Source organism: Pleurodeles waltl, chromosome 3_1 (assembly GCF_031143425.1).
Source record: "Pleurodeles waltl isolate 20211129_DDA chromosome 3_1, aPleWal1.hap1.20221129, whole genome shotgun sequence".
Lineage (NCBI taxonomy): Eukaryota > Metazoa > Chordata > Amphibia > Caudata > Salamandridae > Pleurodeles > Pleurodeles waltl.
Genome location: NC_090440.1, coordinates 69185708 through 69329886, shown reverse-complemented (window position 1 = coordinate 69329886; position 144179 = coordinate 69185708).

Here is a 144179-nt window from a genome sequence, read left to right as displayed (position 1 = left end):
GGTTGACCCCTAGAGAAAAGCGTTGGTCTGCCATAGAGAGGGAGGCCTTTGCTGTGGTCTGGGCATGAAGAAGTTGAGGCCATACTTGTTTGGCACTCACTTCATTGTTCAGACAGACCACAAACCTCTACTTTGGCTAAAACAAATGAAAGGTGAAAACCCTAAATTGTTGAGGTGGTCCATATCTCTACAGGGAATGGACTTTACAGTGGAACATAGACCTTGGAGTACCCACTCCAATGCAGATGGTCTCTCCAGATATTTCCACTTAGACAATGAAGACTCATCAGGGAATGGCTAGTCTTATTGTCCTTCGTTTGGGGGGGGGGTTGTGTAGAAAAGTACCATCTTGCCTGGCATGTTACCCCCATATTTCACTGTATATATGATGTTTTAGTGTATGTGTCACTGGGACCCTGCCATCAAGGGCCCCAGTGCTCATAAGTGAGCCCTGTATGTGTTCCCTGTGTGATGACTAACTGTCTCACTGAGGCTCTGCTAACCAGAACCTCAGTGGTTATGCTCTCTCTGCTTTCCAAATTGTCACTAACAGGCTAGTGACCAATTTCAACAATTCACATTGGCATACTGGAACACCCTTATAATTCCCTAGTATATGGTACTGAGGTACCCAGGGTATTGGGGTTCCAGGAGATCCCTATGGGCTGCAGCATTTCTTTTGCCACCCATAGGGAGCTCTGACAATTCTTACACAGGCCTGCCACTGCAGCCTGAGTGAAATAACGTCCAAGTTATTTCACAGCCATTTACCACTGCACTTAAGTAACTTATAAGTCACCTATATGTCTACCCTTTACCTGGTGAAGGTTGGGTGCTAAGTTACTTAGTGTGTGGGCACCCTGGCACTAGCCAAGGTGCCCCCACATCGTTCAGGGCAAATTCCCCGGACTTTGTGAGTGCGGGGACACCATTTCACGTGTGCACTATACATAGGTCACTACTTATGTATAGCGTCACAATGGTAACTCCGAACATGGCCATGTAAAATGTCTAAGATCATGGAATTGTCATCCCAATGCCATTCTGGCATTGGGGAGACAATTCCATGATCCCCCGAGTCTCTAGCACAGACCCGGGTACTGCCAAACTGCCTTTCCTGGGGTTTCACTGCAGCTGCTGCTGCTGCCAATCCCTCAGACAGGTTTCTGCCATCCTGGGGTCCAGCCAGGCCTGGCCCAGGAAGGAAGAACAAAGGACTTCCTCAGAGAGAGGGTGTTACACCCTCTCCCTTTGGAAAAAGGTGTCAGGGCTGGGGAGGAGTAGCCTCCCCCAGCCTCTGGAAATGCTTTGATGGGCACAGATGGTGCCCATCTCTGTATAAGCCAGTCGACACCGGTTCAGGGATCCCCCAGCCCTGCTCTGGCGCGAAACTGGACAAAGGAAAGGGGAGTGACCACTCCCCTGACCTGCACCTCCCAGGGGAGGTGCCCAGAGCTCCTCCAGTGTGTCCCAGACCTCTGCCATCTTGGATTTAGAGGTGCTGGGTACACACTGGACTGCTCTGAGTGGCCAGTGCCAGCTGGTGACGTCAGAGACTCCTTCAGATAGGCTCTTACCTCTCTTGGTAGCCAATCCTCCTTCTTTGGTAACCAAACCTCCTTTTCTGGCTATTTAGGATCTCTGCTTTGGTGAATTCTTCAGATACCGAATGCAAGAGCTCACCAGAGTTCCTCTGCATCTCTCTCTTCACCTTCTGCCAAAGGATCGACCGCTGACTGCTCAGGACGCCTGCAAAACCGCAACAAAGTAGCAAAGACAACTACTGCAACCTTGTATCACTTATCCAGCCGCCTTCTCGACTGTTTCCTGGTGGTGCATGCTCTGGGGGTAGCCTGCCTCCTTTCTGCACCAGGAGCTCTGAAGAAATCTCCCGTGGGATGACGGAATCTTCCCCCTGCAACCGCAGGCAACAAAAGACTGCATCACCGGTCCTCTGGGTCCCCTCTCAGCACGACGAGCGTGGTCCCTGGAACTCAGCAACTCTGTCCAAGTGACTCCCACAGTCCAGTGACTCTTCAGTCCAAGTTTGGTGGAGGTAAGTCCTTGCCTCCCCACGCTAGACTGCATTGCTGGGCACCGCGTGATTTGCAGCTGCTCCGGCTCCTGTGCACTCTTCCAGGATTTCCTTCATGCACAGCCCAGCCTGGGTCCCGACACTCTAACCTGCAGTGCACAACCTTCTGAGTTGTCCTCCGGAGTCGTGGGACTCCCTTTTCTGACTTCGGGTGGACTCCGGTTCACTCCTCTTCTAGGAGCCTGTTCAGGTACTTCTGCGGGTGCTGTCTGCTTCTGTGAGGGCTCCCTGACTTGCTGGGCGCCCCCTCTGTCTCCTCATCCAAGTGGCGACATCCTGGTCCCTCCTGGGCCACAGCAGCATCCAAAAACCCTAACTGTGATCCTTGCAGCTAGCAAGGCTTGTTTGTGGTCTTTCTGCATGGGAACACCTCTGCAAGCTTCTTCACGACGTGGGACATCCATCCTCCAAAGGGGAAGTTTCTAGCCCTCTTCGTTCTTGCAGAAACCAAAGCTTCTTCCATCCGGTGGCAGCTTCTTTGCACCCTCAGCTGGCATTTCCTGGGCATCTGCCCACTCTCGACATTGTAGCGACTCTTGGACTTGGTCCCCTTGTTTCACAGGTACTCAGGTCCGGAAATCCACTGTGGTTGCTTTGCTGGTGTTGATCTTCCTTGCAGAAACCCCCTATCACGACTTCTGTGTTCTCTGGGGGTTATGGGTGCACTTTACACCTACTTTTCAGGGTCTTGGGGTGGGCTATTTTTCTAACCCTCACTGTTTTCTTACAGTCCCAGCGACCCTCTACAAGCTCACATAGGTTTGGGGTCCGTTCGTGGTTCGCATTCCACTTTTGGAGTATATGGTTTGTGTTGCCCCTATACCTATGTGCTCCTATTGCAATCAACTGTAACTTTACACTGCTTGCATTACTTCCTTTTGCTATTACTGCATAATTTTGGTATTGTGTACATACATCTTGTGTATATTTGGCATCCTCATACTGAGGGTACTCACTGAGATACTTTTGGCATATTGTCATAAAAATAAAGTACCTTTATTTTTAGTATATCTGTGTATTGTGTTTTCTTATGATATTGTGCATATGACACCAGTGGTATAGTAGGAGATTTGCATGTCTCGTAGTTCAGCCTAAGCTGCTCTTCTACAGCTACCTTCTATCAGCCTAAGCTGCTAGAAACACCTCTTCTACACTAATAAGGGATAACTGGACCTGGTACAGACTGTAAGTACCCCTTGGTACCCACTACAAGCCAGGCCAGCCTCCTACAAACTGAGCATCAGCATGGCTGTAAAGGCAAGGTCAAGGGATACATGTGTTCTGTGTATTGGCTCGGTGGCAGGTTGTGTGACATTACAGCGTCAAAGAAAACGCCCACTGTGGTGAGTTGGCGCTGCCCCTACTTCTTTTTTCTAGAAATTTAAGAGTTAAGAAAGGAAAGATATGAAAAAGGTCAAGAAAGAAGAGAATAAAAAAAGAAGAAATTATGTTAGGCAGATTAAATATAGAATACTAAAACAACTGGGAAAGATTCTGTAAACAGTTGAACAAGATAAATATGAGTTCAATGGCAATTATAACAAATCATTACTAATTTTGCTTTTTGTGTCTAAAGCAGAGACCATTTCAACCCTGTGATTGTCACGTATATGATTCCACAACTGATAACACAATGTTGATAATTACTTCCAACAAGAAGTTATTTGACATAAAGCACATGCAATAAACAAGGGGAATAACTTGCCATTAAACGTAAAGTTGCAGTCAGAAAATATTAATGAACCGAAAAATAGGTCAGATTTACAACGACCCTTGCGCCACACTAGCGTCATTTTGTTTTACGGTAATGTGGCGTTAACTAGGCCATTCTTCAGCGCCATATTTACAAAGTGGTGCAATGCTTGCATTGCCCCACTTTCTAGCCCCTTGCGCCACATTATGCCTACACCACACATAATGTGTGGAAGGGAGGCGTTCCCCCATTAGTAGGCCCAGAAAAATGCTTTGCTGCACTAGCGCCATAATTTATGGCGGTAATGCTGCAAAGAGCCACAATAGCATCATAAATTATGACGATATTTAGGAAACGACCGCCATGGTGTGCAGTATTGTAGATACGGCTCAATCATGGTGTCATTAGGTGGGGCAGGGGTGACGCAAGAAAAGTGCATCTCGGGACTGATGCACCACGTTCTTGTAAATCTGGCCAATATATTTTGTTTTTGTTCTTAAAATAAGGGGACATTACACTGTGAAATGATAGACCATTTAAACCATACCATGCTCCAAAATGAATTGACCAGTGGCCACTCAACAGGGGTGTCGGGGCTGGTGGGGGGGGGGGGTCACTGAGGGTGGGACAGGGTGAAAAGAAAAAAAAAGCTTACCTGTGGGGAAGACGCGTTTGCCTCCCCTCCATCCTTGTCCTCTTCCTGGCCACACAGGCTCCCAGCAAATCACGACGCTGCTGTCCCCAGTGCAATACAGACAGGTAGAGAACATGCAAAGTAAGCGTGTCTGTATGGCCAGCCCAACACAGACGGCTAAAGGGACATGCACACTTTATAGTGCACATAAAACTCCTCTAACCCCGTCCCTCCAGCCCAGCCCCGCCCACCCCTTCTCCCAGGAAAAATAAAATAATAATAACATAACATTATTATCATTTTATTTGTCCTTTCCCACAATCCAGTGGGGCGACGCTCCTCTGCCTTAGCGGAGGAGCAGCCCCTGGAATTGACAGATGTATATAGTAACATGTGTAGCAGTGTAACTTCTTCACTTTTGGAAGACCAACGTATTTTAGAGATGGATCTATCTATTGTAAAAATAGCAAAGAGGTAAGGAGTAATCGTTTGTAAACAAAAAACAGTGATCGAGTGATATTTACAGCTTTCAATGTTTTAAAAGTTTTGAGCCAGCTCTTGCTCCCTATTTGTACATCAAGCTCATGTTTAATATCCTGTTCCCCTAAAAGTGCAAGAGAGATGATTTAGAGCTCTGTATATTAGGCTAGTGGATAGGTCTATAAATGCTAGCATCCTTTGGTAAACTGCCGTTCGAAATCAATGTATGAACACTTGCTGGTGGAGATCATTGCCATTAAGAGATATAGCAGCTAGGCTGAAGACAGCACGTTTGAAAGGGAAGCATGTCATAATATTCCTAAATGAATGCATTGTGTATATCAAACCACTTCCAACCCTTCATCTCTTGCAAGCTTGTGAAGCGAAGTGACAAACAGGGTGGGTGCGACGCTGTCAGGACCATTCAATATGGCATTTTAAAACATACAACTAGTTGCCATAAGTGGAATCCATTTTGTTACCACTCAATGCCCCATCGGGAAACAGAAGTGGACTGAGAGACCTCAAGGAGCATGGCCAGGACACCCTTTGTACAACTTTGTATAATGTGAAAATATATTGTGTGCAGTGCCTGCGAGCAGGATTATAGTGCAGCAGGTGCAGTTGCACCGGGGCGTGGTGTGTGTCGGGCCATTGAACCACAATTATAGCTGTCTTTCACTACCTATCCGCAGGGCATGGGGTGCTAATTTCCTTCTTATGTTAGAGGCGATGGCACGCTTCCTGCACCACTGCCTGTGAGGGGCCCACAATTGTTTACAAGTGAGACTATGTGAGATGCACCAACAGTAAAGCAACATCACGAAAATACGTTTGCCTATAGTTGTGCACATAAGGAGGAACTTGATCACAGGCAGCGAACTGGCTCTGAATCAATAGGGACCACCCCAGAACCGGCCCACCTTGGTTCTGACCAGGTATTGGCCCGTCCACCCTTGGATGCTATGCTGAAGGGCAGAAAGTGATATGCTGTTGTGGTTGTGCCGCATGATAAGCAGGGTGCCAGTTACGACTAATGTTCTTTTGCACTTGTTGACCAGTTATTGTACCTGTGAACTAACAGAAATATATTTTTATATAATCATAAAGTACATTAAAACGAAACAACTGCAACCCAAAGTACTTTAGAGTTTCGCGGAACCCTGGAATTAATGCATTTTATTTTTAAGTTTAAAAGTCCTCCCACACAGCTATTTGTCCTGGAGTGTCTGTTCTGAACAAAACAAACAAACGCTGTGGAACATTTTCTCAATGGCAGTGACCTCACCTGTGAGGGCATCACTGCTATGATCAATACAGAAAACAGCAAAGAAATACATTGTCATCCTCTTTCCTGTTCGGAGAGTTTTGCTGGTGCATGTTACTATAGCAACTATCTGTTATCCGTGATGCGGAGGCTTCTATACTGCCAATCAGAGAGCGGCGTTTCTCTGTGAAGCGTCCAAGAGGCCGGAGGCTTTTGTTTCAAGGCATCTTTTGGTTTCAGAGAAATTCTCAAGCACAATGAAGGGTGCAGCGGTGTGTGCTAAACTGAAGAGGCCGCCAGAGGGGTCGGCAGCGCAGGCAGTCCAGGAAGGAGAAAAAAGCCTTTCATCCGTTCTAAAGAAGGCAGGAGCAAAGATAATGCCCATAGGCCAGTACTTTTTGTATTTCGTAACTGCTTTTTCCTGGAAGGGAGATGTTTTGTCGAATGTTGACAATTAGACACGCCCCCCTAATTATTTTTTGAAGCATTGATAAGGTTGTGTTAGGTGAAAATTAGGAAAACCATCCCATGTGCCACGATAGTTCTGTCTGTAATTCCTTTATGACACCGCTGCTTATTGTATTATGGGCGTATCTATATCGGTATTTAAATTGTACGAACATTGCAGAGAGGGGGTGGGTTCAGCTACTAAGCACTATATCAGGAAATTACTTTGTGGTGTAGCCAGTGTTAAATTATATTTCTGGCACTGGCATCACAAAATAATTGTCATACCTAGGGCTTGATTTAAGAAAAGTGGCGCTGCACCAGGTGCAAGCACCACTTTTCTTGCGCCCCTTAGCGCCCCCCTAATGCCACCATGTGTGTGCCATGGCGGTAGTTAAGGGAACTAGCGTCAACATTTTTGACGCTTGTTCGGAGCTTTGCAGGATTAGCCTAAAAAATGTTGATGCTAATTCTGCAAAGCCCATTGAGGCTCATAATGAGCAATGATGTGCCTCCTTTTTAATGCCTGCTATGAGCAGCTGTTAAAAGTGGCGAAAAAAATTTGCAGCATTTTTTCGGCCTCCCTAACGTGGGAATGACCCCTTTGCATACATTATGTCTAGCGCAGGCATAATGTTGCGCAGAGGGTTTACAAAGTGGCGCAATGCATGCATTGTGCTACTTTGCAAATTTGGCGCAGCGATGTTGGCCTCGTTGGGCCACATTAAGGTAGTAAAAAATGACACTAATGTGACACAAGGAGGAGCTAAGGGGTCTTAAATCTCTCCCTTAATATCTCATCTAGAGTTTTGACAGAGTGGGAGCACTGCACTGTGCTAAGCTTGAAGTTCTTCCACTCCGGGGGAAGTGCTGAGTTTACACAGGCAGAGCCTCCATTGGTGTAAACCTTGGCCAGATGTACAAAAGTTAGGGCCTCATTTACAAGGATTGGCACATTGCTGCGTTGCAGCAGCAATGCATCAAAAAAAGTTACGATGTGTCAAAATCGGTTACGACACCATGGATTCACCATATTAATAATACAGGGCCCCATGGTGCGAGGACCCAAGGGTGCATCAGAAAATCTGACACATCTGCGGGAACTCTGCTGTTATACATCGGCCCCAAAAGTGTTGCACCGCTGAAGCCTCACAACTCAAGCAACCCCAGCGATACATCAAAAACCATAGTTCTTGCTGATGCAAGTAGACTAATCTGTAGGGACCAATGTGATAGACTGTAAAATGGTGGAATAGCACCTTGTTTAATCTCACATTGGCCCTGGATGTAGTGTAAGCAGTATGGCTGTGTGTCATATTATAGTGGGTGTAGGCTGATTATGTGTATGTGGAGACCTGAGTATGTGTGACATTGTGAGTGACAGTGTTATGGGAGGGAATACAGGTATATGTTGTAATGTAATGTGGCAATACATGTATTATCTACCTTATGTGTGTACTTACCTGTTGTCTTTTGGAGTATGCAAGCCTGGACTTGGGGACCCCTTCCACCATAGAGAAGTGACAATCCTGGCCTGTCCCTTTCAAGTAGTACACAACGTCACATTACATTGCTGTAGTGGATGATGATATTAGAAGTGCCATGGTCCCAGCTTGGTCAAGGGGCCCTGCAACATGATTGTAACATGTGTAGACCTACTACTAGCAGTGGGGATGTGAAATACAGACATATTGAGGTGTGTAAAGTGACTTCAGATGGTCAGATTCCAGTTACAAAGCTTCTGCGTCACTTCCTATTCCTGGGTTATGGAGGTGTAGGAATTATGACGCATCTCAGGCTTTGTGTGACGCATCCTGAAGAAAGGTCACACAATGGAAATTTTTTAGATATCACTGCATCAGTTGTAAGGGACTTTTTCCCGAAGGAACTCCCACTCAGCATATTCAACTCTGCATGACACAGCTGTATCCCACACAGGTTTCTTCTGATGCAGGCCTTGAAAAACTTACTCATCGGGTCAAATGGGTCACCTTGTAAATATGGAGCTGCCATAGCACTGCTGGCGTGTAAAAAACATGACACAATGGCAGCACACATTCCTAGTAAATATCCCCCCAAGTGCTTGTGATTACCAAATAGTGAATTGTTGTAATTCACTATTTGGTAATCCCAAACAAATATGCAAATAGACCTACCTATTAATATTAATAAGGTAGGTCTCACTTTTGCGACCCATTAGAAATCACAAATTATCACAGGTATGGTGGCCTGCTGGAGTACAGCAGAACACCATGTCTGTCATTGCTTTCAAATAAAGCGATCTGTTTTAAAAAAAATGCAATCTGTTAAAGGAAAACGGGATGAGTTTCAAAAACTAAAAAAGAAAAGTTTTCTTTTCATTTTTTAAGAGTAGGTAGTGGCCAGGGGGACTTACTTAAAAAAATATTTTTACATAGATTCACAAATTCATAGATTTGCAAATGAGTTACCACTTACTTGAAGTAGGCAGTAAAATGTGAATGTTTTGTGACCGCATTTTGGTCACAAAACATTCAGGGATAGCAGTGCAGTTCAGTATTAGGAAGGGACACCCTAAAAATGCCCCTTCCTTATACAACCTTGCAACCCAAATTTGTGATTTGGTAATAAATTATCAAATCGCAAATAGGCCGTTTTTACATGCCAAATACCTTTTTAGCAGGGACAAACAGTCATGTGACCACTAAAATGTTTTCTGCATCTGGCCCCATGTTCCCTAGTAGCCTGTCTGCCAAGGGGCTGCCAGATCACAGTGACAGTTGTCCTGCCCCTTTGAGGGCGTGGTCACCCTGATTAATTTCCCCTGCCTCTGTCCATGGTGGAGATGCAGAGGGTAAACAAATAATGGCTCTAATACGCAGGGAGAAAACTGTCTCGACTGTTTGGTTTTTGTTTGGAGAAAAAAGTTTCCACTTTGTCTGTTTATTTTCTCTAATCAAAAATAGTTCTACCTTAGCTGGGATTATATATAGGCTGTATTGAAAAGAATAGGAATGGGTGATGAGATATTATCATGGATATCCATGTTTTACTGGAGTCCAGTGCATGTGCTCTAACCCCTAGAACATGTCTAAATTGATGATAGTCCTGATTGGCAAATGTAACTTACATATAAGTCCCTAGTATATGGCACAACATGTTTCCAGTAAGTTGAATGTCACTAGTGGACTGCAGCACACATTGTGCCACCACTAAAGTGACCATGCAGAAAATGACTGCAGGCCTGCCACAAGTAACTTGACTCTATAGATTTAAATAGCAAAACAACCCCTTTTGAAACATGTAAACCCTCCTTTTAAATATTAATAATACACCACCCCTAAGTAGGCTTCAAATGTTTATAGGGCAGTTACGTGGTATTAAAAAGTAGGGCATGTAAAAGGTTTATGTTAACATGTCCTTAGTGTGAAAATGCATAAAAAAAGCTATTTTCAAGATGGCAGGGTTAGCTGTTCCCTAGAAAAGCATTGGATACTTTATGAAAGTTAATAAAGTTATCCCTGCGTAGGAACCAGATAAAAAGTTGCTTTTGGACTGTTTAAAGTATTTATTACAGATCCAATTAATTGGTGAAGTCAGATTTGTAAAATATATTTTACAAAAAGTACTTTTAAAAAGTTACCTTTAGCTACCTAAAGTGTCTAGAAGCCCACTTGCCTGCGATTCCAACTGTCAATCAGGAGCTAAATAGCTCCTTGATTAGGAGTGAATTGGATCCCAGATCTGAGACAAAGGGCTTGGGTGTAGGGAGGTGCCATGTTACTCTGACAGGATGGCCATCTGGGCAGTAATTATCTTCAAAGGGGCCCACCCTGTTACAGGCAGATGTAGCTGATTCCTTTGCCTGTCCTCTCTATTGTCCTTCTACCCAACCAGTGGGAGCGGGTGTTAGAAATGGGGTCTTTTTTTGGCAGTCAGGTTACCCCCTGTCCAAGCAAGGACCCTCACTCTAGTCAGGATAAAGGAGAATCACCCTCAGTTAAACCCCGCTCACCCCCTTAGTAGCTTGGCAGGAGCAGGCAGGCTTAACTTCAGAAGCAATGTGTAAAGTATTTGTACCAACACACAGTAACTAAGTGAAAACACTGCAAAATGACACAACACAAGTTTAGAAAAATAGGAAAATAGATAATAATTATCTAAACAAAAAAAGACCAAAACGACAAAAATCCAACAAGTCAAGTTATGAATATAAAAAGCAAAAGGGTCTTAAATCCTCCAGAAAACAGTGAGAACGTTGTTAGCGTACAAAAGTACCCGGGTAGCGTCAAAATGAAGCCACATGGGCGAGTGTGCATCGGAAAAGGCCAGCGATGCGTCGATTTATCACCCGCAAGCAAGAACGCGCGTCGTTCCTCCTCCGGTCGGGTCGGCATGCATCGTTTCTTCTCTCCTGCAAAAGAGCGATGCATCGATCCAGACAGCACCTCGGGACGGGCAGGCTTTGTGTTGATTTTCCACACCCAGTGATGTTGGGTCAAATTCCGGTTGCACGGTGTCAAGAAACCATACTGCGTGGGGGCTTGCGTCGTTAACAGCAGCCGCTGCAGGTGTTGCGTGTTGTTTTTCCAGCTGTGTTGTGTCGCTCTTTCAGCCGCAATGCAGGTGGAGCATTGATGTTAGCCAAAGGGGCCGGCGGCATGTCATTTTTCAGCCGAGGGGCGGGTAGTGTGTCGAAAGTCTTTGCTTGGATTTCTGTCCTTTTCCACCAGCTGCACCTTACAAGGGCCCAGAGGCAGGTTAGGGCACCACTTAGCAGGCAGGGCTCTCAGCAGAAAGCCCAGGTGCCAGCAGAGAGAAGTCTTTGATGTCCCTGAGACTTTAACAGGAGGCAAGCTCAGTGCAAGCCCTTGGAGATTCTGCACCAGTGGGAACTCACACAAAAGTCAGTCTTTGTCCTCTCTCAGGCAGAAGCAGCTACTGCAGACCAACCCAGCAAAGCACAGTCACAGGCAAAGGGGCAGTACTCCTTCTCCAGCTTCCAGCTCTTCTCCTAGGCAGAGGTTCCTATTGGTTTCAGAAGTAATCTGATTTACAGGGGTTTTGGGTGCTCTTCTTATACCTTTCTGCCTTTGAAGTAGGCCTACTTCTAAGAAAAGTCTCTGTTGTTATCAGGATCCTGCCTTGCCCAGGCCAGGCCCCAGACCCACACCAGGGGGTTGGAGACTCATTTTGTGAGGGCAGGAACAGCCCTTTCAGGTGTAAGTGACCACCTCTCCCCTCAGCCCAGATGGCCTATCAGGATATGCAGGCTGCACCCCAACTCTCTTTGTGTCACTGTCTAGAGGAGAGGTGCAAACAGACCCACTGTCAAACTGAGCCAGACAGGGAATCCACAAACAAGCAGAGTCACAGAATGGTTTAAGCAAGAAAATGCCTACTTTCTAAAATTGGCATTTTCAAACACACAATCTCAAAACCAGCCACTAAAGAATGTATTTTAAATTGTGAGTTCAGATACCCCAAACTCCACGTCTATCTGCTCCCAAAGGGAATTTGCGCTCTAATAATATTTAAAGGCAGCCCCCATGTTAACCTATGAGAGATAGGCCTTACAACAGAGAAAAACGAATTTGGCACTATTTCACTGTCAGGACACGTAAAACACATAAGTACATGTCCCACCTTTAACATATTTTGCACCTTGCCCATTGGGGTTACCTAGGGCCTGCCTTAGGGGTGCCTTACATGTATAAAAAGGGAAGTCGTAGACCTGGCAAGTGGGTAGACTTGCCAAGTTGAGTCGTCAGTAAAATACCACATTCGCAGACACTGCAATTGCAGGTCTGAGCCATGTTTACAGGGCTAGTAATGTGGGTGGCACAAGCAGTGCTACAGGCCCACTAGTAGCATTTGATTTACAGGCCCTGTGCACCTGGGACTTAAAAACTATTTCAAGGATTCTTGCCTGGAGAAACCGTCAGAAGAGTTGGGCCAACATGCCAAGCCAACTTGTTGAGGAGCATTGCTGTTGGACTTGACTTTGCTGCAGTTCGTGCTGCATTCTTCTGTGCAGCAGTACATCCAGTTCAGCAGATCCAATGCCAACCAGCATTCGATGATGTCAAACCCTCTCCTGAGGCAGCCTGCAACCTTGTTCTGCTTAAAGGGCTTCCTGGGTGCAAAATCCGGACGTTTCCTACTCAGAGCTTTTGCTGCCCTTGTCTACGTCTTCACTGAGACCTCGTCCTTCAGCAACCCTTCGTCAATGGCACCTTCTTCCGCCTGCTGCCTTGCCCTGTTGAGGAATCTGTTGTCTCAGAAATTTCCTAAGTCAGAAGTAACTCTTTCAATGTGACCAACCTGATGCTTGAATCTGACCCTTACTCCATCACGTTTAGTTTTAGAATTTACTTTCGTCCAGGTCTGGTGCAACCAGTAGCACGTGGTTGGTGCTTTGCACCTTTTGGTGCTGTTTTTCTTTTAAAGTTGTTATATCTCTAGTTCTCTTTATTGGATTTTTGTTGTTTTGGTCTCATTTTGTTTATTAGAATATGCTCTGTTTTTATAAATTGCAGTCTGTTTTTGACTTTTTGAATGTTTTAGTACTACTAAATGCTTTACACAATTTGACCCTGTCTGCTCTGTGCCATAATTACCTGGGATTGGACTCAGGTTTATATTGTTGAAACCTTTACTGAACCTAACAAGAATATCAACATTATTACTTGGGGGTGGACTAACATCAACCCCCAACTAATAATCCACTTTCTCAAAGCAGCCATCACGACTTCCCACTATCCCTACTGCTATACACACTGGCGACAGATCCATTGACAAATATATTGTGGGAACACCCCCAGCAGAGGGTATTTAGTGGAAAGCATGTAATCATCTCTCTATACACTTTCAATATTATGGTGTAAGTGTGGGACTCTTTGATTTTTCCTCCAACCAATAGTATATTGTGATTTGCAATGAAATACACTTTCTTGTGGATGTAGGAATCCATATTATCAAGGTAATTAAGTTAATTGGTATGACTCAATAATATTCAGAGGCCTGGATATAGACAGGCTGGCCGAGCATGTGGGGTTGTGAATAGGACCCACATCCCATCTTAGCAACCCCTCCAATCTTCCTCCCCTTCTTAAATGGCTGCCTCTGCGCAGCAGCGCTGCTGGCATGCCAATGGCTCACCATAGGCAAGCCCATCTGCACCCGTCTGCTCCTGGACGGCGCCCAGCCCCACGGACCCTGGTTCCTGCTCCATCCACCAATATGTCACCAGGACCCTACACACCCTCAACGGCGGAGGCTCTACCGCCTGCCACCGTGCCTCGCCCAAGGCCCATTTTCCAGTCACAACTGCACCTCCATCTGTCCTCGTCCACCAAACCTACCCTCTGCTGGACTTCCCGGGCACCTCAGATGTATACTATTTAACACTCACTCCCTGATCAAGCAATCAATAAAAGTTTGGAAAGTCCTCAATTTCATCGCCCCAGATGTCGCCTTCTTCACAGAGACCTGGATCACCACCTCCTCAGCTCCGGACATCACTACTGCCATCCCCAACGGCTACAAGATCATTTATCAAGACCGCGTCAACTGTCCCAGAGGAGGTGTTGCCATCGTCCACAAAATTCACTCTGCCTCAAGACCAGCATCGATATTCAGACCCCATCGCTGAACACCTTCACTTTCAGATCCAGATGAATCCTAACACCACCTTCCGCAGAATGCTCATCTACAAACCCCCCAGACCCTACCCACCCTTCAGCGAAGCACTGGTCCACTTCATCACCCCCATGCCCTCAGCTCAACGGACTACATACTCCTAGGCAACCTCAACTTTCACCTCGACATCCACAGCGACCCGAAAACCTCTACCCTCATGGAGAACCTCGCTACACTTGAACTCAAGCAACTGGTCAACCTCCACATGCACTCAGTAGGACACACCCTCGACCCTGTCTTCTCTGCCGGCAACCACATCTCCTTCTCACACACCTCTGAGCTCCACTGGACCGACCACTACTGCGTCTGCTTCTCCTTCACCAAGACGGTTGAACAGCACCAAGCCCACCACCCCTTGCACAGGAACTGAACCAAGGTCACCAAAGCTCAGCTCACCACTGCGCTCCCCACCACCAGACACTGTGGACACCAACGCCTCGTCCCACAACCCCCACCACTGGATCACTGACTGCGCCAACACTCTAGCCCCTTAAGGAAACCTTCTGACAATCATCACCACAGGAGACCCAGCTGGTTCGCCCCAACCTCCAAGAATCTAAGAGTACATGCAGACGACTCCAGAGAAAGTGGAGAAACAGTAAGAGCGCAGCAGACCACAAAGCCTTCAAAGACACCGTCACATCACACCATCGGCTCATCCGATCGACTTAGGAAATCAGCCATTCAGGAGAGACTCAACACCAATGAGCACAACAGCAAGGAACTTTTCACCATAGTCAAGGAATTCACAAAACCCGACATGGACACCATATACACCCTCCCAGGACATCTGCGACAGCCTTGCCACCTTCTTCCACTGGAAAATTCAGGACATCAACTAAGGATTTGCCAGCACCATCACGGACACTCATCACCAACCAATCATGGAGAACGGTACCCTCCTTACTCTGGAAGACACCCTCAAGCTCATTAATTCCACCCACTCTGGGGGACCCTCAGACCCATGCCCTTACCACATCTTTAATCAAGCCATCACCATCATCGCCCCTGAGCTGTGCCACACCATCAACTGCTGCATCAAAACCGCCACCTTCCTGGATGCCTGGAAACACGCAAAGATAAAGCCCTCCTGGAGAAACCTTACGCAGACCCAGCAGAGCTAAAAAGAACTATAGACCTATCTCACTGCTCGCTTTTTCCAGCCAAGGTAAATTAAAAAGCAATCAACGCACAGCTCACTGAGCCCAAGGAAGCCAACCACATCATTAGCCCCTCCCAATTGCGGGTTCAAGAGCAACCACAGCACGGAAACAGCACTCCTAGCAGCGACAAATGACATCCGCACCCTACTAGTCCATGGGGAGACAGCTACCCTCATCCTCCTCGACACTGTCTCCCACACCACCCTGTGCACCAGACTACACAATGCCGGCATCCATGGCAAAGTTTATGAAGGACCTCATTACCTGCCTCTTCGACTGACTCGCATTCCCCAGCTAGCGCCTTGAGACGGGTGATAAGCCGTGCTTTATAAATGTTGATTGATTGATTGATTGACTTCTGCTCTCACTGCCTGGATGTATTGCCATCATAAAGATGCAGGTCCTCCAGAGACTTTTATCAACTTGCTTGATGTTGTTGGGAGATGGACCTAGGCCAGACTTTATCGTGAAGATCGTTTACATTTTTCCTGTGAAGGCATAATCTCCTTTAGCTTAATTTTATCTATCAATTCTACTATATTTAACTAAACCATTGGCTAGCTTGGAGAAGCTGCAGCTGGTGGATGCTCCTTTGATAAGGCACTTGGCTTGGTGGTGTCCATGGGGCAGTTGTCTACTCAGCTGGAAAAGATGATACCAAATAGGGTTGACTTTTCCCCTGGTGACGCTCTTGATATGTGTTAAAGAAGTCCCATCTCTAGGGGAGAGCATTTCATCAACTGCCCTCTTGCAAGCCAGCATAGGGTAGAGATGAGTTAAGGGAGGGGCCCTGATTTTGGGATGGCATGGTAGATAAAGATAAAAACTGTATTTTTGACGATTTTAATGTACACGATTTTATTATTGTCACAATATTCTAGAAACAATATTTTTGTGAGGCAATTATTTTGATTTAATATTTTACTCAAATACTGCATTATATTATATGATTAGAATCATTAGGTTCTTGTTTACATATTATGTTATATGCTTATTATCATTAGATTTATGTTTACACATTATTATGTTATATGCTTAGGATCATTGGATTCATGTTTTCGCATTATATTATATGCTTAGTATAGTTAGATTTATGTTTACACATTATGTTATATGCTTAGGATCATTATATGCGCAGGATCATTATGCCTTATTCTAGGAGTAGTTCTATACAGTACAGAATATCCGGATCATAATAGAGAGTGATCAAAATGACAAAGGAATCATTTTGCATACAAATATTGTACTGTAGATATATCAAACCACTTTTAAATGGAATATATTTTATTAAGATTCCTAAATGAAAACATAATTAGTCCCATAAACAAGCCTGCTCTCTTTTTAAATTTTAATAAACTTGAATCTGACATTACGGCATTTTAAATTGCTTGTCTTACACTCTTTGTGGGAGGATATCAGCAGTTTTTGCATATATGAACTATTTTACAAGTTCCAAAAGAGCTTTCTAGTTTGCACACGGTACAAGTACTTAACTGTAATACAATTTGGTGTTCTTCTCTATGAGTGAATAGAGGTGATAGGACAAGAACCAAATAGAAGTTATTGTGGAGCTTAATTTTACCAGTAATGTGGGTGGAGTAGACTTACATTTTCTTACTGATGTGATTCATTCCTATTAATAATGTCTAAAAATGCCAGCAACGATTGGTGGTTGCATCATAGTTCTCCTGTTTCTGCATGGTCAAGGTGAAAAGTAATTGGTAGAACCATTAGTGCAATTTGTCCTCTTTGTTTAAACCCTAGCTCATGGAATCCAAGCCAAGGATCGATTAATTTTCTCATCTGCGTATTTTAAGTCCTCGTTTACCCCCTCTTGAGACTTTGGATATTTGATCAACGGCAAAGAAAGTACATTTTTTGTAATGTTCATGATGATACAAAAAAATCTCAAAGAGGGATGTATTAGTATCTTGTTTATATATGTGTTCCTGAATCCTGTTCTTTAAAGGTCTTATGGTGCTGACAATATGGGAGGAGATGTGGCCTAGTGGTTAGAGCTGCTGACCTTGGACCCTGAGAACCCAGGTTTGTCACCTGGCCTCAGTGCTTGACTCAACATCATGTGATTCGGGGCAAGGCAATTACTCTTCCTGTACCTAAATATATGTGAAATGTATTTGTGCAATCCCCACTTGATAACACAATTGTGTAGCTCATGACCCCACTATACCATGTAATGTAAAGTACTATGCTTCTTCCTAGCTAGGTTTGTGCTATATAAATACCAATACATACATTACACTGTGCCTGTTACCACTATGTAGTTATAGGTAGGACAGACTTTCCATTGAAAGAGAATTTTATGTTTTGCTAATAATGTTAGTACTGTTAGATAAATCTTCATGAAACAATGAAACTTCCCAAAAAAAGTCCACCTCAGCTCCTTCCTGGAAAATTGCGGGGTGATCATTCATGCAAGAGCTGAGAAAAGGAGGGGGAGTGTCAAAATGCCCCGGTAGCATGGCACAAAAGCAGTCCAGCTTAAATTATAGACAATATGTAAAGTATTTATGCAGCACTCAAACAGTAATAAATTGAAAACACAAAAAAAAATCCAAAATCAATTTAGAACAGTAGAGTACATTTTATTAAATGAAATGACAACAATAAATAGTACCAAGAAACACAAATTGCCAATCTCTGTTATCTTGTTGCTCTTGAGTGGATCAAAATCAAAATTTTAGGTCGACCGCTATGGAGTGCTGCATGGAAACAGGCGCAAGGTTCTTGATGGTGGAAAGATTACCTTCTAATTTAGGGCCCTATTACAAAGACCACCAGCCTCGCGGTGGAGTTCGGAATGCCGCGGCTATGATGGTACGACCGCCACATTACGACCCGTGCGGTCGGACTGCAGTCTCCGGCCAGGATCTTTGTTACCAATGGGATGACGGTGGTTGTAATCAGCAATGACAGCGCTGAAGTCAGCGCTGCTGTGCTCCTTACAACCATGTTCTCCACCAGCCTTTTCATGGTGGTTCAACTGCCATGAAAAGGCTAGCAGAGAACATGTGCTGGGGGCCACAGAGACGGGCCCCTGCACTGCCCACAGCATTATCATGGGCAGTGCAGGGGCCTCCTTACCCAGCACCGTCAGAATGCACATATCTTCCTAGCATGTGGAGCCGAGTCCAATGCCGCTGCACATTTTCCACTGGGCTGACTGTCGGAAACCCTGGTTTCCGCCAGTCAGCCCAGTGGAAAACATGTAATTGGGCCAGTGGGGAGCCCGCCAGCACTGTGGTGCTCTCCTCATTGGGATTTTGGTGATCACGTTTTTCCAACCGCCAAACTTGTAAACAACCCCTTAGTCCAGTTTCACACAAGGAGCCTCAGTCAGAGATTTGTGATGGAGGTGCTATTGTAGTCGGCGAGAAGAGATGGGCATCAGACGGAGATGTGCGTTGGCAGGGAACACAAGGTGTTTGTTGTTGACGTGAAGAGCACCAGGATAGTGAAGTCTATAGTCTGTAGCAGGGGAGGTCACATCAGCCATTGGAGATAGGACACGCATCAGTCTCATGTATTCCACTCACATTTGCACAGAGTCAAGGGATGGTTCTTTTTGATGGGAAGCCCAGAACCTCTGAATTTTCACCTGGAGTCAGTTTTTGCAGTTGTTAGTTTGGAGGAGTACACTTTGATACTAGCCAAGGATCCAAGACCTGGGGCACACCTCCTGAGGGTCAGGACTGAATCCAGCAGAGCCAACAGCAGGGAGATGTTCAGTTGGTGTTAGTCAGCTGGGTAGTTGAAGGAGGGTCTCTGAAAGCTTGTTCCTATAGCTCGAACAAGAGGTCACCCAGCTGCACCTTGCAGTCACTTCTGGTGTCCTGGGTTCAAGGCAAGCAGGTCAGTCGTTCTTCAGGCTTCAGACAGAAAGGCAGTCTCTCTTCAGAGTCTTTTTATCATTTATTGAGTGTAATGAGGCAACCCAGTGTTAGTCTATGGAAGAAAAACAACTTTAAGAGTTTTTCCCTCTCATGACATGTCAAACCTAGGTACACATGTCCTACTTTTTAACTACCATGCACACTGCCCTATGACCCTTTAGGCCCTACCTTAGGAATTATTTATAGGTATTAAAAAGAAAGGGTTATGCCTGCAAAATGTTTATTTTGCTAGTTAAAAATTACAGTTTTAAACTGCACTATAGGCTTCAGTAGCAGGCCTGAGGCATGTTTTACAGTGCTACTTTAGTGGGTGGCAGAATGAGTGCTGCGGCTAACTCGTAGCATGTAATTTATAGGTCCTGTATAAATGTAGCCCCATATACTAGGGATTTATTGGTAAATTAAATGGATCAATTAGGTGTATACCAATTTTACTCTGTTTCAAAAGATGAGCACAAGGACTTTACCACTGGTTATCCTGAGTAAAGTGTGCAAAGTCCTAAAAGCAAAATAAAAATGGGTTCAGCAAAGGAAGGAACAAATCTGGGTTGCCTCTGCAGAAAGCGCCAGGTCAAACAGCTTCCCTCCTAAAACATCTTACAGGTTTCTGGGCTTGCTCCTATGCTCCTTCACACAGTACAATGTGGGACAGGGAGTGGTATTATTGACAGGACTTATAGGTATGGAGTGACCCTGCCCAAGGGGCCATGTCCAACATCTTCCCCCTCAAAACATCTTACAGGTTGTTGGGCTTCCTCCCATGTTCCGTCGCACAGTGCAATGTGGGACAGGAAGTGGTATTATTTGACAGGACTGCTTTAAATTCCCTATTCATTCAAGTTGCTTTATATTGGATTTACTGTCGTAATGAACCCAGTTTTTAACAAGTGAAACAAAAGGAGAAGTTATGAAAAAATGGTAAAAACATATTATGATGGTTTCTTGGTAACTATTGCCGAATATTGTCGAAATTATTAAGTATCCCTAGTCCACTCAAAGCCATGTGTCTCTAAAGCTCATAATAACACAAGAGCAATAGGATGAATTAACAAAGTATGTTTCAAAGCCTTCTACATTTACTGGTTACATTATCTCCTGCCCAAGACAATACTTTTAAATATTACTCAGCTTGTCGTATTGTTGGGGTTATTCACTGGTCCCTTTAGCACCATTCAATGGTCATTGTCACATTCTGTAGCCCTCATTCAGATTCAAGCAGCAATGGCCTCCAAACATATTGAGAAGCTGATCTACTCTTTCTTGGACAGTACAGCTTCACACCAGCATCTTTGGGAACTATGACCCTTTTATTTACTATAAGATGTCTTGCTGAAGAGGATGATGCCCCTCGCCAGGCCGGCACTGCAACGCCTGACGGGCTCCCCGAAAGGGGGGCTCTAAGCCGTACTGTTCTGATAGTGACTGGTGGGTTCAAACTATACAGACAGGATGCCTGCATTCAGGCACCAGCACACATAGGAGAGAACAGAAAAGTATACTTAAAATTGGTTATTCATCTCGCAATACACATCATAATTTTAATCAGTACAAAAGGATGAAGACCAAGATTAAAACAGGAAGGAAAGTAACAAGATGAGTTATAATGCTCAATTACTCTCAAAGAGCCGCAAACCACAGAGGACTATAATTGTTATAGAGCCTCTAAACCGGGGTCGACATGTTTCGCGTCTTACGGTCCAGCGGGATCCATTGACGCTTCATCAGGACCAGAAACAAAGGATTTAATCAACACTGGTTAATGGTCCTCTGTTCCAGAGGGTAGGTCCACGGCGGAGGACCAATAACCAGTGTTGTTATTTTGACTCCTTGGAACGTGCCTCCCTAGGAGCCTGATCCCGACTTTGGGATGGGCAACCTGACTTTGACTTAGCCAATTTACTTAAATGTAAGTGACCGTTTTTTTCTAATCCTAAATTAAGGTTTTTTTCTGAATTTGGAGAAGAATTGATTAAATCCTTTGTTTCTGGTCCTGATGAAGCGTGAATGGATCCGGCTGGACTGCTCATACTGGTATGGAACAAGGTTATTCAATGGTCAAATACCATCCAAGCCAACCTGGAATGAGTAAAGCAACCACTGACATGTGTTTTGCTCTCATTAGAGCTCTTCAGAGGAGTTTAGCTTTGTCCAGACACAAGGGAGCACCCAGTATAAGTCAAAACAAGGCCCTTTCAGGGTTAGAGTGAAGCATAAATTATGCAAAAAACAAAGGAGAACTCTGGGAAGTTCCCAAATTTAGGCGGAGAGCAGCTCTAGTAAGGAGCACCCTGCAACACCAGCGCTCTTCAGAGGGGTTATACTGGGTGCTCCCTTGTGTCTGGACAAAGCTAAAGCCCTCTAAAGGGCTCTAATGAGAGCGAAACACGTGTCAGGGGTTGCTTTACTTATTCCAGGTTGGCTTGGATGGTATTTGACCAGTCCAAAGCTGTAATACTGTGCCTGGAGGGGTAAATGGCTTTTGTCATTTTACAGCTCGGCGAGGATGACACTGTGTCAATCCTATGCTTAAAGATTTTGCTGTACAAATGGCAAAAGACTTTGTCATTATCTAGCTCGGCGTGGATAGCGCTGTGCTGATCCTATGCTTAAAAACTTTGCTAGATAAGCAGACATTTGAGGTGAGCAAATCTAGAGTGTTGCTGGTGTTGCAGGGTGCTCTTACTAGAGCTGCTCTCCACCTAAATTTGGGAACTTCCCAGAGTTCTCCTTTGTTTTTTGCATATATATATATATGTACATATATACTTATATATACTTATACTTATATGTATATATACATACATATTTGTATATATATACACACATATATATATATATATATATATATATATATATATATATATATATATATATATCTTGATGATATATATTTATGTTATGTGTATTTGTAAAGAATAGTATCACCTGAAAGGGGATCCTGGCACTGAGCAGATGTGAGTGTATAGCCCTGCCTATGTTAGGTTGGTTATTGAAAAGCCAGGTTCTATTGTCTTGCAGAACTGAAGTGAGGAGGAGGCTCTGATGTGGAGTGGGAGGCTGTTCCAAGCTTTAGTAGTGATCTGAGAGAATTCCCATTCTTCTGATCTGGTTCTGTGTATGCGTGGGATGTGTGTGAGTAGGAGTTCTGTGCCTGAGTGGTTGGTGGAAGGAAATGTGACTATTCAGGTAGGTGGGGCCTAAACTGTGTAGTGCCTTGAATGTGGGCATGAGGAGTTTGAATGGGTGCTTTTGTGTATCAGGAGCTAGTTGAGCTCCTTGAGGTGTGGTGTGATGTGAATTCTGTTTGGGAATTTGAGAATGAGTCTTACTTCAGAGTTCTGGACAGTTTGTAGTTGGTCTTCTAGTGTTTTGCTTTATTGATTCCGGCATAGAGGGTGTTCCCATAGTCCAACTTGCTGATGATTACGGTATGTGTGACAGTTGTTATAGTGTTGTTTGAAGCCATTTGAAGATCTTCTCAGCACCTTCAGGGTGTGGAAGCAGGATGCAGTGGCAGCTTTGAGAGTGTGGGTCCGAGTTCTGCCTTCCAGTAATTGGAGTCTGATACTAAGTTGTTGTTACCAAAGACTACTACTTAACTATCTTGTCAGTGATGAGATTCAGACAGCTAGCTTTCATCCAATTAACGACTTCATTCATGCAGGCAGTAAACTTGTTTCTTGTAAAAGGGGTCATGTCAGAGAGGGAGAGTATGAGTTGCATGTCTTCAGCGTAGGAGAGGATGTTGATGTTGTGCCTGCAGATGCTGTTGGCCAGAAGCATCATGTATGCATTAAACATGGTCGGGCTGAACGGTGACCCTTGCGGGAAAGAGTTTGCAGGCTTCTGAGAAGTGAGGTGCCTGGCTGGTAGCTTCATTTCTATCCATTAAGATGGAGCAGATTCAGGGGAGAGCGGGTCCTTGGATGCCAGTTTCATGCAGGGGCCTGATGAGGATGGGGTGTGAACCCATGTCAAATGCTGCAGAGAGGTCCAGGAGAATGCAGGCTGCAGTGTCTCCTCTGCAGTCATCATTCGGATGTGGTCTGTGGTGCCAACGAGTGTTGGTTTGGTGTGGTTGGGCCTGAATCTTGAGGAGGTGGTGGTCGTTGAGGTGGTTGGTGAGCCATTGGTTAATTAGTTCATATAAGACCTTTGCCAGGTATGATAGGAGGGAGATGGATCTGTAGTCAGGAAGCGTGGCTGGGTCAGCAGATGGTTTCTTGAGATGAGGCATAACAATTGCTTGTTTCCACATGTCTGGGATTGGGTCTGAGTTGATGGAGGCATTGAGAATGGGTGTTAGTGCTTTGCTGGTCGGTAGGAGTACTTTGATGAAGTTGTGGTGGTGGCTAGCGTCAGATGGAGCCCCTGAGTAGATAATCTTCAGGGTAGCCACGATTTCCACAGTGGCTATGGTGGTCATCCATTTACTTAAATTTAGAACTATGATTATTAATTCACCAAAAATCTAAAGGGGTAGTGAAAGTGATAAGACACACTTTTACATCCCTGAAATCATCACAGCATGGATCTTGTGTAAACTATAAACCTCTCAACAGTCTCATAGGTGATCCTCGGGGATTAGGCAAAGGGCGATTGGATACTACAGACCGTCAACAGGAATTGTAAAGCCCTGACTACTTTAAGTGCATGCAAATTCCTTCATGACCTCTAAAAGTAGGTGTACCAAGGGCAGTGCTGGGGGCATCAAAGGGCAAGGCAAAGGTTCTGGATGTTACTTCTGATAACCCCTATTTGACGTCCATGCTACAAAAAAGTCAATCAAAACCATAAACCAATGATGTGAACAGCACTATATATATATATATATATATATATATATATATATATATATATATATATATACACAGTCATGGGAAACATCTAGGGTTGTGTGAAATTTACTAATTCACTTTGGGTAATTATGTGAAATTTCAGAAATATTACATGCATTTATGCAAGATGCAAAACAGGCATTTAGTTCTATGTTTTAGTGTGAAGTGCATCCTCACGTCCATTTCTGTTGAGATGGTGCATTTCACGTTGAAAACACAAAAACCATGAGTGCCACACATCAGCCAATCACTCTGTTGCTGTTCCTGTGTGTTCAATCTAACTTTTTGCCGTAAATAGTGTGTAACAGTACACTTTTGAGAATGTCACATAACAAACATACTGTGAAATTTACAAAATTATGCAAGATTACACATGAATAACGGAAACTTTGGCCACAGTAAGAAAAAATCTATCAACTATAAATTAACCAAACTCACGAAGCAGTAGTTCTCTACTTGTAAAGACACCCTGTATAAGTGTATCTGAAACCTATAGAAGACTATATGGATTTGAATTGTCTGCAGTCAATGTTTAATTTTAACATCAGGGAAAAAAACTGTAAAAAACAGCGCACCAGAACATAAAACAGCCCCACAAACACAAACATGCCAATAGACCTGATTCAGGCGACAAATTGCCTGACTTTCAATAGAAGTCAATGAGAAAAATATATTACTTTTTTTGTTAATCTCCCCCTTTCCTCTTCTAAAATGTTGGCATATATGCTTTCGCCTGAAATTACCTCTACTTCAGTAGAAAGTCAATGGGGGAAATACATTCTCATGATTATGTTTTTTGTTAAATCTCAACAATTGCTCTTCTAAAATGTTGGCTTGTATTCACACAGCCATAAAACCAGCCCACACACTGACCTGTCAGGCCAGCCCTTCAGTCACTGCCTGGCTGCCGGAAAGGCCAGTCCGACCCTGCCTACCCCCTGTTACATACATACCAACGCTCCCAATTCAGACGGGAGACTACTGATTTTAAGGCTAGTCTCCTGCCTCGCGATTCCTGCATGTAAAAACCCTGATTCCTCAGCCGGCTTCAGCTGACAGGACCAGGTTTTGTGTAACTCGGAGTATGCACTACCAGTAATCTTCTCCCGCAGGCCAGTGCGCAGCACTTGCATCACACTCCCTGTATGAACTGGCAATGACCTGCTCCTGAAGGCCAGTGCGCAGCACTTGCATCACGGTCTCTGTATGCACTGCCAGTGACCTGCTCCTGCAGGCCAGTGCAAAGCACTTGCATCACGCTCTCTGTATGCACTGCCAGTGACCTGCTCCTACCAGCCAGTGCGTAGCACTTGCATCACGCTCTCTGTATGCACTGCCAGTGACCTGCTCCTGCAGGCCAGTGCACAACACTTGCATCACGCTGTCTGTGTGCACTGTCAGTAACCTGCTCCTGCAGGCCAGTGCAAAGCACTTACGTCATGCTCTCTGTATGCACTCCTGTGACCTGCTCTTGCAGGCTAGTGCACAACACTTGCATCACGCTCTCTATATGCACTGCCAGTGACCTGCTCCTACCGGCCAGTGCAAAGCACTTACGTCATGCTCTCTGTATGCACTCCTGTGACCTGCTCCTGCAGGCCAGTGCACAACACTTGCATCATGCTCTCTGTATGCACTGCCAGTGACCTGCCCCTGCAGGCCAATGCACAGCACTTGCATCACGCTCTCAGCCTGCCACAGCATTTCTCTGTGCTCCTAACAGGTAAGGAAAGAACTGCGTATCTAATATCCGATCCTGCAGTAGCAGACTTGCAACCCCCTACATAACAATAACCCGATTCAGGCCCCAATAGTAGTGTTAACGCGTCCAGCCCTTATAAATTACCTGTACCTGGACACGTTGGAGGTCGGTGAATCTTTTAACCGAGTCGGGCTCTCCTCATCCTCAATAGTCGAGTCACTCAGATCAATAATCAATAACTGTTGTAATCGGTTATCAGCACTCACTTAATAGATCAATATAACACATCAGAAATCAATAACAGTTGGTATTTCGGCGCACCATGACCTTTCAGTCATGAATAACCACACCAGTTTATTAAAAGTTAGTGAATTTATTTCCCTATATTAACAAAGCTAGCACGATATATATGTGTCTCAAAACCAATTGATATATGTATATGAACATTACTAGCTGTCCATAACGGCGGAAGAAACGCAATCTACGCAAAATCTGAATAATGATACACTCTGTTATAGCAATGCAAATCACCAATGTGACTAACTGTATTTGACTAATTGCATACATTCGGTCAGCATAACAAGATTTCAATTCTTCATGATACATTGAATGAATACCTCGACTAACCTCTAATTAGCGTTGGCATGTGGGACTTCATGCAAAACGAATTTAGTCAACACAAATTTGGAAAAGTTCTAGCTAGGATCCTATCAAAATAGCAGTTGGTACCTAAAAGAAAAAAAAAACACAATGCATAATACATTTATCCTTTCATATTTACCAAATACAATCAGCATTCAAGAAAAGTCTTCGTCCTTCAGGTACCGGTTGATCAGCATGGGGTAAATTTCAAAGGGGCAAAGTTAAGGGCAAGCTTCCTTGCAACGGCAAGGAGAATAAGGCAAAGTTACTGCATGGGCAAGACAGGGCAAATCAAAGTTAAAGTCTCTAGGGTGAGAATTCTTAAAGTCTCCTTCTCTCAGATAGAGAAAAGGGCATCAGGGTGTCGTCCAAAAGGAGTCTGGCATCAGGCTTCAAACTGGCATCGAGGAAAATGGCTGACTTCTCTTTGTCCGGTGGGTTTAAGTAAGAAACATTCCAAATTCTGTAGGGTCTTCCATTGGAGGGTTCATAGGTTGGCTTCAAATTGTCCAATCAAAAATTGTCTTTTACTAGCGCCCATTTATGCATACACTGTCCTTGGCGCCTTGGAACACAAATTGTATCATGGTTTGCCAATTATTTTACTATCTGTACCTTCATTGTCCGCACCTGCAGAGACTGACCGTGTATCAAAGGGGATGTAACCGGCCTAGCACGAAACCTTGGAGATAAGTGTACCAGCCAGTTTCTACTGGAAAAATACAACTTCAAGCAAGAATATATTTCATTAATTCAAGGAAAAAAAGAATCACGCAGTTAGAATTTGAAACCAAGCAACTAGGCCAAAGCCTGTACTAAATTTAAGCTAAGCAAAACAGTTTTCAAACAAGAAATCATAGCATACATTTGCGATTATGACGGATTAATACATTTTTAATACTTCATGATTAATAAAGCTCGTTTATAATGATGGCGAACTGCCCCGAGGGCACAATTTCCCTTGTACATTATTTCTTTTACTTAAAATCACACTTCAATATATATGTCGGTTACACAGTATACATGAATATATGTCGAACCCTCTTTTTCTGCGTCATCAATCCCTCCTCTGATGACTAATTATGTCATCACATCAAATCTACCCACAAATTTTATTCCATTAAAATTCTGTACAGGGAGTGCAGAATTATTAGGCAAGTTGTATTTTTGAGGATTAATTTTATTATTGAACAACAACCATGTTCTCAATGAACCCAAAAAACTCATTAATATCAAAGCTGAATATTTTTGGAAGTAGTTTTTAGTTTGTTTTTAGTTTTAGCTATGTTAGGGGGATATCTGTGTGTGCAGGTGACTATTACTGTGCATAATTATTAGGCAACTTAACAAAAAACAAATATATACCTATTTCAATTATTTATTATTACCAGTGAAACCAATATAACATCTCAACATTCACAAATATACATTTCTGACATTCAAAAACAAAACAAAAACAAATCAGTGACCAATATAGCCACCTTACTTTGCAAGGACACTCAAAAGCCTGCCATCCATGGATTCTGTCAGTGTTTTGATCTGTTCACCATCAACATTGCGTGCAGCAGCAACCACAGCCTCCCAGACACTGTTCAGAGAGGTGTACTGTTTTCCCTCCTTGTAAATCTCACATTTGATGATGGACCACAGGTTCTCAATGGGGTTCAGATCAGGTGAACAAGGAGGCCATGTCATTAGATTTCCTTCTTTTATACCCTTTCTTGCCAGCCACGCTGTGGAGTACTTGGACGCGTGTGATGGAGCATTGTCCTGCATGAAAATCATGTTTTTCTTGAAGGATGCAGACTTCTTCCTGTACCACTGCTTGAAGAAGGTGTCTTCCAGGAACTGGCAGTAGGACTGGGAGTTGAGCTTGACTCCATCCTCAACCCGAAAAGGCCCCACAAGCTCATCTTTGATGATACAGCCCAAACCAGTACTCCACCTCCACCTTGCTGGCGTCTGAGTCGGACTGGAGCTCTCTGCCCTTTACCAATCCAGCCACGGGCCCATCCATCTGGCCCATCAAGACTCACTCTCATTTCATCAGTCCATAAAACCTTAGAAAAATCAGTCTTGAGATATTTCTTGGCCCAGTCTTCACGTTTCAGCTTGTGTGTCTTGTTCAGTGGTGGTCGTCTTTCAGCCTTTCTTACCTTGGCCATGTCTCTGAGTATTGCACACCTTGTGCTTTTGGGCACTCCAGTGATGTTGCAGCTCTGAAATATGGCCAAACTGGTGGCAAGTGGCATCGTGGCAGCTGCACGCTTGACTTTTCTCAGTTCATGGGCATTTATTTTGCGCCTTGGTTTTTCCACACGCTTCTTGCGACCCTGTTGACTATTTTGAATGAAACGCTTGATTGTTCGATGATCACGCTTCAGAAGCTTTGCAATTTTAAGAGTGCTGCATCCCTCTGCAAGATATCTCACTATTTTTGACTTTTCTGAGCCTGTCAAGTCCTTCTTTTGACCCATTTTGCCAAAGGAAAGGAAGTTGCCTAATAATTATGCACACCTGATATAGGGTGTTGATGTCATTAGACCACACCCCTTCTCATTACAGAGATGCACATCACCTAATATGCTTAATTGGTAGTAGGCTTTCGAGCCTATACAGCTTGGAGTAAGACAACATGCATAAAGAGGATGATGTGGTCAAAATACTCATTTGCCTAATAATTCTGCACTCCCTGTATAGTAATTTGGCACTTCAGTCAATTCCCTTTTTCTTTTAGTCCCTTTTGACTTCTCCCTATAAATTTCCACCATTTTGTTCTCTATTTTCTCTTCTCTTTTTCTTTTGTTCCTTGCTTTTAACATTTTGAAAGCTTTCCATATTCCCCAAGAACCTAATAGACAAATTAATATTATTAATATTCCCTTTACTATTTTTAGTAACAATCCGTTCCAAACGTTGCTGAGCCAATTTCCCACAGAAGCAAATCCTTTTCCAATTTTCTCCCAAACTCCGGGTTCTTTCAATTCCTTTAAATCTACACTTTCTCTAGTTAAATTTGTAAGCATTGTTCTAATTTTTCCACTGTTGTCGGGTATATAGGTACAACAGTGACGCGTGCCAAGCATTTTGCAAACGCCCCCATCCTTTGCTAAAAGAATGTCTAAGGCAAGCCGATTTTGAAGAGTCATAGCTCTTTCTGCAGCGAGTTCAGCATCCATCAGGATTATAGCTCCCGAAAACTTCGTCAACATGTTATCCACAATAGTAGACAACTTTCGTATTTTGATTGAATTCAATATGACTCATACTGAAGGAATCATAGCTCCAAATATATCTCCTACCACACCAGCAGCTGTCTCCCTTTTCTGAACATGATGTGATTCAGACAGCCTTGGAATTTTCTTTAAGTCATCTAACTGGTAAACCTTTGGGAACAATATTCCCAAATAACACCTCCCATACCATCCTTTAGGTAGACGATAATAGGCGTTGAGTCCACAAATATAATATACTCCAGGAATAACTGGGTCTTGTCCATTCAGCATGAACGTCCACTTTTGTTGAAATGCGTATGTGTGTTTACATTCACTCGTTCCCACAAAAACTGTGTCATAATATGATGGAAATCTATGTATACAAAATCTTCCCACATGCAATGTATCTAAGGCTATTTTCCCTTGTGTCTTTATTGCGGCAAAAGCATAATTATCTACAGACGTCCTTTCGTGCAACTCCTTCTCTAATTTCTCCTTCATTTCGTTCTTTCTGTCGTCAGTGCGGTCTAAAAATTCTATTTCTATTGGTGAAAGCAAGCATGTAAGGTTCTCCCTATGTGCGTGAGCTGTGTGGAAAGGGGACATTGGTTCGAAAAATTCCCTCATTAATTTGGCAGACCAATCTCTAGCTATCTTACTTAGGTGCCCTATTATGGGGACATGTGCAAATGTAACATCGTAATTAGTATAGAAATAATGAATGTCCTTTTGAGCATAAAATCTGGAAGCTACTATACTACATGTAATTCCATACGTAAGAGGCATGCTGTGATACGTTACCCCCTCCACTACTGAGGTAGGTATTTGTGTACACACATAACAATCTTTCGCATCCATGGTCTCAACATACTCACTCAGTAAGCGATAGAAAACGTTAGATGAAAGTTCCTTCTTATCATGCTAGTGTCTCTCGTCTTGCTCGAGTCTCTTCAGAGCTGTTAGTTCAGTAACGATAATAGGTTTAGAAGTAGAAGCATCATTCGTCTCACTCTCGCCTTTACCATGCATTCCAAGAACTATTGCTACAATTATTAGTACGCATGCGATCAGTAATCCTATACACATGTATTTACAACACTTCATTTTACGCCCCTGTGTAGTGAAGCTAGTCATGATCTGTATAGAATCAGAAAGCTGAAGACACTTTATCAAAGCGTATTTGCAGGTTTTTTTTTTTTTTTTTTTTTTTCTAAGTTGCAGGTATTTACAAAGCTGAACGAGTTCAATGTTCACACAGTTTCTTTAGCAGCTTAGTCTCTTATCGGTTAGCAGCGTTGTCTCAAAATCGGTTTCAAAGTCAATCAAGTTAGCAATGTCTTAGCCGGTTGAAAAGTCAATCAGGTTAGCAATGTCAAGTTAGCAATGTCTTAGCCGGTAAAAGAAAATCAATCAAGTGATCAATGGTTTCAATCAACAGAGTCCATAAAGTTTTTATTTCCAAAATGAAGTTCTGCCTCTTCGTTCTCAAGGCTGAGGGATACGAATTCGTCTGACCAATCGTTATTGGCTACGTATGCCCACTCCGGACCGGAATACCTCCTGCTCGGTATCCTTTTTCTTTTCAGTTTTGCATCTCTCTTTGATTCTGTCTCACTGGTACTTTCCTCTTTGGCCAAGTCCTTTTCTTCACTTGATGTTGGTACCACGACGGACACTTCCTTTCTTTTCTCTTTCACTCTTGGCCCTTCACTGTCGTTCAACGTTTCTCTAGTTCTTAGTTTTACTGGTGATATGCTCGGTCTTCTCTTTGCACTGTGTCCACTTGATGGACCTGCGATCTCTTCTAAAGAAGTTTGAACAGTTTCATTCTGTTCTGCCTTGTCTCCTCCTTCTGGGGAGTCAATCAGGTTTTCCTTTTCCTTTTCTGTATCGTCTGCTTCTGGGAAAGCCCTCCTCTGATCAGGCTCTCCTGCTTCTTCACCTCTTTCGAGCCCTTTGTCACCGTTACTTTCTTCAGGCTCTTTGTCACTTTCAGCTGCTTCAGGCTCTTTGTTACCTTCAGCTGCTTCGTCGCTGTCTGAGGCTCCTCCTTGGTCTTCCCCAAGTGAATCGGTTGTTTCGTCCTCAGAGAATATTTCTCCCTCCTCTATTTCTGCCTGTTCGCTTCTAGCTCTGTTTTGCTCTGCCTCAGCGCTCGGCACTTTGTTATCAGGTACTGGCAGTTTCAGCGCTTCAACTTCCTCATCTGTGGGACACAACACCCTCTTTGTGTGACTGGCGTGAATCCAGTTGGGAACTCCCGCACACTTCACAGCGGTGGTAGTCGTCAAAATCACTTGGAAAGGTCCTTTCCAACGGGGTTCCAAACACGACTTCCTCACGTGCTTCTTTATCACGACCCAGTCACCTGCTTTCAGGGTGTGTCCTGGACCTTGGATTGGTGGCAAGGTGGTTGCCTCCACCTGGTGAGAGAAAGATCGAACCACATCAGCTAGACCTTTGCAGTAGTCTAACACCATATCATCTGTAATATTCAAAAGCGCATTTGCAGGAACTGCTGGAAGTCTCATAGCTCTGCCCATGAGAATCTCGTGTGGGGACAATCCAGTCTTTCTGTCAGGGGTGTTTCTCATTGACATTAGTACCAAAGACAATGCGTCAGGCCATTTCAAATTTGTCGATGCACATATTTTCGCCATTCTCGATTTCAATGTGCCATTCATTTGCTCCACTAGACCTGATGCTTCAGGGCGGTAGCTACAATGCAGCTTTTGCTCAATGTTCAGTGCTGCACAAAGCAATTTTATTACTTCATTATTGAAGTGACTTCCCCTATCTGATTCTAAAGAGATCGGGAATCCGAAACGTGGTATTAACTCTCTCAAGAGTAGTTTTGCAACTGTGAGACTGTCGTTTCTGCGTGTAGGGTATGCTTCAATCCAGTGACTAAAAATGCACACAATCACCAACACATACTTCAAGCCTCCATGCACAGGCATCTCAATGAAGTCCATTTGCATCCTGCTGAATGGACCCCCTGCTCTTCCAATGTGGCTCAAATTTACTACTGTTCCCTTCCCTGCGTTCATCTGTTGGCAAATGACGAAGCGGTGGCAAACTGCTTCAGCAACTTGACGGAATTTGGGGTTAAACCAATCAGTTTTAAATAACCTAATCATGGCATCCCTCCCAAGATGAGCTTGTCCATGGTAAAATCTGGCTATCTGTGTCAAAAGGCTATTTGGAAGAACGAATTTCCCTTCACTTGAAACCCATAATTCATCTAGTCTCTTTACACATTGTGATTTAGTCCACGAGAGTTTTTCATCCTCACTGACACCACTCTGTAGGGATTTCAATTCATCCATTGTATCTATAACTTTTAGAGCAAATATTTCGCTTTGTTCAAGTTCTGGTTCACTTATCAAATTCCATTCATCCCTGAGCAATATACAGTTCAATGCGCAAAACCTTGCGACTTGATCCGCATATCCATTTCCTAGGGAAACATAGTCTTGTCCCTTCGAGTGTGCACTGCACTTCACCACTGCTACTTCCCCTGGTAACTGAATGGCATGTAACAATTCTCTTATTCTTTCACCATTTTTCACTGGTGATCCTGAAGAGGTCATGAAGCCTCTCTGTGACCACAATTGTCCAAAATCATGCACTATTCCAAACCCGTATTGGCTGTCAGTGTAAATGGTAACTTTCATTAGTGCAGAAAGTTGGCATGCTCTAGTAAGAGCTACCAATTCTGCTACTTGTGCAGAGTAAACCCCTTGAAGCCAAGAGGCTTCCAGAACACCTGTTACAGTACATACAGCATACCCTGCTTTCAATACACCCAGTGCATCTCTTAAACATGAACCATCAACAAAAATGATTTGATCATTTTCTTCTAATTTGGTATCTTTGATATCAGGCCTTGGTTTGGTGCAAAATTCAGTCACCTGAAGACAGTCGTGCTCGATGTCTTCAGCGTTCTCAATTTCAGCATTTTCACTGGGAAACAAGGTTGCTAGATTCAACGTAGTGCACCTTTTCAGCTGCACATTAGGTGATCCCAGAATTATTGTTTCGTACCTTGTGAGTCTAGCACCAGTCATGTGCTGTGTTCGGGAACGTGTCAAAAGTATCTCGACTGAGTGAGGGACCATAACTGTTAATGGGTGTCCCATCACTATTCCTTCACTCTGAGTGAGGCTGATACCAACTGCTGCTACGGCGCGCAAACACCCTGGCAGTGCTGCTGCGACCGGATCCAAAGTAGCTGAAAAATACGCTACTGGTCTGTTTTTTGCCTCCATGGGCTTGGGTCAAGACAGACAAGGAACATGCATCACGTTCATGACAAAACAATGTGAAAGGCTTTGTGTAATCAGGCATACCTAAAGCTGGAGCCCTGCACATGCATTCTTTCAATTCAATAAAAGCATCCATCTCATCTCCTTTCAGCTCAATTTCATCCAATGCATCCTTCTGGGTCAGTTTCAGTAAAGGTTTTGCTAGAGTTGAGAAGTTGGGAATCCATTGGCGACAGTAGCTCACCATCCCCAAAAACTTCCTCACCTCCCTCCTCGTCTTTGGTGGACTCATTTGAAGTACACTTGTTATTCTTTCCTTCATTATTCTCCGTGACCCTTTCTCTATTTGATGACCCAAATATTTCACTTTCTTCTGACAGAACTGCAATTTTGAAGGAGACACCTTGTGTCCATTCCTTCCCAAATGGTTCAATAGGGCAATGGTGTCGGCTGTGCAGTCACTTTCTGTCTTGGATGCAATCAGTAAGTCATCAATGTACTGTACTAGGGTTGACTCGAATGGCAATTCTAACGCTTCCAAGTCTTTCTTTAGAATCTGATTGAAAATTGACGGTGACTCCGAAAACCCTTGAGGAATTCGACACCAACTGTAAACTCTGTCTAAGAATTTGAAACAAAAGAGAAATTGGCTGTCCTCATGAAGAGGTACCGAAAAGAATGCTTGTGACAAGTCGATGACTGAGAACCACTCGGCATCGCAAGGGACTTGAAACATTATCACAGCTGGATTTGGTACTACAGGGCAGCATTTAATTATGATGTCATTTATTTTCCTCAAGTCCTGCACAATTCGGACCTTTCCACTTGGCTTTATTAGTCCCATGATTGGTGAATTACATGGACTGCTTAACACTTCTTTCAGTACTCCCTGTTTTACAAACTCGTCAATGAGTTGGGCGACTTTCATGAGGGTGTCTTGTGCCATATGGTATTGTGGGGTCTGGAGAAAGGTTACATTGGGTTTAATGGTCACTTTCACTGGTTCCACTCCTTTCACCAATCCCACCTCTTTTCCTGTCATATCCCACACTTCTTTTCCGACTGTTTCCCGTAATTCAGCTGGAATATCTGCTTCAGTGATCATCGGAAAAAGGGTAATCAGAGGATATTCTTCATCGACAGTTTCCATCTCATCCCCTTCTACACTGTCCTCTTCTTCCCCATCACTGCTCGTCTGAATTCTAATTCCATCGTTCGAACACATAATCGAACATCCCAATTTGCACAATAGGTCTCTCCCTAACAGTGATATCGGGCTTGAGTCACATACCACAAAATTATGTGACCCTTGATAGTTACCAATTCTGACTTGTACTGGATCTGTGATTGGGTTCGTCAGGTACCTGTTTGCTACTCCCACTACTTGAACTGTTCTCCCTGAAAGTGGCAGATTTGGTACTTCAATGCTCCTAACAGTGGAACGTGTAGCTCCTGTGTCAACCAAGAATGAAACACGATGGCCCATAACTCTTCCCTCCAGATACGGGCCCTTTTGATCAACTTCCAAGGATGCTGCAAGCACACAATTTCCCTCCTCATCTGAACTTTCACTCTCCCATGCATCGTTTATTCCATTCTCACTGTGTAACGGGAACTGATGTACTGTGTCATTTTGATTCATTCCTTGACCCGTGACCTGTTGAGGAAGCATTGCTTGCTGCTGATTCATTGGTGCTAAGGGTATTTGCATTTGCTGATTAGGTACCATAGGAAACTGCTGTTGCATTGGCTGCAATTGTGTCATTTGCACACGAGGCATTTGCACCTGTTGCGGTTGCATGGGTTGTAGACCCTGCATCTGGTTCATATTGTTTTGAAAATTTGGATTCGGACCTCTCAGTTTCGGTCCTCTCATAGTCTGAAATGCATTGACATCATTGTTTTGCTGACCTACACCTTCCTGCACCATCATTGGGCACTGCCGTTTCCAATGCCCGACAATTCCGCACGTGTGACATGGCATCACCTTCTTCATTGCCTGTATACCATTTGGAATCATAACGGTATTCAAATCTGGACCATTATTCACAAAACCTCCTCGACCTCTGCCTCTCATCTGTGGCTGAAACATAACATTTCCCTGTTGCTGCTGCTGCGGCATCTGTTGTTGAAACCCTTGCAAACCTTGTAAACCTGTCTGAGCTGCTCTGAGCTGCATCACCATCACCTTTTCCTTCAATCTTTTCTGCTTTGTCTCAATCTCATCAGTGCAGTATTTTGCATAATTCAACACTTCATCGATCGACTTTGACTGCCAACAAATCAAATGCGATTTAATCATCTGGCTAATTTCGGGTCTCAGCCCTTCCACAAACCTGAACACAAAATGGAGCATGTCTTTTGGTTCAATCGTTTCCGTGCCACTGTCATTTTTAAACGCTTTCAACAACCTCTCATAATACGCGTGTATAGATTCTTTAACCTCTTGAGCGGTCCTGTCAATCCTTTGCCAATCCACATTTTTCGACGCAACCTTGGTTTTCAAGTGCTCGATCACCTTGTGGTACAAACTCATTACCATGGGTGATGGCGCACCTGTGTCCCTATCTCTCTCTGGTTCACTCGTCGGCCAACCTACAGCCCTTTTACAATCTTCCCACAAATCAGCCGGAACCACAATTTCAAATAAGGTATTCAGGTCTTCCCAGAGACACTTCGCGAGCTTCACAAATCTATCCGTTTGTTGATACCACTCAATCGGCTTCTCTCTCAATTTGGGAAAGTCATCCGTAAAGGATTGAATATCGCACCTGTGCCATGGTACATGCACAAGTTTTCCCCCTGCTGTCTCTCTCATTGGTAACATGGTTATCAGATCGTCATTCTGTTGTTTTTTCTCACTTCGTTCTGAAGTGTTTTCCTTCTTTTTATCCTTTTTCTTGACCCACCTGCTTTCCCACTTGTCTAAACATCTCCAAACCTGTGCACTCTGCAGTATCTCTTTAAGGTGTGTTTTCATCCCTGCGGATCTCATGTGTTCAAAATCTTTTGTCTCGAAGTCTAACCTGTAACTTCTGCTCAGGTGTTTGGTCTTACCTATATCGATCTCGTTTCTGTCTGCAATTTCTTGTAACTTCTTATGTATGTTGCTCACTTCTCTTGTAATCCTAGGGCACATGTATCTTAGTTCTTCCTCTGTGTATGATTCTAATCTGTTCAAACCCATTGTTCCTTCTACCAGTTCATCTGCCTCCATCCCCAACCTTATTTTATTCAGGTATTCTTCTCCCTTCCCGCTTGATGTACTCTGTGGGGAGTTCAGGCTGTTGAACCATTGTGTCAACTGTTGCGCGTTCAGTCCCATCAATGTAGCAGTTACATCAACTGCCATCGACGGTTTCTGTAATGTTTCAGTCTGTGAGGTTAACGGTACTAATAGTGGTGGATGTGACCTTACCACGGTTGACGGAGCACAAATTGGAATTGGACTAAACTCCGACAAGGACCCAGATCCATTTGGCAGTGCCGCTATCGGAGTTGTCTCTGGAGTGGTTTCTATGCATCTTCTCCCTGTCCCATTCTGTATCACTAACTCTTGGTCGCTGGTGCTTGAATTTGCCTGTATGTACAGTGGTACTGGTGGACCTACAGTGATAGGTAGAGATATTGCATCTGGATTCTGTCTGTTCCCCGAATTCTGTGGCATGTTAATCCCCACATTATGGTTCATCATTGCTGGCATACCTAACTGGCTCTCTACCACTTGCACTTCTTGTGTCTGCTTTTGGGGCATCGAGAACTGTTTTGATTCAGCTTGAATCAATGTCGGTCTCTGATAGTTTTGTCCTCCCTGCGCCATTGAATCGGAAGTCATTCCCACATTATGCTCATCGCAATAGTGCCTTTGAACCTGTGGCTGATAGTTATCAGCAGGTTTCAATGTTGGCACGTCTGGGTACATCCTCTGAACCCGTGGTATTCGTGGTGAGAAAGGCATGTCAGAATTGCTCGGCCTCTGAGATCTTCTCAAATTTGGCATCACATTACCCTGTATTGGTACTGGAGGGGCAGTACTAATGCTTGATCCTTTTTCGCTTTCCACATATGGTGGTGGGCGATCATTCAGTAATTGTATAATGAACTCCTCATCATCTGACTCGTCTCCCCTTTTCGAGTTTCTATTGCTCTTTCCTTCCCTGGACTGACTCCTGTTTGTCTTACAGGTGGCTTTCCTTCCTTCCGTCTCCTCTTCCTCGGCAATCGCTGGAAACAATTTAATTCCCTGCAATACGTCTGATCTCCAAACCTTTTGTGTGCTGTCCCATCTAGCATCCGCTAGGGTCTTTTCTACTTTCCTTATTCTTGTCTCAAATTTCTTTTGTTGTTGATTTCTAGCTATTAGCTCCCAAATTGCCAATGCCTCAAACTGTGCTGGCCTTGGGGGTACTTTCATGTCGTGTAGCGCAAACCTCAGATTTTCTAAAACCCTTTGGTTAAACGACCCGTGGATAGGGAACGCTACACTTCCATGTTTTTCTGTTAATTTGCACCATTGCTTTAGCCAAAGACACGGCGCTACACCCTTTTCTTCAATGACGATGTAAGCTGGTGTACCCTCAGGTGGTGTTTCTTCTCCTACATTTGCTTTAATATAAACATCTACCCTCATGGCACTCTTAAATGCTTTGAAAAATTTCATCCTTCCGTCTTTTGTTTTTCTGACAATATGTAATCAATAAGTGACTTCAATTCCCGGAATACTCTTCGCTTGCCTTTCCCCTTTCAATTGCGCTTCACGGACTGCGTCCAATCCGTGCGCGACCCTTCTCACCAACCGACCTATCCCAGCGCGGCTCCAAGTGACGTCCCACTCACACACTGCGGATGACAAAGTCCTGCGGCTTGTCCTCTTTTCATTCGGCTTCACTCATAAACTAATTTCTGCAATATAACGAGAGCACTTAACCAAAAGAATAAAACAGATCTGTCGGTTTACAACAGGAAGGGTAACACAATCGCTTCAGAAACCTTAGGGATTTTTCACTAGCCTCGGCAGTTATTCCATCTTTCTCGGTTTCCCACTTTCGCAAGCAAAATTTGACCCGCAAACTTTACTCTCAACTGATCAATGAACTATTCTAGTGCACTTTAGAATTCGTCAAATCTCAAAGTCGAAGTTTTCTTTCACTCTGCAACATTCATACCGACTTGTTGACCACGCCTGATCAACCTATTAAACCGACCAGATCACAACATCAAACAAGTGTCACATACACTTTTCAACATACTCCGGAGTCTCTTGACCTCGCAGGGCCCGTCTCAACATCAACAACCACGTGGACAATTTTTTTTTTTCTGCTCAAAGCGCCACACACATGTGAAGTTCGACGACTTCCCTACTCTCACACCTTTGGAGTAACACTCCTCTAATATCTTTTAACCCCCCTTAAAAACCTCACAAACTTCTCAATTAATCTGCGGCAATAAGCTGTGCAAGCGCGAAACCCTAACTTCACTCATACCGTCACTAGAAACGCTGAGACCGTTCTCATACCTGCATGTTCCTCATTCGCAAGCTCCGAGATCCCGGGAAAGTCATCGGGGACTTAGGGCATCATCATCTCTCCAACTTGTTTTATCAAAGAAAATTCTAACCTGACTCTGTCTATTGTTCGGATGGGGTCCCAAAGGGCTAAACCATCAATCTCTGCTACCATCTACTGTTAACGCGTCCAGCCCTTATAAATTACCTGTACCTGGACACGTTGGAGGTCGGTGAATCTTTTAACCGAGTCGGGCTCTCCTCATCCTCAATAGTCGAGTCACTCAGATCACTAATCAATAACTGTTGAAATCGGTTATCAGCACTCACTTAATAGATCAATATAACACATCAGAAATCAATAACAGTTGGTATTTCGGCGCACCATGACCTTTCAGTCATGAATAACCACACCAGTTTATTAAAAGTTAGTGAATTTATTTCCCTATATTAACAAAGCTAGCACGATATATATGTGTCTCAAAACCAATTGATATATGTATATGAACATTACTAGCTGTCCATAACGGCGGAAGAAACGCAATCTACGCAAAATCTGAATAATGATACACTCTGTTATAGCAATGCAAATCACCAATGTGACTAACTGTATTTGACTAATTGCATACATTCGGTCAGCATAACAAGATTTCAATTCTTCATGATACATTGAATGAATACCTCGACTAACCTCTAATTAGCGTTGGCATGTGGGACTTCATGCAAAACAAATTTAGTCAACACAAATTTGGAAAAGTTCTAGCTAGGATCCTATCAAAATAGCAGTTGGTACTAAAAGGAAAAAAAAACACAATGCATAATACATTTATCCTTTCATATTTACCAAATACAATCAGCATTCAAGAAAAGTCTTCGTCCTTCAGGTACCGGTTGATCAGCATGGGGTAAATTTCAAAGGGGCAAAGTTAAGGGCAAGCTTCCTTGCAACGGCAAGGAGAATAAGGCAAAGTTACTGCATGGGCAAGACAGGGCAAATCAAAGTTAAAGTCTCTAGGGTGAGAATTCTTAAAGTCTCCTTCTCTCAGATAGAGAAAAGGGCATCAGGGTGTCGTCCAAAATGGAGTCTGGCATCAGGCTTCAAACTGGCATCGAGGAAAATGGCTGACTTCTCTTTGTCCGGTGGGTTTAAGTAAGAAACATTCCAAATTCTGTAGGGTCTTCCATTGGAGGGTTCATAGGTTGGCTTCAAATTGTCCAATCAAAAATTGTCTTTTACTAGCGCCCATTTATGCATACACTGTCCTTGGCGCCTTGGAACACAAATTGTATCATGGTTTGCCAATTATTTTACTATCTATACCTTCATTGTCCGCACCTGCAGAGACTGACCTTGTATCAAAGGGGATGTAACCGGCCTAGCACGAAACCTTGGAGATAAGTGTACCAGCCAGTTTCTACTGGAAAAATACAACTTCAAGCAAGAATATATTTCATTAATTCAAGGAAAAAAAGAATCACGCAGTTAGAATTTGAAACCAAGCAACTAGGCCAAAGCCTGTACTAAATTTAAGCTAAGCAAAACAGTTTTCAAACAAGAAATCATAGCATACATTTGCGATTATGACGGATTAATATATTTTTAATACTTCATGATTAATAAAGCTCGTTTATAATGATGGCGAACTGCCCCGAGGGCACAATTTCCCTTGTACATTATTTCTTTTACTTAAAATCACACTTCAATATATATGTCGGTTACACAGTATACATGAATATATGTCGAACCCTCTTTTTCTGCGTCATCAGTAGTCAAGCGGGGAGAAACATTCGCCCCATTTATTTCTAGAAATTCCCCAGTTTCTCTTCTAAAATGTTGCCATGTATACTGCTATAACATGGTGTTAAGAGCATATCTTCTCTTCTTCCGGGTCGGAATTGCAAGTCAGAATCCAGGGTTCTGCCCCCAACAAGCTGCCAGTCTCATAGACAAATGAAATGCGGCGTTATTTGTGTCTAGCGAAGCGAGCAAATATAGCTAATGCAGCCAGCCCCTAAATCACCGCCTAACCACACTTGATGATTTGTTTACTACTGCAAAACAATATAAAGTTATTTAAAAATTGCTGAGCAGATGGCAACAAAATCAATACGCAGAGCTGCAGGTGATGTATTGTCGGAACTGTTTGCTGGAAGAGTTTCCTCTGCGCTCTGCTCGCAGATGGAAGCTGAGATATTAGTTACTGCGTTCCTCGTCCAAATCCCCATTGTTTTAACCTATGAATCAACCAGATTGGTCCCTCTCCAGGTTATAATTCACCTGTATTTTCAAGTTTTTGTTGTTGTTGTAAAATCTTTTTTCTTGATATATTCCCACGTTTGGAATGCATATGGGCTGCTTGGCTCTTCCGGGGCCCCAGAATAGATTCAGGCTTGCAGTGCTTAGTTTTGGAACATGATCATGGGAATCACTTTTGCTGTCAGATGAGATGTGGTCCCTAGGAACCAAAACATGCCTTTTCATGTCTTTTCTAGAGACATTCCGGCTGTCTCGCCAGCCTCATGGTTTCCAAAAAAAAGGTGCAAAAATACATACATAGCTACATATAGATAGAAAGATAGAAGGGTCATCCATTGAACAGTTCAAGTGCCACTCAGGTTTTGTTTCCGCCCACTAAAGCTGGAGTCGACTTCAGCCATTGGCTGTTATCAGTGTGAGTGATGGAGATTAGCTTCTGCACAAGTGCAAAAATCTATTAACTAGAAATTAACCAAACGCACATTCCACTTCAGTACAAGTTCTGCTTTAATTTCACCTTTTCTTTTATGTTTGCAATGGTTCTTTTTGTTTTTGTTATTTTTTCAAACACGTGCCACCTTTATACAGTAGAGTGTATTTTTACTGTTGTCGATTGCATATCCCCCCACAAAAATGCTTGCTTTCCAGATATTGCCACTTGATCATGTGTGACCTTAGGCAGCTGAGTGCTTCAGTGTCTTTATTCTCAAACCAGGAGTGTCTAGAATTAGAGCTAGTTTTGTGATGCTTTCACAAGTATATTCGTCTTTTAACTATTAGGTGATAAAGGACACAGTTATGTATTTCTTGATTGTGATGCCTAGAGGACTGAGTTGCTTAGCATGCTTTACAATTAAGGGCCCGCTTTAGATCTTGGCGGATGAGTATTCTTTCTGCTGTATCACAATTTTCATAGGATATAATGGAATCGGAATAAAGTGGACGGGATATACATCACATTTGTGACAGAATAAACTCCACTTCCAAGCTGATGCTGGTTGGTAGTTATAAAAATGCTTTTCCAGGTGGCAGAATTTTTTAAGTAGCCTTCCTGAAAGAACTTAATGACTTTAAACACTACTCAGTTACAGTTGAGCACTATAGAGCGGTAGTCACTGACCATTTGTTCAGTTACATCATCCTAAACATTTTTTTCCTTTGTCTCTGCAAGATCTCCTGTAGGTTTGTTTTTGGCAACAGTTTGTATTCAAAGGAACCCCTGAAGCAGTAGGTCTGATTCTGCTAATGGCCATCCCCGCTGTTTTGTGAGATCTGGAGACCCTTCATTTGGTCTCCCTACCCCACCCGGTAGTCTTGAGGGGTTAACCTCTCTGGGCCCTCTCTAGAAAAGGCCCATTCTGACAGCAGCATTTGGACTGCAATTGATGTACCCAGCGCTGTTCCTTATTACTTTTCTAATGTAAATTAAGACCAGTAATCTAGGTCAATTGTGGGCCCCTTTTGTTCATATTTTTGTGTGCTTGGAAATGTCTGCAAACATTAAATAGATTGGTTTTGCTATAATGGAAATTGTTAGAAATGGGGTCTCTGGTTGGCAAGCAGGGACCCTCACTCTAGTCAGGGTAAAGTAGAAACACACCTGGGTAACCCCGCTCACCCCTTTGGTAGCTTGGCATGAGCAGAAAGGCTTAACCACAGAAGCAATGTGTAAAGTATTTGTACCAACACAAACAGTAATACAGTGAAAACACTACAAAATGGAAATCACACCAGTTTAGAAAAATAAGTAATATTTATCTAAATCAATCAAGACCAAAACAACAAAAATCCAACATACGCAAGTCAAGATATGAATTTTCAAAAGAATAAGAGTCTTAATCCATAGAACAGTGAGAATGCTGTTGTTACAGAAGTCCCTGGTCTACATAAAAAATAAAGCCACGCGGGCGAGCGTGTGCAGGAAAAGTCAGAGATGCGTCGATTCCTTACTCACAGGTGAGGCCGTGCATTGTTTCTTCTCCAGTCGGGTCGGTGATGCGTCATTTTTCTCCCTCGCAAGAGAACAATGCTTTGATTTCTGGATGAGCACCTAGGGTCCGGGCAGGCTTTGCGTCGATTTTTCACGCCCAGCGATGTTGCATTGAAATCCGGTTGCACAGTGTCAGGAACAGCGCTGCGTGGGGTTTGTGTTGTTATCAGCAGCCGCAAGTGGGTGTTGCACATCGTTTCTCGAGCCACGATTCGTCGATCTTCCAGCTGCAGTGCAGGCAGAGCATCGATTTCAGCTGCGAGGCCAGGGGCGCATTGTTTATCAGCTGTGTTGCGGATGGTGCATGGAAAATCTCCCCGCACGGCGGTCTGTGAGTGGATTTCTGTCTTTTTCCACCATCTTCACCTTTCAAGGGCCCAGGGACTGGATGGGGCACCACTTGGCAGGACAGGAGTCTAACCATAGAGTCTACGTGCTGGCAAAGGAAGTCTTAGAACGCCCTGAGACTTCAACAACAGGAGGCAAGCTCAACTCAAGCCCTTGGAGATGCTTATCAAGCAGGAATGCACAACAAAGTCCAGTCTTTGTCCCCTTCCACAGGCAGAAGCAGCAACTGCAGGATAGCCCAACAGAGCACAGTCACAGGTAAGGACAGCAGCTCTTCTGCTTGGCAGAGGTTCCTCTTGAATCCTTGAAGAAATCTAATCTCCAGGGTTTTTTGGGTCCAATACTTATACCCCTTTTTGCCTTTGAAGTTGGCAAACTTCAAAGGAAAGTCTCTGTTGTTCACAAGATCTTGCCTTGCCAAGGCCAGGCTGCAGGCTCACATCAGGGGGTTGGAACCTGCATGGTGAGAGGGCAGGCACAGCCCTTCAGGTGCACCTGAGGGCTACTCCTCCCTCCACTCTAGCATCAGATTGCCCATCAGGATATGCAGGATACTCCCCAGCTCCCTTTGTCTCCCTGTCTAGAAGGAATTCACAAAAGCCCGACTTGCAGTCTGACCCAGACAGGGAGTCCACAAACAGGCAGAATCACAGAACAGATTAAGCAAGAAAATTCCCACTTTCTAAAAGTGTCATTTTCAAACTGACAATTTAAAAACCAACTTTACCAAAAGATGTATTTTAAATTGTGAGTTCAGAGACACCAAACTCCATATTTTATCTGCTCCCAAAGGGAATTTACACTTAAAAGTTATTTAAAGGCAGCCCACATGTTAACCTATGAGAGAGATAGGCCTTGCAGCAGTGAAAGCTGAGTTTAGCAGTATTTCACTGTTAGGACATGTAAAACACACCAGTACATGTCCCACCTTTGACATACACTGCACCCTGCCCATGGGGCTACATAGGGTCTTCTTCAGGGGTGCCTTACATGTAGCAGGTCGAGTTGGCAGTTTAAAACTGCACACACAGACACTGCAGTGGCAGGTCTGAGCCATGTTTACAGGGCTACTCGTGAGTGGAACAACCACTGCTGCAGCCCCACAAGTAGTATTTGATTTACAGGCCCTAGGCACCTTTAGTGCACTTTACTAGGGACTTACTAGTAAATCAAATATGCCAATCATGGAAAACCCAATCCCCAATACAATTTACATAGAGAGCGAATGCACTTTAGCACTGGTTAGCAGTGGTAAAGTGCCCAGAGTCTTAAACCAACAAAAACAGGTCAGAAACAAATAGGAGGAAGGAGGCAAAAAGATTGGGGATGACCCTGCAAAAAGGGCCAGGCCCAACGGATATGAACATGACTCTCCTTTGTGCTCATGCTCATGGCGGCTATGCGCTTTGAATTGGCTTGCTTAGGTCAACTGTTTTACTTTTCATTTTCAATTTAAGTAGCAAAAAAAGTCCAGTTAGGAATTTACAACTCTAATTGCTCTAACTCGTGCAAACGCGAGGCCCATTGCATTGCAAATGTTTGTTTTTCTCTTGCTTTCATTGCCTCCAGAGGAGCACACACGCTTTTGTGCCTTGAGCAGACCCCCGGAGGTGGATAATAGTATTTGCACATAGGCAGTGGTCACCACAATGCATTCTGGGGGAGGAAAAGGTGCCTTTCTGAAAAGCCTCTATGAGGAAGGAAAGTCTCCCCAACCTTGTTGTTTGCATTTTTGAAGTATAAAAGATGGAAAGATTTTGACTGTCAGTGGACTGCTGCCAAACTTCCAGGACTCAGGCATATAAGCTGTAGCTCCCGTCCCTACAAACATATCTTGTTGGTCACCAACGTGCATGGACAGATGCTTGCAGAAGATGGAGCTGACCATTGCAATTTGCTCCTAATGAACAAGCCTGAAGCCTCTCCCAGGATAGAGACATAGATGTCCTCTCACTTCCTCATCAGAGATCGTAGGAGTCCTCCTCAAGAACTGACCATTAAAAGTGCAGATAAGTCAAGCACTGAGTCTTCCTGTTAAGCACAATCCTATACTGCACCACCTTTTGTGGTTTGTTGATTTTTTAAGCCTGTTTTATCTGCAGATATCTGGTACCCGCTTGGTCTGTGCATTTGCTAGACAAAGTAAGGCCTCAGTGGCTCAATGCATGCCTTCTTTGTGTCCTCTATGTTCACTTACAGTGTCACTGGATCAGATGGTGACGCTCTCCTTATTGTGTGAGCTGGTTTTCACCTGAATGTGGAGCCACAGACCCAGTCACTACTACAGGCCTTCAGGTCACACAACACTCATGTTTATAGGGAATGACAACTTGAACCCTACACGGGATATACTTATTTTCCTGGACACATTAACTCACTCTTCCCTGATTTCAGGAAACTATTGGCTTCTGTTGGAGTAGTACTGTGTGGTGTGCCATGAAGTTCTTTTTCTTTAAGCTGCTTTCAGCATTTGTGACTAGGACAGTTTTGACAACCCTATAAAAATCTATACGTTTAGGCAGGAGAATTGCTATCCTCCTTTTTACATTGTACAGCTCGCTACTGGATAGCGATATCCATCACTCAATGTTTGCAAATTCAGTGATGGATATTGCAAAATTCTATCGCTTTGCAGTGACTCCATTGGACTATTTTTGTTCTAGTTCAAGATATCATTTACCGACTCTAAATGGTTTATAGGGCCAGATGTATCGAAAAAATTTCCATTCGTAAACAGAGTGATTCGCACAATTCCACCATTTGTGAATGCAAAATACCCTTTCCCGATGTATGAAAGGCATTGCAGTCCAATTTTAGGGAATCCCAATTTTTAGCGATTCCCTAAAATTGCGACTCCGAATAAGGAATCACAATTTGCGATTCTCAAAATAGGGAATCTTAATTAGGGAATTCCTATTTGCGATTTCCTATGCACATGTATCAAGCATTTCCTAAATGCGAATTGAGCATTTAGGAAATGCAATTGCCACCAACTCCAAGTTGGTGGTAGCCATATGCATTTTTAAAAAATGCATTAAATATGCAGTTTTTAAAGTGCCATGTAGCTTACACATGACCCTAGGGCATGTGTGTGCTTTACATCTTCACCATTGTTTTGGGGGGTGCATCAAAGGGGGCCTTAGGCCCTCAGGACCCTTGTTTTTGCATTACCTAATTTGCAAATTCCTAATAGGAATTCGCAAATTAGGAAATGCAAAACCATTCGCACCTACGGGCCTTTAGGCCTATAGGACAAATGGAGTCTCATTCCCTAATAGCGATTCCCTAATTGCGATTGCAAATTTTTAGAAATTTCTTTACGAATCCCCACCATGACAAGGAAAGGTGGGATGAATAAATACCCCCACATATTCTTACCCTGAAGACCTGTGGATAGTCTGAGTGCACCCCCCACCTTACCCAAGTATGGGCCTCCTGTCCCTTGCATTGAGCAAGGTGGATTTTCAAAAAATGAAGCCCTGGTCAGGTAATTGCTGATCTGGTGGTAGGTTTGCATTTTAAAAGAGAGCACCAGAGCTGCTCTGGTCCTCCAGTGCCCATTCCATGTTATGGGCTATGGAGTTCCGGTGTAGGTCATGCCTGTCCTAGGAACTTTGGAACAGTGTGTATGGGATGGGGTAGTTGGCAGCTCCCCGACTCTTCCATGACCAGCAACATGCTGTAAGCTACTGAAAAGTAGGTCTGCTCTTAGTTTCATCTGTGCCCTTTTATAAATGCAAACAGGACAAGGGACATCTATCAGCTTGGTGAGGGGAATCCATAAAAGTTATAACAATCAGATGTTTCCACAGCAAGAGTGTACCTACCACTCAGTTTACCTGTACCTGTAGGCTGATCTTTGTACAGAGGTTTCCTGGTCTCTGTTGAAAGGTAGAGAGGACTTCTTGGAGTTCTGGTCACTGACTCAGGATTCCTTGGGCTTCTATACAGGCCATATTTAGATGCAGCAGGGTAAACTAGCAGAGCTTCAGTGTCAGGCTTGACCTCTGCCTGGGAAACCAGGCTGCTTCAGGTCCAGGTTCACGAAGGCTTCACAGCAGGATTCACACCGGAGAGGGAATAGTCTTCAGAGTGATGGAAGGAGCCTGTAGCTTATATCTGGGCACCCACCTATTGCCAAACACAAGCTGTGCTTTTTGCAAGCTTAAACTGCTTAAACTGCTCGACAATCAGGTTGGATCACGTCTTCCTGCTGCTGGCTTGGCCTGCCCGCATGGATGCACTGCAGGGCTGGTCTACCCCCAATCACATGGTAGGTAATTCTAAGATGTCTTTGGTGGCACAGGACACATGAGTCATAGGCCGTCTTTGCCATTCTGTGGACAGCACCAACACCACATTGAATACACAAAAAGATGTTAACAATCAAGAGTTCTTCAAGTGTGCCACTGGATTGTACCACATTTGTATTCTGGGGAGAGTCTGTGTATTAGCACACGCCCGACATTTAAATCACAAACCGAAGTTCTTAAGATTGTCCTAGAGCAGGCACACAAGTTAATGAGTCAAGACAAAAGTGTCCAACATCATTCACCTGCAGCAATGTCTTCTCACTTCTAATCAATCTGTAACCTCCTTAGTGACAGAATTTCTTCTAGCATGGCAGCCATAACAAGTATGCTTGTGAGATTGCTATGCTTTGCTTGCTGTGTCTCACTAAACTTCCCCACTCAATTCTCTGTGAGGATTGGACTGCAGAAGATTCATTCTCATTGGTAGCTCCAAAGGTCATGTTACCTTTAGGCAGAAGAATGATTCCTGGCTGGCATCCCTGAGAGGAGGGAGAGACCAGGACAGAAGCATCCTCACGTCTCCTAAATGAGAACAAGGTTAGAGTGAGACATCACTAATATTATTATTGGCTACTGTTCAGGGGTTGGCAGGTGCCTGAGACTTCCCGCTGTGGATCGCGCTGTCTCTTTTTCTCTCTGCTGGTCTTTTAGGGGCATTATGAGTTACCTGGGATCCAGGGCTGTGGTGTAAGGCACTGTTTATACCTTGCAGAGGCTGTGAGTAGTAGATTCAGATGGCTCAGAAAAACTCTCCTGCTTCAACTACTGTAAAGACCTGGATAATCACCAGCCCTTAACAAGACCTTTCTGGTTCCAAGAATCTTTAAAATGTAGAATCAATACCATGCTGCATGTTCAACAAGTGGCAGATTGCAAAACACCACTTATAAACTACACTAAAGGCCAATAAAGCAATGCAGTCATATGATTGACAATACACGAGAAAGCTGAACCACAGTTTGTGGCACCTAAGCAGCAGAAGGACATTTTTGTAACCCGTTTAATTTATTTTGAAGGCACATCAAGCACAGATGGCACGAGACTGGCACATGTGCCATTCTGCAATTGTAGATGCCCTTTCACGTAAATAATGTCTGTGCTTCTGGGGTGGCTTGTCTCCAATAACGAGTATCTAGGCTGTTCTGTGTCAGAGCGTCCTTCTTCGCCACTCATTCCTGATACAGCCATTGTGACAGGAAGGGGTGTCAGTGTCCCACCAACAAGATTCAGCACTGCTGGGTCCTAGTGTCCTTCTCTTAAAACTGCATTGTGGTAAAACAATCCAAGATGTTATATGAAATGCCTAGCCATAGACTTGAATCCTCCCGTAGACCACCATCAAAACAATGTGTCTGAATTGTTCACAGCAGCATTACAGGTCTTATTTATTTCAATGTTCATTCTAAACTTTATTACTTGCGCCTAAAAATGAGTTTCCATTTTCATAATGAGGAAACATATAGAGCCAAAAGATAAAAAGTAACCTTGCATGTTTCATGATGTGAAAAGCAGTTTGACTTGTGGACTCACAAATTTTCAAAAGGACTGGAGGTACTGTAAAAGAAAGTACTTTTCAGGAGCACCACAAAAACTTGCTTTTCACAACAGCAACGATTCAAATGGCTTTGACAGACTATACATTTTGTAATGAATTACAAATGAACAAATCTTGGTCCCTTTATTATTGTAAACTATATCCAGACACAAAGAACCTTTTCATATGTTTTGGTTATTAACTGAGAGCCCAGTTTTATAGAAGCTATCACAAGAAATGAGGGTGTTCAGCTCTATAAAATCACTTTATCGCAGTATTTTTTAGACATCTCTTTATTGGTTTGCCCTATATTCCAAAAAAAGCAACATAATTTAACTTCAAACAGTACAGCTCAAACAAATGTAGCTTGGGAGTATTTCAGTAACATTAATTTTGTGGCACAGCAGTTCATGAAAAGATTATGCTATCACATTGTATGTTCTTCTTCAGCATCAGCTAGATATATTCATATTTTTTGGTGCTACTGATTGCAAGTTATCCTACCATGGACACCAAGTTTTATTCAAACTTCCAGGGCCCCCTACTTGCTTTATAAATTGTCTCTTCTTACATGGGCGGAGAACCATAACTCTAACATATTTGTTTATAGATGAGGCGGTAGTGGATCTCCAGCGTCAAGCAATATCCCTCTTTGACAAATAAAACCCTAACTTTGTTGCCCCCTTTGACCATTACAATCCAGAAAGATTCCTTGTATTGCTGTTTTGGGATCTGTTGACAGTGGTATTCTGGTCACTTTCCCTAGTGGCATGGATAGTTGGGTGCAATAGGTCTGGATGACGGGACAAAATCAGGTTGTGTGGCAAAGGGTACCCCCCTCTATTTCACATCTAAGATAATAGGATTTGCACTTTTCTTCATCTTTCATGTCCTTGTTGGTCTGTAGTATATCCTATGGACATGTTTAAATTAGATAAGGCACAGGTGAGCTGAAATTACCATTTATCTGGCTGCATTTTACCATCCCATTTTTTTCCTCCCATTTCTCTTTAAGCATTTACAAGGAGTCTGGCACATTTACTACCTGTGCTATGTATAGTCTAGTAATACCTGTTCCTAAATTTTCTATGTGTCTATTTTAAACTCTATTGGGTTGTAATTTGGGTGTGAATTAAGTGTTGTCTTATACCCCTCTAGGATGTGTCTGCTTTTCCGGTAAGAGAAACATTGCGATTTATGAAGCTGGAACTCAGTTGGGCCAAATGTCTTAATATGGCTATATCATCATATGATCCCCACATTGGAGATCTCTGTTGTGTCCCAGGTGCGAAAGTTTGACAATTGGGCAACTCCAAACAGCCATATATCCTACCATAATGAAGTTTCTTTCATTAGCCTCTGATGCCATCTAATCACTTTTCCCATCATATTACAGTGCATTTGTAATGATTGGAGCAGTGTCAGAGTCAGTTTTCCAGTAATCTGTGTCATCAGTTTAGAATACCTAGGGTGCCTATTCTAGCCTCATCATGGTGTCTGCTTGATCTGCAAAAAAAAAATCACTTATGAAAAGTAGGTTTGCCCGCCAAGTAGTATATGGTGATGTCAGTTATGCCTAGACCCCCATCACATTGCACTTGGCCACATTTATTGAAGGCGACCAAGGAAGACCCCCTGCCTCCACGTAACTTGATATGAAGGATTGCAATGCAGTGAAGAAATTAGTAGGGGGTATCAGGGGCATAGGTGCTTGAAGTAGGGGTCCTGGGGCTGCTCTACCACTCCTAGAAATAATCATAAAGGAGTTCAGAAGGTGAATGAGCAATAAAGAGGCCTTTACATTTTGTGTCACGTTTGCTGCACATTCAAAGACAATGATCAAATATCAGGTGCAGTACAAATTTCAGCGTATTTGGAAACAGCAGTGTCCTTTTATTTCTCTGACTGCAAAGTGAGAGGATTTGGTAAACGTGATCTAGGTGACAATCCTGCTGGGATACAGGGAAGGAAAGGTTGTAGCATGCCAGTTTTCCAGGACACACGACAACATTTAAATGTTGGGAAAATAACTATACACATATTTCACATTATATCAGCAATTGGGAAATCACAAATGAAGCACTTTTGGGTATTTTCTGAAGTGTGATGGAAAGTAACTGGATTCCCGCACATGTTAGTTTTTGCGCTACATATTTTTACCACTAAAACTGCATGACTACGTAGATTTGGTGGCCACTGGCAATGTAAAATGTGCTGTTTGTAAATGACAGCATGTCACCTCACCAGTGATCCAAAATACACCACCAGCTGCAAACCACACCCTTACCACTCTCCTGCTGAATGAGCAGTGCACATTTGCTACCCTTGCTTGTATGACACTGAGGGCCTGATTTATACTTTGTTAGTGCCGCATTTGCATCATTTTGTGATGCAAAAACGGCGCAAACTTACAAAATTCAATTATATTTTGTATGTTTGCGGTGCTTTTGCGTAAAAATATGACGCACATGCGACGCTAAAAAAGTATAAATCAGGCCCTTGGATCTTTTATAATCCTTATGACTTTTGTGATATAACATTAATGGCAACATTGTTACAGCACCACTGATCAGGGGTTTTGGAATAAATATGAGAACTGAGGTAGAACAATAATTTTTAACAAGACCCCACTCCCAATTATTGACAAGGGCAGTTTGCTCCACACATCTTTGTAGCAGCTGAGGGATGTTTAGGTCTCTATTCACTTATGGGTCCCTGGAGATAGAGGTACCACAGTATTTGAAGTGATTACTCCAGCCCCCCCCCTCCACACTCCCAGTGGGGACCAGCCTGACTTTCTCCCAATTTACTCTATGTCCAGGGGACTCAACACATATAGCACATATTTAAAGAATATATCTGAGGTATGTGAAAGATTGCCCCAGTAATTGGAAATACAGCAGGACAAGGTCCATATGAAGCTCAATTCGATCCTTGTACTCCTCTGGCCTCATACTTGAGCGTCTTGCTTCACCCATTCCACTAATAGCTCCATAGCCAAGCTGAAGGGCAAGGGAGAACTGGAGTTCATTTTCTCCAGAACCTGGTGTAGAGAGGGCCAGCCGAAAGAAAGAAAAGCTTTTTTCAAAATCCACCTGGATTAATGCTGTTGAGTCCTAGACGCTTTTCATATGTAATAACACTACCTGCAGCCACTTGATACAGTGCCTGATTCCCCTACCAGACATGTAACCATTTTGATCCCATTGAATCAAAGACCAAATTACTTTAACTAATCTGTTCACAAATACTTTCGCTAAACTTTTGACCTCCCTATGAATTAGCCACATCGGCCTTTTCAGGACGCATTCTCTTGATGGTTTGCCCAGACTAAGGATGACCACTGCCATGCCCCCACATAGGTCATATGATAGTAGTCCCTCCTGCGGGGGCCTCTTTAAACATTTAACATGTCTTCTTCCATCAGCAGAGGATCTAAATTCTTTCTATCCTCATCCTGCAGAATAACTTTGGGAAGGTAATGTAGTACTGGATTTCCTAATGCTATAGGATCTGGTGCCTGTCTGCAATACAGGGATTTCCAGTAATTGGTGAATGGATCCCCTTTGCCCTTAAAGTCTTGTAGGAGGCTGGCCTGGTTTGTAGTGGGTACCTATGGTACTTGCACCTTATTCCAGATCCAGTTATTTCTTATTAGTGTAGTGTAGTGTCTAGAAGCCAGGCTCTCTAGAGGTAGCTGTGGATGAGCAGCCAAAGCTTATCTAGGAGACATGCAAAGCTCATGCAATACCACTGTAGTCACGTAGTACTCACACACATGAAAGAAAACACTCAATGTTACAAAAATAAAGGTACTTTATTTTGGTGACACAAATACCAAAAATACCATAGAGGCTATACTCTCTTAGGAAGTAAGTAATACACAAGTTATATACACTAGTATGCAGAAACAGGTGTAAAACCTGTTTGAAAACAGTGCAATTAGTGAAAATCACAATAGTTGGAAATGGGCCTAGGGGAACACAAACCATATACTAAAAAAGTGGAATGTGAAAGTCAGGTTCCCACCTAGGCAAGTAGAGGGGAGCTGGGAACACTAGAAAACCCCAAAGGTAAGTACTAGAGCCCAACCCAGTGCTCTGGAAAGTAGGAGTAAAACACAGTAACTTTCCCAGAACACACACAGAAACGAGAAAGAAGATTATACAAGAACCAGAAGAGACTGCAAGACACCAACAAAGGATTCCAGGACCTGAGGACCAAGTCCAAGACCAAGACCTGAGGACCAAGTACAAGAAGCACAAAATCCAGGAAGAACAGGAGCCCCTGCTTACCCCGATGAAGGTGCAAAAGAAGAACCACCGGTGAAGAAGAACAGTCAGTAAAGCACCAAAGAAGATGGATTTGGGCTCCTGGTTGGTGCAGATGATGTCCCACGCCGGATGGAAGATTGCAGTCGTGTTTGTGTCGCTGGAGTCTACCAACAAGCCTTGGCACACGCAAAGCTCGTGGTTAGCAGAAAATGGTGCTGCCCTGGACCAGGAAGGACCAGGTGGACTCTACACAGGAGAGGGAGTCAGGGGGGATCTCAGCAACTCAGAGAGTCCACAGAAGACCAGGCTATTTCCAAACATATCTCTCCCAAAGGAAATCCTGTGTTCTGCCTGACTGTGCTTGAGCTTCTCAAGGAACAGGAGGGCAGAAACCTGTCTGTGAGGCGGCAGCAGCTGGGGCTGCCTAGAAAACCTGAGAAAGCTGTAATGGCAATACATGGGGTCATCTAAGGAGCCCCCAGAGTGCATGGAATCATACAACCAATGCTTGCAAAAGCCTTGGGGTATGATTCCAACATGTTTGATACCAAACATGCCTATGTTCGGAGTTACCATTATGTAGCTGGACATATGTAGTGACCTATGTCCAACACATACGTAAAATGACGTCCCCGCATTCACAAAGTCCAGGAAAATGGTTCTGGAGGATGTGAGGGAACCTCTGCTAGTGTAGGGGTGCCTTCACACACAGGTACTTTGCACCCTGCCCTCAGGGCTGGAGGGCCTGAAATAGGGGTGACTTATAAGTGAACTGGTGCAGTGTAATGTCAGTGAAAGGGTGCTTGTACCTTTTCACATACCCTGCAATCGCAGTCCTGCAGAAGCCTTTGCATGGGCTCCCTATCGGTGGAAAAAGATATGCTGCAGGAACCCCAATGCACTGGGTACCTAAGTACCATATACAACATAGTCTTATAAGGGGGCACCAGTATGCCAATTGTGGGTGAAATACTGGGTTACCAGTATGCAACAACACATTTTAGAAGAGAGAGAGCATAATCACTAGGGTCTTGATTAGCAGAATCCCAGTGAACACAGTAAAGCACACTGACATCAGACAGAAAATGGAGGTAACCATGGCAAAAGGGGTACTTTCCTACAAGTCTGTAATCTGTCCTGAAAGCAGGTACACAGTTTTAGAAATAAATCTGGAGCCTGCCTCCCTTCTGGCAAGCAAGTTGATAAGCTTGACAGTTTTTTATTTAGCCTTGTATGTCATGCACTGTGAGGCCACACAGGCCGGTTTTGCTGAATCCATCACCAGTGTTCACTGGATGTCCTACTTTACAACCATAACTAAACCTCAGTCACCACAACATTTACTTGGGCTCCCTATGGGTGGCAAAAGATATGCTGCAACCCATAGGGATCCCCTGGAACCCCAATGCCCAGGGTACTGAAGTACCATATACAACATAGTCTTATAAAGGGACACCAGTATGCCAATTATGGGTGAAATACTGGGTTACCAGGATGCAACAACAAAATTTAGAGGAGAGAGAGCATAATCATTGGTGTCTTGATTAGCAGAATCCCAGTGAACACAGTCAAGCATACTGACATAAGACAGAAAATGGGGGTAACCAGGCAAAAAGGGGATACTTTCCTACAAGTCTGTAATCTGTCCTGAAAGCAGGTCCGCAATTTTAGAAATAAATCTGGATCCTGCCTCCCTGCTGACCAGCAAGTAGATAAGCTTGGCAGTTTTTTTATTTAGCCTTGAACATCATACACTGTGAGGCCACACAGGCCAGTTTTGCTGAATCCATCACCAGTGTTCACTGGATGTCCTACTTTACAAACATAACTAAACCTCAGTCACCACAACATTTACTTGGGCTCCCTATGGGTGGCAAAAGATATGCTGCAGCCCATAGAGATCCCCTGGAACCCCAATGCCCTGGGTACCTAAGTACCATATTCAACATAGTCTTATAAGGGGGCACCAGTATGCCAATTGTGGGTGAAATACTGGGTTACCAGTATGGAACAACAAAATTGAGAGGAGAGAGAGCATAATCACTGGGGTCTTGATTAGCAGAATCCCAGTGAACACGGTCAAGCACACTGATATCAGACAGAAAATGGGGGTAACCATGGCAAAAAGGGGGTACTTGCCTACAAGTCTGTAATCTGTCCTGAAAGCAGGTCCACAATTTTAGAAATAAATCTGGCTCCTGCCTCCCTGCTGGCCAGCAAGTAGATAGGCCTGGCAGTTTTTTATTTAGCCTTGTATATCATACACTGAGAGGCCACACAGGCCAGTTTTGCTGAATCCATCACCGGTGTTCATTGGATGTCCTACTTTACAAACATAACTAAACCTCAGTCACCACAACATTTACCTGGGAAGTGTTATGATCCTGGCATGATCTGATGTTCTGGTGGAATCCAGATACAAATTTGTATAGAAATTCCCTTTACTCTTGTCCTCTCAAATAAGGCTTTCATCATGATATTTGGTTGATGCCTGCAGGATAACCTCAATTATTGTAGAGGCCACAAAGATGTTAACTATAGTCAATAATCACCCCCATCATCCCAGCATCTAAGGGCATCATTATGGACGTCTGCAGCCTCCAGGGAGAAGGATTTATGCAATAAAATTGTGGCCTCTATGGGTCCCTTAGTGAACTTAGAGTGATACTGTTAGAAATGGGGTCTCTGGTTGGCAGTCGCTTTGCACTCTGTCCAAGCAGGGACCGTCACTGTTGTCAGGGAAATGGAGACACACACTTAAGATAACCCCTGCTCACCCCTTTGGTAGCTTGGCACAAGCAGTCAGGCTTATCTCAAAGGCAATGTGTAAGGAATTTGTACGAACACACACAGTAATGCAGTGAAAACACTACAAAATGGACACCACACCAGTTCAGAACAATAGCAAATATGTATTTACATAAAACAAGACCAAAATGACAAAAATCCAACATACACAAGTAAAGTTATGAATTTTAAAAAATAAAGAGTCTTACACCATAGAAAACAATGGAAGTGTTGTTGCTACACATAGTACCTGGTTTGCATAAAAAATACAGCCCCACTGGCAAGCGTGCATTGGAAAAGTCAGTAATGTGTCGATCCCTTACTTGTACGTCGTTTCTTCTTCGGTCGGGTAGGCAATGCGTCGTTTTTCTCTCAGTAAGAGAGCAATGTGTTGATTTACAGACGGGTACCTCGGATCCAGGCAGGTTAATGTTGATTTTGATGCCCAGCTATGTTGTGTGCGAAATCCAGTTGCACGATGACGAGGAACCACACTGCGTGGGGTCTGAATCATTTTCAGCAGCCGCAAGCGAGTGTTGTGTTGTTTCTTCAGCTGCAATGCAGGTGGTGCGTCGTTTTTACAGCTGCATTGCTGGTGGTGCGTCACAATTTTCCCCCACAGCTCCTGTGCATGGATTTCAGTCTTGGTTCCACTAGCCCACCTTTCAAGGGCCCAGGGATTGAATAGGGCACCACTTGGCAGGGTAGGAGTCTCAGCAGAACGTCCAGGTGTTGGCAGAGAAAGTCTTTGATTGCCCTGCCACTTCAAAACAGGAGGCAAGCTCAGTCCAAGCCCTTGGAGACACTTCACATGCAGGAATATACCACAAAGTCCAGTCTTTGTCCTCCTTCAGGCAGAAGCAGCAACTGCAGTCAACCCAGCATAGCACAGACACAGACAAATGGGCAGTACTCCTCATCCAGCTCTCCAGCTCTTCTCCTTGGCAGAGGTTTTTCTTGTAACCAGAAGTATTCTAAAAAACTGGGGTTTTGGGCCCACTACTTATACCCCTTTCTGCCTTTGAAAATGGCAAACTTCAAAGGAAAGTCTCTGTTGTTGACAAGATCCTGCCTTGCCCAGGCCCGACTCCAGACACACACCAGGGGGTTGGAGACTGCACTGTAAATATCAGCGCTTCCCTCCCTACTCTAGCCCTGAAGACTCATCAGGATATGCAGGCTTCACCCCAGCTTCCTTTGTGTCACTGTCTAGTGGAGATTCACAAACAGCCTAACTGTCAGTCTGACCCAGAAATAGAATACACAAGCAGGCAGAGACACAGAATGGTTAAGCAAGAAAATGCCCACTTTCTAAAACTAGCATTTTCAAACTGACAATCTAAAAACCAACTGTACCAAAAGATGTATTTTTAAATGTTGAGTTCAGAGACCCCACACTCCAATCTCTATCTGCACCTAATGGGAAACTGCACTTAAAAGATATTCAAAGGCAGCCCTGTTGTTAACCTATGCGAGAGATACGCCTTGCAACAATGAAAAACTAATTTGCCAGTATTTCAATGTCAGAACATGTCAAATACATCAGTATTTGTTCTACCTTTAACATACACTGAACCTTGCCCAGGGGGCTACCTATGGCCTACCCTAGTAGTGTCTTACTTGTACAAAAAGGGAAGGTTTCGGCCTGGCAAGTGGGTACATGTGCCAGGTCGAATTGGCAGTTTAAAACTGCACACACAGACACTGCAGTGGCGGGTCTTAGCCATGTTTGCAGGGCTACTCATGCAGGTGGCACAATCAGTGCTGCAGGCCTACTAGTAGCATTTGATTTACAGGCCCTGGGTACCTCTAGTGCACTTTACAAGGAACTAACTGGTAAATCAAATATGCCAATCATGGAAAAGCCAATTGCACATAAAATGTACACAGAGAGCACTTGCACTTTAGCACTGGTCAGCAGTGGTAAAGTGCCCAGAATACAAAAACCAGCAAAAACAAAGTCCAGCATACAGTCAAAAACACAGGAAGCAGAACCAAAAAAATAGGGGAAACCGTGGCAAGGATGCCAGATCTAACAAATACACTTTCCTACAGCCATACCTGTCCAACAATGCATTTTTCCCTTGGAGATACGTATCTTGGAAAAAAAACAGAGGGAACCTATTTTTTAAACGAAGCCTCTTGATTTCAGTAAACCTAACTACCCTCTGTCCCACTCAAAACTACACCAGTTTCCCAAATATCATCGATCCCTGGCAGCTGCTTCCGATCCTCACCCACTCCTCAACTATCCATAATCTGTCATAGGTAAATGCTACCTGCACTCACTTCTCAACTAACTCTAACATCCGCTTCCTAACTGAACCATAATCTACTTTCACCTTATTTACTACACCCTTTGCGCATTACACTAAACAAAACTATCTACAGATGTGTAGGGAAGACCTGTTGAGCCCTTTCATTGCTGGATTGTGGGCTGACACAGAGAGCCTGGTGATACCAGCTGATCTCCTCTGAATCCTGTGAGATAATGTCTTGGGAAGAGTGGAATTAGAATGAGGTGGGCTGATGGTATACTGTTGTCTGGTGCATGTATCTGTTTGATGGGTTCCTGTTGTAGGGCTTAGCTATATGCCTCTAGTACCCCAACAAGGTCACTTGTCTAGCTGAGATGTCACTGAATGACTCCTTGATTTATTGAGATTTGATTTATTGAGATTTGACTCAAGGCGGACTTCCCAGCGTTAAATTCAGCCAGAAAAGAAATGGCTTTCGCTTAATCAAAGATGTTGGAACAACCAGTTTTTCAAAACTTTTCTAAACATATTTCTTTAAGATAATGATGGCTACTAGGAGGTAGAGAGTTCCATAGCTTGGAAGTCATGTAGAAAAAGAGCTGTCCTCCCTTTCTTGATTTATAAATACGTAGAATTATGTCAAGATGGGACTTGAATAACTCTAGGGTCTTAAACAGGATATATGGTTGAACCTGATGTCTCAAGAAAATGGGGGCCTGAGTTGGGGATTGAACAAAAGGCAACATTTACTGCTTTAAAATGTTTTTGCTTCTCAATGGGAAGTCAGTGGACATTCACAAGAGAAAAGGCACCTGACTGACTTTTAGAAATGCACAGAAGTCAGCTACTGTGTTCTGTATAATGTATAGCCATTATAGCATAGGCTGGATTGTGCCTAGGTACAGAACATTCCCATAGTCCAGACAGGATGTGATCATGGCTTGGATTACAGTTTTCTGGGTTGGTCTTGGAGGATACATAGAAACTGTCTTATGATTTTAAGTATACCAAAATAATAAGTTACCAGTTTCTTTCCTGGTGTTACAAATGAGAGTGTGTCATTTAACCCGATTAGCAAGATTGGTTGCAGCAGTGGTCCAAGGCTACTTAGTCAGCAGTTAAATGTCCAAAATTGAAGGGTATTTTTCACTAGCATGACTTCAGTTTTGCCCCTGTTCAACTTTAGACAGGTGTTATCCGTCCACTTAGTTACAGATGTAAGACCTTTAGCTGATCTGCATTGTTATATTAGTCAGACAAGAGGGACATCACCAGCTGGGGGCCATCAGCATACCAGGCAAGAGTAAGGCAAAAACCTGAAAGGTGGAGTCTCTTAGAAAACAGGCAAGCAACTCCCAAGCCTTATATGACATTCCACAATTCAACAGTCTTTCAAGCAAATTCTGAGATACTATTTCAAATGCCACATTGAGGTCAAGCAAAGTAATATCTGCAGTACTACCTTGATACAAAGTTATCCTAAGTTCTTCAGAAACTACTAATAAGGTTGACCTAGTGTTGTGATGAGGTTGGAAACCGGGCTAAGAGAAGACATTGTACTACTGCAGATAGTCTGACTGTTGCCTGCTGAAATATTTCTGTATTTTTGATGGGAGAGGAAGAAGGGAGATCAGTGTGTAGTTCTCCATGGGGGCTGGCCCCAGTGAAGTTTTTTTTAAAGGGATTTCACTACTGCATGTTTCCAAGCCTTTGCAGTAAGTGTGGTAGAAAAGGAAGCGATTAAGTAGTTCTGTTCATATAGGGTAGATGGTTCATGTGCCCATTCTGTTTGCTCTCTGCCAGTGGGCGAATCTCATTTAATGTAACCTATAGCACCTACGTCTAATGCTGAAGCCTTATTAGCTGGCCAATGTTTTCTGACAATCACCCCCAGAAAATCCACAACTAGCAGGACTGCCCTTCTGGATTCCTGCAGCAATTATTTTGCACATCTGTTTCAAGGTCTGTGCCACAGTGCAACAGTACACAAATAGCCTGGTGCAGAGGGGTCTCTGCAGGGTTAGATATTGCTATTGGGTAGGCCTTATAATATTAGTGGACATTCATAGGTAAGGTCAGTACAGTTTACTGTTTTGTCGGCAGAGGCACTTTATTATACACATGGGGAAAATGTGCCTTAGAGTACAGTTTCTCTTCCCTTAGGCCTACAAAGTCCTGTGTGATATGGAACTGTAGTGAAATGTGTGCGCCCAGTTCAGATGCACAAGATCATATATGTATGTCTTATGCATCATCCAGAATTTGCATATTACTCTGGCTCAGCTCAGGATCAGAATCCAGGCAGAGGGAACAAAGGCCTCCCCACACATAATGAGTGATTAACAGTGCTTACCTCAGCTCCTGAGGAGGAAGGGGTGGGAGAGAAAATCTGCATCTGTTAATAAGCTGTCACACTGTATCAGGATGGGGACAACCCAAGTCTGCTGAACAAAGGAGGAAGACCATTTGACTGGAGCCAACCCAGGAGGAGGCTCCTCTGAAGTTTTGGTGGGAAAGGCCCTGGCAGTGGTGTCAGCGAGTGGCATGGCTGAGGCTCCCAGAGGAGATGTGACCAGTGACTTCCAGATGGCACCATCTTGGACTGCCCTAGCATGCTGTACAGGAGGGTTGGGGCAGAGGTGGAGAGATGATCTGAGCCTGGCTTCTAGAACCTTCCACCCTCATTTAAAATCTGTTGCACAAGCATGAAAGAGTGCTTTTGCTGGTGCTAATTCTGGAACTGGACATCAGCAACAACCATGGACAACTGAAAGGACAACTCTCCTAATGCACTAAAGGACTAAGGACTCTGCATCCAGTTGACCCCAGGACCAATGGGTCTCCACAAGGTCCAGTGAGGCTGGCACTTTTACACCCCCTGAGGACCAGTTGGGTGAAAGATATGTACATCGGTGCTCAAGCAAGAGGAGAGGAGCACCAAAGGACAAAGACCACAAAACAATCTGGCACAGGGAGCCATTAGAACCAGGCCCCTGCAAGAATGTGCTTTTTCTAGGGCAGCAGAAGTAAAATGGATCTAACAGTGCCTGTGTTATGACCTTTTTATGGTTCACAACCTTTGACCTTTTAAAAAAAAACAGAGCGTGTGGGGCTCCACTGCAATTCTCCTGATTACCCAGAGGAGGGCCAAGCCCCTGGAAGACAACCCACCCTTTGTTGAAAAGTTGGCAGGGGAGCTAGCGTGCCCAAGTCCCCCTCCCCATACTGGGATTGCCCATGGGTGCCCACCATCTTCCTGGGGGCTGAGGCAAAATGAAAGGGGGTGCCTTTGCGCCCCCCACTCAGGAAAGAATAGAAGAGGCCCTCCATCATCGAGTCCCTGACCATCACAGGAGGAAGGGGGAGAGCCATTGCGCACCCTAAATAGCAGTGTCCTCACCCACACTCTGTGTGCCCATGTTTAGGGTGCGTGCCAGCCACTGCAAACCAAACACCCTGTTATGTGAAGCAGGCAGTGACAAAGCATGTTGCCAGCTCCCACACCGGTATAAAGGAGTGCTGGCCGGGCAGGAAGCTGAGGATGGGCTCCCCAAGCTGGTCCCAAAAGAAGGTAGGGACGAGTGCCGGGGCGGGACAAGGCAGGTCGCTTCCTCCTCACCACTGCTCCGGTAAGTGCTGCCTTTGTTTTGGGCTTGTCTGGGCTTGTCTGGGCTTGTCTGGGCTTGTTTGGGCTTCTTGGCTTCTCCTCTCCTGGAAGGCCCCTCCACCCCTCCTCCTCGGATCTCTTCCCGCTCCTGACTCCTACTACCCCCACCCCCTGCACTCCCATTTGAGGTTTCCCTCGACCTCCCATCTGCCCCTCCCTCCCACCTCTCCTCTTATGTCGGCCGCAGCGCGGATGCTCAGCGGACTCGCGCAGCGGGTGCGCCGCTGGCCTGCCAAAGGAAAGGCCATCTACGCCTGTCCGCGCCAAGACTGCGCCCAGCACCAGACCCCCCGGCCAACACGCCTCCTGCGCCACCGAACACCTTTACACTGCCAACGAACTCCACGCCCTTAACCCAGGACGCTCCTCCATCTGCTTCCAGTCCACACCGACGCGCACCAAAGGACCCTTCTCCTGCAAAGCCTACAATTTCACCTGCAACCTAACCCCCAAACTCCAAATCAAAACAGACAACCGCCTAAGATGCATCCTACTTAACACCCACTCCGTCCACAAACATGCAATTGAACTCTGGGACCTCCTGACCACATACTTGCCTGACGTCGCATTCCTCATCTAAACCTGGATGAATTCGGCCTTGAAACCAGATGAAGCCATAGCCATACCAGAAAACTACAAGATCACCAGAAGAGACCAAATCAACAGACCAGGAGGAGGAATCGCCACAGTCCACAAAAACACCATAAGAGTCTCCACCAACTCCCACGACACCATCAACTCCGCCGAGCACCTCCACTTCAAAATCCACATCAACGCTAACAACACACTCAGAGGAACACTGGTCTACAGACCCCCTGGACCCAGACTGCAGTTCTGCGACAACATCGCCGACGCCATCAGCTCCCAAGCCCTTGCCTCAACAGACTACATCCTCCTTGGTGACCTAAACTTCCACATAGAAAATAACAACGATATCAACACCACCAACCTAATCGACAACCTCGCCAACTTCGGCCTCAAGCAACTCGTCACTGCACCCACCCACTCCGCAGGCCACACACTCGACCCCATCTTCTCAGCCAGCAACCACGTCTCTTTCAGCCACACCACCGAACTCAGCTGGACAGACCACCGCTGCATCCACTTCTCCTACCAGAAATCAGTCACTCACCACTACCGCACACAACCCCCCCGAAGCAACTGGAGCAAAATATCAACAGATCAACTGATCTCCTCTCTCGCCCAGGCCCCACCCCCTGGGACACCGGACCCCAACACAGCCACCACCAACCTGCATCGCTGGATAGAAGATTGCGCCAACACCCTTGCACCGCTGGAAAAAAAACCAAACACCTCCCACAGAATCAAGGCCAGCTGGTTCACCCCAGAACTAGATGAATCCAAACGGCTATGTCGCAGAATGGAAAAACCTGGCACCTTGACCCTACCAACTCCAACCATATCGCTTTCAAGGATGTCCTACGTAAACATCACCAACTGATCCGCACCACCAAAAGGACCCACTTCAAAAACCGCATCGACACCAACGCTCACAACAGTAAAGAGCTCTTCGGCATCGTCAATAAACTCTCCGCCCCCAGGACCTGCTCCAACGAACCCCCGCAATCACAGGAGTTCTGCAACTCACTGGCAACCCACTTCCGTCGAAAGATAGAAGAAATCCACAATAGCTTCAAACCCCAAACCCACCAGCTGACTACAAACACCCAAGAACCCAACACTCCAAGCAACACCCACCTCCTCCACACCTGGACCCCCGTCAACATAGAGGAAACCACCACCATCATGGCCTCCATCCACTCCGGATGACCATCGGACCCCTGCCCACACCATATCTTCAATAAGGCAAACATCATCATCGCCCCCCACCTCTGCAAAACCATCAACAGCTCCTTTGAGTCAGCCACCTTCCAAGAAAGATGGAAGCACGCAGAAATCAACGCCCTGCTGAAGAAACCAAAGGCAGATCCAGACGACCCCAAGAATTACCGGCCAATCTCCCTCCTCCCGTTCCCAGCCAAGGTCATCCAAAAAATTGTAAACAGCCAACTATCCTGGTTCCTGGAAGACAGCAAGGTACTCGACACCTCCCAATCCGGATTCCGCAGAAACCACAGCACCGAGACTGCACTCATTGCTGCCACAGACGACATTAGGACCATGCTCGACGAAGGAGAAACAGCAGCACTCATCCTCCTGGACCTCTCTGCAGCCTTCGACACGGTACGTCATCACACTCTCTGCACACGCCTCCACAACGCTGGAATCCGCAACAAGGCACTCGACTGGATCTCGTCATTTCTCTCATGCAGAACCCAGAGAGTCCGCCTCCCACCGTTCCTGTCAGAAGCCTCCAGAATCATCTGTGGCGTTCCCCAAGGATCTTCCTTCAACCCCATGCTCTTCAACGTTTACACGGCCCCCCTCACCAACATCGCACGAACCCACCACAACAACATAGTTTCCTACACAGACGACACTCAGCTCATCCTCTCCCTCACGAAAGACCCTACAACTGCAAAGAACAACCTCCACAACGGACTTCACACCATCGCCAGCTGGATGGAATCAAGCCACCTCAAGTTAAACACAGACAGGACAGAAATCTTCATCTTTGGCACCAACCCCTCAACTTGGAATTACTCCTGGTGGCACACCTCCCTAGGAACCGCGCCCTCACCCACCACCCATGCGGATTCCCATCGAAACCAGGAAAACTGGCACCCACGCCCTGGTCAGCAGCCGATTGGACTATGGAAACGCCCTATATGCAGGAATAACAACCAAACTCCTAACAAAGCTGCAAAGAATCCAGAACGCATCCGCCCGCCTCATTCTGGACATGCCACATTTTCCCCCACCTCAGAGACCTTCACTGGCTACCAGAATCAAAGAGGACCACCTTCAAACTCCTCATCCATGCACACAAGGCCCTCAACGACACAGGCCCAGCCTACCTCAATGACAGACTCACCTTCCACACCCCCACCCGCAATCTTCGCTCTGCCAGCCTCGCCCTCGCCTCCATCCGTCTCATCTGCTGCACCACCACCGGAGGAAGATCCTTCTCTCACCTAGCCGCCAAGACCTGGAACTCCCCACCGCTCCACCTTCGCCAGACCCAAGACCTCTTGACATTCAGGAAATGCCTCAAGACATGGCTTTACGACCAGTAGCTCCCCCACCAGCGCCTTGAGACCCTAACGGGTGATTAGTGTGCTCTATAAATCCTTGCATTGATTGATTGATTGAAGGCACCCCAGAAAAAATAAATAAAGGAAAAGAGCATGATGCATCAGGTCATGCGCTAGTAAACAAAGAGGATCGAGCCATTGATATAGAATTGACCCTCAGGCTGGAGAGTGCCTCATAATGCTATGTGGGGCCTAGCTTGCCTGCATTTGTCTTCTTCTTGTGGTAGCCCCAGAAGGACAGGGGCACCACCAACAGCCTTATGAATACACTTAGGGTCTGCCCAACTTTCCTTAATTTTCAGAAACCAACCCTAATTTGCTGATTCCATTGAAATTATAACCCCCCTCACATTTTCAACTTTCTTTGAAGCACTTCCAAGGTTGGAGCTTTTGCTGTTCAGATGACAGTGCAGCTCCCTCTAGTGACTGGTTCTATGGCTGCATTTTATGTGGCCTGAATGATTATAAAAAAGACACCAACACGTCACATTTATTTTCAATGCCGTATTCGCCATTTATGCTGAGAGGTATTGACAGTAATTACTGTAGTTACACATGGTTATTATTGCTTACCAAATTTACACATGAAATTATGGTGATGTTTTTCAATTTATGGTTCTTGGGTTAGTTTGATGTCATAACCCCTTAGACTAAGCCAATGAGTCTATTTTATTTAAAGTGATACCCCTACATTGTGATGTGCTATCTGATATAGGTAGGGGGGCACTGTGATTCTGGGGGGGTCATGACCCTTTACGGGTCAAATGTGATTGCAGAATGTCCCCTCATGTATTTCTATCTGCCTTACGTGTATATTTGTAAACTAATGCACCATATTTAGTAGTGTGTGTGTAATACATGTCCTTTTTCTTTTTCTAAAGAAAATGTACTGACTGATAAATCATTTATTGCGTGTTAGTATTGTGTCCCAGTGAATAGCGATTATTTGGCCACACCATCGTCCCTGAGTAGGCCTTGTACTCCTATGCTTCTCTACTTAGGGGCTCATACCCTACAATGTTGGTGCAAGGTTCCAGTATTGGAAATTGTGGACCTGTTACCTGTGCAGGTCTCACTTGCTGCAGAACTAATAATCTAAATTCCTAGACTTCCCTTCGTGCCTTCTTGCATGATAAAATTTACTGCAGGTTGTGGAATGGGAGGCCAAGTTTTCAGATTAAATATGGGTGACATTAGACATTAACATAGATTATGTTTGTTTATGTGTGACATTCCATGCCTTATGTGTTACAATTAGAGTGAAACTTTACTGTGATTAAAAGCAAGAAAAAAAATCTTTGCAGTATATAAATATCAGCAAATATCAGGAAGTACCCCCTTTGTTACTCACAAGTGTCATTTTCTCTTTGTTCAAATGTTCTTACTTACAAGGGGCAGTATTGCTTAGTGGCAACACTCATTGAGTTTAAAGTTACCTGCATCTGCAGATAGCTGGGAATAACTATCATCAGCTTTGTAAAACAGTGCACACTGTTTGGAGGTGTAACCATAAGAACAGTCAACCTTTTCTTGACCCCTTATTATTTATCAGGACTGCAGACGTTTGTAGCAGCTACGTGCTGTCATAATTTCTCATCAGACTGACAAATCATTAACTTATTCCCCTGGGTGGTAAACGAAGAAGAAAGTACTGAGCACATAGGAGTTCTCAAAATTGCGTGATGAAATGTTCCAATGTGGGAATAATTAAGGATCTGTGCTTGTCTGACTTGTGTTGCATGGCACTTGCCAGGCTGGGTAGTGGCCACCACATTATCTACTCGGTCATGTCTACCATGATATTGGCATTACCTAATGAATTGGTATGGTTACCTGCAACATGTTGCATGGAAGCATTTAAATATTTAATGAAGGTACATCAGCAGGCTCCTTTGGTCTCCTGGCCCATCTCCAAATTCTATTGTCTCAATGCTGCTAAGGTTATACTGAGAACCTCCCTAGCCACATGGGGTCACGATCAACTTAGGTGAAGCTCCTTCCCCAGCTACATGACCTGCATGTGGGTGTTTGGAAACTATGCCACTGACACAGTGGTAAAGTCTTAAACCCTCTTCTTGAAATCTTATCCTGCTCAATGGTGACTTGAGACAGCATTGGCCTTCGGAGTTATCTGCAGTCAGACTATGCCTCTGATCTCAGCACTGGTCTTGTGTAGCAAATGACTTAGGAGCCATTAGTATGCTTTCGAGTATGATAAATAAGGAAAGAATCCAGCAGGTTGTTCATGTCCATTGGTGATGCTGTGAGCTGGCTTCTTGACACTGGTGGAGAAACTGACAACAAAAAATGACATCTATCTTTTTTTTATACTTCTGAGGCGGTGTCACCATGAGTGTGCAGAATTTGTGACTTGTGATACTGATGGGTAATAACTATTGTAATGTTTGTGTGCTGAAATATCAGGTGTGGTAATAACTCACAATCAATTAAATGGACTTCAATGAAGAAATCATGTGGATGTGGACTTAGGGCCTGATTTAGAGTTTGGTGGATGGGGTTACTCTGTCACAACATGACGGCTATACCATCCATCGTATTACAATTCCATTACAACATATGAAGCTCGTAATATGGCGGACGGGATATCCATCACGTTTGTGACGAGGGGTAACCTGCCTGCCGGTCTGTCAGGCCCTTAATCCATTAGGTTTTGTTAGTTTCAGTACTTGTGGTGGCTCTTTGACCCACTTGGCAGGGTGTTGTTAGGTATAGCAGTTGTTTACTCTCCCGGGATCTGTGTAACCCTCATAAGTAATATTGGTATATCAGTACTTGTGTAAAGTATTTTCAAGATCTCCACTGAGTTAATGGCTAAAGTATTTAATCTATGTAACAGTTAACTAGGTCATATATGGAGATTTTTTTTTTTTTTACAGTGGGATGTGGTCCTCATGATGAGGTCTAGAGCTAGGAGATTCAACGATAGTGAGACAAGGTAGATCAATATGAGGTTTAAGAGATTCAAACATGGCCTTCCACTTTGAGACTACAGGCTGATGATCTTTGGGAATGGTGCTTCATGGCCACTTACATTTTTAAAATAAAACATTCTGGTTATGGTGAAGGAATTTTGACTTTGTGATAGCCAGATATCGAGGTAGACTGTTCATTAATATGGCCTGTGCAAATGAATAGTATGACAATTCTGATGCTTATTCATTTGAGCTGGTGATTGACTAGTTTAAGATGGTGGCACCTCTGAGTCTGGATATCACATGACCAAGAAAAGATTCACTTGACATATATCACACCTGTCTTCTCTCAATGGGATGGGGGGAGGTTCTTATAGAGGCAGTTGAAGCGATATAACGAATGCCCTGAGAAATTAATGTGGAAGATTATGATGTAACATGTATGGCAGAATAAAAATATGTTAAGGACTTTGGACTACGCAGGGTTAGCTACACTTTTATTTCAGTGATAAAACAGGTTGGGAGCATTCTGTTGATAGTGAGCGTATCATGTTAGGACTGCAGGACAGTTTGGGCAATTTCGCATAGTGATGAGTAAGTCGGGGTGGTTATCGGTTGCCAACTATTTCCTGCTTTGTCAGTTGGCACAGTAATTCTTGGTGGTTTTAAAGTGGTGTGTGTTTACCAACAGAATGTGATGTTTCTTAAGGATGTGAGTGATGCTTGTGTATGCTCTGTGGAACTCTAGCGTGGTAAATGAGTTTATTTGAAAATATTGATGAGATGATTTTTTTATTTTTTTAGATGTTAGTATGCTGAATACCTGTGATCCTGACGCCATCCACTCTTCTGTCGTCTTTGCTGCCAGTGAGGTATTTCCTCTTATTCATCTGCTCCCTGTGCTACAGCTACAAATCCTTCCTCAGGATTCCAGCTCTAAGTACAAGAGACAAGGGTAAGTACTTGCACACAGGTTAGTGCACACTAATCCTTAGATTAAGCCTAAGACTATCTATAAGACTGAGTTCTGAATAGAGAAAGCTTGCTTTCCCGAAATCAGATCCTACCTTTGTTTCAATAGCTTTAGAGCTCTGAACTCCTTTACAGAGTGGGTGCTCCAGACTTGAATTATATCAGAAATGAAATCCACCCACCAATACTTTTTTGACAATTGTTGCAATAAAACAAGAGAGGACTTATTAGAGTGCACTATATATGTACACAAACTTGTACAGAGAAATTAATGTAAAATGATTCTTTGGAGTTCCAGAAAGTCTAGCCAGAAATCCAGATATGTACCTGCTCTCATGCAGTACTTGTGGTGAAACCTGTACGTGTAAAATATAGTGAATATGTAATCTTTGCATTATTTCTTGTTATTTCCTATGCACTACATCCGAGCGAACGCAAAAGGTCCAGGGAGTGGAGAAACTCTTGTGCAGTGTCACAAGGCAGTAGAGCAGGACAGGTGCTGCAAGTCTATCTTTTCTTATTTTGTCCCAACCCCCCTTTCCCTTGAGGGCAATTTATGATTTAAGGGTTTAGGAATCCTTCATTATGGGCTGTCCTCTGTGGTTAGAACCAGGTGAGTATGTGACATATGCAGAGAGTGGATCTGATTCGGTATCCTGTGGTTTTTCGTGTATCAGAAGGGTGTCACTGGCGATGGATTTCTTACAGCCACATGGTGCTGATATGTGGGCAGTTCTGCACTAGCGTTAGCATATGAGCAGTAGTGCACTAGGGAAAACCTGGTGGAATTAATGGTTAATCACTAAAAGTAATTTAAGATATTCTTATGATATATACTGGCCCGCTTATAAGAGATTTTTTCTGCCTATGATTAAAACCAACTTCATACACATTTTGTAAAAAATGCAACAGGAGTTAGGTCCTGAAGAAGGTAGTTACCATTTGCTTATGCCTCCGAAACATGCATTGACCATCCTTTGAGTCCCATGGCTAACACACGGTGACAGAAGACTAAAAAGAATAATGATCTCCATGTTGGGCTGTCAGGAAGATTTCTGGGGGAGATGCATTTTTGAGAGTGTGTGATTCTGTGTGCTTGGTATTAATTTGAGAAAGGTGTGAGGCTTGTAATGATTAAACATGTGATTTTATCCAAACAATTACTTAATAATATTGTGATGTACAAGCTAATGCTTTTTATACTGTAAATTATAAAAAGACAAAAAATGTTACAAAAAATTATTGTTGCTGAAATAAAATGTATTGAAGATATTGGTGGGTCAGTGTCTAGTGAGGTTTAAGTCCCTGTAAGAAAGATAAAGGAAAGACAGAATGAGGAAAGAAGGAAAGAAAGGCACAATTAACTAAAAAAAAGGGAAAGAAAGATGCAAAGAAATAAGAAATGAAAGAAGAAATGACAGACAGACAGGGTTACAAAGGTTGAACACCCATATGCACGTATATTGAGAGCTCATGTGAGCTGCTGGCATGGTGTGAAAATGCAACAGTCAGATAACCAAAGGCCACTTCAAAGGATTTCACAAAAGCAATAGGCAGGAGAGAAAAACTGATAAAGCTGGAATGTGCTCTGTGCCCACATCTGGTAGAACGCATCCTGCTATCACATAAGGATCTACAAGCAAAGACAGTGCTAAAGTAATAATAAAATGAACTACCTATTGTGCGGATGTGCTCCTTGTGCAAGGGCTGAATGCAATCACTCAAAGTGAAGTAACCAGCAGCTAAAGTAGGCTGACCTATTGCCCCACGCTGTATGCTGTAGTGAGCGAATGAAAAGTGTGAATGACACAATAATAGGCCAATGGGTAACGAGAGGTGGCTGAAAACCCATTCAAGTAATTATACCATACATTCAATTTTAGTAAAATCAAAAGGTCTTGGCTAACACCAGACTTAAAAACCAGCCCACACACTGACCTGTCAGCCCAACATTTGGGGTGCTGCCAGCCTGTATGGAATCTGGAAATATCTCAAAATTCTGGATTTGGCAGGCAGAATGGGAAACCCTGGGTGCAGTGCTAATGCACCCAATTTTATGCCCAACTCATAATCAGAGATTTATACTTGGAGCTTTAGAAGTAAGGGGTCAGTACTCACAAAAGGAAAACATTTTCTGTTTGAGAAGGCAAATGTCATAATACAGTTCTGTATTAAATTTGTGTGTTATGTTTTCTGCTTCCCTTACAACATGAGGGCCTATCTGCCTTGATTCATCATTCTCTCACTATTCATATCCTGTGTAAAATTGCTTTCATTATATCACGATGTCCTGTTCTAAAGTTAGAAAATTCTCATTTTTAATAGGCTTTTGAATGGACTTTTGCCAGCCTGCGATGCTGGGGAAGATTAATGGCACACTTTTATGACACTAATGTCTGTACGCACATTTTGCTTTTTCCCCACAATTTGTCCTTGAAGTGTTTTATAAGGGCTGTAAATTGACCCATCAATACATGTAAGCACTCACCTCAGCAGGGATGGGCTGGAATCTCTCCTTGTTACAGGGTAATTGAGCACCATGCATGTGCCGAAGAAGAAAGATGGCCTGTATTAAATGTATCCTGGGCAATAAATGGTTCTGCAAGGATTTAGCTTTCTCACTTTGCATTTTGGTTTTACTGTTTGTGTTTGATATTCAGATCATTTCGCAGTTTATGGGCAAGAGAAATTTAAGAGCTCAATCACTCTCCTTGAGTTACTTTGGATGAGACTGCTGTTTTAGACATCCGGAAAGTGTTTTTCCGTATACTTGGTGTGGAACTAGAACCCGGGCTGTAGATAACTGATGAAGTGAGACTTTAAAACGCTGGGAGCCTTGGCTCTCCATAGTCTGTCTTTAAAAAGCTCTCAGACTGGATGTTAATGTCTGTGGAGAACACAGAGCCTTAACTTTCTCTGACAATTGACATGTCTGTAAAGAAGAGTGCATAGTTTGAAGATTTTTTATCAGGTTTGCCTAACTGTTTTGGTGCAGACTTGACAATAATAATTTGTGGTATTTACATAGTAACACAAGTGGTTATTTGCTTTGCTTTATTTAAAAAAATAAGTAATTTAAGGCAGCGCATTGCACTGTCTTGCGCAACTTTGCTCCAGGTAGGCATTCGAAGGGTGGTGTCTGGGCGTTCCCAATAACACAGACGGAGACTGCAGAGGAGATCCTGGAAAAATAGGGTGTGCATCAGATTTTCTGATGTGGCATAGATGATGCGTTGTTTCTTTCCATGCTGCAAGGGGCTTTGCATCGATTTCCAGGGTTCAGTCTTGGTTCCTGTGATCTGGGGATCTTGGGCCAGATGTATCAAAGATTTTTGAATTCGCAAACAGTGCGAATCGCAAAATTTGTCCGTTTGTGAATGCAAAAACGTGGTCTGCGATGCATGAAAGGCATTTGCAGACCAAAAATAAGAAATCGCAAAAAATTTGATTTTTTGCGTTGCGACCTGTTTTTGCGAGTCGCATTTTGCGATTCGGTATTTCAAGTAGGAAATTGCGAGGCGCAAAATGCGAATCGCAAAATCCAAGTCGCAATTCAATGCATCAAAAAATCGCAAATTGCAATTTTTCGCATTTTGCACATGAAAATTACCACTAAGTGAAACCAGGTGGTAACCAGGTTCAACCTATATAAAGAGGCCCAGAATGCCTCAGACTCTTTTCCACAATGGCTGCGCTCTACATCATGGCGAGGAGGATGAGGATCTTGGCAGGTCTGAGGAAAGGGAGGAGGAGACAGGAGCGCATTTTCAGAGTGCGCATTACACTTTTTGACCAGACAGAGGAGGAAATATTTGAGAGGTATAGGTTGAACTCAGCTATGATACTTGATCTGATAGCTGAGCTACAACCCATACTGCAGTGCAGAACACATAGGACTCATAGTATCCCTACCCATGTGCAGGTATTATGCTCCCTCCACCTACTCGCCTCAGGGAGTTATCAAGGGGTCATAGCAGCAGCTGAAGGGGTCTCACAGAGTACCCTCTCTAGATTTTTCAATGCATTTATTAACACCATGCTGAGCAGAATACACCAGTACATCAGATTCCCCCACACCCCACAGGAAATACAGCAGACAAAGATCGATTTTTACCAGATAGCACAGTTCCCCCATGTCCTAGGTACCATAGATGGGACACATGTTGCAATATGTCCACCATCTGCCACAGAGTATGTGTACCGCAACCGTAAATACCAACATTCAATGAATATACAGGTGATATGCAATGCCTCCTATATTATAACTGATCTCGTGGCCAGGTACCCAGGGAGCACCCATGATTCGTACATCTTTCGCCACACTCGCATTCACACAAGAGTGCTAGCTGGGGAGTTTGGTGAAGGATATCTACTAGGTATTGACACTCTGTACACTGGCGCATTGATGGCGTGCTGATGTCAGATGGCTCAGTTACTCAATATACCCTCTGTCCCTTCCAGGAGACAGTGCCTACGCGGTGCACACATACATGATGACGCCCTACCTAAATCCTGCAACACCAGCAGAACAGAGATACAATGTAGCACACAGGGCGACCCGCAATGTGGTGGAGCACACCTTTGGCCTGCTGAAGAGTCGCTTCTGGTGCCTCCACAAAAGTGGAGGGGCACTACAGTACACTCCAGAGACAACATGTAGAATAGTGGCTACTTGTGCAATCTTGCGCAATATAGCTACCACCAGGGGCATACCTGTGGAAATATCGGAGCCAGACTCAGACCGAGGATGATGATCCCATACCACACCTACAGCCAGCAGACAGGACCAGTGCAACAGAGGGAAGGCAAAGGCGTGCTGATATCACACACAACCATTTCAGATGTAAGTATGTAAACACAAATCCACTGACAAATGTACCAGTAGTGAGTACATTTATTACCTTAATGTCAGGTAATGTTAGTCCAACGAATACCCAAAAAAGTGATTGTGAAAAAAAACAATAGCAGTTCACAATAAAGCACTATTCCTTCATAGTGTACTCATTCCAGACACACATACAGTCCCCTGTGGCCATTACAGTCACTTCTTTCGGCCATGTACGCCACTTGAGTTTGCAGTTGCCTCACTGGCACCTCAATTGTCTGCCTCTGTGGCAGTGCTGTGCCTGGCACTGCGCCGTCTGATGTCCATTGTGGGCACAGCTAGGCTGCTGAGGCTGGATGTGTCCTCCGTGTCCCCCAGTCCAAGCTCGCTAGGTGTGGCTGACTGGTTTCCCATTATATTGTCGATCACATTAGTGATCTGTACAAGTCCTTGGGCCACATTCCTGCTGCTGTGTGCTGCCTCAACCTGTGCAGCCACTGCATAACGCGATATTTGGGAGGTGGAATTAGCCAGCCTAGTCACAGAACAACAAAATCCTACAAACATGCTCATGAAGCATCGCTCCTGCCTGCGGTGGCTCACCCTGTCATGGCCCAGCTCCTGACATAGTTCCCTCACAGCAGTAGTGAGCTCCCTTGTGTCCTGCGATACCTGGACCTGTCCCTCATGCAGCTGTTCAATGTTGGCATTCAAGCACTCCAGCTGGTGATGCAGGTCCCCCATGTTAGCATTATGTTGCTGCATCTGCCTTTGTAATGCCGTGATCTTTTTATTTTGCAGGCGCTGCTGCTGCAACATAGCCGATTCCAGGCCACCAAATAAGGATGTTCCCTCACCTGCCTCATACGTCTGTGCACCTGCATATGTCGGCATCCTGCGGGGTGCTGTGGTCTGCTGCGAACGGGGCTCCTGCATCTGGATGCATCTGCCAGTTGGGGATGGTGTTTGTGAGCCTTCCTGCTGCTCATCAGAGTCCTGACTCATTTCTGGTAGAGGCAGTGCCCTAGGCCTGCGTCGGAGTGGCACAATGTTCTGAGACTCACTTGTATTGGAGTCTGACGCAGGATGGGTGTCTGTCTCCCCTGCACTGGAACATGCTGTGGCTCCTGGGCCTGGCCCACCTGCACCGACAATATTCAGCATGTCAGTTATGTTTGTTACAATTAAGGTCACACAATGGTAATAAAGGTACAGGTACTTCTTTTCACTGTGTTGTGGGTGTTGTGTTCTTCTTTGTGTCGCTCTGCCTCTTACATTGTATGTGCTATTTTCAGATCTGGGTTGTGGACTACCACTCCCATAAGGCATTGTTGTGCCGCTTCTAAGATGTGGAATGGACTACTTCTCACAATGTTTTACATTACTTGCTAATTCCTAAGGGGCTTTTGTGCACACACATATGGGATTACAATTCAATATTGCACTTACCTTTGCTGGTACTTGGTGTGCCGGAGGTGTGAATCTCAGTGACCCCACTGACTGCTTCCGGGAGGAGTGTGGACTCCACTAGGTCCTCTATCGGGGTGGAGGGTGTCTCTGTGGGTGGTCCGCCGCCTGTGCTCCTGGCCTCCTGCAGTCATCTTGCCACCATCTCTTTGGCACGAGACCGCAGGTCGTACCACTTCTTCTTAATTTCTTCTACAGAGCGCTGTGCCACTCCAGCGGCACAGATCTTTGTCTGGATATCTGCCCAGAGTCTGCGTTATTCACTCTTAGGCACCTGGAGTGAGCTTATGCCAAACAACCGGTCATGCCTCATCTGTCAGCACCTCCAGCTCTTGCTCACTGAACTTCAGCTTGCGCTTCCTTTCTCCCTTCTCCTTTCCTTGGGCAGAGGTTATCCATGGTTGTTCTGGTGTGCTGCCTTCTTCAGAGTGTTGCTCAGTGTGGCTGGGCTGACTCTCTCTGAGTGCTGGTTTGGGTGTGGCACCTGAAACTGCCTGGGATGACTCACTTCCTGCTTGTGATGTCATCAGGCTCCTCCAGGTGTGCGTTCTCGCAATTTGCGATTTTCAATTACCGAATTGCAATTTGCGAAAATGCAAATTGCGATTCGGTATTTGGGCCTGGCAAACCACAAATAGCGATTTTTAAGAAATCACTAATTCTGAATCACAATTATGATACATGGCCTATTGCAACTCGGAAATAGCGATTTCTTAAAAATCGCTATTTGCGATTCGCAAGCCCATTTCATGATACATCTGCCCCCTTTTTGATGCTGATAGACGATGCAGAGAAATCCTGGGTGTGTGGGAAGAAGTCAAAGTCGCTGGGTCGACCCGGTAGGTGATGCATCAAATTTTCTGTTGCACGATTTTTCACTTAAGAAGTCTGGCTGCATTGTTCCTGTTCGGCTGTGCGTCGATCTGGTAGGCTGTTCGTCGAATTTCCATCCACAAGGCAGGTGCTGCGTTGATTCTGAACTCAGGAAGTCCGGCTTGGCTGTGTGACGATTTCTCTGTTGCAAAACGGCTGTGCGTCGATTTCGGAAGGCTGTGCGTTGATTTTCAGCGCACAAGAAGTTTCATGAAGAGATTAGGTCTTTTTTGGCCCTGAGACTTCAGAAAACAGGAGGCAAGCTCAATCCTAGCCCTTGGAGAGCACTTCTCAGCAAAGTCAGAGAGCAGCAGGGCAGCAAGGCAACACCATGGCAGCAGTCCTTCTCAGCAAAGCAGTCCAGATGAGTCATTTGGCCAGTCAGACCTTTTCTCTTGACAGGTTCAGGTTGTGGTCCAGAAGTTTCTGATTTGGTGGGGTCAGAGACCAAGTTTATATATTCCCAAAAATGCAGTTTAAGTGAGGGAGACTTCAAAGAGTAGTTTTGAAGTGCACATGTTCTCCTTTTATTACAGGTCTGTCTACCAGGGTCCCATTAGGGGGTTTGGCAGCCCATTGTGTGAGGGCAGGCCACTAGCCTTTGAATGTAATTGTCAGGCCCTCCACCCTTCCAGCCTAGGAAGACCCATTCAGTATGCAGATGAGTGCAGGTGTGACTGAGTATCCTGTGTTTGTGGTTGTCTGGGTGAAATCGACCGGGAAGCTGTCAACCAGCCCAGCCCAGACATTGATTGGAGACAGGCTGTAAAGCACACATGGATTTTAAGTGCAGAGAAATGCTCACTTTCTAGAAGCGGCATTTCTGAAATAGTAATATAAAATCCAACGTCACCAATGAGCAGGATTTTCCATTACCATTCTGGCTATACTAAATATTACCTGGTTACCCCTTTCTGATCAGAATTTACCACTCAAACAGTATATGGGGGTAGCTCTAATGCTAGCCTATAAAAGGAGCAGGCCTCACAGTAGTGGAAAATGAATCTATGGGTGTTCCACTACCAGGACTTATATAACACACATGTACATGTCCTGCCTTTTACCTACATAGCACCCTGCCCTATGGGTTACCTTGGGCCTACATTAGGGGTGACTTAACAGTAGAAAAAGGGGAGTTTAAGGCTTGACAAGTACTTTTAAATGCCAAGTCGAGGTGACAGTGAAACTTCACACACAGGCCTTGCAATGGCAGGCCGCAGACATGGTTAAGGGGCTACTTATCTGGGTGGAACAATCAGTGCTGCAGGCCCAATAGTAGCATTCAATTTACAGGACCTGGGCACCTGTAGTGCACTCTACAAGGGACTTAGAAGTAAATCAAATATGCCAATTAGGAATGAACCAATGTTGCCATGCTTAAGGGAGAGAGCATATGCACTTTAGCACTGGTTAGCAGTAGTAAAATGCGCAGAGTCCTAAAACCAGCATAAACAGTGTCAGAAAAGTGGAGGGAGGCAAGCAAAAAGTTGGGGGGTGACCACCCTAAGGCTGTCAGGTCTAACAGCTTCCTCTCAAGCTTAGGCAGACCGCATCACTGAAGCAGTTCAGGAAAGACCTCAAGACCTGGCTCTTCGGCTGAGCAGCACGCCCACAGACAGTGCCTTGGGACCCTATGGGTGATGAACCGTGCTCTACAAATCTCTGATTGATTGGTTGATTGAGAGCGTTACCTCTCTAAAATTTCTGAACTTGACGTCCATGTCAGTGGAGAGCAGGGAGTCTTCACTCTCAACAGTTAGGGCCTCATTTAAGAGGCCCAAGTGGCACACAGCACCACCGGAGCATCATTGTTTTTTACGCTCGGATAGCGTAGTGTGACAGCTCATATTTACTAGGCCACCCAAAGCCACCTTGTGTGGCTTTTTATGGCCTTGTAAATATGGACACCTGTCACGCATAACACTGCGTGAAAGGGGCATTCCATGGGTGTTGCTTGGGGTGTTCCAATGCAACACCCATGGAACCCAAAGGAAGCTGATGCATCCCCAGATTTACAAGGCTGCACAGGGGGAGAGGACCAAAATGAGCCGTAGATATGGCGCATGTCTGCCCTTTCCCGGTGGTGCAGGGCGGCGCGTTCCTTGTTGCACTGCCCTGCTCCATAAGAGCAAAATCTCTGAAGATCAAAAATGACTCTCTGCAGTTTGGGAGTGTATCCCTACTGCTTTAATGCTGTTGTGTGGTCCTGAATATGTAGCACAAATGTAGCTGCATACTCAAGAGTCATGGCCGGCCATGACATAGTTTAGTAGGAGGGAGAGGGAGACAGTCACCAATGACTATAGGTGGAGCTTTTGCTTATTCTTTCTGGCACAAACCAGAAGTTGCTTCACTGTGGACAGAGGGGGAGACTCACTGGTAAAAGATGATCACTGGTGGGTATCCACCCATTCAGGGAGAGTGCAGGCTGCTTACAGGCTCCCTTTAAAGTTAGCCCTTGATGAAGCAGAGCCATACATGCATTGCGGGCAGTCTTTAGCAGCAGGCATAGAGCCTAGCGGGTGATGCAGAGCAGTAGTGATGGTGTAATTGTTTAGCTCATTGAAAATGGTGCCTGGGCCTGGCCTGGGCCAAAATGGAGTAACCTGCATAACGATGGGACATTCAAGGTTGTTTTAATGTCCCCCCCACACAAGGACTTCAAAGTTTGCTGGTGGGAAGAAATACGTGCCAATGCTGCCTGCAAGCAGACATAGGCTCATAGTAACATAGGCTCATAGTAACAGTTGAGCTCATGTTATGAGTAGAAAAATAATTGGTTTTTCAAAGCTTGTGACTTCTGGAAAGCATAGCGTTGAGACCACACAGACTGTGGAAAGTAGACGAGGTACTCTTGTTAGTCTGTGCCTAGACCAGGGACATCCTAAGGATTTTGGGGGCCATGGGCCAAAGGTATTTTAGGGCCCCTGGTCAGCACAGTCTTTAATTTATGATCCAATTTCAGCTCTTTCGTGCCCCCTTTGGCCAGGTGAATGACAGTGCACAGGCACACCCGGCTAAATTCTAAATCTGTTTACATCTGATATTCAGGGATAGTGATGTGTGTTTTCAATATTGTAATACAGCAGCAGCTCACTAATGTTACTGCTGATCATCTCTGTCACACCTAAAATTCCTGTTTTGATCTAAAAGAATCTTTCTTAATGGATGTTGCATGAAACATAAACAAAACATGTAACTGCAAAATGTCTGTAGTAGAGTCTCCCACATCCCTCACAATAAAAATTAATGAAATGAAAATGGTATTTAAAATAATCGATTTTAGAATTATTCAAGGTCATCAGAGCAAGACCCCCATTAGAATACAACTGATTCTATCAGTGGGTCCCCTGAAAGGCTGGAGCCCTGGACCAGAGCCCACTTTGCCCATGCCTTAAAACGACTCTGGCCTTGACACAAGTGCCTGTAAAAGTTGTCCACGGAGTGTGATTCAAACCTGTCTTTGGAGAAGAGAGGCCTCTTGACTCACCAGAATCTGTGACTGGAGCCCACTTCTATGAAGGATTGAGTCTTAACTCAACAGAGTCTGGGACTGGCGCTCATTTCTTTGAAAAAGTCTAATGTGTCACCCATCGCCATGTACATCTACGTATCACATATATTCTTGAAACACTGAGGTCAGGTGCAGGGAAAGGGATAAGTAGAATGGGCGGGAGAACAAGGGCCCATAAAAGAGACAGGAAACATTTGCGTGGATCCTCTCCTTGTGCTGGGAATACATACCTCTACATTAGCGACAACAAAATGCTCAAGTGCTTGCTTAGCAAAGTATTCCTTTTGATGAGATGTTGGTGGAGGGACATCTTTGATCGTGTTCCTTCCCAACAAGCCTGCAAGTCCCCATCTACTCCAAGGCATATTTGGGCATAGTCCCAACCTGTGATGATACCGTGAAACAGGGAAGCTGCCAATTGGTTCTGAAATATGAATCCTTTACGTCACTAATGAGATTAACGGCTTTTGGCCCATTAGGAAGAGGTACATGTGCTGTGCATTGAAGGAGTAACCCCTGATGTTCAGTACAATGCGAGAGGAGCAAAATCATGAATTGAAAGCAGAAAGTGAAATCAGTAGGCCAGTTGGGCAAAGAAAGCCCTGATGATGGAAGGTGGGGTACTTAGGTGGAAGGCAAAGTAAGATTCCACCCTATTACTACCCTTCAGTGAATTGGTAGCACCTGACACTATTGCACCTTGGTGGCACAGCTGGATGGGATGCCTTAACAATCGTTTTACCAATAGCAGAGTAGAAACAATATAGCAACATTGTACACCTCTCTTAAGTTATGCAGAAGAGGAAATATTAAAACTCTTCCAAAACTAACCCAACAATGAGAACAAATCCATTATGAGGGTTTTTGAGGGCGCTAGAGAAGCACTGCACTCCTCAGCAGATCCTGGGTGATGAGCCTTTCATTCTCCGCCAGGCCAAACAGAAGCAGAGTACATCTATGAAGAATATTTGTGCATATTTAAGGGAGCTTGCCAGCACCTGCCCAGACAATGACCCTGCCAAAATGTATGGACATAACTCAATAAGGGGTGATTATCATCTGTTCTATATCACCACATCTTCTGGGGGTCATGCATGAAGTCGACTAGATCCTTATAGTCGGTTGCTAATGCATAGTCTCTATTATCCAGGCTTAGACGATGGAATGCGCATTGACCAATATGGCTGTTATACCTGAGCAGGTCTGAAGGCCGGCCATTCAAGATAGAAACTGTTGAAGCTGTAAGGAGCAAAGCACTGGTAAAATGTTGGAGGCAACAGAAGAGGCATCAGCCAAAGGAATCGATCTGAGTGTGCATTTTCTGGTCCCTCAGTGTAAGTACTTTGGGGGATGGGCCGCACCCAAAATCGACTTGCTGTGTGCCATGCAAAACATGTCCAACCACTTTGTAAGAGTATGCTGGGTGATCAAAAGTTAAGACAAGAGGAAGCAAGGGACTCCCAGAACTATGCAAGCCTTGATTCAAAATCAAGAGCGGTCGCCACTTCTTCCTGAGCACTGGGCAAATGAGAAGCAAAATGATCAAGAAGAAATTGTCTTCATGTCCCTCATTGATAGAACCTATATAAGAAAAAAAAAATCAATACAAATACAAGGGGTGACCACTTTAGCCTTCATTGATTCAGTATTGTCATTCAAACAACAAATCCTGTGCCTAAAGCTGAGGCCAGGGCTCACAGTCATCAGAACAAGAATGTATGCATATAGTAATACAGTCTTGGACATTTTAATCAGCCATCTCTCACAAAACATTTGTCAGTGAAAATGTTTATCACTGAGAAGAGCACTGCCATACTGCATATGCAATAGCAAAAGATCTAGCTTGATCACGTTTACGAAGAGCATCAACATATCCAACATCAAGGCAATGTTACATGAATGTTGACACCAGTTTAGAGGTGCCCACTGAAGTCAGTCTCAAACCTGTGAACATCACTGTATGCCTGTTGGAAAATGGGTTATTGGTAGGGCAGGTAGGTACCTACACCTAGCAACAAGCCACAAACCTCCACATAAGTACAGTTAGGTCTCAGTAAATTAATCCCAGCTCTACCCTTGGTAGCTTGGCATCGAGCGTCAAGGCTTAACTTAGGAGACAAAGGGGGTCATTACGACCCTGGCGGAACAAGTCCGCCAGGGCCGTGGGACGCGGTGGCACCGCCGACAGGCCGGCGGTGCCCCGCGGGGCATTCTGACCGCGGCGGCTCAGCCGCGGTCAGAGAAGGGAAACCGGCGGTCTCCCGCCGGTTTCCCGCTGCCCCAAAGGAATCCTCCAAGCCGGCGCAGCATGCTGCGCCGGCATGGGGATTCCGACTCCCCCTCCCGCCATCCAGTTCCTGGCGGTTCTCCCGCCGGGAACCGGATGGCGGGAGGGGGAGTCGCGGGGCCCCTGGGGGCCCCTGCCGTGCCCATGCCTATGGCATGGGCACGGCAGGGGCCCCCGTAAGAGGGCCCCTAAAAGTATTTCAGTGTCTGCAAAGCAGACACTGAAATACGCGACGGGTGCAACTGCACCCGTCGCACCTTCCCACTCCGCCGGCTCTATTACGAGCCGGCGTCATCGTGGGAAGGGAGTTTTCCCCTGGGCTGGCGGGCGGTCTTGTGAAGACCGCCCGCCAGCCCAGGGGAAAACTCGGAATACCCTCCGCGGTCTTACGACCGCGGAGCGGTATTTCGGAGGGGGGAAGCCTGGCGGGCGGCCTCCGCCGCCCGCCAGGCTCGGAATGAGGGCCAAAGTGTAAAGCATTCAAATATCACAAAACAGTAATTAAATAAAACACAGGAAACAGTTTAAAAATCCAAAACCAATTTATAAAAATAGCTTATATTTTTATCTTTAAAATGACACAAAAAACGATTAAAATCGGTTCAGGGGAACCGGAGATATGAATTTTTAAAGTATTATTATTTTCTAGCGCTTAGAAACAAAAAGCGCCAATCGGGTCATCTGGTTGCACCAGGACCGGGGCAAAGTCAAACTTTCAGGCCGACCGCGATGGAGCCCTGCTTGGCTACAAGTCGCGGGAGGCCTCGGTTAAAAAGTTACCTTCTGACTTAGTCTCTTTTTTTGATGTTTTTCTTCACCGGGACGAACCTGCCAGTTGAATCCGACCTCCTGGAGCCCTTGTCCGGATACGCGATGTGGGTCTCCTCGGTGGAGACTTTTACCTTCGGACTTAGTCGTTTTTTCGAGATGAAAATCCTTCGACCGGGGTAAACCTGGATCTTGATCCGACGTCCATGGAGCCCTTCTCGGATACGATGGCTGGGAGGTCCCGGTCAACTTTTTACGTTCGGACTTAGTCTCTTTTTTGGATGTTTTTCTTTACCGGGACGAACCACGAAGTCAGGCCGGGTCGCGGTTGAGGCAAGCCGGCTAGAATTTCCGCGGCGGGTCGGTCCTTCTCTGGAGCTTTTTTCCAAAAATTCTCAAATCTTTTCCAAACTTCTGGGGCTTCACCCAGATGTTCTTTTAAGGTTCTTTTGGGGTCCACAGCTCACCCCAAGGGTCCAGAAGTTCTGTGATGGTCCTTGAGGGGTGCGGACTTCAACTCCCAGAATGCACCTGGCGCAAACTCCTTTTTGGCCACTGGACAGTGGTCAGCTGGTCGCTTTCTTCAGGAGTTGGTGCAGGGGACTCTGGTTAGCAATTTTTCACCTGTAGCAAACAGGGAGTCCCTCCTTGAACCAGTTGAAGCCAGGCAAAGTCCTTCTTGTGGTGAAGCCCAAGTGTGCAGCTGGTGCAGTCCTTCTGAGTGCAGGTTCCAGGTGCAGGCCAGGGGTCCAGCAGGGCAGTCCTTCTTCTTCTTTAGTTCCTTTCTTGTTGAATTCTGGAGGGGATCTGAGGTGTGGGTGCAGGTCTGCCAGTTTTATCCTTGCTTCTGGGTGAAAAGCAGGGGGGCCCTGGTTCTCCAATCAGGAACAGGGTCGTCCCCCTGTGATGACCACTTCCTGGGAAGTGTGGCAAAAATCCATCCCAGAAGGCAACAGTCTCTAAAAATCCAACATGGATGAATCTGATTTTTGGAGGTTACATCTGGCTGAGCCCACCCACTGGTGTGGCTAAAAATCATAAACACACCCCTCTCCTGCCCTCTCCTAATCTAATCAAGGGGGCACCTAATTGTCTGGGGTTGCAGGATGTGGGGGTGTTGCTGGGTGCTTCAAATGTCCTTCTCTGCCTTTGAAGACCAGTTTGGCCGCCCTCCCCCTTCCTGCCTCACCATCTGCTGAGGGGAGATTTCTCTCCCCCAAGCACATTCCTTTGTGTGAAGTCAGGCCACTTCACACCTCATCAAGGTAGCCTGGCAGAAGCTGCTGCAGGCTGGCCAATCAGAGCACAGCAGCAAAAACAATGCAGAGCTGAAATTGGCAACTTTTTAGGTAAAGTCTAAACTTTTTACCTGAACTAGTTATATTAAATCCAACAACTGGAAGCTGTGGGATTTATTATAACAATCAATTTGATACCAAATTCTTGGTATGTAACATTTAAGGAGACTTTAACATTTAAAATAAAGTCTGCCCATTCTAGCCTATGAAGGCCATTTACTTCAATGAGGGAAAAACAAATTTGGCAGTTTTTACCTCACCAGGGCTTATAAATCTATTTTTATAAAGTCCCTGCTTATAGTTACATGGCACCCAGCCCTAGGGGCACATAGGGCACACCTTAGGGGTGACTTATATGTAAAAATAAGGTAGTTTAAGACTTTGGAAGTACCTTTAATTCCAAAGTCGAATTTGCATATAACTTTAATTTAAAAGCAGCCAGCAAGGCAGGCCTGCTTTTAAAATGACACTGGGCTCCTCAGCAGTGCACCTAGGTGTGCACCACCTATGCTGTGGTCCCTAAACCTACATGCCCTACCATATACTAGGGACTTATAGGTAGGTTAACTTAGCCAATTATAATTAGCCTAATTTGCATATTGATTTTACACAGAGCACAGGCCCTGGGACTGGTTAGCAGTACCCAGGGCACCATCAGAGTCAGGAAAACACCAGCATAAAGTGGAAAATGGGGGCAAAAAGTTATGGGGCCTCTGCAATCAGCCCCGTTTTCTCACAATGCCATTCCAAATTTCCACCTGTAACTCAAAGCAGTCTTTACAGTCTAAAAACACTGGGAATCATTGAAAGGTATCAGTCCCTGTGGGTACGTGATGTGGCCTGACATGATGAGAATATGTATAGAGATGGGGCTTGCCAACAAAGCCTTCAAGAGGTAGAGTGACATCTGATCCTAACAATTGATGACATCCTGGCCGGCATCAACAGCACTATATGCTTCTCAAAGTTAGACGGAAACATCAGGACACAACATGTTGGCCTCCGACATTACAAAGAGGCTGATGAATATTTTCCAATCACCATTCATGATGTTTCATCAGGTCTGGGTGGAATTATGAGCAATGATGTTCTCCTTTTTGGCATATCCCTAGCGGCCGGCCACTATTGCCACAGATGTATCCTCCAATGAAAAGTGGAAGGAGGTCTCAACCTGCACTGTGATAAGCATGACTTTCTGCAAGCACATGGAAGCTTTTCAGAGGACATAAAAAGCATTTTTGCATGGCACAGAAATACATGCTTCTAGGCAAAAAAATATGCTGATATCATGATGGATACCATCCGACTTAGACCCAGAACCGCACTCTTGAAGAACAGCCTCAAGAAAACTGAGCACTGATTACATTGCCAAGTTGATCACTGTCTGGTGTGGAAAAGAGGTACTCACAAATTGATCAGGAAGCACTAGCTATAAAGGTGAGCTGCTCCCACTTTCATTTGTGATGCTTGATTTGTAATTACAGACCACAACCCTTATACTCCAATTTTCTGCCATAATATCACATCCACCAACTCAGACAAGGAAATGGCTTCAATTCCCATCTCATGGGGATAGCTTGGTAAGGGAAACAGTTAGAAAGTCATCATAGACGACAACCAGTCCATCTCCTTTTGAGAACTATGGCCCATATTTATTTAAGAAAAAGTGGCATATCAGCTATGATGCACCACTTTTCTTGTGCCCCTGGACTGGCACTTAACGACACCATGGTTGCGCTGTATAATACAGTGCACCATAGCGGTCGTTAGCATAATAGCGTCAACATTTTTGTGTCATTTTGCTACACTAGCGTCAAACATTTTGACGCGAGTGCAGCAAAGTGCAAGGAGGCTCATAGGTTAGTATGAAAACATCATTTTAATGCGTGCTCTGAGCAAGCGTTAAAAATTACGACAAAATGGCGCAGTAAAATCTTTTACATTTCACTGCACTATTTTTGTGGGCCTTCTAGCTCCAGAATGGCCACCCTGCATACATTATGCCTGGCGCAGGCATAATGTGGCGCAAGGGGTTACAAAGTGGCGCAATGCAAGCATTGCACCACTTTGTGAATCTGGTGCAGCAATTTTGGCATCGTTGGGCTACATTAGCGTAAAAAAATGAGGCTAATGTGGCGCAAGGAGGCACTAGGCCCTCTTAAATCTGGACCATAGTGCGTATCTGCAGCGAATCTGCTAGATAAATGAGAACATTGTTTGATGATCTAATACTGGCAAGAGCCGAGCTCAAGGCCTTTCCAGTCTGAGATCCCAGCTACTCGCTAGATGATGTTTTTAAAGCTGCTTTAAAATCTTTAGAACTAATGAAGGAAACAGGAAACTTTCTTGTACAGTGCAGTGCACTCTTTTGGAGTTATCGTGAGCTAAAACAATTTTTTTTCTTGTTTTGTAGCTTCAATGGCATGAGAGAGAAAGTGATCCCCACAGTTTCCTTCAGCAGGTGGTTTTCTGTTGAAGCACTGACTGTGATACTCTCCATGTGATAAAGGCTCACAGACCTTTGAAAACACATTGATATTGAAGTTATAAAGTACAGTCAACAGCACCCTTCATTTTTTACAACAGAACATGACTAAAGTAGTTGACATCATAAAAAAGTTAGAATCAGAATACAGTTACATCTGCCAAGTGTAAAATATAGTTAGCTTGTAAGTAGAACTTCAACTTGAGAAAAAGAAAATGCTTTCAACAGATTTGGTACTGCAGCATGCCCACTGCTGGAGTGGTTTCCACTTGGGAGGCAAAGAACTGTCAAATATAAGTCCCATACATTTTTCTGCAACAATGCATAATCAATGACAAACTATGATGTCTCGCAATATCTCCTTGAAATTGTCATTTGATGTCAATTGAGCATCTTCATGGTACTTGGTGCAAGTTCTTGGCCCCTTCCACAAAGGAGAACCTGCTTAACCTTTGGAAATAATCAGGTCATTTTTGATCTTTTTGATAACTGTGACTGTACGTATCCAGTTCTGTGCATATTTAGGGGTCCTAGTACCTGAGATTAGCCAGCTCTAAGTACATGATTATTAGCTTGCAAAGGCACAATGCAGGCCTGAGCTGGCAACTTGTCTGAGTATCCTTGCACTTCCAGTCTCCAGCACTAATGCTGAGAGTATTTCCCTTAGCGTATTGCATGGTGTGCTACTAGGTTCAAGGTTAAAAAAACTTTCTTCAATCTAATTAAAATATAGACCTGAAAAGTACAACAAAATACATTACAATACAATAATACGGTGGGAGGATAACACAATACACACAGGGGCGGCTCCTATGGCGGAGAAGCTTCGCCCCCCTCCCGTCAGCAGCTGCAAAACCTGCAAAACCTTTACAGTAAAAACATAATAAACTCTGTTCCTTATGTTTTTCCTATATAAGGGGCGGGGTCACAGGTGTGACAGGGACAGCACTCTCCCTCAGTGAGCATGTATGTTTGGCCGGTAGTCTCGGGCCAGCTAACACACATGCCAACTGGGTTCTCTCCAATCCGGCATAGCAGGCAGAGGCTCCCACTCTGCCTCGGAGCACCCTGGCTGGGCGCTCAATCAAATCCTAGCGCTGCTTTCATGCTGCTGTCAGCATGAAAGCAGCGATAGGGTTGGACGCAGGGCATGCTGGGAGCCTGTGCCTGCAATGCAAAATGGAGCAGAGCGGATGGGAGAGGAGCGGCGTGACAAGGGAAAAAGGTACTTTTTTTCTATATTACATTTGTTTTTGTCCCCCACCCCCCACCACGCACCACCCCACCCCTTTTCCCTTCTCTGAGCTGCGCCTGAATACATATAGTTAAAATTACTTCAGACTAGGACAATATAATACCAGGCATCTCCCAGTTTCAATACACTTCAGAATTTGAAAGTATTTGAAGACAGTCAAAAATAAGAACTCAAGCTTGACGCCCAGCTACACATTAATCTAACGTCCAGAGCAAGAGCAAAGGAGAGCAGAAACCTCAAATAAAGGGTCCGCTCTTCGCTCCTACTAGTGCAGGGGTCAATAGAAGCACCTCAGCGTTGCACCCCAAATCAAGACAAGACCTAACACATCAACAGCAATCATTATAACATATCTCCCTAAGTGTGATCAGAAGTCCATGACGATACAAGCTATCGCTGATATTTCTTCAGGTGCTGATCATTAAAGTTTGAGAAGAAAAAACCTGTGTGCAAAATTCTGTGGAATGTTTACTCAAGATAGCAACACATAAGCAAGATTTTAAGGTGGCAATAACTAAAAGTCAACATACATAGAACACTTTATAGTGGAACTCAGTCGCCAGGGCACATACCCAGATGGCATTCAAAAGTGCCTCAGTGTAGAGGGACACCTATCCTGCAGGTAGGATGAAGTAAAGGGCCTCAGGTAGATAAAGTGCCAATGGTGCTGTGCATTGGATAGCAAAAATTGTTGGGGACATTCAATCAGTGGAGGGCCAACATAATGTAGTAAGAGATGAAACAATTAAAAAGCTGAAAAAAACTTTGGAAGCGCCAGGTTTCAGCGGACTTCAAAGTTAGAAATGTGAGTAATTATATTAAAAAAGTAAAAGTGCAAATTCAGTATCAAGACTCTCCCGAACAGTGGGCACATTAAGATCACAACCAGTCCAAAAAGTAGGGAACCAACATCTCCAATAATAAGATCCGCTAAGTGCTCCTGGTCATTCCATGGGTCGCCATGACGTGGCACCACAAATCAGAAGAAGGCCCAGAAGAGTCATCTGTAATCAAGCTCATAAATCTTCCTAATCTTCATTACAAGTCTAAGATAAGTATAGACAGTCACTGTTATTTCATCATTTGCTAAACTGAGAAAATAAAGTGCCCTTGTGCAATATCCTAAGGAAAATTTGTTCACGAGGGCTTTGATAGTACAATACTTAGGTTTGGAATAAGAGCTGCAAAAAAAAACTCATGTACAATGTGTTTTGTGCAGAAATCTTGTCACAGGACCATGAATCGAGGTTCGGCTCCCAATCACTACAGTGGAGAAAGGCTACTAACCTGTGGAAAAGGTTTAGTCTAGACCTCAATAAAAGAAAGTTTTGGTAGGGATGTAGTAAAATTTGACTTGTAAGAGTGTAGTACATTTCCAAGACAAACGTTTGTGTAGAATAAGCTGTCAACAACAAAATCATCACTGCATTCCTTTTCAAGTGTACGTATCCTGTAATGACTAATATGAAACTGTGGGGCATATTTAAGAGCCCCCAGTGCCCCCTTGCACCACATTAGCGTCATTTCTTTTACACTAATGTGGCCCAAAAAGGCCAAAATTGCTGCGCCAAATTTGCAAAGTGGTGCATGCATACTTTGCTTCACTTTGTAACCCTTTGCGCTACACTAATGCTTGCACCAGGTATAATGTATGTAAAGGGGACATTTCTCCATTGGGGGACAGTCGTTAAAAGGTGGCACCCCATTGTTTACAATGGGGTGCCACTGGGCTTTGGAGGATTAGCCTCAACATTTTTTACGCTAATCCTGCAAAGCTCCAAACTAGCATCAAAATTATGACACTAGTCCCTTAGCTACCGCCATGGTGCGCTGTATCCTAGATACGGCGCACACATGGTGGCGTTAGGGAGACACTAAGGGATGCAAGAAAAATGGCCCTGCACTGGGAGAAGGGACACTTTTCTTAAATCTGCCCCTATATATTATCTACCATGTCTGCGCTCTACAAAAACATATAACATAACATGGCATGACATAACATAGTATTCAACATAACATAATATATGGCTCAGGGCTGTTGTTGGGAATGGCCCTCTCTACAGGGCCACTCCCAAACTCCTACTTTTTGATTTGTTGGCCTTAGGACTCTGTTCACTTTACCACTGCAAACCAGTGCTAACATATTTGTGCTCACTCCTGTAAAAATGGTTTGATTACCATATACCTAATTGACATATTTATTTTACATGTAAGTCCCTTGCAGAGTGGTATACCATATGCCCATAGCCTGTAAATTATATGGTACCAGTGGGCATGCAACTCTTATTGTGCCGCCCTATTAAGTAACACCTTAATACATGTCCCAGGTCTGTCATTGCAGTCTGAATGCAGTGTTCCAATGCCATGTTGACTTGGCATTTAAAATTTAAAACCCCTTGCCAAGCCTTGAACTCCACTTTTATTACATATAAGTCACCCCTAAGGTAGGCCCTAGGTAGCCCAAAGGGCAGGGTGCTGAAAGGTAGGACATATATTTTTAAGATTTACATTTCCTAGTAGTGAAAAACTCGCAAATTATTTTTTCACTACTGTGAGGCCAACATCTCCCATAGGATAACATTGGGGATTCCTTATTACATTTAATAAGTTGTAATTCCTAAAGGAGAGTAGGACGATATGGCATATTTGATATCTAAGAACTTATAATGATTAAAGCTTGTTAATGGTCAATTTGACATTATCATTACAAGTTTGAAAATGACACTTTTAGAAAGTTGCCATTTCATGCACTCTGTGCCTACAGCCTGCCTTGAGTCACATGACTGGGTATAAGGGACAGTTGAGACTTTGTGAGTTCACCCCAGACAGTCACAAAATAGTGGGATTAGCTGAGCTTGAATGACCTTTCTACTGGCAGGATGGGGGGGGGCGGAGGTAAGCACAGCCCCACTTGCAACTGAATAGGCATAACAACCCTGTGTTGTCAGTGCAGCCAGCTAGGAACCAGGGCAGCTGTGAAAGGAAACTCCTGGAACTTCAACAAACCTTTTTGGAAACTTCTCGCACGTTCTAGGAGCAGGGCATCGGAGGTATAAAAAAAAAAAAAAAATAGGGCTCTCATACCCACTCATAAGTTCACTAATGGACCCGCGGAAGAGCTCTCACAGGACTGCCTGCTGCTGTGACCTACTATGCACTCTGCCACACTGCTGCTGCACTTTGAAGGACTACTTTGCTGCCTGAAGTCTGCCTTGAACCCTCAGAGGTCAGCCCTGCTGTTAAGCCCTGCATCTTCACCTGCACCCAAGACTTCGAGAAGTGACTAAAAGGGCTAGTTTGCTGGCCTCCTGTTCAGAGCGATAGGGACATAACAGGCTACCACCATCTTGAACCCACACCTGGACCCAGCCTGAGGGACTCCTGACCCCCCAAGAGGTCTCAACCCACTCCTGGACCTTTGGTTCTGGTGCTAAAGGTGCCCAGATGGCCAATTTCCAAAACTGAGGCCAAAAAGTTCTCGGAGAACCAGGAGGAGACCCAGACGAACCTGCTCACCTATCCACCCGAGTTTCATCGCTGGTCAGATTGACTTCACAGCTTCTCCCTACGTTATTTACGCAGCAGCACACCCATTTCAACAGTCCTTCGCGAAAAGGGTATCCGACCTCATGGAACGGTTTTTGGCTATAGCCTTCTGCTTTGTCCCGCTGGAGATTTTCGATTTCCCTCTCGATGAACCAGTCCATAGGTAAAAATCTACAACAGGGCTATCACTTCCTCCTCGGACTCTCCCGCAGCCTTGCCCCACTGATCTTCTACCTTCTCAGAGACTTTTCCATCAAACTTTTTTAAGCCCGACCGGGCCCAATACAGTTCCTGTATCCGAACCACGCTTCATCGCGGTTGGCTTTAACTTTTGACTTTTCCCCAGTTTAGCACAACCAGATGTCCGTGATTGGTGCTTTTTGGTTTAACCTTGTCGCGTGGGCTCTCATTATCCTAAATGAGACTACTGGATTTCTAGGCAGCAGGATCGATAACGGTGTGGGGGACTGAGTCTGACCCACGTGTAAGGAACTCTGTCACCCTAAATCCGGTTGTTGCTCCGGCTAACTAGCAGTGCCTCATTTCTCCCACGGGGAAGAAATGATTGGGCAGCCGAGCGCATGACATCTTTGGAACTTCTCAGGGAAGTCGTGGTCACTCAGATCCAAACCAACTCTCTCATTCACAATATGGTCTCATATACAAATGACAAAGACAGTATAAGTTTTATATAATGTTTTAATAAAACAACTGTATTTTAGATATTAAGGCGTGAGCCGCAATAACCAGAACAAATCAAAATAGTAGGATGGATATAGTAACCAGGAGAGTAAAACATAGAAATAAAGCTATCATAATTCCTAACCGTTTCTACTCTCCCTCTGCTTGTTCTATTTAGAGCACAGCATGTTAAGCTTTCAGCTTGCCTTTCTGTATCACTAGGGAGACGGATACACTCATACCTGAGCAAAGGCCTGTGATCTTGGTTCAGCATCTGCAACGAGGCAGTCAGCGTCAAGTTGTGGTTCCCTGGTCGGAATCTCCCTCTTGCGTGTACTGGGACAAGGAAGTAATTTTATAACTAACATGTCAGCGTGATCACAAAATGTCCCTACGCAGGAATGCCCAGTCTAAACTCTTACCACGTCTATCGGCAATGTACCAGACTGTATCCTTGACTGAAGCACAGAGTAAACATGTTATGGAGAACTCCAGTGCTGAAGTAGGCAAAACAGTGTGATATGAATAAAAAACAACACCGTAGAACTGGCTATTTGAAAAATAACAGTACGAAGCCTAATAAAAAACATGTAGAGCAAAGTGCACAGAGGCGCTAAGCTATTAGCAAATGAATAAAATATATTCAGGGCAAAATGCACAAAGGCCTAAAGCCTGAAGCTAAAGCGCAATGAATACGTAAAACTAACCACACTACAACCTGTCCTGTGCCGGGGAAGTAACGGTTACGTCCCGCAGCACAGTGCTCCTGTGCCGAGGACGTAACTGTTACGTCCTCGTACTGGAGCATGGGGGGAGCGCTAGCGCTCTCCCCATGGGCCTCCCCTCCACCCCCAGGGCAGTGATGGAGGGGGAATCGCTTTCCCTTCTACCCTCGCCCCGACCCATCTAATCCCTCCAAACCCCCCAAGTGACATCTGATGACCTCATCAGAGGCCGCCTCCCATCGCGCTGGAAGCCGACCGAGGAGAAATAGATTTGTTTCTCCTTGGTACAGGGGCAGGGGAGGTCAAGGAGGCATGAAAAGGGAAGGAAAAGATTTTCCTTCCCTTTTCATGTCTCTCTGAGCATTCCTGCAGCATGATCGTAAAGCGATTATGCTGCAGGAATGCCACTAGACACCAGGGATTTGTTTTTTTTTGTTTACTTGTATAAGGGGAGCGACCCCTTAGGCAAGGGTCGCACCCCAGTGGGGCAATATTTTAATTAGGCCTTTTCTGCCCTCCTGGGATTGATTGGCCTATATGAATTAGTCTGATCTGACCCCAAGGGGAGCAGAAGACACTAGACACCAGGGATTTTTTTTGTTTTTAAATTGGCCTAAGGGGAGCAACCTATTTGGCAAAGGTTGCTCCCCAAGGGGGGCATTTTTTCTAAGGCCATTTCTGCTCCCCCTGAGGGCAGATCGGCCTATTTTTGTAAGGCCCATGAGCTCCCAAGACGAGCAGAAATCCCACCAGAAACCAGGGAAGATTTGTTTTAAAAAAAAGAGGGTGGAGGTATGGCCATGCACCCACCCCAAATAAATGGGGACAAAGTTGATCTGCCCACCAGTGGGCAGATGGGGCAATTACCCCCGATCCACTCCCCGGGGGATGGCGGAAAGTCTACTAGATGCCAAGGATTTTTTTTTAAAATAGTGGGTTGGTGTATACCAACCAGTATAGGCTTGGTTATTCCCCTACCCTTGCTTAAGGGGGTAACAGTCTTTCATCTCCCCCCGCACACTAAAACATCTTATCTCACGGCAAGCAAGAGGACATTTGATTATTTTGGGTTTTGGTTTTACATTTGAGCCATGAGAGCTTGTCTAACTCTCAAAATTGTCCCACTTGGAATGGTGAGGGCTGCACTTTTTGGACTTTGGGACGCTGCCATGTAGAAAATCTATGAGACCTAGACATATCTGAAAACTAAACATTTGGGTGAGTCCAGGGTGGTGTGCTTCACATGCATCCCGCACCATTTTCTTACCCACAATGCCCTGCAAACCTCCAACTGCTTGAAATCACACATTTTTCTCACATTTTTGTGATGGAACCTTCCGGAATCCACAAAATTCCTACCACCCAGCATTGTCACATCTATATCGATAAAAATTCTGCCCCACTTGTCAACCTAAAAACATTTTTTTCAAACTGCCCTTTTAAACACGCTTTGGATCCCCCTCATTTTCAGCCTGGTTTTTGCTCTTCCCTGTCACAGGCATGTGGCCCACCTTCACAAGTGAGGTATCATTTTTATCAGAAGACGGAGGGGAACGCTGGGTGGTAGGACATTTGTGCCAGTGTGGTGATCCCATGCAGAAATGTAGGAAAAATTTGATTTTTTTAGCTAAATGTGAGGTTTGCTGAAGATTCTGGGTATGAAAACACTGGGGGATCCACGCAAGTCACACCTTCCTGGACTCCCTCAGGTGTCTAATTTTCAGAAATGATTGGGTTTTGTAGGTTTTCCTAGATGGCTGCTGAGCCCAGCACCAAAAACACAGGTGCCCCCACAAAAATAGGTAGTTTTGTATTTGATAATTTTGATGTGTCCACCTAGTGTTTTGGCGGCATTTCCTGTTGCGTGCACTAGGTCTCCCTACACAAGTGAGGTACCATTTTTATCAGGAGACTTGGGGGAATGCTGGGTGGAAGGAAATTTGTGGCTCCTCTCAGATTCCAGAACTTTGCATCACCGAAATGTGAGGAAAAAGTGTTTTTTTTGCCAAATTGTGAGGTTTGCAAAGGATTTGGGTAACAGAACCTGGTGAGAGCCCCACAAGTCACCCCCATCTTGGATTCCCCTAGGTGTCTAGTTTAAAAAAATGTATAGGTTTGCTAGGTTTCCCTTGGTGCCGGCTGAGCTAAAGGCCAAAATTCACAGCTAAGTACTTTTCAAAAAACACGTCAGATTTCAATGTAAAAATGTGATGTGTCCGTGTTGCGTTTCCTGTCACGGGCACTAGGCCTACCCAGGCAAGTGAGGTACCGTTTTTATTGGGAGTCTTGGGGAAACACAGAATAGAAGAACAAGTGTTATTGCCCATTGTCTTTCTCTACATTTTTTCCTTCCAAATGTAAGACAGTGTGTAAAAAAAGACGTCTATTTGAGAAATGCCCTGTAATTCACATGCTAGTATTGGCACCACGGAATTCAGAGATGTGCAAATAACCACTGCTTCTCAACACCTTATCTTGTGCCCATTTTGGAAATACAAAGGGTTCCTGGATGTCCATTTTTGACTCCTTATATTTCACCAAATGAATTGCTGTATATCCGGTGTACAATGGCAACCCATTGCAAGATGCAGCTCCTTTATTGGCTTTGGGTACCTAGAGTTCTTGATGAACCTACAAGCCTTATATATCTCAGCAACCAGAAGGGTCCAGCAGAGGTAACGGTATATCGCTTTAAAAAATCTGATATCGCAGGAAAATGTTACAGAGTAAAACATTGAGAAAAATAGTTGTTTTTTCACCTCAATTTCAATATTTTTTTTATTTCAGCTGTTATTTTCCTTGTACCTTGTAGGATCTACACAATTGACCCCTTGCTGAATTTAGAATTGTGTTTACTTTTCAGAAATGTTTAGCTGTCTGGGAGCCAGCATTGGTTTTACACCCAGTTCTGTCACCAACTGGAAGGAGGCTAAACGCACAAATAATATTCAAAATGGGGCTTATCCCAGTAAAATGTCAATATTGTATTGAACAATGTGGTTTTCTGATTCAATTCTGCCTGTTCCTGATAGCTGGGAAGATGGTGATTTTAGCACCACAAACCCTTTGTTGATGCCATTTTCAGGGCAAAAATCACAAGCCTTCTTCTGGAGCCAGCCCTTTTTTCCATTTTTTTTAAAAAAAACAAAATTTTTGTTGTATTTTGTCTAATTTCTTGGTGTCCTCCAGTGGAACCCACAAACTCCGGGTACCTCTAGAATCCCTAGGATGTTGAAAAAAAAGGACGCAAATTTGGCGTGAGTAGCTGATGTGAACAAAATGTTATCAGGGCCTAAGCATGAACTGCCCCAAATAGACAAAAAAAAGCTCGGAACAGGAGGGGAAAAGGCCTGGCATCAAAGGGGTTAAGCACTATTTGGAACCTTAAACTTTAACATTTCATGAACCCAGTTCTACTAGTTGGATTTTGATTTGGTGTCAAATCATGTATTAAAATGTATTCTGTTTTTCTTTTTTGGTTTGGTATTTATATTGCTAGTGTTTTCACTTTGTTACTGCTTGTGTACTGCATAAATACATAACACATTGCCTCTAAGTATGGCCTGATTGCTTTTTGTGCCAAGCTACCCAGGCTTAAGCTCATGTTAAATTAGTGCCTGTTCGACATTTACCATGCAAGGGATTGTGGCTGTTGCTTGACCAGGGCTTCCACCCCAGTCAACCAACAACCCAGTTTTTCACAGCTGTGAATGTAGGATAGAAGGGGTTTGGTTACATGCCCCATGCCGGAACTGAAAAGACGATTGAAGGTAAGATGATACGGGAACAGTCCATTGTTTGTGCATGCGGACAGAAGTTCAGTGATAGCTAGGTAAGTGCTGTAAGTTTTACAGCGAGGGGACTTGATGGGTTTGGACTTTAGGATGCACTTGTTTCAGATAGAGGATGCTATGAAAGGTTTCAAGAAAGGGATGGACAAGAAACAAGTAAAACATTTGAGAAGGTGGAAAAATAACTGCATGTGTGCATACATGAGACCATAGGCAGGCCTTATATAAAGGTGTTATTTGATTGCTTGGTAGGTGGGCAATAGATATGAGGTTACAAGGAGGAAATTTGGATATGCAGACACTACATGATAGAATGGGCTGCATTGCAGGGGGAACATCTGTAGGAAGGCACACAGCTGTGTATGGACTGGGATAAAGCTGTGGTAAGATAGATTAAAAAAGGGGATGGGAAGGGAGCAGTTGGTGTTTGAGTTGCTGGCCATGAAGGGGATATGATGGCAGCCATATGTGCTAGTGATACATGGAGGGGAAAATGATCTAGTACAGATCACAGGTTTTAAGGTGTTAAACATAATAAAGAAAGATTTTTAGAGGATGTGGGAGTGATGGCCAGATGCTCAGACATGGAGGACCCAGATGTTACGGAGAAGGGCATGGCAGTAGCAATAAATCCAACAGCCATAAACATAACAAGGAGGGAAGTGAACAGAGAGGCCTACAGGTTTAGCTAGGCAAAAAGTTGTGGTGTTAAGATTAAGGCACCCAGAAATACTATATGCGAGACTGAATTTGTTCAGGGAGGATGGGGTGCCATCTGCCTGCAGGTTATTAAGAGGGCTTTAGGGACAGTGGGGGAAGAAAATTGTGAGACTCTGGTTATTTGGGGCGAGGGGGAGAAAAGCAGCACCTCTATGGAGGTGTCCTTCTGGTGGCGGTCAGAATGGGTGTCCAATAGAAGGTTAAGAGACACTAAAGGCACAAAATGATGGCAAGTTTGGTCCATGAGTGGGCAAATCTGCGAGGCAGGAAAAGCAGAGGGGGGCAAGAAAAACTCTAGAGGGATCTCATTGAGGTATTAGGGTGGAAATTGTACAGAGTAGGTAGAACAGGGAAAGGTAAATAGTGCAGGAACTGTTTAGGGGAGGTGGAATGTGTTAGTTGTTATTTGTTAGTTTATTGTTTAGGGCATTTTAGTTAGTGCTGTAAAAAGCGTAAGGACATATTTATTAAGACACCCAGCTGTCCCTTGAATAAAGCTGCCTTTGTGCATCAAGCTTATTTTTTCTTCCAAAGGACACTTTTAGAACAACTGAGTTTTACTCTGGTCTGATTTAGAAATGGGGAGACAGTTAATGTTTCATGAACTTTATTAAGAAATCAAAATCAGAGCTAAAATGTAAATGTTTCGATCAAGCACTGGTCCGAGAGCCAGAATGCAGAAAATGCAGCAATTGAAAACAGGGCACGTTACTTTTTCCTGCACAGTATGTGCTCCTTTGTCTGGATGAAGTGCACAACACATGCCCTGGATCCTCACTGGAGTGCATATTTAGTATTCTCACCCAGTGTGTCCCTTAGCAGGGGATACAGTGGGTGCCTCAGAATCAGTGACTGCACCCATCCCCATGGGCCAGTGATCCAAAGTCTTTGCAGATGCCTAGTGTGGTGGAAACTACACTGCCAGTGTTTGTGCGGGATTATCCTTTGCCATGGAGCTTTAGGTCGATGCTGGAAGCCTCCATAAGGGTGGCTGCATTATTTGACGGATCATTGACAGAATATCAGTAACAAAAATATTGTGTGGAAAGAATATCATGTCAAAAATCATGTCAAAAATATTGAATATCAAAATATCAAGAAGGTAAGTACAAATAGGTAAGTATAGATTTACTATTCTTAACTTCACATCCATGTACCCTGAAGACATATCATCAAGGTACATATATGTAGAGTTATGTTTGATAAAACTTTGATTACCTATAAAAACTTACTATCCCAAGGTTTTTGTCCTCAATATTCTTGACACAATATTTTGTCGATATGACATTTTTCTCCCTATAGTTTTTCCAAAAACCACCACACTCTTGTCTAGCATCACGGATAAGAAAAACAAAGGAGGCATTTGTAACACTGACTGCTGCAGAATACATACCCTTTGCAGTGAAGTTCAAAAAGCACCTTGGCTGCATGCCACCAGTCAATAGTCCCAGGTTCATTCATCCATCATTTTTCTAGCTCAGTGATGCATTTATCATTTGGGCTCCAAATAAATATGTCTGTGAAATACCTGCAGGCTGGAATGACCTATTGGAAGGAAGGACCAAAGCAGAGGACAATCAGCCTATCTCCCGCCACACCACCTGCTTAGAAAAACATTAATGGCAGGAGTTACGGACGAGACTGTGATGAAATTCAATAGATGTGTCCCAAAAGATTCACGTTTTAAGTCTCTGTTAAAGTACGAACCAGCCCCACTTCAAGCAACACCTGCACATTTTTAAGAAACATATTATTGTACTATTGCATAAAAGGAGTAAAAAGAAAATTTGAAGCTGGTTAGTGAAAATCTTACATAAAATGATCTAGACAGTGAGTAAAAAAGCAAAAAGGAAATGTGAACAAAGCATGGCTAAGAGCTTTCTATGGTCAGTAGTCAAATCCTGCTAATCTCAAACACCCACAGGAAGTAGCACTGCACCCAAAGCTCAGAGAGATGGGCTTCTGAGCAGTAAACTTAGAAACAATTTGCATTTATCATTTTTCCCTCGTGGTCTTGCAAGCGGGGTATCTGCAGTAGGTTAATGCATACCTTTGACTGTTTTCATTTATAATCACATAGATCTCTTTCACAGGCAGTTCCTTCAGAGGGAAAATAGTCTACTTTAAGTTTAAAAGCATGACCATCATTTAGGGGTCCGACAGTAAGCAGCAGCTACCCCTGGCATGTCTCTTCTGAACCCTACCTCAAATCCAGGAACACAAGATAAACAGGGTCTTGATGAACCCTTTTTGCCTCAGGAAGTGTCACCGGCACATAGACTCTCTACCTAAAAATATTTTGATAGTCAGCCTTGCAAGACAAGTCCTAATGAAGGAAAAATATTCCTATCCTCCAGCTCCTAAAACAAAGAATGATGATACTCGCAGTAGAGCCTGCACAAAATGGCCTTTTTTAGTGTGTTGGTGATGGAGTATTTCACTCTGTCGCCCAGACAGAGTAATCAGACTCCTAATTTAGAGATGTGCGCTGCTCCAGCATATCTTACAATGGTAGGTACCACCATCATGGCTGTTCCTGCCAATGCATTGAAAGTGTGCCATAAGCTCTTTCAACATCACAAAGTGTACTTCACCTTTAATTGTTTTTATTTATTTTAAAGAAAAGTGTGATTTTCTCCATGGTGTGGAGGATACTGAAATATTTTTTCACTTATTGCCATGCTTTGTATAGTGTTAATAATCAAGTAAACACTTGCCCAGGGTGGGATAGATGGGGCAGCGGGAATGGCAGATAAATGGCAAAACCTCAGATGGCCCTTACTTTGTCAGACCATCAGAGGTGTCTGTCGGTGGTGGAGATGGAGAAGTCTCCCCGCTTATACCCTGAAGGTCCACCCAATTCTAAATGAGGTGGGAAGACCTTAAGTATGGTGGAAAGGATACTCCATTGTGATGAAGTACTCTTTCTACCACTAGAGAGAATGCGAATAGGACTTTAGGATAGCCATCTAAACATTTATGGATTTGCCCTTTTCAAGTGCTATTTAAGCCCTGATGAAGTCTTTGAGACTATTTATCTCACATGACGAAACACGTGTTGGCTGTTTTGTTGCTGGTTTTTGTTGGTCTAATGGATACTTCATTTCGAGAATAAATTGAACTATTGCCAATTATCCTGGTCCGGCTTTTTCATGACAGTTTGGAACAAGACACTGAAGCCATAAACACATGGATGTATGAACTGATAAACACGAGTGCCCTGACATTCTGTTGTTACTCTTTCTACCACACTCAAGCCCTAAATATTTTTTGTCATTGATTGTTTAACCCCACTCAATGTGTTCCCAGGGATCAACACCAAATTTATGCTACCTCCTCACAATAGGGAATATTCTATTACAATTGAAGTAGAGTTTTTTACTTCTTCTCCCACTTGATCCACAAACTTTAATTTAGTCGTTTAACCCACTGCTTGCTTGTAGGATATATCTCAGTATCTAAAGTGCACCATTTCTAAGAAGTCTACATTGATTTGAGCACAACTTTACCACTGGTGAAGGATCTTGATATTGACTGTTTGTTGAAAAGCTATTGAATATCAGACTCTGTTAAGAGCCTGTAATTTCTAAATATTTTTTTGTGATCCCATTTGTATTATGATAAAAGATTAACATAAAGAATCAAGAAACTGAGTAATTTATTATCAAATGCCACAACATGTCTTCATGCTTTTTGTTGTTTAGGAGGCACTTGCATAGTACATAATTTTACGAGGTCCGCCCCCATCTCTGCTTTACCGGAACTAGTATTGTCTGTTTAACTAGATTGGACATTTGTGGCCAAATTTGATTGGAAATGTTATGTGAAAGATTGCATGAGCTCCTATTGCCAAATGCATAAAACTACACAGGTTAAATATCGGTCCTGGGAAGATGGTGCCCAAAGTCCAAATGCCCATTGTATCTTTTTATCACATTCCCCTACATTTCCTCTGTGTTAAGTAGCAATCCCTTTCTTTCCTGATTTCGTAAGTGGAGTGACTTCCTTTCTTTTTCAAAGTAAGTGTCAGACTACTTTCTGGGTGATAATAGATCTGATCAGAGTTGTGTATGTCTGCAAACAAACACGTTTGGCTAACCATGCCTTGTTCCGCTCACTTCCCACCCCTTTCCTGGAATTTACTTATGCATGTTTCTCTGCAAAGGTGAGAAATACTCCATAGTAAATCATTTTACACCTACTTGAAATCCTCTTATAAATATATTTCACAGGCATTTTCATCTGTAAATTACGCTAGTGTCTGGAAATGCCTGTGATATTTGCTCTCTATTATATGTTTTGAATACTGGCAGCTAAAGGCTTCAACTTGAAAACCTGGTGCAGTTTTTCTCAAAATGACCACATATATAAATGTGAATATGTCAGGAAAAAACATTACATTTTCAGATGTGAACAGTCTTATGATCCCTTTATGTTTTCATGCTGGAGTCTGCTGAGTTCAATAATTTATTTATTTGCTCTAAATACCATCAGCTTAAGGTTTCAGTGGTCCTCTGGTGAGCCCCGTTGAGTACAATGTCGTGCTTAAGTTTTTCTGTCTAGAAGAAACCACATGAGGGCTGTCTAGTATATTTTGTGAGAATGTGCATCACTGTGCTGCTTTTTGAGGGATAGCTGTAGCTTAGTTTCTTTATTTAGAAAGATTTTCCACTTTCAGATGCTTTTGCTTTATCAACATAACCTTGGAGAATTTGGGATAGGTTGAAAACAGATATCTAACAAATTGCATTATTTCATTTTGGTTGGAAAACGGGGAATGCCAAGGATCAAAACAGGTTCACGTTTGTGTCAATGAGTGTCTCAGGCATTCAAATATGCCCAAAAGCTTGTATCTGTTTCACAGATAATTCCTAAGCAGTTAACATTTAACTAGGTTAGCCACATTTTCCATCATGTATAATCTCATATGACAAAGTTAGAATTATATTTTCACAATGTGTCAGAATCATTCATGATTCTTTTTGTAATACTTTTGTAGAATATTCTTACATTTAATATTTCACAAAGCCTTCAAATAGGGTGAATACCTTTTTGCAGCCACCAAGGCTCAATATACCCTCTACTTGCAGGCTTTAGAGAAATTAGAACACATATGATAATCAAGTGGAAAATAAAATATCACATACCAGAAGGGAAGGCCTTGCTAAAAAGCACAATTAAGTGTGTAACCGGGGCTTCCTTCCCAGTGTACATGTCCATTCACATTGTTGGCTCCAAGAGTTGGTCATGGAGCTTCTTCAGCTGGGAAAAAGATGTAATTTCTGTAAAAAGAAGTGGCAAACTCTGCTTCCTCAATGCATGCACATGTTTTATAGCAAACCCCTCTGAACTGTAAACTATGGACACATAGCGGTAATTAACATTGCTAACGTTGCACTCCAAGTCTCACTCCAAATTCAGTCCTTATTTGCTGACAGTAGCCTGGCCATTGAAGCTTCTAATCTGTTCCATGCTGTTAATTAAACATAATGATGTTAATTATGAGATGTAGGATGAATGCAAATAGAAAAAAGTCCGACAGGGTTGCTCATTCAAACTTGAAAGTTCTAACTTTGCAAACATGTCTAGGTTACAGGACTGTCACTGTATTATTTGTGGTTTTTATTAAGATCAAACGGAAAAAACATTCACTTGGGGCCATATTTATACTTTTTGATGCACAACTGCGCCAACGCAGTTGAGCGTCAAAAATGTTAACGCCGGCTAACGCCATTCCAAAGCGCCATGCGGGCGCCTTATTTATGGAATGACGTTAGCCGGCGCAGCTGACTGGTGTGCGTAAAAAAAAATGACCCACACCAGGCTGCGCCGGCGTAGGGGAAAATGGAGCTTGGGCGTAAAAAAATGGGGCAAGTCAGGTCTGAGGCAAAATTTTGGCCTCAACCCGATTTGCGCCATTTGTTTTTACTCCCAACCCCCATTGAAATGACTCCTGTCTTAGCACAGACAGGAGTCATGCCCCCTTGCCCAATGGCCATGCCCAGGGGACTTATGTCCCCTGGGCATGGTCATTGGGCATAGTGGCATGTAGGGGGGCACAAATCAGGCCCCCCTATGCCACAAAAAAATAAATAAAAAAATACTTACCTGATCTTACCTTAAGTTCCCTGGGATGGGTCCCTACATCCTTGGGCATCCTCCTGGGGTGGGCAAGGGTGGCAGGGGGTGTCCCTGGGGGCATGGGAGGGCACCTCTGGGCTCCTTCCGAGCCCACAGGTCCCTTAACGCCTGCCCTGACCAGGCGTTAAAAAATGACGCAAAAGCGGCTGGACGTCATTTTTTTTGATCCGCCCACTCCCATGCGTCATTTTTGCATGGGAGTTTAAATAAGGCGCACATGCCTTGGAGTCATTTTTTAGACTGGAATGCCTACCTTGCATATCATTAACGCAAGGTAGGTGTCCACGCAAAAAAATGACGCAAACTCCAAGATCTTTGGCGCTAGACGGGTCTAAGGCCAAAGTATAAATATGGAGTTAGCTTTGCGTCGGATTTGCGTAAAAAAAAACGACGCAATTCCGGCGCAAACAGAGTATAAATATGCCCCTTGGTGTCCATTGTTCGGGACAGCCACGGCCCATCCTTTAGGGCGGAAGGGCCACCCCCCCACCTTTTACCCCTCATGAAGAGTGCCTGTCAGGCTGAGCAAAGGTCAGCCTGATAGACCCTTTCATGTTCAGATCAAGCAGCCAGGAGTAAGACATGCACAATTTGCGCAAACTCCTGGCTGTCTGAGCTGAACTTTGCTGGTCTGAAGAGGTCACAGCTCCTATGGGCGTGACCTCCTCAGCTCAGCAAAGGTGCCTTCAGGCCCTTCCCCTCGGTGACAAGGGGAAGCATCACTGATTGACTACAACCTTGGCACTTCAGGTTTACGCCTTGATGTGCCCAGAGTAAGTGTCAATCAGTGACACTTCATCACAGAGTAAGGGGGGTCAGCAGTCTCACTGACCCCATCTGCTGCCTTCCCTCACTGGGTCCTGGGACCTCCGAGGCTGAAGGTAAGTGGGTGTGTGTGTGTGTGTGTGTGTGTGTGTGTGTGTGTGTGTGTGTGTGAAGGAAAGTGTGTGTCTTTTTTAAATGAATGTTTGGTGCATGCGTGTATGTTTGAATGTTGATGAGTGTTGTGAATGGATGTGCATGCGTGTGTGAATGAATGAGTGTGAGTATGCTGCCCATTCCCCTCCCTCCTCAAATTACCAGCTGCCACTGGTTCAGTATACAATAAGCTTGTGTTATGAATCTAACAATGGAAACTGGACTTATGATATTTTAATGGCATTAAAAAGTATAAAGCTCCAGTCAGTTTCGATCCATAGGAAGTCTTAGCTTCGCACTTAGGGCCATATGTACGAACACATTTTCCCATAGACACAGAATGGGCAGACCTGCTTGCTACATCTGGCCCTTAATCTCTGAAATGGAAGTCAAAAACTACTCTGTGGTTGAAGGCCACAGGCTGTTGGAGAAGAGGGCTCCACATCATCGAATAGCCGCTGGATGAGGTTTTGGTGAAGCCATTGACTTTAAACTTGGCCTAGGCAGAAGTAATCAGAGTAATTTCAGTCATTCCGCATTATTTTTTAATATGGAATTACTATTAATCCTGCTCACCTAATTAAGAGTAATTTGGGGGAAGAGTGCTACAAGGAGAGCAGGTTTAGCGAGTGCAAGCAGCTGCTTGCACTCGTTATTCATGCTTTCTGCATTTAGCGCTATGTCTTAGTGTAAAATGCATCCTCCTATTTATTTTAGATGCGAAGGGGCATTTTTGTGCTAAGGAATAGCACTAAACCCAGAATTACTCTTCTTGCATAATTCTGTGTAATCTCACTGAATTCTTTGGTAATTCTGTGTGATTACATGTCACGGACCTACGCAAGTTATGTCCACCCCTACTTTTGGCAGGAGAGCTTACAGTGGGGGAAATTTTAATTTTGTTTGCAAGGAGGTCCCTCACCAGTTGGATACTTTTGGCGCTTTAATTCAGTGAATAATTCTATCTTGGGACTTTATTGCTTTTTTGAAGCTTTGACTCTCCCAGTGGGTCAATGCTGCAGGGAGTAGCAGAAAAGGGCTCCAAAAGGCAGGATACCTTCTCATTGAATTATATTTGCTGCTGCAGAAAAGCTCTGAACGGGAGCAACCTGAATCTTGGCAGTTGGTGCTGGCTCTTTGGAGGTCTTTGAAGCCAAAAGGTTTCGAAGCTCCTGGATTCAGGAAAGATTAGGATAAATATGCCTTGACACCAACCACGACCTTGAGGATATCACTTGGGAGTCATTTGTACTCAAGCAGAGGCCAGCAGCGGGGTCCGTGGCACGTCCAGTTGGAACTGCTCAGCTGAGCAGCTGAAGGTAAGGTCTCTTGTTGTCTGTGTGAACAGGAGCTCAACCTTATGAGCCTTAGAGTAAACGTGTTTGTCCTGAGTACAAGAGAGAGAGCAGGTCCATTCTTCTAGACTCTCCTCAGGTCACAGACAGCAGGTCCAGCACTCTTCTGTTCTTCCACAGGTCCAGGAAATGTTCGCAGGAGGGTACTGTGGGTGCCATGTTTATGCCTGGCACCAGCCCTTGGGTCGGGATGATTATTGGCCCCTCCTTTGACAGGATCAACCCTCTCTACTTTTGCAGCACGTCCTATGTGACCTACTGCAAATTACCCCACAGTGCCCTTCTCTGCCTAATTCAAGATGGTGAATCCCTTCTCCCTTTGTGTAGAGCCTTTGTGCCCACTCCAGCGCATGGCAAGGGAAGTGAGCAATCCTTCTCATGGGGTTACTCTAAACCTGTTCTGAAGGCATATCTTCTCCCACTGGTATAGGTGTCTGCCTGTCTGGGGTAACAAAGGAAGGGCCCTGCCCAGGTGTCAGCTAACATTTACCTGTGACAGGGCAGGCCTCTTGGAAATGGATGGGCACAACCCATCAGGGTAGGCCTCTTGGAAGCTTTTGGGCACAACCAAGATGGCCATCCTGCCAGAGGAACAGAACACATCCAAACACCGAAGGCCTTTGTCTTAGCTCTTTGAGCAAGTTAAAGTTAAAGGAAGCTATTCAGTTGCCAGGTGACAGTTGGGCTCATGAAAATGGGCATCCACTGGCTTTAGGCAGGGAAATGTAACTTTCTAAAACGACATTTTCCCAAATCTGTATTACAAACCCAACTTCACTGGTGTATTGGACTTGTTATACATATTTCAAAAAGTCCAATAATTACATTTATAGTAGCTTCCTCGCTGAAGATAACATTATTATATTTAACATTGTATCAAAATGTTTTTCTAGTCAAACCTGTTACAGTGAAAATAGCTTTTAGGGCCTTTTCACTAAGGATGTGTTTAGCATTAAACATTTACATGTCTAACTTTGGAAAAATTTGCACCCTGGCCTACATAGGGGCGGCATATTAATATTCACAGTTAAAACTTAGGCCTGTCAAAAGGGGATATTTTGAAAGGTAGAAATTGCAACTTAAAATATCACAGCCAGGCTACGCATGATAGACCTGAAGTCATGTTTACACTATTACTGTAGTGGGTGGCACAATGAGTACTGCTGTTTACCTGTACCATTTAATTTACTGAATGTTGATGCAGTTTGGTACCAAGATCCTCTGGATTTATAGGTAAGTTAAATATGGCAATTTTGGGAAATGCCAATTCCATCATGTTAAAAGGTGGAGGCACCTACCACTGGTTAGCAGGAGTAAAATGTAGCCTGTAAGAACAGTTAAGGAAAGAATCTGGGGGTACACCACTCAATGATGGTAGTTTCCAATAATTATACATAAATGCACACAACTTAAAGTGTAATTATGTTTACTGCCTTCACTTTTTTTTCACTCAGAAGGTGCTCCTAGTTATGAAACTTTCAATAAACCCTTGTTTTTACAACATTGGAGAATATGGACACAAGTGAGTAACAAAATTGAGGGGCACATCATCAGTAGTATTAACCTACCCCGCTCAATTACACCTATTTCCCTGTCTGCTTCCAGTACAGATATGATCAATGGCCCATCGAAGAATATTGCTCTAGACAACGTTTAGTGAGAAATCTCTCGGATTTGACCACTGCACTCACTGATGTGTGCCAACAACTTCCCAATATGTCTGTCTGAGGCCTTCAAGTCAGTACTTCAAAGCCGATCAGCACTGGAATTATTGTGGGATGGCAGCCTGGTCCATCTGCATCTAGAATTCGCTCAAACCATTGCAGGAAAATGCATAACATGAATAATTGGCTCTAATAACAGTGAAAAAAATCAAAGCAACTATTGGAGATCTTGCTACCTCCCAAAGACTTGCAAAATCAATTAAAAAAAGCCCCGATCTCAAAGACTTTGGGGAGCGAAGATCTTGGGGTTACCTCTATGTCATCAAATCAGCCCTCGGCCCTCTTGACCATATCGGAAATGAAAAGTCAGAAGGCTGTAATGTGTGAGGAGAGAGAGAGTGTGGGAGTGAGGTTTTTGCATGAAGTTTGTCTAGGGGTATGGGCATGAATGTCTCATATAATGTACTCTGGGGTTTCCCCTATGTGTAGATTTTTTTTTTAATATAGTCCACCCTCCTTACTGACATGAAATGTCTCTTTATTTAATTTTTTAATACACCCACAAAACAATTTTTACATTGCCATCTTTATAAAATATTTGTGAAACAATTCTGAGGCGGGGGCAATGATTTTTATTTTTCAACTGGGAAGGGCTTAGCATTAAAAGGTTTGGAGACCACTGCTCTAGAGCATTAATTATTATAATGCTAGTATAATCTGCTACATCATGCAAGGGATTAACTATTCTAGGAAACACCTGCACCTCCTTAATGTCATAACCAGAATCATGAAGTGCTTTTCTCACAAAACCTTCATCAATGCATAAATGGGGAAACCTGTAGCTCCCAACCATGTAAAATGCTGCTTCAATGCATACTCTCAGTTTTAAATCCTATCCATATTTTAACAGTGATGCGACATAATTTAGGGATGTACTGAAAGTTTCCTTGTGTGCAGCATGTGATTCCAACCAGTGTGAAAAGAGCAGCCAATCCCCCAGGGGGAGGGCAGTGGGACACAACGTTTTACTTTTGGTGACATCATATGTGAAAGATTGTTGGATTTTCTTTTGCCACATGTTTGTCTTCTCAATCCATGAAAAAAGAAAGAAAGACAAATAATACCAGGTTAATGTATAACACATATTGGGCCAGATGTAGCAAGGCATTAGCGCCTCGCAAACTTTAAAAACGCCGTTTGCGAGGCGTTAATGCCCGCACGTGATGCAGAAACACATTTTGCGAGTCGGAACCGACTCGCAAAATGTGTTTCCGACTCGCAAATAGGAAGGGGTGTTCCCTTCCTATTTGCGACTCGCACCGCAATGTAAGTTGATTTTTGACCGCTTTCCACTTCAAGTGGATGGTAACTCATTTGCAAACGGGAAGGGGTCCCCATGGGACCCCTCCCCCTTTGTGAATGATCACAAAATTATTTTTTCAGAGCAGGCAGTGGTCCTATGGACCACTGCCAACTCTGAAAAAAACCGAAACAAAAGGTTTCGGTAATTTTTTCTATTTGCAGCTCGTTTTCCTTTAAGGAAAACGGGCTGCAGATAGAAAAAAAAAATGCTTTATTTAAAAGCAGTCACGGACATGGAGGTCTGCTGTCTCCAGCAGGCCACCATCCCCGTGAGTGCCTAGACTCGCTATGGGGTCGCAGACTGCGACCCACCTCATGAATATTAATGAGGTGGGTCTTTGTGACCCCATAGCGAGTCGCAGAAGGTGCATGAGACACCTTTCTGCATAGCAAATTGCGAGTTGCAAATTGCGAGTCGGAAGGACTCGCAATTTGCAACTCGCAATTTGCTTTCTACCTACATCTGGCCCATTGTTTCAGTTCTACATGTACTGTATATAGGCCCTTGCCAATGCCTCATGCTGATGCTGAACAGCATTGATAACAAGAAAATGGTTTGCAGTCCCGCACAATTGTAAGGCATACAGTTATCTACAGCTACACAACTCATCCCAACTGATCCCACAATAATACAGAAAAAATGTCTCTTCACTGTGTCTGCAGGAGGTTGAAACAGGAAGGCATTGTCCCTTCTTGAATCTACAAATAACTTACAACAAATAACTTGTGTAATGCACACTCGAGCTCACGAGTCCTGCCACAGCCCAGCAGAGCTCAGATGTTAATGAAAAACTTTACCAACCAAATCAGTGGCAAACCTTTATGAGACATTTATTCTTCAAAAAGAGAATTTCTCTCAGCAAATTTGAAATCTCATTGCAATCCAACTCCTGGAAGCTCTGCAGAATTCTTGCTTCTCCAAAATCTACAGCTGACGAACACTTCATGTGGCACTGCACACCAGCCCCTAGAGGTACAATCCTGCTCTACCACACTAACAACATAAGGATCTTCAGAAAGTACCTCAAAACCAAGATGGTCACATCAGTCGTGAGGAAACTTACAAATACATGCGTGCACACGCACAAACATGCTCGACATAGTGGAGGACAGCACATTCACCCATCTCTATACAATCATTTTTACCACAGAAGGATGAGATGTAGGGTGCACTGGCTGGGACTCAAGCCTGTAACCATGATACTAAACACAGGGCCAGATTGACAAGGCCCTAGTGCCTCCTTGTGCCACATTAACGTAATTTTAGTTTTACGCTAATGTGGCTCAACAAGGCAAAAATCGCTGTGCCATATTTACAAAGTGGCGCAATGCATGCATTGCACCACTTTGCTACACGTTGCGCCACATTATGCCTGCGCCAGCCATAACGTATGCAAGGGGGGAGTTCTGGCATTAGAATGCCCACATAAATGGTGCAAGGAAATCTACAAGATTTCATTGCATCGTTTTTGGCATCTTTTTTAACGCCTGCTCAAAGCAGATGTTAAAAGGACGCACCCGTTGAGATCAATGGGTCTCCTTGTACTTTGCTCCACTAGCATCACATTTTTTGATGCTAGTGGTGCAAAGCGCCACAATAGCATAAAAAATGTTGACGCTATTGTCCTAATGTGCACCATGGTGCACCGTATTGTAAATATGGCGCAATCATGGTGTCTTTAGGTTGCGGTGGGGAGATGCAAAAAATCGACGCATCGGTATTGATGCACCAAATTCTTGTAAATCTGGGCCACAGATCCTTGAAGGGGATGTTTTAGTCTCCTGGACCACCAGAGAATAAGCTTGTTCAATTTCTAGCCCTAGGACTTACCTGTGGTCCTGCTTCAGGGCTTTGACTAAAAGCTGAGAGGCCCAGGGAAATCTCTAAAGGGGTCTCAGTGAGGCATACAGATGGGAATGGTACAGATTAAGTTGAAGAGGGAAAGGTAACGGGGGCAGGAACTGTTTAGAGGAGGCGATATGGGTTATTTGTTGTTTGTTAGCTCATTGTTTATAGTATTTTAGTTAGTACAGTAAAAAGATTAAGGATATTTTCATTTAAGACACCTAGGGCCAGATGTAGCAAAGGGTTTTAGCCATTTTGTGTCTATGGGAAAATGTGTTCGTACATATGGTCCCAAGTTGTCTCCTGAAGAAAGTGGCCGTTTTGCATCAAGCTTATTTTTTCTTCCAAAGGACACATTTAGAACAATTGAGTTTTAACTTGCCATGATTTAGAAATGTAGAGACAGCTACTGTTTCTTGAACTTTGTTAAGAAATAAAAATCAGAGCTAAAATGTGAATGTCTTTGTCAAGTACTGTCCCTGGAATGCAGATAATGCAGCAAACACTAGATTTTCCACAGCAGGAGGCACTCTTTTGTTGGATGAAGTGCACGCAACATGCCCTGGACCCTCACTAACTGATTTGGTGTCCCATAGCAGTTGATATGGTGGGTCCCTCAGACCTGTACCTGCCCCATTGGGAGGGGATCCAAAGCCTTTTCAGATGCCTAGTGTGGTGGAGACCATACTGCCAGTGTTTGTGTTGGGTTATCCTTTGCCATGGTGCTTTAGGTAAATGCTGGCAGCCTCCACGTGGGTGGCTGCACTTTGTGAAGGATCACTGACAGAAGATCAGTAACAAAAATATTGTGTGGACAGAATATCATGTCAAAAATAATGAAGACCAAAATATTGAGCCAAGTGCAAATAGCTAAATATAGATTTACTATTCTTAACTCCACATCAACGCACCTTGAAGACATATATATCATCAAGGTACATATATGTGGAGTTATATATAGTAGCACTGTAGCCGGGCGATCCCGGCTACTAGCAAGGCAGATGACGTATCGGCCAAGGCCGATACGTCATTTCCGCGTCTTCCCATTGCCGGGGAGACGCGGCCCGAGAGCGGCAGGCAGGACGGCGTTGCCCGGGAAACGACGTCGGTTTCCCGGGCTGGAGCCGCACAAGAAGGGGACGCGCTGAAAGCGGAGGAGGAGAGGAACGCGGAGGGAGAGAGGAACGCGGAGGAGGAGAGGAACGCGGAGGAGGAGAGGAACGCGGAGGGAGAGAGGAACGCGGAGGAGGAGAGGAACGCGGAGGAGGAGAGAAACGCGGAGGGAGAGAGGAACGCGGAGAGAGCGAGGCAAGAGAAGCGTGAGGAAGAACAGAGGACCAGGAAAGAAGCAGACGAGGAACTGGAGGAGGGAGAGAGAGAAGAAGAGCTCCAGAACCTGGAAACAGGAGACCAGCAGGAGGAACACTACCAAGCCAGCCACGACCCTGGAGGGTCGTGGCTAAACAAGGTACGGTCCTTTTGGACAAGAAGAAGGGAAATTGGGGAGAAGGGACTGGGGAGGGGTCATAGAGGAGGGTTGGAAAGGGAGGTAGAGGGAAGGGCACTATAACTTAACTCACCAGTGTCACTTATTCCTACACTAAGAATAGATGTGTTCACACTATTCCCTAAAACACTCCTCACTGGCACCAACCCCCTCCTTTTGTGTGTACCACCTCCCAGTCCAGAGATAAGAGAAAGGGAAGAACCCCAATTAAACATCAATACTTACCTTAGCGTTTTCCCTTCTATTTCCGGCACCACCCTGGACTCCGACGAGCGAGCAAGGCAGCTGGGTCACCTGTAAAATAAGAAGCAAGAACATACAATCACGAACCTGGGGAAAAGATACAAAAGAAGAACAAAGCGACTAAGAAAGACGATAACACTTGTGATTTTGTTAAACATACCCTACTTCCCATATAACTAAAATAAAACCACTTACCACTAACTAAAATAACGCCTCAGTGGTCTTCATACTGTTCGACCTGCGACAGTGGTGTCAGAAGTGGGATCTACCTGTGTAGACTCCTCGCAGTAATCGAACAGTATAACCATGAGTGACCAACCCTCATTGGAGGATATGATAAAGCAATTGGCCGAGGGCCAACGTCATCTCCAACTGGTGTGGGAGGCCCACCAGCGAGAGGCCAAAGAGGACAGGGAAGCGTTACAGTCGGCTTTGAAAAGTCAGGCGACCATCCTTGCGAATAATCAACTGGTCCATGAAACGGCCATGAAAAAATTGACTGAGACCATTGCTAGTAGTAAGGTGCATCCCAATGTCCCAAGTTCCGTGTTGCAGAAATATCAAGACGGAGAAGACCCCGAAGCCTTTTTTACTAATTTTGAGAGAGTGGCATCATCCGCCCAATGGCCTGAGGATAGATGGGGTCAGTATGTCGCCCCCTTACTTACAGGGATCTTACAAGCAGCATATCAAGCGGCAAACCCGGGTGGAACCACGCCATACCGAGAGATAAAGACTAGTATATTAGAACGTGTGGGACATGACAACGAATACTATAGGGTTAAATTTAGAAAAATTAAATGGGGACCGAATGAAGATCCCCGAACCTTTTATTATCGGGTAAAGGATTTGGCCTTAAAATGGTTGGGTTCTTCCGGAAATAGTAGGGAGGAAGTGATCCAAACAATTGTCCTTGAACAATATTTAGAGTCCCTACCTACCACCACTAAGCACTGGATCCGTCAACATCCAAAGGTGACTACTGAGATGGCAATTGATCTAGCGTGTGCTTATCATCGCTCCACCGATGTGAGAAATATGTCCACCCGACCCAGCCTAAAGCCAGGACCTTCCAATCCTAAAATTACGCCAAGACCCTTTTCGGAGGAACCAGTACCTCACCGATTTCCTAACCCTCCACCGGTAGCAGGACCCCAATGTTACAGCTGTGGGGAATGGGGCCACATTGCCCGAATGTGCCCCAGAAAACAGGATAGTAGTGAGCCAATGGAAATCGGAGTTACTAGGCGACGGGTACTGTGTACCGGAAGAGGTAACCAGAAGTTTAAACAGCTTCTGAAAGTCAACGGGAAAACACTATGGGCCCTTATTGACTCAGGGTGTAGTCAGTCGGTGTTAAGAAAAGACATAGTCCCCATAGTAGAGGAAAGAACAGAACAATGGGTGAATATATGGTGCATACACGGAGATAAGGAACAATACCCTTTATATGACGTCACAGTAGAATGGGGAAAACACCGGGATGCCTTACCGATGGGTATAATGTCCAATCTGATTGAGGAGTGTATCATTGGAACTGATTATGAACATTTCCAAGAAATACTGGATTATGTTCGACAACCCAAACTGACACAGGATTGGTGGAGAGACGCTCCTTTTTCCGATAGCAGTATAGAAAGCCCCACAATCCGGAGGAAATTATCTCGCAGAGAGAAACGAATAGAAAAATTGAATTACTTGGGAAAGGAGAGATCAGGACCAAACACAGGCATTATTGCAGAAACCCATGAAGTCCCTGTCAGTTTTCCCCATCAGCAAAGAGTAGATCCTTCTCTCGCCCACGCCTGGAAATCGGCCAGAGAAGAAGAAACCGAAGAGGTGGGTCCCTACTTCCTCATTAAGAAAAACCTCTTATATCGGATAACCACTACCGGTACCGGAGAACATAAACAACAATTAGTGGTACCCGATTATTATAGAAATCAGGTCCTAACGATGGCACATTGTCAACAGGGGGAGGTCATTATGGGAGGGAAAAAACAGAAGAATATCTTCTTAGACGGTTCTATTGGCCGGGAGTGTTTGCTCACATACGTAAATATTGTTCCCAATGTCCCAGATGCCAACTCACTGAACCCGGCAGACCTAAGAAAGCACCTCTAATGCCCCTACCCATTATAGACATCCCCTTCAGTAGAATAGGAATGGACCTAATTGGACCTGTAGTACCATCCACAAAGGGTCACACGTATATCCTAGTCATGGTTGACTATGCCACACAATACCCCGAGGCCGTTCCCTTAAAAAGTATGACAACTAAGACGGTGGCGCAGGCAATGATAAACATTTTTTCCCGAGTCGGGTTCCCGCGTGAAATACTTACCGACCAGGGGACTCCTTTTATGTCCACTCATATGAAGCAAGTATGTAAAACCTTAGGTATTTCCCAAATCCGTACCTCGGTATATCATCCACAGACGGATGGACTAGTGGAACGATATAACCGAACAATAAAAACCTTATTGAAAAAAGTGATGGAAGAGTCAGGGAGAGACTGGGATCAAAAATTACCCTTAGTGTTATACGCTATTCGAACACATGAACAGTCCTCTACAGGACACAGCCCATTCGAGCTGGTGTTCGGAAGACAGCTGAGATCTCTTCTTGACATGGCCATAGAAACATGGGAGGAAGAGGCAGAAGAAGGGGGAAGGCCCCTTCTAGAATATGCCCACAATTTAAGGTCACAGCTACAAAGTCTATGGGACACGGTCAAAGTGAATATGGAACAAGCTCAAAACATTCAAAAACAATACTATCACAGAGGGAGCAAGTTACGGGTTTTACAACCAGGAGAGCAGGTTTTAATTATGCGTACCACCTCAGAACAAAAACTAATCGCCAAATGGCAGGGCCCCTATAAGATAATAAGAGCAGTATCTCCGGTTACCTACCTGGTTGAATTATCAAACACTCCCCAGAAATCACAGATTTATCACATAAATCTCCTTAAAAAATGGGAAGAACCAGACCCCTCGAACACTGCAAGCGTGTTGGCAGGATTCCTATGTCCACCTAATAAGTTACGTATTGAGTTCTGTCCAACCGACCACAGCAACGGGAAAGATCTACCCCCAGTAAATGAGACCTTAACAAGAGCAGAAAAGGAACAGGTATACAGTTTACTAGAACACTTCCGGGATTTTTTTTCGGCATTACCCGGTAGAACCACCTTGATAACCCATAAAATAAGAACCATACCAGGGAAAATTGTGAGGTTACAGCCATATCGTATTCCTGAGGCGAGGAAGCAGATTATGGAGGCTGAAATACAGAAAATGTTAGAACAAAGGGTGATTGAACCGTCAAATAGTCCCTGGTGCTCCCCGGTTGGTTTAGTGCCAAAACCCGATGGTACTATTAGATTCTGTATTGATTTCAGGAAGCTTAACGAGAACTCCATGTTTGACACATATCCTATACCCAGAGTTGATGATGTATTAGAGAAACTAGGAAAAGCCAAATATATGACTACCTTAGATTTGACAAAAGGGTATTGGCAGATTCCCTTAGCCACAGAGGATAAGGAGAAAACAGCGTTCGCAACCCAGTCCGGTCTTTATCAGTTCACTGTGCTACCCTTTGGTCTCCATGGAGCACCAGCTACATTCCAGCGGTTAATGGATAAACTCTTAAATCCCTTCCAGTCTTTTGCAGCAGCCTACCTAGATGATGTAGTGATTTTCAGTGAAACCTGGAATGATCATCTAAAACATTTACACCAAGTTTTCCACACTCTTTCACCACTGGATTAACTGCCAATCCTAAAAAGTGCGTCATAGGAACACCCGACATATCATACTTGGGCTACAAAATTAGTCAAGGGAACCTAAAACCTCAAACAAAAAAAGTAGAGGCCATACTAAATGCACCTAAACCGACAACAAAGAAAGAGTTACGATCCTCTTTAGGGTTAGTAGGCTATTATAGAAGATTCATACCTGATTATTCTATATTGGCCGCCCCTCTCACGGACCTTCTGTCTAAATCCCATCCTAATAGGCTAGCACCCTTTTCGGATCAACAGACAACCAGCTTTGAACAACTAAAATCCTTCCTAACCAAAGACCCGATACTCCGATGCCCGGATTTCTCGAAACCTTTCCATCTTTATACTGATGCCTCCGATGTGGGTTTAGGGGGAGTATTGGCCCAACCCGACGGGGAAGGTAGAGATCATCCGGTAGTATATGTCAGTAGGAAGCTGTTTCCCCGGGAACAACACTATCCGACCATTGAAAAAGAATGTCTGGCCATAAAATGGGCCGTGGATACATTACAATATTACCTTCTAGGCCGACCCTTCATACTTTTTACGGATCATGCTCCCCTCACATGGTTGTCTGCCCATAAGGATACCAATTCTCGGATTTTACGATGGTTCCTTGAACTGCAACCATTTTCCTTTCAGGTTCGTCACATCCCCGGTCACCTACAGGCCCCAGCTGACTATTTATCTCGATTCCCAGACGCAGCTACGGTCCTCGAGCAGGACCTTTCATGGGGAGAGGTATGTAGCCGGGCGATCCCGGCTACAAGCAAGGCAGATGACATATCGGCCGAGGCCGATACGTCATTTCCGCGTCTTCCCGTTGCCGGGGAGACGCGGCCCGAGAGCGGCAGGCAGGACGGCGTTGCCTGGGAAACGACGTCGGTTTCCCGGGCTGGAGCCGCACAAGAAGGTGACGCGCTGAAAGCGGAGGAGGAGAGGAACGTGGAGGGAGAGAGGAATGCGGAGGAGGAGAGGAACGCGGAGGGAGAGAGGAACGCGGAGGAGGAGAGGAACGCGGAGGAGGAGAGAAATGCGGAGGGAGAGAGGAACGCGAAGAGAGCGAGGCAAGAGAAGCGTGAGGAAGAACAGAGGACCAGGAAAGAAGCAGACGAGGAACTGGAGGAGGGAGAGAGAGAAGAAGAGCTCCAGAACCTGGAAACAGGAGACCAGCAGGAGGAACACTACCAAGCCAGCCACGACCCTGGAGGGTCGTGGCTAAACAAGGTACGGTCCTTTTGGACAAGAAGAAGGGAAATTGGGGAGAAGGGACTGGGGAGGGGTCATAGAGGAGGGTTGGAAAGGGAGGTAGAGGGAAGGGCACTATAACTTAACTCACCAGTGTCACTTATTCCTACACTAAGAATAGATGTGTTCACACTATTCCCTAAAACACTCCTCACTGGCACCAACCCCCTCCTTTTGTGTGTACCGCCTCCCAGTCCAGAGATAAGAGAAAGGGAAGAACCCCAATTAAACATCAATACTTACCTTAGCGTTTTCCCTTCTATTTCCGGCACCACCCTGGACTCCGACGAGCGAGCAAGGCAGCTGGGTCACCTGTAAAATAAGAAGCAAGAACATACAATCACGAACCTGGGGAAAAGATACAAAAGAAGAACAAAGCGACTAAGAAAGACGATAACACTTGTGATTTTGTTAAACATACCCTACTTCCCATATAACTAAAATAAAACCACTTACCACTAACTAAAATAACGCCTCAGTGGTCTTCATACTGTTCGACCTGCGACAAGCACTCTGCTTACCTATAGAAACTTACCTTCACAATATTTTGTCCACGTTATATTTTTCTCCAGATATGTTGTCTAATCACAGCCACACGCTGGTCTAGGGTAACTGAAAGGAATAACAAAGGAGGCATTTGTAACACTCTGACTGCTGCAGAATACATTCCCTTTGCAGTGAAGTTCACAAAGCCACTTGGCTGCATGGCTCTAGTCAATAGCCCCAGGTTCACTCATCCATCATTTTTCTAGCTCAGGAATGCATTTATCATTCGGGCTGCAAATTATGATGTCTGTGAAATACTCGCAGACTGGAAAGTCCAATTGGAAGAAAGGACCAAACCAGAGTCCTCCACACCACCTGCTCAGAAAAACATTCACAGTAGGATGGTAGGATTTAAGGATGAGTGTGTGATGAAATTCAATGGATTTCCCTCCAAAAAAGTCACACTTCAAGTCTCTGTTAAAGTACAAACCGGCCCCACTTCAAGCAGCACCTGCACATTTTTCAGAAATGCATTAATATACAATTGCATAAAAGGAGTGAAAACAAAACTGAGGCTGGACAGTGACAATCTTACACAAGTGGTCTAGACAGTGAGTTAAAAAGCAATAAGGAATGTACACAAACTATGGCTAAGATCCTTTTATTATCAGTAGTCTAATCCTGCTGATCTCAAACACCCCACAGTCAGTAGCACTGCACACAAAGCTCAGAGAGCTGGAATTCTGGGCAGCAGGCTGGGAGCACAATATACTAAACTTTTTTCCCACGTGGTCTTGCAAGGATGGTGTCAACACTAAGTTAATGCATACCGGTGGCTGTTTTCTTTTAACATCACAGAGAGCTCTTCCCCAGGCAGTTCATTCACAGGGAAAATAGTCTAATTTAATTTTAAAGACATGAACCTCATTTCAGGGTCCCCAAAAATGGTCTCAAAGCCAACAATAAAAGGTAAATAGGGTGCTGATGAACCCTGTTTGTTTTTGTAACTATCAGTGTCCACTGCACATAGACTGTCCTCTTTATACAATGAAGATATTCAGCCTGGCAAGGCAAGTCTTACTGAAGGGAACATACTGCTATCCACCACCTCGTAAAACAAAGAATGAAGGTGCTCACAGTGGAGCCTGCAGAAGATGGAAGAAATACTAACTAAGGGCCTGGTTTAGAGCGTTTTTACTCCATGAGGGCAATGCAGTATTTTACTTTGTCGCCCTGATGGAGTAATCACACTTTTAATAATTATATGGTCCCTTTATTTTTAAATGCTGGAGTCTATTGAGTTCAGTAATTGCTTTCTTCTCTCTAACTAGCATTAGCTTAAGGGTTTGACTCAAGGCTACCCAAGGGGATTGTCCCTCAATACCAAAAGTGCGATGACATTGAGAAATGGCTGACAGCATTTGAGAAAGCCCTCAGGATGAAGAGGGTTAGCTCACAGTATTAGGGTTAACTCTTGTGGTAGTTGATTCCAATAGCTGCGAGGGATAGGCTCCTGATCCATGAGGGAGAAGAGGCAGACTCCTACCCAAACATGGAGATGTCTGATCAGGAAGTTTGGTCTCACCCCAGAGCAGTATAGATTGAAGTTCAGGAACACTCGGAAAGTCAGCACCCAGTCCCGTGTGGACTTTGTGGACACCTCAGTTAAGGCATTAGAGGGCTAGCTGTAGAGTGGCAAGGTAAGTTACCTATCGGGGGCTCTACTATTTCGTCATGAAGGAGCACATCTTTAGTAACTGTACTTCAGAGAAGTTACATAGGTATCTGGTTGACTTTAAACTGTTTAGTCCTAGGAAACTGGGCGAGAGGTGATAAGGGAGCCAAAACCAGGGTTTCCAAGAAAAACCAGAGGGGCGATCAGAAGAAAGGAGGACAGGTCCCCTCCCAGGGGAAATCCCTGGGTAACCAAGATAAAAAAAGCAAAAGAGTCCTCTAAATATCCACAAACACCTGCTCAAGGAGGGGGACCCGAGCCATTTCTCTTCCAAGGGGAAGGGGAATCAGGGGAAGCACTTTGATCCTACAAAGGCAGAGAAGATCTTTGAGCCTTCAAAGGCAAAGAAGTGTTTTGAATGCTTTGAGGAGAGCCTCCACTCATGGGTAGTCTCAAGGAATTGCTAGTGTAGGTGTAGGGGTGGACGTTTTCGAGATACATAGAGGTAACCTGACAGCCTTATCTCCAATTAGGGAGAAGTACAGACAGAGGCCTAAAATCAGTGGTACTGAGGTTAATGCTCTGAGAGATACAGGAGTCAGTGTGACTATGGCCATGGAAAAACTGGTGTCTTCAGAGCAAATCCTACCTGGTGTATTTCAGCAGGTAACGTATGCAGACAGCAGAGCCAAGCACCATCCATGACAATGGTGAGCATGGAATGGGGAGATGTGACATGCCCTAAGAAGGTAGTTGTGTCTCCTGTGTCTTTTGGGAAATGATCTTTCTGAAGGGGATGTGGGAGGAATGTGGTATTACTTAAAGGTTCACCACCCCATATACTCCTCACATGCCTGCTGTTTGCACTCAGGGAAGTACCACAAAAGGGGATTGAATAAGTGTTTGCACACCCTGTGAGAGGGCCATTACATTTGATGAGAGAGTATTGGGAGAAGCCTCTAAAGGAATGCAAGCAGAATGTATTTGACTATGTGCTAGGCCTTCGGTCTCGCATGGCAGCATACATGAGGAAAGCAAGCAGCAACCTCTTGGCCAGACAAGAGCTCATGAAGCTCTGGCATGAGCAGATGGCTATTATGCCTGAGCACCATCCAGGTCATTTGGGTCCTGATTTATGAAAAGTTTGTGCCGCCTTTGTGTAAAAGCTGTGCAAATTTACAAAATAAAATTGTATTTTGTCGATTTGCGCAGCTTTTGCGTAAAACAAATGACGCAAAGGCTGTGCAATCTTTTCATAAATCAGGCCCTTGGTGTGGGTGTTTGGAGCCTGTGGCTCCCAGGGCCCTCCAAGAAAAGTGGTCTGGCCCCTACTACATTTTTTTACTTGAGGGACCTTGGCACCTTCAGGAATCCCCACTGGAATCTGTGTGTCAGCCGAATAAACCTCACCAAGGCAGGGCAGACATGACCATGCTGATGGTCACAGATGAGGGAAGAGAGGAGGAGAGTGAGCCTCTGCCAGATCCCCTCTCTACCAATGTGCAAGAAGGGTCAGTGGAGGAAGTGGCACTCTCCCAAGCTGACAGATCAGCAGCAAAAAGACTGCAAACAAGTGTTGGAGCAGTTTGTTGGGCTGTTCTCCCTCTCCCCTGGACTCACGACTTGATGTGTCCAAGACGTTGACAATGGTGACAGCCTACATGTCAAACATAAGCTATTCATGTTGTCTGACCAGGCCAAAGTCATCATTAAGGCTGAAGTAGCTGAAATGATTGAGCTAAGGGTAATTGATCCCTCTGATAGTCCCTGGGCCAGCCCAGTGATATTTGTACCCACACCCAATTCCCAAGGAGGGGAGGGAGGAGTTAAGATTCTGTATGGGCTACAGAGGTTTAAATACAATCAACAAGACTGACGATCATCCCATACCTAGAGATGATGAGCTCATTGATAGGTTGGGGGGGCTGCAAAGTACCTGAATTTATTTGATCTGGAGTCAGGTTGCTGGCAGATTGCCCTAAATCAAGGCGCAAAGGAGCAAAGGAGAAATCAGCATTTTCATTTCAAGGTAATGCCCTTTGGTTTGAAGAATGCTCCTGACACCTTCCAAAGGTTGGTGAACAAAGTCCTGTCTGGATTGGAAAGGTTAATTTGCATGAAAAATATTTGGATAAACACGGGCTCATGCCACTTTTCCTTTGAAATACGTCTTTTCTTCTACTAGTGTCTGTTTCTCATGAGCGAAGTGTTTAAATGCAGTGTGCTTAAGATACTGTCTGCAGAGGCAGAGCTGAGCAAAAATATAAACACACCTAATGAAACACAGGTCCCCACAACGCAATCTTAAAAAGAGTTGTAAAAATTAACACAGATGTTCCTGAAGCCATTTTGTGTCATTCAGAAGACCTGAGTTCAGGTCCCCACACTGCAATCAAATCCCCACAGCGTGAGTGCGTTATCACATCCAAGTCCCCACAAGAATAGTAACACATACCCCCCACACACACACACCATACAAACACACACACAAAGATACACCATTAATCAATATTTAAATATGTAAGACAAGCAATCAAATACCGTATTTTCAAACTGACCTTAATAATATGAACTACACAGAGGCACAAACTCAAATGTAAATATATGTCTTACAGAGAACAGGAGTGTTTAAAAAGGTGTCAATAACTGTGCCTCTAACAAAATATAAGAATGCACAAAAGGTAAAACACTGAAGCTGTGTAAGAGTGAATATATTGAGGGAAACCACAGATATAATTTTTCAAACTTAAGTAAACTCTTTTTGTAAACATACAGTAAATATTTGTATGCGGTTTAGCTTTAGCAGTTAGTAGTCAACAGGCTAATTGGCGTTACTTGGAAGGGCCATGATGGGTCAGAGGTCAGTCACAGGGCCACTCAGATCCAGAGAGACAGTTGTCTGTCACTTCTACCAGTCTTAGGATCCTTAGTGTATTTTTCTCCTTTAACACAGTGCAACCAAGAAGTGGCCCTGATGCTGGGAATGTAGGGTACTGAGCATTTTGAGATGTTGAAGATGCTGAAGACACACAAGAGATGCAGGGAGTTTCCATGAGGCCGCCCTGGGGTCCCTGAACTTTGGGGTCATCTCTAGCCTCAGGGCTTGACTTCCCATGATGCACTCATGGAGTCCAGGTCAAGTCCGGTTGCCACTGGTCAACTGGTCGCCCAGTTACTGCAGATCCAGTGGTTGCTTGCAGGTAAGCATTTCTTTTCTTTCTGGGGACCAGGATCCACTTTGACTTTGGCTATGGGTCTGAGGATGTGACAGACCTTATATTCTTTCATAGTATTATGATAAGGTGTCACATGTAGGGTAAGTCATCTATTACCCTTAGAGATCGACTCGGACCTTTGGGCCTAGATTGGAGTAAGAGAACATCCTAACAGTTAATATGAAGAATACTAAGCCAAAGTCATGGATCAATACACCAGTTTAGTAAAGTGTAAACATTTATTGCCCTTTAGATTAACAATGCTAAGAGAAACAGGGTGGTGGTTCTGAGGGGCAGTGGCCAAGGGCTCCCCATTTTTAAATCTGCTGCGTTGAGTGCTCCCAGCTAGGACACAAGCAGGGGGACTCTGTTTGTCGAAAGAAACCACCCACTGGTGGGACCTCTACAGGGGTGGCCAATGTGGCCTTAGGGGAAAGTAGTCCCCAGAAGGAGGTCATAGTCCATGCCATAAGCTCCCTCAGTTGAGAGATAGACTCAGAGGGTAAGCTGGTGATCCCTGAGGGTGGGAGTCATTACTTCCACCAGGTGGGAGTGAATTGGGCCCCAGTCACTGCTCTGAGGTACACCGGGTCTTGTCATACCATGATGGTGGGGAGACTAGTTTCCACAGAGCAGTGCACTGGCCAGGTGTATAGGGTGACTCCTGCCCATGAGGAGGATTTTTCCCACCCCATGGCCCTGGTATCCCTGGAGTGGAGTGGGGATGTGACCCCAAGGAGGGTCATAGTTAGTCTCCAGTGCCCTTAGACTGCATTCTGGGAAATGAGTTACCCCTGGTGGCAGGAGAACTAGGAGGGCTGACCCCTAAGGACACCCTGACAGTTAAGTTGTCTGGAAGTACTACTCCCCACAGGAGGGCACAGGAGCCCAGATGTAGGAGCAGGGTGAGGAAGGACTCACCCCGGTCCCATGTTCAGCCTCAGGGTACAAACTCTGGGTTGATTGGCCAGTGTCAGGATACCACACTTGATTTGGTTGGAAGTTGAGTGGAGAAAGGGTGCAAGTCATGTGGGGCTACCTCCCCACACTCTGAGACACCTCAAATGTCAGAGAAGGCTCATGAGCCCATAGGGAACTCCCTGCCAGCCCCAAGGCTGAAGGAGAAGCTTACCCAAAGGCCCCACTTAGGGCTTCTATTTAGCAGTGGATGGCCTGGGACCTGGCTCTTGACACTAACAGCTGTCAGTGGCCTCTTCTGGCTGCTGTCCTTGTGGACAGAGTTTTCCCTGGGTTGGGAACAGAAGTTAGACCTAAGGAGTGGAATGAGCTACATCACTTTGTTGGCCATGGGTGTACTGTCTGCCTACTGGGATGCATTTGGGAGAAAATTAAGGTTAGGTGCTTCACAGATGGGGTTCACAGGTGAGGCGAATGGTTCCCCATGGGTCAGTTCAGTGGCCCCAGACAGTCCAGACAGAGGAGCCCAACTGAGTTCAGAAAGGCATAGAACCGGCAAGTACCCCTGCAGTAGTGAGCCATTGTCCATGTTCTATCGCCCTAACCAGGGAAGCAGGGAAGTCCATCAAAGTATTGATTAGTCTGCCTTGGCTTTAGGCTGGAAGGGGGATGTATTGGAAAATAGCTCTCTCTGAAGGGTCACCCAAACTTTTTGCCTCCCTCCACCTCTTTTTCTGAGATCATTTTTGCTGGCTTTAGGACTCTGGACACTTTATCACTGCTTACCAGTGCTAAAGTGCATGTGCTCTCTCCTTTAAACATGGTAACATTGTCTCATACCCAATTGGCATATTTAGTTTACTTGTAAGTCCCTAGTAAATGCATTACATGTGCACAGGGCCTGTAAATTAAATACTACTAGTGGGCCTACAGCACTGAATGTGACATCCACATAAGTAGCCCCATAACCATGTCTCAGGCCTGCCATTGTAAGGCCTGTGTGTACAGTTTACTGCCACTTCAACTTGGCATTTAAAACAACTTGCCAAGCCTTAAACTCCCATTTTTCTACATGTAAGTCACCCCTAAGGGTAGGCACTAGGTAACCAATAAGGTAGCATGCTATGTAAGTAAGAGGCAGGACATGTACTGTTTTATATGTGCTGGTAGTGAAAACTCACAAAGTCATTTTCTACTACTGTGAGACCTGCTCCTCTCGTAGACTAGCATTAGAACTGACCTCATATACCTATCCCTAAGGGTAGGCCCTAGGTAACCAATAGGGCAGGGTGCTATGTAAGTAAGAGGCAGGACATGTGTGTTTTACATGTCCTGGTAGTGAAAAACTCACAAAGTAGTTTTCCACTACTGTGAGGGCTGCTCTTCTCAGGCCTCACAGTAGTTGGCCTGCTCCATAGTCTAGCATTAGAACTGCCCTCATATTCCTTTGAGTGGTGGATACGGATCTGAAAGGAGTAGCCATGTAATATTTAATATGGGCAGAATGGTAATAGAAAATCCTGCTTACTGGTGAAGATGGATTTAATATTGCTAGTTTAGAAATGCCACTTTTAGAAAGTGGGCATTTCTTTCCCCCTTCTGCCATCTGTGCCTTACAGCCTGCCTCCAATACACGTCTGGTCTTTGCTGGTTGACAGCTCCCCTTGTGCATTTCACCCAGACAGCCATAAACACAGGACACAGTCACACCTGCATGCATGTGCATGCTGAATGGGTCTCCCTGGGCAGGAAGGTTGGAGGGCCTGACACTTACAAAGGCTTGTGGCCTGCCCTCACACAAAGGACTGATAACCTCCCACAGTGATCTGGCAGACAGGTATGGGCTGAAAGGGGAACTTGTGCACTTCAAAACCACTCTTTGAAGTCCCTCCCAATTCAAAGGCATTTTGGGGTATATAAACTGGGTCTCTGACCCCACCAAATCAGACACTTCTGGAGCTACACCTGAACTCTGTCAGAAGAACTGCCTGGCTGCCCAAAGGACTCATCTGGACTGCTTTGCTGAGAAGGACTGCTGCCCTGCTTGTTGCCTGCTGCCTGCTGGTCTCTGACTGTGCTGGAAGGACTCTGCCTTCCCCAAAGGTGCTCGCCAAGGGCTTGGGTTGAGCTTGCCTCCTGTTCTGAAGTCTCAGGGACAGCAAAGACTTCATCTACTGGCTTTTAGCTAGTTTTTCGACTTCAGCGACGCCTGGAACACTTTCAGTGACACCAGCATCAACACTGCAGCCTGCTTCTGCTCCTTGGACATTACTGCACACAACGATTGCAGCCTGCAACAAAAGTCCGACATCCAACGACGACGTCTGCCGGGTCACAGGGAATCAATGCATCACCACCGACACTGCACCAGCTCTCTATGAAACCAGACAGAACCAATGCCTCACCTCCCTTTGCCTCACAGTGCAGAACCAACACCCCATCTCCCTGGATGCCATAAGGGACTGATGCCCACCGGGCCCAGCGACGCCTCATCTCCCCGACTCTGTGCAACGTCTTTGCTCCTTCATTTTCAAAAGGTACTGTACCTGGTTATCCGTATGGCTCCGTGACTGGCTCCTGTGGTGTCAGATTATTGGGAATGACTCTGCCAATGATGGTATGATAGCAACAGTTGGAGTTATTGTGTTTCTACAGCCTTTAGTGGGATTTAATATTTAAAAATTCATAACTTTGCTTGTGAAAATATTTTCAGCGTTTCAACAGTTTTTTATTCAGATGAATATTCTCTATTTTTCTAAACTTGTGTGGTGATTTTTGTGGTGTTTTCACTGTGTTATTGTTGAGTTCTGCACAAATTCCTCACACTTTGCCTTCTAAGTTAAGCCTGACTGCTCAATGCCCAGCTACCGGCGAGTGGGCACATGATAATTTCGATTGTGTGTGACTTACCCCGACTAGGATTGTGGTTCCTACTTGAACAAGGGTGTATACTTCTGCCAACTAGAGACCACATTTCTAACACAATTGAAGAGCACTTACCGGGGGGATAACATTTGTCAAGTGTGTGTAGTACAGGGAGTTATATGACTACAACTCCCAAAAGGCACTGTTACTGTTAACAAAACCACCAGCCCAGGGTTTCCTTCTCCAAATACCCTGTCCTGTACAATTGTAATGTACTCACCTGGGAGGATACCATGGGCTAACTGTTGGGAAGCAGATGGAATTACATGACTGTAAAGGCCAATAGCCCCTGTTTCTCCAAAACCAAACACCAGCCCATGGTGCACTTGCCCATTCACCCCTGTTTGTCATCTCTCTAATGCCCTTCAGTCACCTGGGAGAATAACATTTCTCAAATGTTGGGAAGTAGAGTGAGTGACCTGACTGCAAAGCCTAATAGGCACTGTTACTCCAAGTCCAAATACTAGCCAAGTGTTCACTTGCCCATATACACTTGTTCGTCAACTCACAAATGAAGTGTATTCACCTAGGAGGACAATATATGGATGGTATATGTTGTAAAAGGACTGACATTAATACAACTCCCAGGAGGCTCTGCTACTGTTAACCCAGCCACCAGTGCAGTATCCTCCTCTCCAAATATCCTGCTTTGGTAACGCCCAAATGACGTTTACTCACTTGGGAGGATGACATATGTATAGTGTGTGTGTGTAGATGAGAGAGTAACAGGACTGCAAATCAGAGGAAGCACTGTTTCCCCCATCCCAAACACCAGCACAATGTCCCCTGATATTATTTGTCAACTGTGTGAAGTAGATGGAATACCCTGCCTGCAACTAGCAGGAAGCACTGTTTCGCTGACTCCAAACACCAGAACAGTGTACATGTGAACTGTGTACTTGTATAGCCCACTACTCACCCATTAGGGTCTCAAGGCGCTGTACACATACCGCTGTGGAACCCCTCCTGGCTTTCCCCTGTGAGGTGCCTACACCTGGGCAACCTCCAAGGTGAAGCCAGGCATCCCAGCACTGTTGGGGCCGTTGTGGAGATTAAGCAAGCTATTGCCCAGAGTGGGACCCATGAATTAGATTAGGCACCAATGCGAGAGTTATCCGGTCCGAGGAAATTGAGCCCAAGACCTGCAGAGGCGGGAATTGAACCCTGGTCCTGGGTCAGATTTCTGCATCAGGGTCTGCTGCTCTAACCATTGAGCCACACTTCTCCACACTTCTCCATGTGATCAAAGAGCCCAGTTTGGCAGATCACAATATAAATTTACTCAGATGTGAGGATACCATTTGTAAAGCGTGTGTAGTAGAGGGTGTGACCTGACTGCTAAGGCCAGGATGCTCTGTATCTCTCACTCCAGACACAAGCCCAGGGTCCATATGCTCAAATAGTCATGTCTGTGAAATCCCAAATTAAGTTTACTGCCCTGGGAGGATACTTATGAAAAATGGTGGGAAATAGAGGGAGTGGCTGGACTGTGAATCCCAATTGGCCCTGTTTCCCTAACCCCAACAACAAAACCAGTTTCACTTGCAGAAATCCATCTAATAGAGAACTCCCAAATGAACTCCATACACCTGGGAGGAGGAAAATTGTCAAGTGTTTGCAGTAGAGGCAGTGATATGACTGTAACTCCCAGGAGGCACTGTTTCTCCAACTCAAAACACCACACCAGTGGTCACTTGATCAAATACCCTTGTCTGCTAAGTCACATTTGAGGTTTAATCATCAGGGAATGACCAGGATCCAGATCATGCTCAACTCGGAAATGTGTCTGGCTACTTAGCTCCATGTTGACCTTCCGACCCAAGATTAAACTATTGAGGACAGGCAGGACAGCTTAGCTAGTGGGCAAAACAATGATCCCAAAGGCCTGAAGAGATGGGCCCGGAATGGTATTGGCAGCAGACACATTAGCACCTCACTAACCATACAATGACTCCTGTCATATATACTACAAATTCCTGGGTCTGCCTGCATCACATTCGACTAGGCCTTAAAATGGGCCACAAATCTAGCTTGCCTAGCCACTCTTTAGCCTGCACTGGTGGCACAATGACATTCTCAGGCCACCCCCCAAAGGACAATGTTTTGCATATTTCAGCAGCTGTTTCAGGCAAGGAGATCTGGCATGCTCCACAAATGTCATGTCAATACAACCCATACCATGTGTATCTGTCACAATAGGATTACCTGCAAATCAACTAAGTACATGGTCTTTGCAAAATGTCACTGTAAAATTTTGGAGGTAGATGCCACAATACAACCAGCAACATTGTATCTTTCACATCAACAGGTTGAGCTCCCACTGGCTATACAGAGGCCACAGAAGAGGCTGCCACTACCCCCTGGATGAAGCCTGCAGTGATGAAGACACTCCTGGACATCTGGACTTGGAGGATGGTTCTTGGCCCATCTGGGCAATCTGGTCAGACACCAACAGTGAGTCTCACTGTGGCCACTACATCACTTACCGGCCCGGTTGCCTCAACATCACAGCCTATGCACCTCCCAACCTATGTCCCTAGCACAGTGTCAACCAACATGTGCCCCCCAATCCTGGATCCTGAGTCACAGCACTGCACTTCTATCAATGATGGTCCAGGAACCAGTGGGAGAGGGCACCCTGCTGGAAGGGTACAGGCCAGTGGGGGAAGGGTACGTGGGAGGGATACTGTGGGCCAGCAGGGTAAGGCCACTGGGGATGTTCCTGGCCAGGACACCATCAGCCATGTGGTAGAGTCCATCTGAAGTCCCAATGAGTGAAGGGACAATTACTTAATGAACTCCTCGAAATGAAGCTGATGCAGAGGGACTTATATAGAGAAAAGCGTGAACAGTGGGAGGCTCACAATACCAACATGGCCTTCCTAACAGGGGTGCTGAGGGACATTAACACAACACTGAGCAGGCTAGATTGTGCCCAACCATGTGTGTCTGTTTGACTACTCATGTGCCTGTTGTTGCAGTCTGTGTTTCATCAATGGAATGTACAATGTGCATTGACATATGGTAAGCCAGTCACATTGTGTTGTGTGAGGTTTTTGGAGACCTAGACTATCCTTGTGTTGAATGCACATATCTAGGTGAGGAGACATTACTGCCATCCACTGCCATCGCTTTCCTCATGATTGTTGTAAATGTCAGCCAACATGTACATGCATAAAAGCATGAGCTGTATATGCATGTTGTATGAGTCATTTAAGTCATGTGAGTAATGTGTATTGTGCCACAGCTCTTGCAAACCACATCTGCCCTTGCTGAACTGTTATTTGGAAGGCATACCATGACTCACTGTGCCCTTCAGGTTGCCACACACACCACATGCCAAATTGCTGTTGGCTACATGATGTACTGTCATGCATGTAAGTGATGGGAATGAAGTGTCATGTAGGTTCTGTCAGCTCAGCCTATAGAGAACAGAGCCTGTCACATGTATCTCCCAATATGGCACCTAGTCTAGGCTGCAGTAGAGATACTGTGACTCAGCCTACAGAGAGCAGTGCCTGTCACATGTATCTCCCAGTATGGGACCTGGTCTAGGCTGCAGTAGAGTTACTGTGTGTTAGAAATGGGGTCTTTGGTTGGCAGTCAGGTTACCCCCAGTCCAAGCAAGGACCCTCACTCCAGTCAGGGCAAAAGGGAAACACACCTGGTTAACCCCACTCAACCCCTTGGTAGCTTGGCACGAGCAGGAAGGCTTAACCGAGAAGCAATGTGTAAAGTATTTATACCAACACACACAGTAATACAGTGAAAACACTACAAAATGAACACCACACCAGTTTAGAAAAATAGGTACTATTTATCTTAATTGAACAAGACCAAAATGACAAAAATCCAACATACACAAGTCAAGATAGGAATTGTCAAAAGAATATGAGCCTTACTTCATAGAAAACAATGGAAACTTTGCTGTTACACAAAGTACCTTGTATGTGTCAAAAATAGAGCTGCGAGGGCGCGTCAAAAAAGTTAGCGATGCATCGATTTCTCACTCGTAAGCGAGACCGTGCATAATTTTTCTTCTCCGGTTAGGTAGGCACCGTATTATTTTTCTCTCCCGCAAGAAAGTGATGCGTCACTTTCCAGACAGGCACCATGGATCCACGCAGGCTTGTGTTGAATTTTGACGCCTAGCGATGATGCGTGTGAAATTCGGCCACACTGTAGTAGAAAACCTCACTACGTGGGGTTTACTTCATTAACAGCAGCTGCAAACGGGTGTTGGTTTGTTTCTCCGCCCGCGATGCATCGATCTCCCAGCCACGATGCAGGTGGAGCATCGATTTTTGCCGTGAAGCAGGTGGCGTGTTGTTTTTCAGCTGCGTTGCAGGTGGTGCATTGAAAATTTCCCAGCACGGCGTTCTGTGCGTGGATTTCACTCCTAGTATTGCCAACTTCACCTCTCAAGGGCCCAGGGACTGGATAGGACACCACTTGGCAGGGCAGGAGTCTCAGCAGAGAGTCCAGGTGCTGGCAGAGGAAGTCTTTGATGGCCCTGAAACTTCAAAACAGGAGGCAAGCTCAGTTCAAGACCTTGGAGATTCTTCTCAAGTAAGAATGCGCAACAAAGTTTAGTCTTTGTCCCCTTTCACAGGCAGAAGCAGCAACTGCAGGATAGCCCAACAAATCACAGTCACAGGCAAAGGGGCAGCACTTCTCAGCTCTTCATCTCTTCTCCTTGGCAGAGATTCCTCTTGATCCCAGAAGTAATCTAAAATTCTGGGGTGTTGGGTTCACTACTTATACCACTTTCTGCCCTTTGAAGTAGGCAAACTTCAAAGGAAAGTCTCTGTTGTTCACAAGATCCTGCCTTACCCAGGCCAGGCCCAGACACACACCAGGGGGTTGGAGACTGCATTGTGTGAGGGCAGGCACAGCCCATTCAGATGTAAGCGAGCACTCCTCCCTCCACCCTAGCTCAGATGGCCCCTCAGGATATGCCAGCTACTCCTCAGCTCCCTTTGTCTCACTGTCTAGAGGGGATTCACAAACAGCCCAACTGTCAGTCTGACCCAGACAGGTAATCCACAACCAGGCAGAGTCACAGAATGGTTTAAGCAGGAAAATGTCCACTTTCTAAAAGTGGCATTTTCAAACTGACAATTCAAAAAACAACTTTACCAAAAGAAGTGTTTTTAAATTGTGAGTTCAGAGACACCAAACTCCAAATTTCTATCTGCTCCCAAATGGAATCTGCACTTAAAAGTTATTTAAAGGCAGCTCCCATGTTAACCTATGTGAGAGATAGGCCTTGCAACAGTGAACACCAAACTTGGCAGTATTTCTCTGTTAGGACATGTAAAACACATCAGTACATGTCCCACCTTTAACATACACTACACCCTGCCCATGGGGCTACCAAGGGCCTAGCTTAGGGGTGTCTTACATGTATAAAAAGGGAAGGTTTGGGCATGGCAAGTGGGTACACTTACCAGGTCGAATTGGCAGTTGAAAACTGCACACACTGGCACTGCAGTAGCAGGCCTGGACCATGTTTACAGGGCTACTCATTGGGGTGGCACAACCAGTGCTGCAGGCCCGGCCCACTAGTAGCATTTGATTTATAGGCTGTGGGCACCTCTAGTGCACTTTACTAGGGGCTTATCAGTAAATCAAATATGCCAATCATGGAAAAGATAATGGCACATATAATTTACACAGGAGCACTTGCACTTTAGCACTGGTCAGCAGTGGTAAAGTGCTCAGAGTACCAAAAATAGCAACAACAGATTCCAGCACACAGTCAAAACATGGAAAGCAGAGGCAAAAAGACAGGGGAGACCAGCCAAAGATGACAGGTCTAACACTGTGGCTATGCAACTGTGGCTTAATGCTCACTCCCTGTACCCCAGCTGATCCTGTTATGTGGCCAATATGAGGCTATGGTGACAAAACCAGCCTAAATGCCTTGTTCCTTTGACTAGATTAGGAATGGGTACAACAGTAAGCCATTAATCTAGTCTACATGTGCACTTAGCATCATTGTCAATGTGTGTCTTTGACTCATGACACGTCTCTTACTCCCATAGCTCTGCTGTCACCTTCCCACAGGTCATATTTGTCCTTTACAGACGTATAGCATAACTGACAGTCCCACAATGCAGAAAGTCTGTTGATTCCTGGGAGGCCATGATATGTGATTAAGTAGCTTATTCATATAGCAGAAACTGTACAATGCATGCCTGTGTTTGTTGGATGCCACCTCTGTAGGATGGACACATATGTCCAGAGTAGTGTTCTGTGGTACAGGTACATAGCACATAACCAAACCCCCTGGAGTGCCATGAGTCTGCATTTGTTATTCCACATGTCCACACATGGACATGGGAGACTTTGTCTGTACTCACCATGACAGTCCCTTTATTGTTACTCATGTGTAATGTTTGAGTTTGTACTCTGGCAGTTGTCTGTAGGGCCTGCATGCAGTGAGTCATTCTCACCAAGCATGAATGTGTTGGTCCATTCATGCCTAAGGGAATTATCCTTCAGAAGCCACATATGTGTGTAGTGTTTCATAATGGCTCAGATCATAGTACAGGTTGCTAGAGCATGGGCTACCTGATGTCACTATGCTTGCTTAGGCAACACAAAAGGATGATGGATGGAGTGCTGAACAATGCAAACACTCACCCTCAGTCACTGATCTGGGTTTAATCCATCATTCTTTTGCTCACCATGCCACCCCAGTTTGGACTCAGCCATATGCAAATCAGTCTTGACCCTGTTCCTCATGGGAACAGTCCAGCGTGAACTGCCAAGCCAGGTCCTACCTGGACCGGAAACAAGCATCCTGGGACTAGTTTCAGGGTTTCACCCTTCATCAGCCAGGCTTGCTTGTATCCAGTGGCACAGTGAGCAAGGGACCCACGTCTGGGCATACCCTTCCCACTTAGGGCAATTTTAGCAACACAAAAGGATGATGGACGGAGTGTTGAACAATGCAAACACTCACCCTCAGTCACAGATCTGGGTTTAATCCATCATTCTTTGTCTCACCATGCCACCCCAGTTTGGACTCAGCCATATGCAAATCAGTCTTGAACCTGTTCCTCATGGGAACAGTCTAGCCCGAACTGCCAAGCCAGGTCCTCCCTGGACCGGAAACAAGCATCCTGGGACCAGTTTCAAGGTATCACCCTTCATCAGCCAGGCTAGTTTGAATCCAGTGGCACAGTGAGCAAGGGACCCACGTCTGGGCATACCCTTCCCACTTAGGGCAGTTTTAGCAACACAAAAGGATTATGGACAGAGTGCTGAACAATGCAAACACTAACCTCCAGTCACAGATCTGGGTTTAATCCATTGTTCTTTTGCTCACCATGCCACTCCAGTTTGGACTCAGCCATATGCAAATCAGTCTTGACCCTGTTCATCATGGGAACATTCCAGCCTGAACTGCCAAGCCAGGTCCTCCTTGGACAGGAAACAAGCATCCTGGGACCAGTTTCAGGGTTTCACCCTTCATCAGCCAGGCTAGCTTGAATCCAGTGGCACAGTGAGCAAGGGAGCCACATCTGGGCATACCCTTCCCACTTCGGTCAACTTTAGCAACAAAAAAAAGATGATGGACGGAGTGCTGAACAATGCAAACACTCACCCCCAATCACAGATCTGGGTTTAATCCATCGTTCTTTTGCTCACCATGCCACCCCAGTTCGGACTCAGCCATATGCAAATCAGTCCTGACCCTGTTCCTCATGGGAACAGTCCAGCCCGACCTGCCAAGCCAGTTCCTCCCTGGACTGGAAACAAGCATCCTGGGACCAGTTTCAGGGTTTCACTCTTCATCAGCCAGGCTAGCTTGAATCCAGTGGCACAGTGAACAAGGGACCCAAGTCTGGACCTACCCTTCCCACTTAGGGCAACTTTAGCAACACAAAAGGATGATGGACAGAGTGCTGAACAATGCAAACACTCAACCCCACTCACAGATCTGGGTTTAATCCATAGTTCTTTTGCTCACCATGCCACCCCAGTTTGGACTCAGCCATATGCAAATCAGTCTTGACCCTGTTCCTCATAGGAACAGTCCAGCCCAAACTGCCAAGCCAGGTCCACCCTGGACCAGAAACAAGCATCCTGAGACCAGTTTCAGGATTTCACCCTTCATCAGCCAGGCTAGCTTGAATCCAGTGGCACAGTGAGCAAGGGGCCCACGTCTGGGCATACCCTTCCCACTTAGGGCAACTTTAGCAACACAAAAGGGTGATCGATGGAGTGCTGAACAATGCAAACACTAACCCCCAGTCACAGATCTGGGTTTAATCCATTGTTCTTTTGCTCACCATGCCACCCCAGTTTGGACTCAGCCATATACAAATCAGTATTGACCCTCTTCCTCATGGGAACAGTCCATCCCAAACTGCCAAACCAGGTCCTCCCTGGACCGGAAACAAGCATCCTGGGACTAGTTTCATGGTTTCACCCTTCATCAGCCAGACTAGCTAGAATCCAGGGGCACAGTGAGCAAGGAACCCACGTCTGGGCATACCCTTCCCACTTAGGGCAACTTTAGCAACACAAACGTATGATGGATGGAGGGCTGAACAATGCAAACACTCACCCCCAGTCCCAGATCTGGGTTTAATCCATCGTTCTTTTGCTCACCATGCCACCCCAGTTTGGACTAAGCCATATGGAAATCAGTCTTGACCCTGTTTCTCATGGGAACAGTCCAGCCCGAAAGTATTCTTGCTTAGTCATTGTAGGCCCTGAGCAGGGTAGTGGGTTGGTCTGCAGATGGAAATATATATACATCTGTAGTCATGTCCCTGTACTTATTGGCTTGTGTAGCTTCTGGAGTACTGGCAATCAGAATGGTCCTAGCTAGATGTTACTGATATGTATAAGACTCAACCATTTGTGATGAAACGTGTGATTATAATCTATTGATTTGTCTTTTGTATCCATGTAGAACAGCACCCACCTAAAGAACGCACCATGCAGAGCCATCACCCAGAAGGTGCAGGCCCTGGGTGTCCACAGCCAGCATAGCTCCCACTGCATGAAAAGATGGGAGGACCTGAGACACTGTGCCAGGAAAATCACTGAGGATTTCCTCCCAAGGTGGGTGGGGTGCCCGTTGGACCATGACTTCCCCCAATGGCAAGCATTCTGGCGGTGGCCTATCCAGAGCTTGATGGGCATTTGAGGACAGCACAGCAACCACAAGGGCATGAGTACATGGCATATTCCTGTCTGTCACATTGCCAAGTGAACAGTTTTGACAGCTCTCCTGACAGTTAGGGATGAGCCATGTGTCACACAGTAGTTGATTGATTGTTTGTGTAGACATGTCAAGTGGTGCATACTGATGTGCCTTGCCTATTGGCTCAGGCACCTAGGGCACAACTGTGTACAATCCACAAACCACCTGCTCTCCAACGACGATATATGGCTGTGTTCATTGATCAATCAAGTACTGTTTGTTGTTATAGTGTGTGTAAATTCTATGCAACAGACCACTACTCCTCAATGTTACAGGCCAAAGATAAGTAAGTGATGGATCACCGTCATCAGTCATGTGTCTGGATAAATGTGTATATTGGCATCTGCCACCCAGAAGCTAGTTGTATTCAGCATATGACGGGTGCTGGTGCTTCAGTGTAGTCTGTAATGTGACGACGGCCATCATACCTATGGCAAAGCCTACATTGTACTTTACGTGCAGCTATCAATCAATACATCCCCTTGGTAAGTGAGGAATTTTCACTGATATGATTTATGTGCCATCACGGTAGACAAAATTTATTGTGTGTACATGCCAGCATGTGTTCCTTTCTCATTAGAAAAACATTTGAAGCTGGAGTTTCATGCACGGTCTATCTGTGTTGATGGGATGATGTCTGTATTCCCTCATGTATATGTGCATGGCAAATTGTGTGGAGAATAGGACATTAACAATAAGGGTACATTTCATGTTGTGCCACATTCAGGAGTGTGTCACCATTGTTTATTGGCTGACACATTCCCTCATGCATCATAGCATGTCATTTGGCATGTACAACTGCAGTAGCAATGAGGGACATGACAGGTAGGCCTAGAGTTATGAGCCACAATGTGAATTTCTATGCCCTTGATGTGGCAGCATGTAGCAAAGTGCACTACACATGTGTAATGTGTAAGGTTTGTGACCTGACTGTTGGCATGCATCAGAGTGACTTGCAGTTATGTTGAAATCACATGTGTTTGGGTGCAGGCATTTCATCCACAGACAGACATCTGGGTCTGCATGGCCATAATGGAGACAATGATGTAGCTTCCAATTGGGCAACATGTTGAGGACCTTGAAAAAGTACTTGCAAATCTATGGGCCTCTCCAACATCCATGGGTCTGATGGCATCTACTGATGCATACAGAATATGTCATTGTAAGGGGTGCCAGACATTAGTGGTGATTACCCTGGGGCTTGGTGATTCATTGTGTTGTGGATTTTGGGAACATCTCTTCCTGACATATTGCACATTGTCTACAGTATCCATTTCCATGCCACATGTGGGACCTATCTGAGCAACATTAGTACTACCTTAATGACTCTATTAGAACAAATATCACTTGGTGAAGTGTGCATTGTCGATATGTTTCCAGTGTGATATGAGTATTTACATGTCACATTCTCCTGGTTATTGTACTTTTGCCATCAACATGGCAGGATTTTAGAGCATCATTTCTTATTGTTGAGTCATTCTGTATGTGACAAACAGATGTGTGGGATCTGTGGGAATGCAGTTGGCATTGGGTATGATAGCCGATAACTAAAGTCTGCTCCCTGCGGCAAAGCTTCGAGGGTGATGAGGTCTCCTACTTGTTGAATGGTTACTGTGATTGCACAACTTCAGCCATGCAAATATAGTTGTCTGAGATCCTGATTTTCCTGTGGGCAACTGTTGACAGTTCAGATGCACATGGTATGGCACATGTATGAGCCACTTAGATGCACTTTGTTGCTGGGGCCTACTTGATACGATGGTAATGTTTGCTAATAAGAGCTGCTGTTTAAGTGTGATCATGGACATGTGATGACCCTATTTCTTTTTTTTATTTCCAGCTTCAGCACCAGTAAGCGAAGGAGACATGGCACAGCTGAGTAGGGAAGGGCCATAGGAGCTTGGGTCAAGACACTACAGAGTGCCACGGGGGAGACTGGAACATCCTCTTCATTATTGGATTCTTCTTACTGTGGACACTCCCTATTGGTACCGGACCCATCTGGGCATCCCCCTGTACCATCTTTGTCCACCAACCACTGTTCTATAACCGTACTCCCTGTTGCTCCCCAGGCAGTTGGCCGTGCCCACTCACCTAAAAGGGTGTTCGTCTTCTTTGCCGCAAGCACTTCTGCCCCAGCCCCTGTTACTCCTGCTGCCCACAGTGAGGAGGCTATTGGCCGTCAGCAAACAAATACATTCCTAGAAGGCTTTCATGGTACAAAGTCTGGCCTACAGAGATGTTTTCAGGTCTGGCCTCCACTCTGACAGCAGCCAGTCAACCCCCACCTTCCGTACCCCCTCCACTTCCCTCTTCCCAATCCAATCCCCCTTTCCTCTAACTACCCAAAGCACACAGACTGATCCGCACACACCCACCTCAACACACAAGAGCAGCACACACAGACACAAGTGTCACAAAACGCACTGGCACGCAAGCAAACAACAGACACATACTGACACAACATCACCACTTCTCCAGACACCCCCTCCACCAGCAGCATGACACATACATCAAGCATAGCCACAGGCACCACATTGCAGTCAGTAACACACCCTCAACACCCAACATACCTGCAGACACCACCCCAACAGACACCCAGACATCTATCACAAGCTACATACCTGCATATACCACCCAAACATGCACACAGACATCCACCACATCAAGAATACCCACAGACATCACCCCAACATACACACACACATCTACCACTCAGTCCCCCAGCACCTCCAGCTTCCCAAGACAAACGCACTCACTCACCCATGCAACAGACAACACCCAGACATAAGCATACCTCTCAGAAGCATACACCCACAACATCCACACTGACACAACAGACTACCACTTCCTCGACCTCTAAATCCCCACCCCTTCTGCAGATCGTCCCTGTGTTCCTAAGTCAGATTTTCTGTTTGAACTTGCCCTTTTCCATGTTCTCTCCACCCTGTCCCAAACCCAAGAGGCCGCGACCAACCTCCAAACCCCTTCCTTCCACCTACAAGTCCTCCCCTAACCCCTGCAAGCACCCATACCCCCATGAAAATGTCCACCCCTCCCAAGAACCAGCCCACCCCTCCCAAACCCAAGCCCAAATCCCCCTGCCAAATCTGACCCTCCCAAGATAATTCCTGAGGTGTCTGCGAGTCCACTTGATGCCCCTTCCTGTGGCGGTTCCCTGGCAGTTAGGAGTCACGTGATAGTATCATGATGTTCCTGTGCCAACGCATATGGACTGGCCAATTGCCTTGGACTTTACCTAATTCAAAGTTATTAAACCCAAACAGTTTTCTTTTTTTTTGGGTGTACATTTGTCCTGCATTTCCTTTTCTACCTTTATGTTGTTCTTGAGTGACTTGTGTTGTCTGCCTATAGTTGTGTGTTTTTCAGCCAGCTTGCTGATCCATTGTAGTTGTTTGCAGTACCTGACTCTGTGGGCAGTGCTGGTGTCTCCCAAGACAAGGGTATATGTTGACTATATGGATATGTGTGTAAATACAATTGTGGTGTCATGGCATTGTGTACTGTTTGTTATGGTAAGTATTTTATCTTGCGTTTTCCAATGTGAGCATGTATGGTGTTAGAATTGTCCCTTGATATGGATTATGTATCCATCTGATGAGGGCAGCATACGTTTTGCTTGTGCAGACATGGAGTGTGTTAATTGTGCTACCTGTGTTGGCATTTGACTGTGCATGTGTCCATTTAGCTGTGTGTACCTTGCAGCTAGTTCATGTAGAGGTATGTCCCATGCAGTTGGGGTTGTATGTGCTTTGATGACTTGCACTTCCACTTTGTGCAGATGGGCATGTCATTTGTGTCTAGTATTGTTTGTCCCTGAAGGCAAATGGTGTTTAAGGAGCATGTGCAAAGTGTTATATGTCCCAGTGCAGCCTCCTTCAATGAGTGTTCCTGATGCCCGTCCCTAATGTGCAGGTATTGTTTGCATAGTGATCCTTGTATAATTGTCTCTCTGTCTATTGTGCATCATATTGTCCTTCCATTGTGTTGCAATGTGTGTGATGTGTGTGTCCATTGCAGAACTGTTTACTGGGAGTGTCGTTTGTGTTCTATGCCACATCCATATATATGTGTGCTGAATTTCACAACAGTCCATTGCATATGAGGAATGTGAGTGTGTGAGTTGTATTTGTATATGTGATGTTGGTGTGTTGTGTGAGACAATGTTGTATACCCTTCACTGTCCCTGTGTCTGAGATGAGTAAACGTGTTTTTGTGTAGTGTTGTGGTGCAGTGTGAGAGACCAGTCCAAAGGGAGCGCATTGTGACTGTGCATTTGTCCTTCTTTGTGTGTGGTTCTGACGCGGGACACAATGACAAGTGTACTTGCGGCTCGTAGCATGATTCCCATATGATGTGTCTGACGCTGCGGCGATCTCTTGTTACTGTTAAAAACACAGACAGGTGTATGTACATACGGTCGATTGCATCCACGGTGGCAAGGATTTTGTGCACCTTCGATGATCAGCAGCGGCTGCAGGACGAGTGTGATGGGCACCTTTGCGGCACCAGACGTATGAGGCTGGCTGCAGTTGAGTGTCCCCCTTTATACCTCCCCCTTCTCCAAATGCTGAGACATGGTGGTTGGACCGCCATGGTCACATTGGTGGTGTGGAATCTCACACTATGTCCGGAGAAAACACAGGCTCTGGCCTGTTTGTGCAGCCTTGTGGTAGTCTGTTCTGCCTGGCAGTGCCGGCAGGACTTCAGCTGTCTTTGCTCCATAGGCCAACATGACTCATAATTTGGCGGTCTGACCCGACGACGGTCAGACCGCAATTGCCACCACAGCGTTCCCCGGACCGCTAAACTTGTAATGAGGCCTTTAGGTTATCAGGGCCTCCTCCAAGTTGGGGTAAGACTCTGCTACACCTCCATCTAAGGTCAATAGCCTATTTCTTCCAAACACTGGGACTGGTTCCCACAACAAGGACCTATCTCTCTAATCTTGAGAGCTGTCTCAAATGCAGCAAACAATTTGTCTATGTTGCCCTAACCACAAACGATGGCACAATACCCTTGAGTAGTTAAGGATCAGGTGACCTTTTGCAGACACATCTTCTTGCATGCTGCCACCATTACTTCTGAGACTCAGATGCAGCCTGACCTTTCTCTCTCCCAAGAACAGCTGCTTTTAAGCTGAGGATAACTTCTTTTTCTCCAGGGCAAGAGCTGAATTGAGTGGCAATTGGACCTCCAATTCTCCTTTTAGAGGGCCATCTCTGAGGTGCTTGTGCTGGCTCAACAAGTGTCAGTGTCACAGAACTTTCGGATGTAGTTCTGTGACAGAGTTTTGAGACTCAATATCTTCCTTGTTTACACGTCTTGGGTACTTTCCTCCTTCATGAGTCTTTTGGCTTTTCAACACTCTTCCTGGGCCATAAAGGCCTTTTCATAGTCCCCCTTCTCAGTGGATTGTCCCAGAGGTATTCCTCTATCCTTGCACAGGGCCCTCAGGTCACTGATATTGAATGAGAACAGGCTGTCTAGGTCCAACTTCGTTGTTCTCTTACTTTTTAAAAAGGTGCACAAATTTGAATCAGCAGTAATTTAGAATAAATGACATTGTCCTCTCTTCAGGTTGTTAAAAGTGGTGAACATCCTATGCAGAGCACGTTAACCATTGTTAAACTAGAAGCACCTAAAAACTGCTGCTCCTTGGTATACATAAGGTCTGAGCGCCATATTTACAAAGAGGAGCTAGACCTGTCTAGTGCCACTTTTCCTAGGTGTGCAGCAGTTTTTAGGAGCGCTGCCTTACCCTGCACCGTTTACTAAAAATGATAACCAGGGTAGGTCTTCCCTCCAAAAAAATGATGCTATCCTGCTAGCATCAAATCACAAGCCTAACGAAAAAAGATGCACACCAAGTAAAATTGACTCACTTGCATCAAAACATTAATGACTGGTCAGCCCAGGCATTAAAATGACACACAGGCAAAGGGATATATGTAAAAAACACAAAAACACTGACAATCCATAGGACAACATGGACCTGCTGCTGCTCCAGCTAGGCTCACAGAGACAATAACAGGGATGACGCCAAGCACCACCACTGCATCACCCACCATCACCACCACAGTAACCACAAAGACAGCTCAGGAAAAGGGATTGCATCTATCGCCAAAGAATGTCAATAATTGGCCTTAGAGAAGATGGCGTTATTAAATATTATTGTTTGTAGCTGGAGACCATCATCTAGCTGCTCCAACAAATAGTACCTACTATCACGGCAAGAGCTGACAGGCAAACTAATCTACGACCCCTGACAAAGCTCCTGGCTGTGCTGCACATGCAGGTCTCTGGCTTCTTTCAAACAAGTGCAGCATGAGTCGGCAGAATATCAGCCTTCCTTCTCTTCCTTCCTGCCAACCATACTGGATGCCATCATCTGTCTGCTGCCACATCCTCTTCCCCAACACCCAGCAACTGCAGAAGGAGATAATAGAAGATTTCCATGCAATTGTTTGGTTGCCACACATGTTGGGTGCCATGGATTGCATGCATGTTCAACTCGTTCCTCTGGCTGCAACTGAACATTTGTAATGCAATAGGAAGCACACACATTTGATCAACGTCCAGGCCATTGTGGACCATCGGGCACTCTTCATCAATGTCCTGGCAAAATATCCAGGCAGCGTTCATAATACCTATTTCTTCCGGCACTCAATCATCATCAATCAACGTTTCCAGGATGGACAATATGGAAATGGCCTACTCGTAGGTAAGCTAGCACAGCCCACAAAAAAATACAACAAATAAGACATATGGGCCAAACAATGCACTCACCACACTCTGCACACGTAGATAGTGACTCATGGATGACTGCTGATCAACACATATGCAACATACATCACTCCACACATCCAATTCATATCATCCTCACCTAGTGCTCCATGTACAAGACCCTAGCACCACTAGGGCATCACGTTTACTGATGCTGCGGTGGAGCAATACCCACTCCACATTGACAAGGCGGTTTCAAGCCACTTTTTGTTTCTTAATGCCTTCTTGTTTATGTGGCACCTTCACACACATCACTTAGGGGCATATTTACATGCCCCTTGTGCTGTTTTAGCGCCGCCTTAGTGTAAATTACATGATGCTAAGATGGCGTTAAGGTGGCCATTCCCCGTGCCATTTTACAAAGTGGCGCTATGCTTACATTGTGCTATTTTGCAACCCCTTGCTCCATATCATGGCTGCATCAGGCATAGTGTAAGGGGGGTGTTACCATACAGGGATGCCTGAGAAAATGGCATAGTGAAATTTACAGGATTTCACTGTGCAATTATTTCTGTCATTTTAAATGCCTGCTCAGGGCACATGTAAAGGTGACGTCTCCATTATAATC